Source organism: Cupressus sempervirens, chromosome 4, assembly GCF_028749045.1.
Source record: "Cupressus sempervirens isolate cs-2001-9-10 chromosome 4, ASM2874904v1, whole genome shotgun sequence".
NCBI lineage: Eukaryota > Viridiplantae > Streptophyta > Pinopsida > Cupressales > Cupressaceae > Cupressus > Cupressus sempervirens.
In genome coordinates this window covers 388,760,861-388,905,039 of record NC_143121.1, presented here as the reverse complement: position 1 = coordinate 388,905,039, position 144,179 = coordinate 388,760,861, and the positions used below count along the sequence as shown (strand labels likewise).

At 34.6% G+C, this 144,179-nt stretch overlaps 1 protein-coding gene across 1 annotated transcript; it reads right to left on the bottom strand.

The window, feature by feature from the left end:
* Positions 1–27,361: 27,361 nt before the first annotated feature.
* Positions 27,362–106,416, bottom strand: LOC149561685 (uncharacterized). The gene is made up of 11 exons (XM_089825234.1): positions 106,222–106,416; positions 106,038–106,108; positions 104,607–104,687; positions 104,354–104,465; positions 94,260–94,504; positions 50,902–51,024; positions 50,689–50,733; positions 38,458–38,514; positions 38,257–38,333; positions 29,155–29,263; positions 27,362–27,891 (listed from the first exon to the last, which is right to left on the bottom strand). Exons 1-11 carry the CDS (start codon positions 106,328–106,330, stop codon positions 27,829–27,831), a joined length of 1,092 nt encoding a protein of 363 aa, XP_089681360.1. The 5' UTR covers positions 106,331–106,416; the 3' UTR covers positions 27,362–27,828.
* Positions 106,417–144,179: the final 37,763 nt, after the last annotated feature.

Sequence of the window (144,179 nt, the reverse complement as noted above, 5' to 3'; positions counted from 1 at the left end):
TATGTATGTCTAGTGGTAGTGGCATAATAGGAGGTGAGATCATTCATGTTTGAGATTCTAGATACTTTGATTTTGTTGCGGGTACCAGGATGGAGCACTTTGTGTACTTTGATCCATGATGGTGGATGTGTTGGGAGGGATTGTTTCCTTGTTCATTTATGTGGCTATGGATTGACCCTATGTAATGTATACAACAAGTGGGAGATTGTTGAGATAATGGGTGTTGCACACATTGCATAATATTTTAATATTGTATTGTTTTATTTTATTATGTAATGTTAATTACCTAGATGGGTGTGCAACATGTAAAGATTCCCATGGGATATACTTGATGAGTTGTATTGTAACATTGTGATAATATTTCATATAATTATTTAATATTGGAGAAAATAATTAAATTTTTAATATTAAATGTGGGGTCAATGGGTTAGGTAGCACATGGTTTATGTAATACCACTTGGTGGTTTTGTGGGACTTGCTACTATATAAGCAACCACAAGGGTAGTTGTAGAGAGAAGAAGAAAGCCAAAAAGGGAAAGAGTCAAGTGACACAAGCCTTGACAAGTTAGCCAAGGGATCATTTTGTGAAGGTTGGAAGCATGGCATGGGATGTGTGGATTCATGCTTCTTCACATGGATTGTTTGGTGGTGGCTATGGCTTTGAAGACTTCCATGGTTGTATTGCAATGGTATTTTTGCTAAACAATACATGTTGATGGATGTTGTTGGAGGCTGGGTTTTTTTTTCCTAAATGAGGGTTTCTTAAGGTATATGTTGTGTCACAATTTTTGTGGGTATGTTGTCTATTCTCTTGCATGTAAATTTTAATTTCATATTTATTTAGATCTATTATGGGTTATATGGAAACAGTTATATTTTTTGTTGCAAGTTTTCTTAGATACTCAATTATATTTTTTCTAACATTTGGCTAAAAGTGATGATGGTATATATAGATTATCATTAATATTTTTTATTTTGCTAAAAGTCACAATCCTACCCTCAAAATCTACCCCCACTAGGATATTTACTTTTATCTTCAACAAATTAAAGATGATTTTTCTATTTATTACCTGGAATTAATTATAAAAACACCTAACCTTAATGTTGATATAGTTAATCTTGTGGAACATCCATTTTCTCATCTAGAAGGAATTCATATAGAATTGAGAGAAATTTTCATAAGATCAAGGGGGCTCTTATGTTGAGAGTCGATAAGAGGAGATTTCAAAGGGAGATCATGAAGGAAATTGGTTGGCCCTCCAACAGGAATCAATGGTCCACAATTTAGCATTAAGGAATACATTAATCAATTGTACCCTATTAGGAGAGTCATTGTGTGTTGAAGAGTTAGGTTAACTTTTGTGGATATGGTCTTGGCTAGGCCATTATTCTTGGATAGTTTAGGGATATGACCCTCATTATCAAGGTAGGTTAACTATATAAATTATCTTGTATTGCCTAGTCATCATTTTCCAAATAAATACTATTAGAATCACTATGATAAGTATCTTCCTCATTATCCCCTAAAACTAGGGAAGCCTTGATTTTTAATCTTCAGGGGGGGGGGGGGCGGGGGGGGGGGGGGGGGGGGGGCTTTGATTTCTAATGCTCTCAACTAACAATATGAAACTTAGATGTAGTACCAAGTTTCTATGGATTTTGGACCATGAACCATAGTGATAATCACCAAGGAAGAGAGAAGATAAAATGTCAAAAAAATGTACATTTTATGGTATAAAATATTGAGATAAATTTTGTGTTGAATATAAACAACAATGAATATTCCATCAAGGGAAAAGTATTGAACAATTATCTTCATCACTATTGACCAACATTTCTTGATATATCTCAATGAATACCTACTTTTCTCTTCTTGACTAAGGTCTCCTCTTCGCCAAACTTAACAAAATTATTCATAGAATTATCCAATTTCTTTCCACTCAACTTAAAAATTATCTCCTCACCCCCACCCCATTTGGAAGCCTAGTCATGGAGGTAATGAGTTCCTCTATTACATAAACTTTCGACCAAACATGTAAAATTTATTGTTCATTCATTCATTAATATATTTTTTTAGTGATGTTAGGATCAAAGCCATGGATGCATTCAAGAAAAGTACTATCCCCACCCTTATAAAATATTCTCCATATGATTAGACCTTTCTCCACCTCATTGCAATTGAATGGTTTGAGTTATTTTTTCTTGCTTCTCATGCTACTATTGCCAATGACGATTTTTATGTAATTCAAAATTATCCTTTTTCATAGGACCAAACCCACAATGCAATATAAAGCAAGGATTGAACAAACCCATAAGATGTGTGAGTAGGATATGTAGACTGTTCTAATATTAATAACAACAATAATTTAAATTATGAGTAAGGATATCACGCATGCCTCATTTCATAGTCAATCATTTATAAACCATCATTGGGAAGAGGGTTGATCATTTTCCACTTCATTTCACAATCCCTTCCAAACCCCACATTAGAAGAAAAAAAAATTGTCGAGTTATTAACATTTGAATATATATGAGGGACTTTATATTCAATCAATAAATTTGAAATAATCTTAGCTTTTGCTATCCCATGTTTTAGTGTCCAAGAGGGCAATTGGTTTTCCTTCAAACGTTGAATGATATTATTCGAATCTCCTTGATCCAAACCCTTTGATAATTGATATCTTTAACTAGTTTAAGGGTGTGATAGGGAGCAATAGCTTCAATAGGGTAGTTTGTTTTGTTTCCCACATTAATATGTGTTTATTATTTTAAGTAAAATTGTAATAATTTTTTTTAGTAGAAAATTGTGCAAATCTATAAATTTGATATGGTATGAATTTTTTTACAAAAGATTAGTGTAACGTTAAGATAATATGCTCAAGAATAATAGAACATAATATATAATCAAATATATGAATAAACTATTTCATTTTATAACTGATACAATTTAATTATCAATATCTCAGAGAGTCTTTGATGACAAACTAATATAAATTAGACAACACTAGTAGTCTAAGCCATTCTATTATGACAATCAAATATAAATTAAATTAGACAACACTTACACTAACTATCTTCATTTTATTTTTTTAATTCATATACAGATTCAACTTCCAACCATTGGATGATAAGTTATTTTTTTAATTCATATACAGATTCAACTTCCAACCATTGGATGATAAGTTTGTAGTTTATTTAAAATTTCTATGTTCTCAATGATGAATTTATTTTGCCAAGGAAACTTCTGAGAAGCTCCAACACCAACAGAGAATTTATTGGAGAGATGGAGGGCCAGCTGAGGGCTCACCAATGTTTACTTTAATAAATCAAAAAAAAAAAAAAACGTACTTAAAAGTACAGGTCTGAAAAGGATAGATTGAGAAACCCAAAACCACATGCACATGGGTGTTCCAACCCCCAATAATGTCACCCAACCGCCATAAACGAAGGAATCTTTCGGGTCCTCGCCAAGATATGAAGAAAACAAACGCGGAGGAATAAGCGAAAATAGTATACAATTTTCTGAAGCAACTGCTCTTCTGTCAAACACTATGCTTTCCTCTCACTTTGCATTGTTTATTAACGCTGAGTTTCATTTCAATTCTGGAACGCGGCATGCTCCATCTTATATAATTTCATATTCTCTCACAACTGTCTATTTCATTTCTCAGTGTTGTTCATCTCACTTTGCAATTAATTTCTGCAACATGTCAATTCTCTCACGATGCCTTCGCCTGCGCAGCCCAAATTCAGTGGAATACCAAGTTTTATGCAGCGAAAGTTCGAATCCAAGGAGCTTAAAAAGAAGACGCCTTGTGAAGAATGCAGAACGTTTGAAGAAGATATTGCTTAAGAGAATTTACAAGCATAGTGATTATCATGATGACATTCCCAAGGGTTGTGTAGCGGTGCGTGTGGGAATTGAGAATGAGTTCACCCGATTTGTGATCCCCATTTTCTTGTTAAATCATCCGCTTTTCATGGATTTTCTGGAAGATGCCCAACATGAATTTGGTTTCATGCAAGATGGGATTCTGAGAGTGCCTTGCTCGCCACAGGAATTTGTCCAAGCTAAGAATCTCATCTTAGAAAGTAGTTATTCTAATTAGAGAAGGGGATGGTAATGATGTATGTGGGATTGTATTTTAGATCCTGTTGAATTAGGGTACGAGGACCAGGGAAAAACTTGTATATTAGACGTTGTCCAAACAAAACTGACTAAAGAAATTCTACATATATTTGTTTTATGTGCGCAATACTTATTCAACCGGCTCGCCAAACTGCTAGCTATATTGGATATGAGACTATTTAAAAATATGTGGTCTCTTTTTATTTTCTTTATAACAAAAATAACTGAGTTCTGTCAATGATTTTAATTATCGGGAGCAAAAAGATCCAGAATGTGTGCACCAAATATGATAATTAGATAAGAGAATTACAGGTCTGGATTGTGATGGAATGGAAGTGGCAGAGAAGAATGGTATATTATTCAATTTCGAGAAGAACAAATATATGACTATGAGTGTATAGGGAGGGAACAGTTTGGAAAAGTTTAAAATGGTGTTGTTTAGCTTCAGACAAAATGTATCAAAGATAAAAAGTAATCAAATTTTTTTTCCAAAGTTTCTGTTATTGTCTTCAATTATAGAATATGCAGATTATCATGAAGAATTAATACTAAAAATTTCATAAAAATCATTGTATTTTTAAATTTTTTAATTTTGGTCAATAGTATATTTTGTCAAATAAAAAAAACAGGAAAATGAACTAATATTAATAAACCCGGATGATAATACATCTTTTCAAACGTGTATCGGTTCAATCCCTTTGGATATATACATTAATTGCAAAGAAAATGTCTACAAAGAGTGACATGCATGAAACTTTTTGTTACTGGATCTTCAAGAATTGTTCGAATCTATAAGATTTTACGAGTTGACTAAATGGTACAATATATTAGCCTGAGTATTGGCTTCCTTTAAAATGCTTTAAAAAATTCGATGTAAATTTTGAATTTGGAATTCACTTGCATAATCTAAATTTGAAAGAAAAGTGTATTGTCTTTCAATATTTGTGCTCCTAGTTTTGAGTTCCTTGTGGATATCAAATTACTTTTTGACTGCTAATCAATGACTTTCTCTTGATTGTTACATAAATCTATAAAAAAATCTAACATAAGAAATATATTGATAGATAGTTGTAGTATAAATCAAATTGTCAATAAGTTGTGTAGATTCATTTGGTGGAAATTTCAAAGTTTTTTTTATAAGAGTATCAAGTGCGTTACAAAATATAAATCATATATTTATATTGAATTTATATTGGATGATGAAGACGTACTTAGATTTTTGAATCATGTCAACATCCAAATAAAAATTGTAGACTTGTCTACATATTTGCTTATGATTATAATGGTCCATGTATATCAAGACATGTATTAAATTACTTTCTAAGTGCTGAAAGATGGTTAAAGAAAAATTTAGTGTCAACAATGTAGCCTTCTTAGTCAACATCGGTCCCCCTTGACCAATAAGATCATATATTATGACAACAATAGATTTTGAGGAAGGGGACAAGAAGTAAAAATAAAACTCGCCTTTGTAACATGTGTCCAACGTTAAGTTCAAGTAAAATCATTACCATCAATCAATTGGGATACATATCATGACATTACAAGGGTCAATTATCTTCACATGTTTGAAGGGTATGTCCTAACAGATAAACATGCACCTGTGTGGTTGTAACCTTTTCGAATTCAACCCTCATGATGTTCTTATTTGGCATGATAATGACAATTCGTTAAGATGAACATTGAAAGTGTTCTAGTTGGAAATTAGTTCTATATAAGAAAATGGGATTATAGTTTATAAGGGTTTTTAATTTTCAGAAGAAAGATTATGCTATTTCCTAATTTTCTCAAACTTCAACCTTCTAAGAAGTTTTTCATTTTAAGATTCAACTATGCTTGGTTCTAAGTTTTCCAATATTAAGTTGATCATGAATATATGAAGTTTCTATGTCAAGTGAACTGTAGTTATTATCATCTTGATTCTCGTTCATAATTCTTATTATAAAGATTGTTAAATTAAATCTTGTTTGAAACTCTTTCAACTGAAGAATAGTAAAAAACTTAGGGTATAAAAGATTAATATGATACTAGAAGTATATATAGCAATGAATTCAAAAGACTATTCACATTATCTTCTAATCCCTATTGGATGCATCTAGGAAACAAAATTGAGTATTGTGATCTATATCTAGTATCTTATTGTTTTGTTCGTATCTAATCAATGAAGAGATTTTGGCATGCGCGCTATGCTTATTTTGTAGTATTGTAGTTATTTTTATATATATGTTATTATGTTAGGAGTTCTTAAATTAAAAGTGTGTGCATGAGCCACATGCTAGGCGCTAGATCTCACATTGCCTACTATTTAGGATGATTGTTGGCCCTTTTGGTAATTATAGCTAAACCCAAAACTAGAACTTGCTTGTCAATTGTGTCAATAACATCACTCCCCTCTACACCTATAGAACATAATTTTGTAACTTGGGACAATATAAAATGGCTCTTATTCCACCATACTCTAGTATGAATTGAGATGGTATCCTTCACATTGTTTTGAAAGATCTTCCCAAATTTAGTGGAGGAGATGAGAGAACTCCCTTTAAGAACATAGAAAATGTAAAAAATACATGTACATTACACCATATAGAAAAAAGAAAATGTTTCTCTAAAAGGGCCTGTTTGGTTGTTGGAATAGGAATAGAGAATTAAGAATATGTTTTCCATTTTATGTTTGGTGTGCCAATTGGAATAGGGAATAGGAATACATATTCTCATTTTGTCCCTAAAATGAGCTTATGTCCAATCCAAAAAATAGTTGTTATTAGAATAGTCATTCCTATTCTCAATATGCATTCTTATACCTGCAACCAAACGGGCCCTAAGGCTTTTAGCTACCTCTTTCAAAGGAAAATTTCTAAATTGGTACATATCTCTACCACCACATACCATCATGTGGGATTTTCTAAATTATCTATTTGCTAGTTTTAGAGAAAAAAAAGTAATCGGTCAAACCTACTCCAACAATTTATTAACATCAAAAGAGCTCTACAAGACCTGAAATAGGACCTCTTTGGACACTTGTCTCCTATTATTTATGTCTTTTGTGTTCTATTTTAAAAAATTCAAAATAGATATAGCCCTAGCCATCAATTTCTTGGGAGGAAATACTTCATTGATTGCCAATGACTAGGTAATAAGAGCTAAAAAATAGTTAGATTATTATTTTCGAAGCTTTTTGTTTCCTACTTTGTTTTTCTATCTATTTTGAGGAATTTGAAGAATACATGTTTTCTAAATCCTAATTTTAGAGATAGGTTTGGGACTTGATATTATGCTTAATATGGATTGTATTCAAGCGAGCTTCAAAGTAGATCATCAACAATTGCATCCTTTCAAAGTCACTAGACAAGGATAGAGATCTAGATATCTCTTAAGGATCATTTTTGAATAAGTCAATATTTTGTGATTTGAGAGTTCATGAATGAGAGCTTACAAACACAACTTATAACTACACCTTTCTGAGGGTCACAATACAACTTGATGGAGCCTTTATTGGTTTTGGGTCTACTACTCCAGAATAATACTTTCTCAAAATATGTATTCATATTATATAATTAGGCATATTTTTCTATGTAATCCTTGGGAGTGGGGGTGGGGGGGAGATCATAAGGTAAGGTGTTTATGATTTTTTTAGAATGGTTGTATTTAGGGGGAAATATTAGAGTTAATAAAATGTATGGATATAACTGTCAAATAATTAGTTTATATTTACATTATAGTTTCTCATCATTGTATAAATTTTTTACATATCTCATTGAAAAAATACACAAATTTGAATATTTTCTCTCTCATATACACCTTCCCAAACTTCCTCCAAGGGTCTTCTTTTTTTACTCTGACATCTTTGCAAACCAACTAGAGAGAGATTGAGCATATAGTTATAGCTCCTAGAATATTAGAATCAATTGAAATTTTTGACAAACATACTTTTGTAGGTTATTAGCACCAAGAATGGACACTAAAAAAAAAAAAATTGATAAATTTGTCTATGTGCATTAGTCTCTTATTTTTGCATGTGTCCAATTTTGTTTACATATCAAATTTTCAGGGTATACTGCTCCAAATTGAGAGAGTTGTATTCTTGTCTCATTTTTGTTCATATTTCATAACAAGTAAGCTTCACCACTTTACTATAGGCCCTTTAGGATACCATAAATACATTTGAGAACACAAAAGAAATATTTAATGACTAGACTACTTGATAAAATGATAAAAATATGCTTAAATAGAGAATCAAAATTATCTATCAATAGGTGATTCCTATACCTCAGAATGAGATCATGATGATCCTAAAGATATGTTCTCAAATTGAGATAAGAAGAATATTAAAGGATATATTACAAGCACAAAAGGAGACAATGCCAATCCTTTACAACGATAAATGAAAGATTGAATCATATTTTTATTAAACTAACAAACACATACGTACAAGATACCACTTATTCATAAAGTTGGTCAATAATGGTGAAATCTAGATTTAATTTTATAAATATAAACACCAGTTAGCAAACATTTTCACAAAATCACTACCAAAGGAGAGTTTTAAATATCCATAAGAAATCTCAAAAACTGATTGATGTTGAATCTATGCATATGTTGGCATGATTTAAGCTAGTTAAAACTGAAATTCAATGTCATTATGATCAATGAGATTGCTATCCACATTTGTGAATAATTGGAGTAACTTCTATGAATTATTCCACCATTTATGTAGTCAAATGTGTTGAGGAACATGTGTCTCAACCTTGCAAGATTTTTCCAAATAAATCTAGAATTTATTTGTGTTAGTTTTCTACATGTTTGTGAGTTGGAAAAAGGTGTATTATTTTTTTTAAATGTGCCTTGTCCCTAGTATAATATAGGTGGGATATTTTTAGAGAATAAACAACTCATTAAACATGACTTCTATGAGAGTCTAAAGTAGGAGACAAAATTATGGATGGGAATACTATTTTAAAGTGGTTTTGTTCCCATCTTGGAGTGACAAATGTCAAGAATGGGTAACATGTGGCATGGTGGTTTTTCCCATGGTTTTGTAAAACCACAAGTAGTTTTCCAAGTTGTAAAATCACTATATAAGGAGGGCTTAGCAAGGAGTTTGATTATTGAGTTATGTTTCCAAGACTAAATGCTAGAAGGTGTCTCTCTCAACTTGCATTGTGGTGATGTGCTCCTATAAGAACTTGCATTGCAAGCTTATTGTAATCATCTTGATTTGGTAATACATTATGCAGGTTTTGGAGGGTGAGGTTTTTCCCCCATAAGGGTTTCCCCAAGGTAATCATTTGTTATGTGCTTATTGTGATGTTTCATTTATGGATGTTTATTTTTCCATTGAAATCTTTGTAATAGTTAGTTGAATTTGCATAATCATCCTCTCAAGATTAGCATAGGAAGAAATTTTGTGCACCTTTGCTTCCTTATAAAATGTACATTTTTAAGAGTTAGTTTTGACTATCACTCAGCATGCAATGATAATTATGTTTCTATAAATGCCTAATAAGACAATGGCATACTTCCACTTATCCCCATTTACTGTCCACTTAAATCACAGTTCTTGAGTTGTCTAGTCTCTTTTTGTTTTGTAGCTTTCTGTCCATTTAAGAAAAGGTCTTATGTAAATTGGAATGGATGTAATAAATTTTGGTGAATTATTGAAAAGAAAATATCAGTTATGTACGGTAGCATTTGTTTCTACAATACTATATGTTGTAAAGTTATCTTTTCTTGTTATATTATGTGCTCTCACAACCACTTTTTTCCTTTTATATTACATGCTTTCACAACCCCCCCCTTATATAAGATTCATATTTTAAAAATTTTAATTAATTTATATTAAAGATATCTTAGAAGATAAATTTGTATCTATTTTATTTAGATGTTTCTAGTTATTCATCTTTTAAAAGGTTGCTTTATAGTTTTCATAATTCATCACTCTGCATGATATGATTATCAAATGGCTTAAACATCACACACTAAGACTTAATTCTTAAGCTAAAAGTATTAAATAGTCATAAGTCAATTATCACTTCATAATCTGTGATGTTCGAAATCAATGGTGGTGAATGTAGGAAAAATCACTCTTGTTGCTTATATGCAATTCAGGTCAATCTCAATACTTGCATGTGTGCAACACTTTGCCTTCATAGTGGCCACTCTTAAGCATCACACAATAAGAGAAAAATTAAGCATGGAAAACATTACTCAACTTTGACTACTTAATACTCTTAGCTCAATAGTCAAGCCTAGTGTATGATATTTAAGACATCCTATAAAGATCAACTTGCTTGATGAGATTCTATTAAATCTAATTTTCATATTCATGAAAATAGAGAGAATTTTCTGGAAAAAAAAAATTGTTTTCGACCACAAAATATACATATCATGAAGATCAAATGCTGAAAATTTCAAAAAAAATCATTGTTTTTCATTTTTTTAAAATTTAGTCAATAGTACAATTTATAGGGAGAATAGCCCGATTCTATTTTTTCTCCAATGCTGCGTAAATTGGAAGCAGTTTGTCGAGCATATAAAATGAAAAGATTTTCATTTGTTAGTTTTGTTTTGAATAACTCAAATTTACAAGTTCTTCCTTCTATTCCTACCTAAATTCATAAGATCTAAGGGCCCGTTTGGCAACGGGAATACAAGCGGAATAGGCATATATAAATTCTTAAAATTTTGAATTCTTCATTTGGATGCACCAAATCGGAATTGGAATATGAAGTAAAATAAGAATACGTATTCCAATTTTGGGCCAAAAATGAGGTTTTGCAATTCCACCCAAATAGGTGTTATTGGAATACGTATTCCTATTTCACTTTTATTTATTTTAGAAAACATAAATTTTGCGGTCCACAAATTCCCCATCAAATATTGGCTGAACCAAACAGAGAACAAGAATAAATAGCCCCATTTTCTATTCTAGAATACGTATTCCAGAATAGCTATTCCTATTCCCGCGAAGGGACCCTAAAATACAATCCCACGCGCATCATTACCTTCCCCTCCTCTTAAAATCATCACCGAGTAAAATGAGATTCTTAGCTTGGAGAAACTCCTGAGGAGAACAAGGCACTCTTAGAGTCCCATCTTGCACGAAATCGAATTCATCTTGGGCATCTTCCAGGAAATCCATAAAAAAAAGGGTGATTTAGTAAGAAAATGGGTATCACAAATCGGGTGAGCTCATTCTCAATTCCCACACGCAACGCAACAAAACCCTTGGGAATGTCATGATTATAAATTCTACTTAACAATATCTTCTTCAATCGCTCTACACTTTTCACAAGGCGCCGCCTTTTCAAGTCCTTCGGAGTCGAACTTTCGCTGCATAAAACTTGGTAATCCACAGAATTTGCGTTGGGCAGGCGAAGGCATCGTGAGAGAATTGACATGGTGCAGAAATCAAATGGAAAGTGAGATGAGCAACACAGATAAAGCAAAAAGAGAGTTGTGAGATAATATGAAGATGTGAGAGAATATGAAGATATATAAGATGGAGCATGCCGCGTTCAACAAATAAATTTAAAGTCACCGTTGATAAACAATGCAAGTCAGAGGAAAGCATAGTGTTTGACAGAAGAGCAGTTGCTTGAGAAAATTGTATAATGTTTCTTTCCTTTCTTCGTAGCACGTTATAGATTCCTTCGTTTCAACAGTTGATGACATTATTTGGGGCAGGGACACCCATGTGCTATGGAGTTTCTCAGTCTATTCCATTATATATATATATAGATAGGTAGATATATTATTATTATTATTATTTTCGGTGCAGGAAAGATTACACTTTACGTACTTTCTTTTCTTATTAGTACACTTAGCCGAATCCTCAACTGATATAGGGAGATTCTTCTCTTTAGTCAATTTAGTCAGTCTTTCTTTCATTCATTTTCTATAAGTTGAACCTTGGTCATATATATATATATATATATATATATATTCATTCTTATTCTTTAGATTTTATTACTTATTTTCTTCTGGTTTCTTTATTTTCTTAATCTTGTTTTCTTTTGGTATTTGGTATTTTTATTTATTTTCTATTTTCTTAAATTCCATGCACCTTCTTGATCTCTTCCTCCATCATAATTGACCTTTAGCGAATGCAACTCTACAATGTAGGTTCTTCATCTTCTCGCACTCATTTGCATCATGATGATGGATCAAGAGTGTGTTCCAAGGCATTGATAAAAACAATTGACATTCAATCAAATCTAGAAGCAATGTCAATATAAGAGATTGTTCAATTTGTGCTTTAGTTGTCATCATAGAATGCCTTCAACATTAATGATTAAAATTTATACAATAATAAAATAAAATGAAACATTTGAGCATATAATTGATTTGATATTGTGTTATAATATTATTGAATATATAATTATCTCAACGTTACACTTTCTTTGTATACAAAACAATCTACAAAATACCAAATCACTAGTTTTGCACTATCTTCTACTAAAAAAATTATGTTTTTATTACACTTTGACTTAAAATAACAAAAAAATATTAATATGAGAAGCCAAACAAACCAAGCCATCAAAGATATTGCTACCTCCCATGGTTTTGAATTGCCTAAAGATGTAAATTGTCATAAGGTTTGGATCAAAGGTATTCAAATAATATCATTTAATGTTTGGAGGGAAACCAATAACCCTCCTAGAAAATTTTAAAAATTGATAGAAGAAGCTAACATTATTTTAAATTTCTTCCATGAATATAAAAGATCTCATATATTGTAGAGGGTTATTTCTTGTCTTGTTTTTCTTTGCTAATACGGGGTTCTGAAATTATTATGAAATTAAGTAGCAAGGGCTCAACCATCTTTCTAGTGGTGTCATGGAAATGATTGACTATGAAAGGGGCATTTGAAAGATCCATATTGATAGTTCAAATTATCATTGTTATTAATTTCATAACAACATGGATGTCCTCCATTTGCATGTTTTCTATTTGTTTAGTCCTTGTATTATATTGTATTTTGGGTTTGGTCTTATGAACAACTTTCATTCTCAATTATAAAGAGGTAAGATAAGATAAGATAAATTTATTAATGTCCAACAAGAGACCAACGAGGGTCTAAGGGGATTGCAAACAGTACAAAGGGCAAACATGGGAGATAAAAGAAATCAGACCAAGCCATAAACATGAGCACAATAAAAAAGAGGTCAAAGTTGTATATAGTGATGATAAAAAATATGCAAAGCTCACTATCAATTTAGATGATATGGATGAAATAGTGAATATTACTTATACCTCCCCTATCTTTGAGGAAGAAGAAAAAGAGAAGAGTAAGCCCACTACCAAGAAGAAGAAGATTCTTAATGAAGATGATGCATAGAACCAAATCTAATCCATATAGAATAGAGTCACCATGTTGGATAATGTTGTCACTCAAACTATGACTACTGATGATTTCAACTCTACGTTCACTTCCCTATGTCGGATTTTGGGAAGTCTTATGATGAATGTTGTGTTAGGTATAGTCACTGATAAGAGTAGATTAGAGAAGATATTTTGGAAAAGGAAATAGGATGGTATGAATTAAATCAAGTGTGGGAGGATGAATCTGAGATCTGGAAGAAAGAATCAATTGCCTCACCATGAATTAGAAGGCTATTTCCAAAGATAAGTTTTTTTTTGCAAAGGGTTTAAATATTTTACACTATATTGTTTGTTATGTTTAATTTTCATATATCTTTTGATACTTTGACCTATGATTCTAATAACTTTTGTCACTGTTCCCTCTATAGTGATAGGCAATTTAAATTAGGTAGTGTTAAGACTTGTTATGTTGATAGTAGGATTGATAGTCGTAGTATGGATAAATTTGTTAGCGGTAAAAGTACTCTTCGTTTGGTTTTCGATAATTTTGTTGAGTGATGGTTGACATGCCTCTAGCTATAATGGCCCTAAAGCTATGCCCTTTAGTTTCTATTTTTATTTGATTTCTATACCTAGGTTTAGGGCCCTCTCCTTTCCATACTAATAAAAAAAATCCAAAAGTGAAAGCAAATATATATATATATATATATATATATATATATAGAGAGAGAGAGAGAGAGAGAGAAGTAATTTAATATTAAAATCTAAAATTGAGTATAAACAAATAAATAATGCACATAAACTTGCATCAAAACAATATCCAAAAAATGAAGGGGAAGAATGTCACAGTCGTTGAATATTCTTTTAATAATTACTTATTATTGAATCTTATTATTTAGTAGGGATATCACAGTCATCCCCTCTCAAGTTTGTTTGTCCTCAAGCAATTGATTTGATCTTTATTAATTCATAGGTCAAATTCATTCCCTTTCCTATACATAAGTCAAACACTTGCAAAATTACATATTAAGTATATGAGGGGCTATGCAAGAACATATGAATGAAGACACAAAGTAGTCACGTTAATGCATGAAGACATAATGCAAACACAAGATAGACACACAAATGCATGAAGACACAAGAAAGACACGAAGCAAACACATTGATTCATAAAGACATAATATAGACACATAATATTTTTAGAGATTCTTTTTAACAATTTGAAAAAAGGGATAGTGATTTTTTTTACAAGCTTTTCCATGAATGCCATGTTCCTTTCCCCTTCCTAAAAATAAAAAGTTCTTGGAGATCCATATTTTAACAACTTTCCTTTAGCTATTACTACAAGGTGTTTAATTCCCCAGTGGATGGTAGATTTATTGTTGCTTGAGTTCAGACATGCTCCGCTTGGGACTCCCTCAGATCTTTATCCATATTGGGATTCTCTTACCCCAACACGACTGATTTACTCTTCCCTATGTGCAAACTCCCTATCCACTCAAGGTGTGCTTAATTTTGTAGTGGATGGTAGATTTATTGTTGCTCGAGATTGAACACAATCTGCTTGGGGCTCCCTCAAATCATTATCCATATTGGAATTCTATTGCCCCAATGTGATTAATTTACTTCTCTCATTGTGCACACTCCCTATCCAATACTTAACTAATACACTTGTTTCTTAGATTTATCCAAAATTATTAATAACATTAGTTATGATTTTATTTGACTCAAACTATGCTCTTTCTCTAGATAACATTGTACTTAAGGTTGAAGATAATACAAATCTTACTCCCAATAATGTTGAGTAATAATTTATAAATGATGATATTATAATGTTTATATTGATAAATAATATGACTTATTCCCTCAACTAATAGAATTATTTTATTATATAATATTTAATTGAAGATATGGACCATCACTTTTTCTTTTTCTTTTTTAGTTTATTTGTATGTTAAATCATTTAAAATTATATTAATTCACAACACACACACATATACTCAAATATATATATCTGTGTGTGTGTTATATATACATACTATATATATGTATATACATATATGTATATACATATATATCTATATACATATATGTATATACATATATATCTATATACATATATATGTCTATACATATATGTATATATACATATGTATATACATATATATGTATATATACATATGTATATACATATATATGTATATATACATATGTATATACATATATGTATATATACATATATATGTATATATACATATGTATATACATATATATGTATATATCTATATGTATATACATATATGTATCTATATATGTATATATACATATATATGTATATACATATATAGATACATATATGTATATACATATATATATACATATATATGTATATATCTATATGTATATACATATATATATACATATATATGTATATATCTATATGTATATACATATATAGATACATATATGTATATACATATATATACATATATATGTATATACATATATGTATCTATATATGTATATATATGTATATACATATCTATATATGTATATACATAAACATATATATATATATATATATGTACATATATATATATATATATATATATATATATATATATATATATATATATATATATACATATGTATATACATATATAGATATATATGTATATGTATATGTATATGTATATGTATATATAGATATGTATATACATATATATACATATATAGATATGTATATACATATATATGTATTTATCTATGTATATACATATATAGATATGTATATACATATGTATATATATTTATCTATGTATATACATATATATATATGTATATATACATATGTATATACATATATAGATATGTATATACATATGTATATATATTTATCTATGTATATACATATATATATATATGTATATATACATATGTATATACATATATAGATATGTATATACATATATAGATATGTATATACATATATATATATGTGTGTGTATATATATGTATATACATATATATATGTGTGTGTATATATATGTATATACATATATATATATATATATATATATATATATATATATATATATATATATATATATATATATATATATATATATATACATACATATCTATATATATACATACATACACACACACACACACACACACACACACACACACACACCTACAGTTGCTTTGTGATATGTCTGTCTTACCTTGTGATGCTTTCTTTAATGTTGCTTGGTGGTAGTTTCTATTCTATTTCTCTTTCATATGATATCTTTTCGGCTCTTTCTAATATGCTTTCAAATATCATCTTTCCTAATATATCTCCCATGGACTTTGTGCCAAATTTTCCTTCTCTATTTTGCTCCTTAAATCTCTAATGTATTCCATGCTTTTTCCTCTTAACTCTCTATACTACACATCTTAAAGAATATATTTTACTTCGTAAATGCTAGTTACTGAGTTGCCAAGGTGACGGTACTTTTTTTTGCATTTCCAAATAATGTATAGAAATGGTCAATGGCTACCAGGCAACTTATATGCACCCCATCCTATGTTTTGATTAAGTAAAAATGGGTTTTGAAAGGACCTGAAACCTTGTACAAAGAGACAAGAAAGATATATCAATGAAGAATCTTAAAACAGTTATGGAACATGACCTAAAAAACTAGAGGGAAACACCAAAGTTCCCAACAAGAGGACCAGCCCAAAGAAAAACAAAAGACCATCAAGATTTACATTTTGGTCTAGTCTTTTGAGAACGTAAAGACATATTAAAAAAAGGTTTGGAGGATTTGACTTTTTTTCCTTTAACTGATACCCATCCATCCTCCACCTTTTCATTAGCCATCTTCCAATCTAGAGATAAACTTGAAGAAATAGGGCAGACCACAAGATTATCCATAGGGGGGAAGGGGTAACCCCACTGCTAACCCCCAAAACCCTTGCAGAAGAAACATGGGCCTCAATACCCATAGCAATAGGAGATAACGCAATTGAATCAGCACCAGTAACAATGTTCTAGACAAAGTCAATAGCAAAAGAAGGGCTAGTGCATCAACATTCTGAATCAAGTTTGTCTTAGAAACAACATTTGTATCATCAAAGATAGCAACAAAATCATCCGCCAAAAAAAGATCATTCTGAGATGAGCTATCCACCCCATCCCCTTCCTTGGAAACTTTTTGAATCGTATAGTGATGGTCTAAAACCCCCAACCACCAAGAAGCTGATTTCTTCAATCTAATCTTATCAAAGTAACACCACACAATGAGATTGTCAGTCTTATGACATTTCCTGCACATAAGGGAATACCCTCATAATTAAGATTCTGGATCCAAGAACCATTTGGAGAAGCCAAAATGATTTGTTCAGGGAGACCCTTGGAAACATCAATCTCCACAAGAATGTGAGCATACATCATCTTATACACATTAGTACTCCAAATCAACCAATTGGAAATCCCCAATGGCCTCCCCCATTGCCTCCAAGACTAAATCTAGCCAAAAGTGAAAGGGCATATTCGACAATCTTCATATTAAAGGGTTCAGTAGTCAGATCAAAAGCCTAATACCAAGTTTTGGCCATCAAGGGGAACCTCTCCTCCCAAGAAAAATGACACATGATGGTTTTCCTATCTGCAATATTTGCAAATTTTACAATGAAAAAACCCCTTTCCACAGGGTAAATCTGAACTAAATCCAATATGATTGGTTCCCAATGTTTGGAAAACCAAGCATGTAAATCTGGAAGAGAGGCCCAGAAACCCCTAAAACGAAAAATAGTCACAATAGAAGAGTAATCCTCCACATATTTGGAAATCTCACCAATAGTTTCTGAATCTAGATTAATCACAATTGGGCTACTTACAGAGATAAGCACAGTCAAACGAAGTCCCCCTCTCCCAACTAAAGCAAGACCACCAAGGCTTGCCTTAAAGGCAGCCACATCCAAATAAGATATTGCAGATCTCCCCGACCCATAGAGGGTACTCTGAGACATCCCAATGGACCCACTAGGAGATGCAACAAAATGGACATAGAGCCTCTCGCGAGCAGCAACAATAGCAAGATGGTGAGCAGTCGCAGCAGTAACAATAAGACAGTGGGCGGGAGCATCCTCATTTTGAAAATCATGAGTAGGAGCAGCATGAGCAGGGTGAGCAGGAGCCATACTAGTTCAACCAAAAAACTTTGGAAGAAAAGTATAGTCCTATACCCTATCCTATATTAAATAGTCTAAGTAAGTTATATTTTCATTGTAAATTGGTGCATTGTGGTGGCACTATAGACGGCGCCATAAAAATGAGTTGACAATCATTACTAATATAATACTTAGCCGAAGGTACTTTATTTATATTTTAAAATCTCCTCATTACTCTCGGTGACATTAAAAAGATCATATATTACATCATTTTCTAAGGTGTCGCCCTTTTAAACACTTTTCTTTTTCACCTATATTTTGGCTACTCATCTCTTCATCTTTGCCATCCCATGTTATCCTTTTTCCTTTCACTGTCTTTTATCCCTATTCTTCCGCTGCGTCCATCTTTGTTGGTGATTTGTTTGATCTTATCATTGCAAATAATGTTGGGTGCTTAACCTCTTTGATGGTCCCCTCTGAATATTTTTCTTTATATAAGATGACATATATTAATTGCGTTAATCAGTCATGAGTTGTCGCCCTTCCCAAAATATTTTCCTTATTTATTTTTTCATTTGTTATATTTCCTTCTGATGTTGTTTATTCGCTCCTTTCTTTCACACTCATTACTCATTTTTGCGTCATCAACGAAATAGTTTTGGTCCATGTTTTTTACTTCATTATCACTCTGTTTGATATGCTTCTCCCTCTATATATGTTTCAAGTGATTCCTCCTAGAAATTTAGCGTTTGATTTGTTTGTTCTCCGTAATTTTGGATCCTTGTATCTCCCCATTGCTTAAGGGATATTGGCTCAAATGGTAGTCTAGCATTGTTCATTTACGTATTATCTGCAGACATATCATCAATCTATTAGCAATATGTTTCAATGGGCGTTCATTCCATTAGCTCTAGCGTTACCGCAGAAGTTTTCAACATATTGGCATTGTTCAATGCAACTACATTTATTTGAAAACTGTTTTTATAAATTTCTCGAAGCTTCCATTATTTACGGCAGTAAAGATGGGGAAAATGCTTACAAGCTTTGCTTCTGTTTATGCATGTTAATCAGAGCGTCGACTTCACATTAAGTTTTCAGCCTCTTACTTATATCATTTTGTTGTTGTAACGCGCAGATTTATTGGTTTCATCAAGTATTAGATAGTTTAAATTCTCAACAAAGATCATCACCCCAAATAATTTCCTGATATATTTTGATGATGCTCATAGATAAAATATCAATCAAGTCCACATATGCAAATATACTTCCATATGGTGGAGCATTGCCTAGTAGGTGCTCAGCTGCAATTAATGTTTTTCCATGATATAAACATTGATATTCCTTTAGCTTACCATGCTATTGTCTTCATGTTCGGGCTTGATATTCATTTCCATTAATTTATCTATGCATTAATTCAATTGAATGATCTATTTTCACTGACAATGAAATAAAATTTTATTTCATTTATATACAATTTACTTGATACTCTTTTGTCTTTTATCCTACAGGATGGTAGGACCATGCTCTGATATCATTGTGATGATCCCAAATCAGACCCTTAACATTTTGTAGTGAAACTGAAAAATATTTTTCCAATTGTCTTTTTTCTCCATGTTTCTCCCTCCTATTAAATATCTAATCTTCCCAATGGTCGTGTCCTTAAGAAATTATTTTACTCATTACGTTATAATTGCAATATATTATTAATTTTAATATTCTATTATATTCCATTAATATATTATTATTACTTGTTTTTATACATTAGTATTATATTATATTATTATTGTATGATATATTTTAATTAATATATCAGATATAACTATAGTTATAATTATTCATCCACATTATTTATTATTTTATATTCTTTTAATAATTATTTTTTATTGAATCTTATTAACACAATAAGGGAGACTACAATAGAGCCCTTAAAATGATCCTGAACTCTAGGCCCAAGGGCGGAACTTTGTGCCCCTTAGCCTTGTGTGGATATTTCTCATGAGGTAGTGAATCTAGTGAGGATCCCCCATAACTCCCCCTCCTTGCACTCCCTTCCCTTAACATGATTAATTCAAAATTTATATTAATAAATGCATTGGTATGTTGTTGGATTGAAGCATTCATTGTTTCCATATAATCCATAATAAATTCATACATTTACACCTATATAATTGACACAAATACCTATTCATAGTTATTCCTTTGTACCACAATAATTTAGAAGGATACTAATAGATTTCCTTTACATATATAACTTCTCTTGGTTTATTTGAATTTTTTTGATGATTAATTAATTGATTGATTTTTTATTTTTTTTTATGGTTTGAGGTATTGATGAGTTAAGATTAGCCAATTATTGATTAGATGATTAAAAGAAAACATTTTAATGAGTGCTGGTTTGATATATTGGTGGATGATGATTGAATTAATGTTGGTTTGATACACTGATGTTTGATTGCTAAATTGTGCACTTTCTTGATCCCAACATGAAAAGATGATTGATGATTGTTTGATCTTGTTGTGCGAGTGATTACTTGATTTCTTGAGAAATTTATAATTAGTGGATGAAGAATTGTGATTTCAATGCTTGAACTAAAATCTCTTTTATACTTAATTAATGGAAGGATCACAACTCTTTTATAAGAATTGAATCACCACTTTTCACTCTTGCCTTTGAAAATAATATATCGTCCCCCGCACTAATCTCACTTGGATGTCCAAAATAACACCTTCTACCATGGGGAGAGTCATATATCTTCATGTTAGGTGCCCTTTACAATGGTCACAATCTTTCCAAATGTCCTTTAAAAGAATCACAACACTTCATAATTATCACTGTTTGAAAGAGCCCTAACCCTTCATAACTTTTTCCTTTTGAATGAGTCCCTCCCTTATTTTCTTCTCATTTATTTTTTCTGTTCCATTTAGCATTTATTGTACCACAACTCTTTTATCTTCCTTGTTCTTCTCTTTTCTCTTTCTCTCTCTTTCTTTGTCCTTTGAAAGGAAGATTCTCTCTTTATCTCCCTTGTTTTTAAATATATTTTTTTTAAATGTTCCTACCAAGGAGGAATATTTATGCAATATTTTACTAAAATTAAAAACTATTATAATATTTTTTGCTTCCCAAATAGAAATAGAATATTTCTCAATGTACTAAACTTTTAATATAGTTTCAATATTTTCATATTTTTTCAATTTCCAAAAATACTAATTATTAGATATAAGGAAAAACGCAAGCAGAAAATTCAAACATTTCCTAGAAATTTAACTACCTTTTTTTAATGAATTACTGAATCTACCAAAAAATTCTTCATATGGCTCTTGACCTTCATTTGTTTTTTTGGAAGTCTCTCGCATAGACGTTGGCACCATAGTATACATTTTATGGTAGAGCTTGCTAGCAGGTAGCAAATGGTTCTAATTATTGGTGTTGCTTATAACAGTTATACTCTGGTGGCAGCCTATAGTGTATCTTGGATTTACAACTTCTATAACATGGGTGGCAGAGGTGGCGGTGCATCTTCAATTTTTAATGGGCCCTCTTTCAAGAGCGTTGTAGCAAGCGCGAAAGGGCAGAGGAAGATATGAATGACACGACGCTTGCGAAGCGCCGTTATAATAAATGTAGCTTTGAGAGTGGGAATTTTTCTTTAATTTTTTTGTGTCGGTAGCCAGAGTTCCAACCATTTTTTGAGAATTTAAGCCTTCCTGGCTCAGAGCAGCCTTGCTTCTCTGGCATACCTGTGTACTCCATGGTGATAAATGGCCCTGCTATCAGCACAAGCATTGTTAGGCCAAGAAATCACTAACTCCACTAACGTCGTTGAATTTGAAGGCTTCATAAACGAATCTGACAAGCTCCATGACAAAATCTCCGCTCCAAATTCTCCTCCAGAAAACCGACACCTCCCCCAAATACGCGCACCCGATTCAGGTTCAAAACCGACCGCTGCCCCCAAGAAAAACGAAACAGCAAACCTGAAGCCTCAGAATTCCTAAATCCGTCGCATGTCGGCAAGCCCACGCCTTCTCATTCGGATGAGGATGGATTCGAGGGCCTACCTGCACACACAAAACCCCAAACTGCAAACAGTCGACTGAAGTCTGACTGCAACCCAAGCCCTCAAACTCCTGCTTATCAGCTTTTTTCTAGGGAGGTGGGAGAACGAATCGATTATGCTTGCCTGGTTATTGCAGTTTGCCATAAATTAAGGCCAGAACTTTTTATAAGAATTCAAGGGCGCTGGCTAATCTAAAATTTAAAAAAGTCAAACTTAAATTTTTTTCAGATTCACGAGAACAAACTGATTTTTTTTTTTTTAAATTGGTTTTTTCGACTACAAACTATGCAGATCATGAAGATCAAATGCTGAAATTTTCAGAAAAATCTATGATGTTTTCGATTTTTTAAATTTTGGTCAACAGTATGTATTTTATCTAGAGCTTAGCCGTGTCCGAATTTTAGTCCGTGAGGCACAAGGACCAAAAATGATACACTACTTTTGCTTGAAGGCAGAATGATTTCAAGTTCTATGCATGCAGTTGCCGCTACTGCCAGGAAAGGACATTTTTCAAGAATTAGAAAGCATCCATTTGTTTTTATGAGGTTATGAAATCAATTTGTGGTAGTTTAAGATTCTATAGCTTCCAGGTAGTGAGATTTTAAGATTTAAATGCAACCATATAAGTTGTTTCTATTAATATTGAGATTTTCAGCCGCTAGATATTTTGACAACAATCTATGAGCTCTCAAAGGACATGTTAACTAATTCTGCAAACTATTATCACATCAGTAAATAACTTGTTTAGCATTGTGATATTGCTATCTGGATTTAACTGTGTGATTTGAGTCAAACTCATTGACACATGTTTCATAAGTACTGATTCAACATGAATCCATCTCTCATCAGAATAAATGGAACACTTAGCACTCATTGGCTCTACGTGATGCTCACAGAGGTGAAGCTCTAGAACTTCTTGGGAGGTCACCCATCCTAGTACTACTCTAGCCTGAACGCACCTGTTTAATTTTTGCACAAACAATGATTTCTATTTGACTTGATTATTTCTAATCTACCACTGTAAATTTTCTATTTTTCCCAATTTGAACAATATTTCAGTAGCATAAGTATAGCATCACTATCCTCATCAATGTGATCAAAAAACTTAAATAAGACTACAAAATATCCCAATTCTGAGATTTTAGGATAATGATTATTTTTTGCAAAAAGGCATCTACGCCTGATTCCATTGTTGAGAAAACTTGTGAGCATGCGTGAATTTGGCACCACAAAGAAATTGCTTGTTTGAGTTGTTTACAAGAATTAATTGCCATAAAATCTATAAAATTCGTTTCAGCTGAAAAACAAAAAAGATAATCGACCACTGCTACTACAATTCTTTGGCAAGAAATTACCATATTACCCGAGAAAACATCCATCATCTTTAAAATTGAAGCATAAGATCAAAATATACCACGAGTTGTAGTTGAGAACACCCAGCCTTTTTCATTAATACTGAATCTATAAAGCTCATATTTGGGAGATAAAAATTACACTATTTTCTGTTAACTCTTTGCATCTTCTTTTAAACTTGTTTATATCAATGATTTGTGAACGAGATGTCTTATTTACTGTATATAAACAAATATTTAAGAGCTTCAGCTACTTTTTTAAAATCTGAGAACACTCACAATCTACAAAATTTAAGTTGAAGATCAAAATACACCGTTAGTCCAAGCTGAGAACATCCAATTATTTTTATTAATGCTGAAGCTATAAAATTGACATTTCAGAAAAACGCTTGAGAGTACAGCTATATTTTTTTATCTAAGAACGCTCAAAATCTTCACAATTTAAGTTGAAAAGATCAAAATACACCATAAGTTCAAGCTAAAAACACCCAACTATTTTTATTAATACTGAAGCTATAAAATATAAAATTGACATTTCAAATAAACATTTTTTACTGTTTTAAAGCTATAAAATATAAAATTGACATTTAAAAGAAACAATTTTTACTGTTTTACTAAGTCTAGAGTGGTGAATTCAAATTCAAATTCTTCGATCATAAAATTCAAATGAAATTCAGCAAAGATAAAAATTCTGCCCAATAAAATGACATTAAATAGTACTTATATAAATTTATCTACTTTTGAATATAAGTAAGATATCCACAAAATTAACAAAATAGTTTGACATTGCTAAATAATTAAACTAAATAACTTAATATTATTTTAAAATAAAATATTTTTATTATAAATAACAATATTAAATGAAATATCATAAAATTCGGATTAAGTTCGGAAAAGGTAAAAATTCACTGAAACTCAAACTTAATGGACAAAATTGAGCGTATCCTGTGACTTAGCTGTTTTATAATAATTACCGATATCCTCTTTTAAACTTCCCCTATGTATCAATAATAAGTAAACATGTTCTCTTTCTACTGTACATAATCTAAAATGCTAGTTTGATTAAATTAGAAATAGGGGGAAAAAAAAGCCATACAATGACTAAACCAAGAAAACCAAATAATATACCTCCACATCAGGGCACAAGGAATGAATCACCTAGATAGGGCACAGGAACTCTTTTCAGAATAACCCAAGAGACAATTTCAGAATACCCGAAGAGACAATATCACTGTGATTGAAAGGTTTTTTTAATATCGTCAAAATGGTTTAGATTTAAGTTGCCGAATCAGATTCCAATACATATTTGGGTTTGGGATTTGAGCTCAAAAAATTTTGGTGGTTGGATTCGGATTCGTTTTGGGTTCATCCGTACAAAAATATATATTTGTTAATTTTTAAATACATGTGTGTGTATATATGCAACAACAAACAAGTCCATCCATCACTATGCTAATTGTAAAGCATCATAGCAAAATACACCACCATGTCTATGTTACACTTCAATAGGATATTAATTGCATCATTTAGCCATACATACAACAGGATACATTGGCTTGGTCACATGCATGGAACACATCAAGGAGACAGTTTGACAATGAAAGGAATTGTCAAAAGTTGAGATTCAAATTTTAATCCCCAGATTCAAAGTTATCATATCTTTTTCAAAGAAATTTTTTTTTGGTTGTCAATTTGGATGTCACCTATTGTCAATTTGGATTTCCTCTATAAGAAAAAACACTTTGTAAGAGTCTAAAAAAAAATTTTGCGACCAAATTCATCCCAGATTCGGCCACTGGACAGCAAATTCGTAGCTCTGCAGGTGAATTCGGGGAGAATTTGACAAAGACCAGACTTTGTGCAGAATTGAACCAGGCTTAGAGGGTTGCAGAAGAGAATCTGGTAACTTAGGTTCAGACGTATGGGCTCAACTTGGTATAATTCATAAATGAAATGTGAGGATTTGGCATGACAATGAAATAAAAGTAGAATGTTGCACAGCTTGGAGCATATTAAATGTAAACTCGGTATCACTTACGAATATTCATATTGCACAAACATCTAACACAATAAAGCAGATCCATATCATTAGCTACATCACAAATATTATCTTAGCCTTCAAATCAAACAAACTTAACAAGCATGCTACATTAAAGCCATGAACAATCCAAGAGCCACGAGTGCAGCCAACATAGTTCACCAGGAGCAACAAAGATTTATGCTTTTAGAATAACAATACTAAAAAATGATTTTCTTCATGGCACCTAAAATGTTGCATGTCTCCATTTGATTTCCAGCTATCATCATTAATGGCCAATGGCGTAATTCAAGTCTCTGGTTCACTTATAGACAATAACGAGTTCTCAACTCTAACTCCAAAACCCACAACACCAAGGGCGGGAACTTTGGTGCTTGTGCCCCTTGTTTATTCATGTCTTTTGACCATTCATTAAACTTAACTAAATTTAATTGTGTTAGATTTTAATTTTATTTTGTATTTTTTATTAATATTTTTTAATTCTTTTATATTATAAATATTATCATCTATATTAATCCTATTTTTTTAATAGTGTGTTTAACTCCTCCAAGGAAAACCATTTCCCATAATCAAAAACAATCGGTCATCACCACACTCCAAAACATGTCCAGCAGCGGATGCCTATTAGCAGCAGTAGCATTATTTTCTCAAAAGATACAAATAAACAAACCCATCAAAAGAGTTATGAAAGAACCATTGTCTATCAACCATGACTCTGCCAGAAACTGTATTATATACACCCATTATCTTCAACCTCCACCACTGTACCATACCACCACGTGAACAGAAGCAGAATGTGTGCTAAATGCGTTGCAGTATGCATGTAACTTTTCCCAAAATCTAATAAATGCATACTGATTTATTCTCAAGCCTTTCATTTAGCAACAAATTATAATTGACATGGATAGTAGCTAGTTTCTTCCGTATGTTGAGGCATTTACAGATCTAAATGCTTAAATGCAAGCAGATAATACCCTGAATTTCAAGACTTCCAAATTTCATAAAAAATCATATAAAGGCTTCTAGACAGGATGTCGATCATTTCTGGAAAAATGGCATCTTTGCAAAATAGAAGAAAAATATATTTTTACCCAGAGTCTCTGAAGCAATTGCACCATGGAGAACAAAAAAATAAAATAATATTAAAACATAAATATCAAAATGCAGTGGATCAAAATAAAAGTACATTTCAGCAGCATAAATGTCAATATTTTTCATGCAAGCATTCTCCGCAACTGTTCATTTATCTGGCATGATAGAGTGAAAATTGTAGGTGAATAATCCCATAACAAACATGCAGTAAACTTGGCAGCATTTTCCTGCAAAATAATATGATATATAATGTTGTTGAAGGTATTTGTAACATTATAGTCTTCTCATTTCTCATGAGATGAACTCTATAAATTCATACAAACATCAAAATGACTACTACATTTAGTTTTTGAGCAATTTCAGAATAGGGTTATCAAAAAGTAAATTAATAAAAAACACTCGTATGAATCCAAGCTAACCTTGGTAAGCTGCATGATTTTAAGCCCAAAGGGTTTGCTCTCTTAGATGTAACTGTGAACCCAAAAAATTTCTATGTGCCGTGGCTTTTATAATACAAACAAAAAATAATCTACCAATCATTTTTTGGGTTCTCATTTTACCCACATATGAGCAACATTCATATTATGCACGATAACCATTTCCTGCCGGGTCCTTGAAGACTGCATGATCTTTTATCAATGACTTGAGGGAACAAACTCTGGACATCATAAACAATCATACATTGATGAAGCCATCTTTACGACCCTCAAAACCAGGTCTCAAAAGTTTCTTCTCTCTCTGCAAAATTGGAAAAACATCAATACTCTGCTAGATTATTTTTACATTGGATAAAAATGTCTATAAACCATCTGAATATGTATCATTTAGTAGTATGTTATAAGTATTTCAAAAGTTCATTTTCTCATCAACCCATTCATCAATAACATACTAGTAAAACCTTATCTGCTACTTGAATGACTTAGAAGTCTAGGAGGGATTGCTAAAAAGGTATTTCTTGACAATTAATTAAATGGCCTTTTCTTTGCAAACAAATAGCCTTATGAAAGGTTCAAAAGATTAGATGTAAACAAGATGTTTACAGCAGTTGGAGCAAGATAATCCATGTTTATAATGTAAATTTAGAATCTTCATTGCCAAAAAAACAATCACCTCCAAGAATTACTGGACTGATCATACCCATGCCAATGTAAGTACTCCCCTCCCAACAATAGTGTGGCTCTTCTAATTAGTTCCTAATAAGATATCCCCTGGTTTTAGATTATATGATGTCCCCAACTGATGTGACAGTTGAATGCATCAATTTGAATTCAGGTTCTGCTGCTCAATAAAGTCCAACCAAGGTTGGTGAAGTACTATGGTTTGATTCTTAAATAACATTAGAATGCAATCTCTCTAGAAAGCCAATGTGAAAAAAATAAAACCTCAGTTCTAAAGTCTTAATGAATCAACCTTATGCTATTGTGGCAAATAAACTAAAGCTATCACTTCTGGCAATAAATAGGCACCAGCACCCATACATTTCAGATAATCTATTTAATCCCTATAAATTATAACCATAGTTCCATGGAATAACTTGAAGAGGGGACGGAGACAGGGAACCACAAGCCTAAACTTGGGGATGGCAAGGGAACTGTGGGGGGATGGAGTGGTGCTGATATACAAATTGAGGTGAATGGCAATCTTCAAGGCAAAATCTGCAATATAACATCTCTGGAAGTGCCCAATGAATGGTAACCTAGTTTTTTTAAGTTTAATGTTGCATTTAGTATCCAATGGCTGTGCCATATAGCAAGCAGTCTGGGAGCATCGTCAGTTGAGGTGATGATTCTATGGGGAGACATTTCCCCTATGTCCCCAAGTCTCACAAACGTCCCCCTACAAGGGATGCAAGTTTGCTTCTTTCTTTTTTGTGGGGTAGGGTAGGGGGGAGGGGGTGCGGTTTGGGGGCTCCTCTCTGTGGAACACTGATGATAACTTATATATTACCACTTTAATAAAATAAACTTGAGCAATTAGAGGCAAATCTTTGGAATCCCAAACCTTGGCAATAAGTCGTTCCTTCTTTTGTTGATTCCGTTGGGCTATATGCTCGGCCCGGGTTTGTTGTTTTTCTTCTAAAGCTTTTTCTTTGAGTTCAGTTCTCTCCTTCCTGCAAAAGTTGATGGAAAATATCACCAGCACATTGCTGTGTCAGCATTTAATGCTATACTACAATTTCACAGCACAAGCACTACACAGAATATACATAAGATTACATGCATGAAATTTGATGCACTAATATACTAATCTTCCATCTTTGCACAGAAATCATAATTTTCTCAAGATTTATAGAGAGCCCTGCAGCTTGGAATTAAAAATCCATACCTTCAATAAACAGCTCAACAAAAGAATGACCAAAAGTAAATTTTTAATAGATAATGTTAGAAAAACAGCAATTCCAAATTTTGAAACTCAAACACAGCTTTGACAGTCTCCACACAAAATATAAAAAATGCATCTGAAGAAATAATTATCCAATCTCAATTATAAAAAGAATTTAAATATAAGTTCACTTATATAAATTTTGAAACCCAACATATTTACATATTCAGAACACTAATAGCATGAGTGAGGAATCTGGAACCCCCAAAATCTGCTCAAAATAATCAAGGCGGCACAAGGAGTGAAGACTTTACCAAGCCTTGGTTGTGAATGCAAAATGAAAATGCGTATACTTTATAACATTACCAATGCATTGGAATGGCATCACATAGGAACAAAAGCAAGAGTGGGAGCGTTTCAATTCAAGAATAGAGCAAGTGCAGGTTTGTAGTACATGAAGGTGCTGATGAAGATGTAAATGATGAGCTAGACATGGATGTGTGAACCGTCCCCTGTAAAGAGAACAAGGACAAAACACTCGTGACAATCTGGCTGGAGGTGTAAAGATCCGTGTTGCAAGCATGGTTATCTTCCCACTTCCTAGTTTCTTCTAGATTTGTGGCAAGTGATCTCAAAAGTAATCTTTTGAGGGGTTTTCTATTTCCTAGAAACTCTTTTGAGACAAAGGCCCTTGATCAATCTCTTTATTCCAATGGCTAGGGCATTCAAGGACACAAATGATTTAATATTGCCGGAAAATAATACTTGCAATGTGGTTGTCGGGGATGTTAATTGCCTTGATGTGTGTGGATCTGTTGCTCAAGCTAAGGTGTAATCTTTTTTTTCCTCGTCGATTGAGGAGATTCTCCTTGAAGGTCCTCCCAAGACGTTGTCTAGAGCTGATGTTTTTCTTGCCTAGTATGTAGGGGTGAAACTCACACACCAAATCGACATACCTAACCCTCTCATCAATTAGACAACTAATTGGCTCAAGAACTCACTTGTTGGAGGATTCTGTGGTAATCGTTCCAACAGTGATGTTAGACGATGATGGCTTCAAAAATGGAACTAAAAATTTATTGAGATTGTATGGCTGAATATTTTTTTTCTTGTTCAAATCTTTCAATTTGGATAATAGATCAAGAACTCTTCATGGTCTTTCGTTTCTAGGGCAGAGGGCAAAATGACTTTTTGTCTAAAAAATTGGCTTCCAAATTTAATCCAACAAAAGATGGCATTATCAAGTTCTCAGATTCGGCTAGATTGCCGGGACTGCAATTGGAATAATGGGAAGCAGAAATTTTAGGGCATTGCCAATACTTTTGTGTAGTATATTGTAGTGAATGCAATCATGAAATTCAAGAAACATTACTTGTTTGTTAGATAAGTCTTCTTGTGGAAGAACACAAGGTGCTACTATTAAAGCAATACTGTTATATTTAGCTTATAATGGTCATTTAAGTTGTTTAATTAGTTTTAACCTTATTTTTTGTAAGTCGTTAGCTAATTTGGTCTTTCATTCTCGATGTTTCTGTTATGGAAGGATCCTACATAATCTCTTACATAAGGAGTATTACTCTCCTTTGTTTAATATTAAATCTATAAGTTACCGGAATTCTCCTAGTTTCCTTCAAATGCAGGTACGGTACAAATCATAATCGGATATGTTCAAAAATCCATGTAGAATTGGACTGGGTTCGATTTTATATAGTCTGAAACCTATGTGACTTTTGCAACCCGTATGCAAACGTTTTTATGCTTACATGGCAGTTTGACTTTGAATATGGGTATTGACGTGGTGCTTTGACTTGGTGCCATGTTTTTGAAACTTTTTTTCCATCCAAAAACCCTAAAATCTCAAAACTAAAGCTCGTTCAAACAGAAGCCTTTGTCTGCTTTCCACCCAAATGTAAACAATAACACTTGCTATTTGAATCTGTGTGCAAGCGTTCATTTGAAGATCAACCTGCAACAGTGTAAAGAATACTTCTTCAATGATGTCATTCAAGAAGGCTATTTTTACGTCCATTTGATGTATTTTCCAACCTTTGGATGCAACAATGGCAATTATTGTCCATACTGAAGTGTATCGTGCAACAAGAGCAAATGTTTCTTCATAATCAATTCCGGCTTTTTGAGAAAAATCCCTTGCAACAAATCTTGCTTTGTGTTTTTCAATACTTTCGTCTAGTGCATACTTGATCTTAAACAATCATTTTGAAGATACCACAGATTTGTCTTTAGTTCTAGGAACAATATCCCAGAGATCATTTTTTAGAATGGATTGATATTCCTCTACCATTGCATCTTTCCACGCTTGACATTTTAAGGCCTCCTCAACACTAGTCGGTTCTATTTTAGAGAGTTCTATTACTAAGGCAACATAGCATTTTTTATTTCTAGTTTTCTTATTTTCTCTAGAAACTTCATCTGGTTCCCACATTGTTCTCTTCAATCATTTTCCTTGCCCATAGTGGTATTTTCTTGTGATTTAAAACTTCATCATTATCAGTGTTAGATGCAAATGTCTTTGACTTCGGAGACACTCTCTCTCAGATGTCCAGTTGAATTATCTTCTATATTGTTCTCCCTCTGATTCTCAATATTATAATCACCTTCTATGAGAAACACCCTCTGATTTTCAATTTCCTCGTCTTCTTTGTTTAAAGATGTTTTGAAAGCGATCTCTTCATCAAATTAAACATCCCTGCTGATTTCAACAGACTTTTGCCCTGGAATATATAATCTAAATCCCTTAGTTGTTTCACTATAGCTAACAAATATGCCTTTCTTTTCGAAAGGTTCTAGTTTAGACCTTTTCTCTTTGGGAATGTGAATGTAGACTGGACAACCAAAAATTCTTAGATGACTAAGATCTGGTTTGATTCCTAAGAAGGTTTCTTCGGGAGTTATATTTTCTAATATTGCATGAGGACTTCTGTTTTGAATGTAAATTGTTGTATTTGTTGCTTCGGCCCAGAAAGACAGATAGATTTTGATCATGAATCATGGCTTTTGCTGCTTCTATAATAGTCCTATTTTTTCTTTCTACAACCCCATTTTGTTGAGGATTATACGGCACTGTAGTCTCCCTCTTTATCCCAACAAAAATTGTAGAATTATTTGAAGATGTCAGATGTGTATTCACCTCCATTATCAAAGCTTAATGTTTTTATTTTCTTTCCAGTGTGATTTTCCACAAGAGCTTTAAACTCTTTGAATTTCTATAAAACTTCATTAGATTCTTTGAGTTTTAGAAAATATATCCAAGTTTTCCTGGAGTAATCATCAATGAAGCTTACATAGTACAATAATCCTCCTAGAGGGGGTGTTGACATGGGTCCATACTAATCAGTGTGTATAAGTTCTAGTGCAATTTTAGACTTGTGTTTGCTTAAGGGAAAATATCCTTTCTTATTTTTTCCTAGGGCACACCCTTTACAAATACTGATGTGATTAGATTTGAAGTTAGGTAGACATGTAGTGATTTTCCCAATGGTGGGAAGAGCACTAAAGCCAAGGTGTCCTAATCTTCTATGCCAAAGTTCATTTGAGTTGTGGACTTCATGATTTAGAGCTTGTTGTTTTGCTTTAAAGCTTAATTTGTACAGGCTTCCATCTCTTGATCCTTCATTAATGGCGTTCTTTATGTTGGAATTTTCAGGCCATAGTAATACTTTATCCACATTGAAGGTGACTCAATACCCTTGATCAGCTAGACCTGAAATGGAAATTAGTTTTCTTTTTATCCCTTGTACAAATAACACATCTTTTAATTGCAGAGTTTCTCCAGTTTGTATTTGTAAAGAGCAGGGCCCAATTCCTTTTACTGGATAAGTAGAGTTGTCTCCAATTGTGACTTATTCTATGCAATACTTCTCAAATGTTTCAAACTGACTTCTAAAGCCGGTTATATGACTTGATGCTCCACTATCTATTATCCAAGTATTATTACTTATGTTTAATTCACTTGACAAAGCTTGAAAAAATAGAGGATTTTCAACTTCAAGAGATTCAGATATATTTGCTTGATTTTTCTTTCTTTCAGGGAAAAATTCGAATGTGACCAAGTTTATCGCATCAACAGCATTGAACTTTGGATAGATCCCTTTCCTTTTGATATTTAGAATTATTTTCTCTTTTTGGTTTGAACTTCCTCTTCTTCCCTTTATTTTTGTTGTTGGTATGTAAAGCTTGAATATCTCATTCCTGATTTGTGCAGATTCCTCTAGAGATTAGTTGGGATTCCTCTTGAATGCACTCATTCTTGAGTTGATCAAATTTTGGAAGAGAGGGATGACTTACACATTGAATGAAGGGTTCCCGTGATATAGGTAAGCCTCTTAGACCAATTAGTCTAAGTTCTTCGTCATCTGCATTGTTTCCAATGGTGGCAAGTTGATCTCTTATTTCAGAGATTCTTAAGAAGTAAGCTGTCATTGACTCTCCTTTATTTATTTTTATATTCAGAAGCTAATGTTTTAATGTCAGTTTTCTGCTAGCATTGTTTATTTCAAATGTATCTTTTAAAGTTTTAAATAATTCAAACACTGTTTTCAAACTTGCTATGGAAGGAAGTATATGATCCCTGGCAGCATCAATTATAATTTTCTTTGCTTTATTGTTACGTCTTTTCCAAGCTGTTTTTTTTAATTCTTCTTCAGGCATTTTAATATCTTTTTCTATGAAAGAATATAGTTTGAGTTCTTCAAGTAATGCTATTATTCGAATTTTCCAGGAAGGAAAGTTTACTGCCCCTTCCAATCTGTCTTCTAATTTGATTCCGTTCACCATTTTGAATGAGGTAAAAATAGCCTTGTATAAGGAAAAGAATATTGTAAGTTTGTCTTTAGAATTTTTCTCTAGTTAGGCTCTGATACCATGGAAAAGATTATGGATCTGTTCTAGAGAAAAACTAAATTCAGTAATGTTTAGTAACTGATGAACAGTTACAGATACTTGTATATACGTTGAAGAATCTTGATTATTTCTGATACTATTATTGCTGCAAGCAGAGACCATTAGTACTATAAATCTGATGACTGCCGTTCATATCATAAATGCCACTTTAATTGATTCAATATTGAACAGTCACCCGATTGCAATGTATATATATCTTGGGGAAGATTCACGATACCATGAGAGGGTGTGACTTCCCCGTGGCAAATGCCACGGGAGTCACAACCTCTCATGAGATCATGACTCCTCCTAACTGATGACAATACATTTAAAACACCAATAGCCCTATCGATTCATGTTAGAATATAAACAACATTTAATATAATTTTTCCTCATAATGATATTAAATATTAACAATATGAATAGATATAGATGTAAACTTAGTCACAGGGTTCGCCGAATTTTGGCCATGAGGTTCGAAATTCGGCGAATTCCAAAACAACATTTTAAATTCGTTGAAATTCGTATAAGATTCGTGCAAGAACAAAAGGGAAGCAGTCGTTTGGTGTCCTCGTTTGACTCAGACGCCTCTTTGAGCTGTGTGAATGATCGCACAAGGTTTTGAGAAGGTCGTTGCAGTCAAATCTGAAGGCCTCTTTTGTCGTTGTCAACATCTCTGAGAAGATCATAAGGTGCAACCGCAGATCATGTACACCGAACACAAAGCGCTTCCGCACATTCACGAACACACAACCCTTCTGAAAAATTCACCAGCTTGAGCAGGCTCGACCGGCGGCCAAATTTTGAAGTCTATAGTATCTATGTGCCCCAATTAGTGCACGTCAAAATAGGGTTAATCCGTTCATTGATTAATATTTTTAGTGCTAAATAATATTTATTTATATTGCATTTTTGTATGTTTAGATGATATTAATTTATATGTTAATAATATTTGTTTAATTCATATGGTGATATTTATTGTGCTGTTTTGTTTTTTCAAATTTTAATGTTTTCAACATTATTATTATTTATATAGTGTTTTTATATTTAGATAATATTATGTTATAAGACAAATAATAGTAGATATAATTTATCTATTTAAATTACAATATTGTTCTATATAATATTTATTTATTTTGTAATTTATTACTTATATTTTTTTTTAAAAATTAATTTATATAAGTGAATTTCATGTCGAACTTTTTTTGATGTTTTTTGCATTGTCAAATTTTATTTGAATTTCATAGTTGCTGAACACGAACTTGAACCTTGTGACATAGGATGTAAATAATAATATATACAAGTACATACATATATATACATATTTGAATATATTATTATATCAATATCACAATCATATATATGTTAATAACCATAATATATTCAAATGCTTCAATCCGAATGAAGCTATATTCTTAACTTATCTATCTTATATTTAAAAATAAATAAATTTATGTACATACTATTTAATGTCATTTTTTTGGCCAATTTTTTACCCTCACCAAATTTTATCCGAATTTTATGATCAAAGAAATCAAAATCAAATTCAAACCTTGTGACTTAGGTCAAATATATGAACAAACAAAAAATCCAACATTTCAGTTGAGCAAAGCATATTGTTTCATATCTCTAGTGAGGATAGCACATGAGAATGAATTTTCGCAAGGAGTAACTAGAGAAGGACCCCTTGCTGCCATGGGAAATAGCAGTGATATAGCTCATGTTTTTACATTTTGTCACTAGCCAGGAAGAAAAGCATTGGCAGAAAGCATCATATTGGTTCTTGCAAAAAAGCAACCCAATGGCTGAACCAAATTCACCAAGAAAGTTGTTTGGGCTAATAAAAATCAAATGATGGCTTTACTTCATACTGATATGATCACAATCAGCCAATGTTATGAGGCTAAAAAGACATACACAAAAACACCAAGATAAGTTGGAGAATCCAGGATAATCGGTACAGTGAAGGCACAAATATATCTTGCTCCAACTGCTGATTTTAAACAGAAACATAATTCTATTTGCAGGCATCCATCTGCTTATCATGCTTGTGCTGATGGAAAGAATACAGAGATATACCAATGCTGGAAGAAGGTGGTTGCACTCCTAAAATTTGTGCATGATACAAACCCTGACTATTTTTTCTATCCAGAAAGAACACGGTCAGAAGTCATTGAGCTGTGTAAACCAGCAGTCAATGGAAGGTAACTTAGAAGAGCGGTACTTCAAAAATACTTTCAAGGAATGACATTATTAGGATATTCTAATCGATCAAAGATTAATGAATGTTGAGAGAAATGGCATGTTTGAATACATTCATCTTCTCCGTAGGTACTGAACAATTTAGCAACGAGTGGGTATCAATTGTAACAGTTGCGACTTTTTTTTCAATTAGAAAGCATGAGTAAATTGCAGCAGGTTTTCATCTCATGGTTGCGCAAACAAAGTGTACAATGATTAGTTACTTGGATTGGAAATACATGCCTGCTACTCTCCAAGATGGTGGGCCATCCATGAATATTTTCACTAAGGCAGTGCATTCAGCTAGGTTGAACAAACGACATCAACCTTATTATGGAATTAAATGAATCTCAGCAGTAGTTTGAGGCAAGCATAGTAACAACTCTTCATGAATATCATTCTAGTAATGGATTGGGCCTAACTGAAACAGTTGGAGGAGCATCAATTGGAACAAGGTTTCCAATTCCTAATTATATTATAGTGCAACTAAAGCTAACCAAATCACAAGGAAGATCGAAGATTGGGAATGAGAAATCTCCCAGGATGATTTGGGATCTTGGTAACCTAAAAACATTGTAGTTTGTGATTGCTTGAGGGCAAACAATCTTAGGAAAGACAGGTTGTAATATCCTCTTCAAACTTAATCTATGCCCTAACAAAAGTTGAGCAATCGATAATATTATTGTGATTTTTTTATGGTATTGTCCACTCAGTAAACCACAATCAACTAAACTCAAAAAAGCAGTTCTTGGTGTATGCGTATTCGAACTTGTGATTCTTTTCCCATAAAGAAACTGGTTGCAAGGGGACAAAACAAAGTGGAATATTGAGCGAATGCACATTAACTTGGATGCTTCCACTTCCTACTTCTCTGCACTTGATGTTGAAGATAAGCCAACTAGAAAGCATGAGGGTGGTAGTGTCAGTCCCTATGGCATACTTTGTGGTTCTTCTGATTTACCAGTGCCAACATCATTGAATATGGACGTCGATGATAATGTTTTGAGAACCCCTGCAATGATGCTAGATCTGTGACAGCTGATTGTTTACACTTGACATTATTATTTTTCAAATTTAATATATCTCATGACTTTAAGTGCAACAATTGACATTTCAACATTTTTATTATCTTTAAGGTAGTTTTGTTTTTTATGCAATATACGGTATTCTGTGGAGATTAAAATGAAGATTCATCAGACCTGGAAGGAAAATCCAATAGTTGAGAGTGAGATGTTAGTAAATCCCCAACAATATTGAAATCTCCCTTCCTGGATGAAAGAGAATTTGTACTCCAGAATATTTGTGTAGCACCTCTAATACGGACAGGATATATTAGCAATCAGGAGTTAAAAGGATATTATTAGTGCCTTTCCAAGAAAGAAAATAATAATTTTAAACTTCACACAAGCAAAAAGATAGCCAATAGATCTTAGTAACCCAATGAAGAATACAGCTGTACATGAAATTTCTCAAGAAAAAAAATAGTTAATAGCAAACACAAGCATTCCTAGGAGAAAATGGTCACAGTTCAAGCACAAATACCAAAATCAAGCTGCAACGGACTAAAATTAATCACTTTTAACGGTCAGATACTGCTCTCTCCTACTAAGTAGCAAAATCAAAAATTAAATAGAAACTGACCATTTCAGTACACTTTTCTGGTGTTGTTGTTTCTCCTTCTTTGTGCTTTGCTTCAGACGTCTAGGATCATCAAAGACCTACATACATGTGTTACTTGTGAATAGAGATAAATAGTGAAGGCCCATAACAAAAAGAATGCAGTGAATTGAAACTGCACTTCATTTATTACTTCAATAAACAAAAGGTTGGTATTAAACCTACTTTGTTTCCAGCTGCCCTACTTGCAGCAGCACTCCAAGAATGTTCCGTGGCAATCACCTAAGAAAGAAAACATTTATTTAGCTTGAAACAAAATATCAATCTGAGACCAAGCGCAATCTAAAGAAGTTAACTACTGCATTGTATTCAATGTAAGAACTTTCAATCATCTGGAAATTCCATATTTATTAAAAGTTTCCTTGATTGCAAAAGATGGTAGAGCTGTAAATATGTTTCAGTTCAATGAAAGTTCAAAATTCAAACAGAAATGGTTGAAATGCAACCTTCACATTGGGAAGAGCTACCTGTTAGAAACAGAAACCATATCAATCCAAGCTCCAAGTTTCAATTCAACTGAGCATTTTCGAGATGTCAGAGCAATGGTTGTGTAACACTACCATGTGTTTTTGGGCTTTTCAAATTGCTTGCTTCTATTTAATTATCCTAGCATATCTAAATTCAATAACCTACCCCAAACTGACCAAACACGCTTGAAAATTAACCAATCTCTAAACCACCACTCGATGTGAGTTTTGTGACCACTCTGACACGCAGGATAAAATATCAAGTATCCTATCCTCTCCTAAGGAGACTCAACACTTCAATTTTTGTACTCAATTCACAAAATGATCAAACTTGAAAAGAATTCTCAACTTCTTGGAAGACCAAGAGACTCAAACTATTGCCAAGCTAAACCACAACTACCAAACACCTACAACAAACTAAGCCAAATGCTAAGAAACCGAGGCAAGTAAAAAAGAGGTGGATCCCCATTTGCATTGAAATGTATGCTTAGTTACCAGATTCACCTGAAATAGGCCAAATTCGTATTCAGATCCGTATTCGCGTGTGGATTCATGAGGATCCAGGCAAGGTTTGTGATCCTGCATGTGGATCCGTTTGGCTCTACGACCCGCAAATCTAGGCAGACCCACAATCAAGATCTGTCTAGATCCCACTTGAATCTGGGCAACTATTGAAGTATCTTACGCAGATCCGCGGTAATCCACGGGCAAGGGTGGGTTAAAAGTGGGCCCAACTTGCAAATTATGAAATTTTTAATTGGTTTTTTCCTCCAAACCCTAAAAACGACCCTTTTATTCAACATGTAAGCACATTTCATCTCACATTTGGTCTCTGTTTTGCTCTCTCATAGTTGCAAGTTTGAAGTGAAGTGCTTGGATTCGAAGCAGATCGATTGTGGAGCTGCAAATACCTTATGTTTTTCAACCATTTTCTTAGTTCTTACATAGAGTATTGATTTATTTCAAGTTTTTCAAAACTTATTAAAAAAATTAAAGTTTTTGTGTAACTGTTGAAGCATGGTATTCTTTCATTTTTTTCCTAGATTGCAAGAATCATTCAATGAGTAGTCAAGGCTCAGTGGGTGGGTCAGGATCACCAAAATTTAAAATTGATAAGGCGTCTCCTTTATGGAGACACACAAAAAGAATTTCACAATGTCCTAGGGGTCGGTCACACATATGGAAGTGTAATTATTGCCATGTACAATATTAAAGCTCCTATACCCGAGTGAAAGGACTTTTTTTTGGGTCCCGAGGGTCAAGGAGTTAACATGTGTGAGGGTAGTCAAGAAGATTAGAAAAATTACCAACTGCACAAATAGCACCTTTAGCAAAAGAGCAAGAAGATGCAAATAGAGCACTTGTAAAAGGAAAACTTAGTGCTTCTAAACCAAAAAATAAACTAACACACCACCATCGGATCAACCAAGCACAAGATTATACCCTTTTTTGCCTACGTCATCTACGGATGATGAAGCTGCAGAACGCTCTTCTCACCCGCAAGAGAGGCCCATTAGATAGGGCACTCCAAAATAAATTGAGAGGTATTGCTGATCATAAAGTGGGACTTTGTTTATTTGCAAATGTTGTTCCATTTAATTTAGTGAGATCACCTTATTAGAGGGAGATGGTGCAAGAAATAAATGAAACACCTTCTGGTTACTAAGCACCTAGTTATCAAAAGGTGTGCACCACCATATTACATGATGAGAGGAAAAATGTAGAGGTCCAACTCCAACCAATAAGGGATTCTTGGGTTCAAACAGGTGTGGCTATTATTCTGGATGGATGGAAAGATTGTAAAACCCGTCCATTGATCAATGTTATTGTTGCATGCCCCAAAGGGGCAATATTCTTGAATGATGCAGAATTTATTTCCCACAGTCATATTGATGTCATAGAGCATGTGGGTGTTGATAATGTTGTCCAAGTGGTCACGGACAATGCAAAAGTATTCAAGGCTGCAAGGCTAATGGTAGAGTCTAGATATGACCACAACTTTTGGACACTGTGCACCGTCCACTCTCTCAATTTGGTGATGAAAGGAATTGACACCCAAATAGATTGGGTGAAACAGGTATATGAGAGGCTGAAGAGATTCAAACGTTTGTGACAAATCGCCACATGTCACAAGCAATTTTCAAGAGTTTCTCGGACTTGGAATTATTGAGGTAAATATGTAAATTTAAAATTATATTTATATATATATATATATATATATATATTGTGTTGTTTACATTAACATGTTTTAATTGTATTACTAACTTAAGCTTAACATGTTCTTAGGTTGTTGAAACCCACTTCACCTCTCATGCAATCATCTTGAGATGACTTGTGAAGGTAAAGGATGCACTGACACAAATGGTCATTAGCCCCCAATGGGGCATTTGGAAGAATTCCAAATAAACAAGAGCCCAAAAAGTGAAATTAATGATACTATCTGTAGATGATGGCTAGTGGGGTCGTGTAGATATGTATTGGAATTCACCGATCCAATCATGGCAATGCTTCTCTTTGCAGACACTGTTGAGCCATTCCTCAAGGATATTTATGATTCCATGGACACTATGTTGGAAAAGATTAAAATGGTAAGTTCTACATTCTTCTACCATTGTTTATTTGAGAGATATCTAGATTCTAAAAATTACATTGACATAATCACTAATGATATTTATTATTCATTTCTCATATCCCAGGCCATACAGAAGAGGGAGAATGATCCTAAGGAGACCTTTTACAAAAAGATGGAAGCAATTGTCATCATCCATGGAACATGTTAAGAATATAGCTTCATCAGATTGAAGTAGTCATAACGATGGACAGTTACATATATATAAAAATTAAGTTTCACACACACACACACACACACACACACACACATTTATATCTATATTAGTATTAGTATCTATCATTTATGTGCAATCATCCTTAACTAATTTGAATCGATAGTTTTGGTGTATCGGCACTTTCAATAATTATGTTTAAGAATAGTCATGATCATGAATGGATGTGACTCCCTATGACAAGAGCCATGGGAGGAGTCGCCACCACTCATGATCGTGACTCCCCAGCATTATACTAATATGTCCAATGGTTATGGAAGAATCAATCAATAGCCAAGGCATTGTATCTCTTCCAAAAATCATCGGTCTCAGGACATTCATCCTTTATTTCTTCAATCTTCTATAATAACAAAGAAATCAGATAATTGTTTGACCTACCTTATTAGCAAGGAAAGCAAAGGTGTTAAGAAACTCACATAAAGACATTGCTAACTATTCCTCAAATGTATAGATTTATTCTCTAGAAAAGATCTAAGATGACCACACCTTTGCACCTCCTCGCATATGCTCCATCCTCGAGGTATTGTAGTGTTTATCAATATTTGTGCTTATGTTATCCAATATTTGTGCTATTGATATTTGATAATGTTCAATTGTATTATGTTATCTTCGACATACTATAGTGCAGAAGTACTTTGACTTTCAGTAGAGTGGCACCATTGAGAGATGCAGAGGTTGCAAATAGATATAAGAGGGTACTAGCTAAAATGGGAAAGACTTCATTAGATGGTGGTACCTTCATGGGCAAGACTTCATGTATCTCCAACCTCTTGCCATAAAGATCCTATCAAGTAAGTTTGTAAAATTTAATACTTAAAGTTAATTTCTTAAAGTTAACACTCTTGATACATTCAATTTATCTTGATTCTTGTATTCTTTTAATTTCTCTCTAGGTTGCGAGCTCTTTTGCAGTTGAGTGAAATTGGATACTTACTCCTTTATCTACTCAGTCAAATGTATCAGTTGGCTACAAAAAAAGCAAAAGACCTTGTGTTCATTCAAAACAATTTGTGCTTGTTGGCACAGAAGGATCCCAAGTACAAGAAGGGGCCCAAGAAGCTTTGGGATGTAGAATCTGAGACTCCTGATTTAAATATGACCATTCACAATCTTGCTAGAGCCACTTTGGGTGATATGGATGATGAGGAAGAGAATTATGAGTTCACAAACCCCTCTACCAATAGTGGAACCGGTTTGGGTTTCTCTAGTGATATAGATGCGACACTTGCAGCTCATCAGTACCCCTCTGATGCGGACTTTCTTGAAAATCCATTTGATGATTGAAATTCAAAAACTTTTGTCTAATGATCTATATTTTGAATTTTCCAAATTTCATTTTGTAATTCAGAAATTCAAAGTGAATGTCCTGATTTTCTTTATAATCATGAAAATAGATCAATGATCAAGTATACTAGATTCATAGATCCATACTAGAACCATATAGATTCATACTATGAAATGATTTAGTTTTAGAATAACATTTATTTCTCTCGTTTTTTAGTATATATAGTGCATATATATAAATATACACATGAATCCTAATTGGGAAAAAAAAAATCGTGAATCCACGGATCCGATTCACCTGCCCCAATCGGATTCATATCCTAAATCGGCAACTAAGAACGTATGTTTACAAGACAACACTAGTGCCAACTTGAAAAGTTCCTTAACATTTCAAAAACGAAATCTAGTTCACTCAAAACCTCCAAAAATTCTTTCCAGTTTGTCAAGCAACTAGGAAATATACTCAGAGGGAAAAAAATTGGATGAAAACACTTGTCTTTGACTAACCATGTGTGTGCAAGTGTATTCATTCCATCTCACACGACCATTGAAACTCCTAGAATCCATCTTGACAAGCTACGTAAGATATCTTGGTTCAAAAGCATCCTAGATATTGCCTTAGTGTGAATCACCCTACGAGGTTATCATTGTAATTCCCACGAAGATTGTTCTACTGAAAACCAGGCATCTATAGCCATGATAGAGATATTTACAAATTCCAAAGCCAGATATATTTTGATATTTCTTTTTTCAGTTCTTTCTTCTTCTTTCATCTCTTTGTTGTAAAACAAGGTGAAGGAAGCTTTATATAAGAACTTAAACTGATTATTTATGCAAATCTGAAACCAAAGATTAACCCTTTTAAACTGATTGCAGAATGAAAACAAGAACTAAAAAAGCCATTGTACATAAAACACCAGATTTATGTCGAGAAACCCTTTCGGGAAATAACTCCACTACAGAAAGAGAGGCAAGTATACTACTAATCCAATGAAGAATACAACAGCAATACACTTCTCCATAGAGACTCGTGAAGGAAATCTGGCAGCACTCCGTTGCCCTGGAAACTAAACAAGACTGAATGAATAACTCCATCTCAAGGCCAGAATTTATAGAGTTTTGTGAGGATGAATACCATTGTGGGTATCAAATTGAAAAACTTCACACCCAACCCCAGAAATAGCCTCTTACAAATTCTCTTACATTTTCCATAAGGCATCTCTCATGCATGTTCACCCTGTGTAAGGAATCTATCATAAACCATCATAAGTGTTGTCATAGAATCTTATGATTATTGTCATAAATGTCATAGATGCTCTTACAACCTCTAGAAAGTGTCCAACAGCAACAGCTATCCAGCCATATCATTCGATATGGTTGGATGCCTCTCACCGTAAGCATTGCCATGTATCCAATAGTTACCATACTATGAAAGATGTCAGCAGAGATTGTACTGCGGCTGCGCAAGTACACTTTATATTAAAGAAAGGATTTCTGGTTGCAGACATTGTACAATCGCTCTAAACGTACACTTCTAGATTAACAAAATGCTAATTTAAAAAGATCATTAAATTTCAAACTTTTTACACTTTGCTCATTTTTTATTGATGTGAAAAATAATGTATGAGATTATTTATCAGTTTTAAATTAATTTTATATAATTCGTTTTTTAGCATATCTTATTTTATTTGTTTACTATTTTTAAATGGTATAATAGTAAAATAATAAGTATACTATATTAATAATTAATTATAGAATTAATGAAAAGAAATGTCCACATTGTTTTAAAGGGCATTTATATATTTGATTTTTCATTTGATTTTCATGAAATAATTTATAAGAAAAATTTATAAAATATCCTTTTAGAAATACATATATAAATAATCTTATTATATATCATTTGGTAAATATAGTTATTTTTGAAATTATATATTTTAATATGATATTAACTTTTTCAAAAAACATTGCCTCTATTTGTTTTCTTAGAAGCTTATATTATTCCACATATTATATAAGTAACTAATTTACTATATAATTTAGTGATTTTAAGATACATAATTTTAAAAGCTAAAATAATCATATTATTTAAGTTTTCATCCAATAAATAGTATAAATCATTAAAAAAAAATTAATATACATTCAAATTTTTATTTTTTATTTTTTTGATAGGTAATAGGCCGAAGCCTTGATTATTTATTTATTATTATTTATTGATATTAACTATTATTTTTATGTGTCAAATTGAGTGGAACCCAAGACCTCTCAGATAAGAGGCTCACAATTTACTGTCGCATTGTAGGCTCTTGCCTAAAATACATTCAAATTATTATTAAACTTATATACTTATGATTTTAGAAATTATTATATTTATAAAAATTTAATTTTATTCATTTAAATTATGTGTTCATGCAAATAATATTGGAATCTAGAAACACATGATCTAAATTGTTATAGACTGTCCAAATTTAATGTGCACAATTTTAAATATTTTAGAAAACTAAGTATTCTCATAACAAATATTTAATAATATGCCTGAAATTATTTTATTATATGTATTATTAAATATTATTAAAATAAAAATTTTAATATATAAGTTGTTATTAAAAAAATTATTAAATATAGTTAGCTATTAATATACTGTATTTATTATATTACTAATATGATGTAATAAAATAATTAAAATACAATATTTCAAAATTTTGAAAAACAATTACTACCTCATATCCATTATAATTCATAGAAAATAAATCATTATACTATAAAAAGTTTAAAATTAAAAACCAACTAATTTTTAATATGATTAAATAAAAATAAAATATGTGAGCAATGTTTCTGGATTAGATTGTGTGAGTTTTTTTAGCATCAACGTTTCGGATCATACTACATGATCCATCATCAGGACAAGAGAACATCAGAATATGGAATGTGTATATTTCTAAACCATTATTTATCTATAGATATATATTTATAATATTAGTAATTATTTAAAACATCATAAAATAATTTATATATTATATTCATAATATAACTAAAACAAAAGTTAAAATGGAACCGAAACACTTAGTTTAAACTTATCAAAAAAAACTTATTTTTGTTCTTTCAAACTCTTCATAGTATTGGTTTAGGTTCAAACTTTTCAAAGCATACATAATTTTTTTTGTTCTTTCAAACTCTTCATATTACTCTATGACTTATTTAACTGGCGAGTCTATTTTTATACAGTTTGACTTGACGACTGCAATACAATTTGACTTTCCCTAACATAAGTACAAAAGATTGACAGCAAATTGACAAGAAGCTTTGCCCAATGGACATGGGACCATAGAAGGGATGGCATCGAGCCATATCAAACAATATGGTTGTGTAGTCGTTGTTGTGTCCAATTACCTCAAAATAGAGGATTCCAAGAAGGGACACCCAGTTGTTTTGCCTTTTTCCTAAATTACATACTATAAAAGAAAACAATGTTGGTAAAATGGTTCCACCTCTTATGGGCAAATTACAAAGGATATTAGGAAAATAGTAAATTAAGGATTTACAAGATTAATGGCACTTGAATCCTAACATTCTCCCACTTGACATCATACAATGCAAATCACCTCATAGAGTTACAAAATACAAATCAAGTACAGTGATCAAGGCCCGTAGCCTTCCTACACCAAGAGAACTTATATGTGGTCACTAGCTTCATGATGAATCTGCAACATTATCCGAAATGTGAACTTTTTCAAGAAAAACCATGTCCTCTTTCAACCATTTCTTGCACAAAGTGATACTGAAAATTAATATACTTGAGCATGATACGTAGGATTGTTAGCCAAACATATGGCAGTTACACTATCCATCCCATGCTCATTGTCCTATAATCAAAACCAATACCAATTACTAAGTCTCTGTAACCAAAATGCCTACTTAGAGGCATGTGTAGCAGTTATATAATCTGCTTCAGTAGTATAACATGCAATTGTAGGTTGTCTTGTAATCATCCAACTTATTACACCTCTAAAAAAAGTAAACACATAGCTACTTGTGGACCTTCTCTTATCCAAGTCACCTACCAAATCTGCATCAACAAAATCCTGTATGTCCAATGACTTATCCACATTAACAATACAATGATAAACCAAATAGAAATCAGAAGTACCTTGCAAATATCTTAAAAACCCTTTTAACAAAAGTCCAATGCTCTCTACCAGGGTTAGACATAAAAATGCTTAGAACTCCCATTGCATGGGCTATATTAGGTCTAAAATACAAACCATTGCATACATTAAACGTCCAACAACACTACCATAAGGAACATTAGAAATATCTTCAATATCATCATTAGATTTAGGACACGTCTGAACTCAACATTGGCACCACCTAGAAATGGAATATCCAATGACTTATCCACATTATCACTACAATGACAAACCAAATAAAATCAAAAGTACCATGCAAATATCTTTAAACCCTTTTAACGAAGGACCAATGCTCTCTACCAGGGTTAGACATAAACATACAATTCCCACTGCATGGGCTATATTAGGTCTAGTACAAACCATTGCATACATTAAATGTCCAATGACAATAGCATAAGGAATATTAGAAATATCTTCAATGTCATCATTAGATTTAGGCACATGTCTGAACTCAACGTTAGTACCACCTTGAAATGGAATACTCACTGAATTACAGTCCTGCATTTTAAACCTCATCACTGGCTTACAGTCCTGCATTTTAAACCTCTTCGAAATGATGTCAACATGCTCTAACTTAACCAAATCTCTCTATGAAACTGATCCCTAGTGACTTCCATCCCAATAATATAAATAGCAACCCAAAAGTCCTACATATCAAATGTGCCAGAAAGTTGAGTTTTGAGCCCTTTAATCATTGCCTTGTTACCAATAAACATGTCATCAACATACAAGATAATAATTAATGGCTGATCATCAGTAATCTTAAAGTTAACATAGTGAACCTCTTCGCTTCTAATATAACCCAACTTCAACGCAAATGCATCAAAAATTTTGTACGATATCCTAGGTGAATTTTTCAAACCATACAATGACCGCTTTAACCTGCAAATCAAGTTTCCTTTTTCTTTCACAACAAAAACCATCAGGTTGTTGCATAAAAATTTCTTTTTCAAGATCACCAAGCAAGAAAGCAATTTTAACATCCATTTGCTCTATCTCAAAATCATAAGCAGAAACATTAGATAACAGGAATCTAATATAAGTTAGCAACAGGAGAGAATATTTCACCAAAATTAACTCCTCTCCGTGCATAGCCCTTGGCCATCAATCTGGCTTTGTACCTCTATAATTGACCATCTGCTCCAAATTTCTTCTCAAATACCCACTTGCATCCAATTGGCTTTCTTCCTTTGGACAAACTAACAAGCTCCCAGTTGTCACAACTATATAAAGCCTCCATCTCCTCCTGCATGGCCTGTACCCAATTCCACATTCTTGGAAGAGAGTGCCTCCCTGTAAGATCTAGGTTCATCGTCAATAAAAAAGTAGAGGAAATTTACAACGGAAATATAGTGGCTATACCTATCAACAGGTATTCCGTTGTCTTGTGGACCTTCTCAAAGGTGGAATAAGAGGTTCTTCCTCATGTTCTTCTTCATTATGATCAACTTCTTTTGTCACAAAAAAACTTCTGAACTTTCACTTAAACTCTCTTCTTCTTCTCCATACCTTTGTTCTTTCACATGTGCATCTTCCTGCTTAGTTTCAAAATGCACTGCCTTTGACTTTTCCTTTGGTTGTTCTTCACCCGAGTCATCTCTGAATTACCTAAAAATCAAACCCCCATGTGCTGCCCCACCCCCCACTCAAACCCCCACACACTCGAGTTGAGGACATCCTCAAGTTGGAGGTGTTCCCAAGTCTCCCCGACACTGACATCATGCCACCTTTGCACCACCAGGACACAGTCAGAACACAGGGACGTCCAGACATCTTTGGGACGCCCAAGCATCCCAAAGACATCCAAATAATTTGATTTTTTAAATAATTGGTAATTCAATATTCAATGCAGTTCAAGTGTAGCGTATTGTATTCTCAATTATGTTTTAAGTATGTTACTATGTTGTAATTTTGCTATCTTCAAGTTGTGGTATTATTAGTTCTTATACTATCATACATCATTTCACAACTTAGGAGAGTATGCAGCAATGCATGGTTCTTTTCAAGGTATGTTGGCTCAACAGCTCCTATTAAGGAGCAAGAATCTAGTGCGTTACAAGATGATTTGTATGCTTTGCAGGTGAATTTCCAATGATTATGTTCCTTTGCAATGCCCTTAGGATGGCAGTAAAAACATTGTTGGAGCAAAAACAATCCTCTACAATTTGCAAATGCCTTTTACACTCCCCTCAACAGTTGCTGCTGTTTTTTTCATAGTCAGAAAATGTAGGAAATGATTCACAAGGAATGCTTCAAATTAACTAACAATCGTTCTACTGGCAACCAAGCACCTAAACAAGTTAGCATTGCTACTGAAGGCTGGAAAGTTCGGTCAGCAGTGTCGGAGTGTTCTCATGATGATGTCAGGGTAAGTGTTTGGAGGTGACTCATCTGTGATAAAAAGGCCTTGTTCAAGGTAGCTCATTCTCAACGATACATTTCAAGATTAGTATTCTGGTTCTCTTTTACTCAGTCCCTTGCCTTTCTAAAGATTACATATTGTTCTAGTTTCGTTTCTGTTCAGCACTGTTGTTCAGATCAATCTTGCTGGAGCAGCTTTTGCAATGCTCTTTTATTGGTCGTAGTTAGGCCATGTTACTTATCTTGTGTGCCCTTCATGTCCTTTTCTTTAACCAATTTTTTGATGTAATCCAAGTAAGGGTCTCTCTAGATCCCTTTCAAATAGTATCAAAAAGTAAATTATTTAATAATTAGTTTAAGTCATTAAATAATTTATATATTACAAATCAATTGAATTCATCTAATTTCTGCACAACGGGCAGGCATTGATATCAAACTAAAGTGATTTGGCTCTTGCATCTGGTTGAAATTCAAGGTTTAGAAAAATAAAACAACTACCGTCAGAAAGGGAAAAAAATTGACGTTTTCTACTGCGGAGGATAGTGTAAAGGTTACAGAGGTGTTATTATGTAAATACATGGAATAGGACTGAAGGTGTGAGGCTACGCAATACAAGAAATGGAATATCATCATTCTTTTTGTATATTTTCTTATACATTTTTACTCCACCTACCCTACGGAAATAGTAATTGACAACTCAGCAACTTGAAAACATTTATGAGAAAATATAAAAATCTAGAGAGTTTAGTTACAATTTTTTAAATGATCTTTGGTTTTGAATGGCATGGTGAACTACCCTGAACTCCATAGTTGTCACAGGGATGGCCCTGATAGATGGTGCCCACAGGGGTGGCAAGGGGACATTTTATCCCCATCCTGCAGTCACAAGATGCTCCCAGTTTGGGTTTACTGGCTTTTACCCCAGGGAACATATAGTTATTCACCAAAAGCCAACATCAAATCAAAAAACAAAGTTATATCAAGTGGAAGGAAAAACTTTATACAGACATGCAGAATCCCCAATCAAACCTTAACATTGTACAAGTTGAACTATTTTGGCAAACCCAAAATCTTATTGACAGATGTCATATTATAATTTGATTCAAAAGCAATGTCTAGCAAAGAATTGGGAAATCTTCAGAAAATCCATGTAAAAAAATACAATGTTATAAATGAACTTACAAGAATAATTTTAACAATCCTCAACTTAGATCAAACACATTAGCCAAACCTTCCTCAAAGAGAAAGAGATTGTACCTGGCCTTTCTCAGGATCTTGCATTGTTGATTGCAAATGTTTTGCCTGAATCAATAGATGTAGAAGCTTCATTAATTTAATAACTGTCAAGCAATGGGAGTCCATCATATAAAATCAAAATATGTTCGGTACATGTTTCTATTTGGTAAAAATTCCAATCACGGATGTAGAAACTCAGTGGGTAACCATCATAAGTGTTCTCTATTTGCAAACCTTTTCAAGAAGCTGAACTTTAGATTCTTTCCTCTTTTTCTTCCTTTCTTTTCCGTTTTCATTCCCAACACTAATTTTCACACGTCCAAATTCAAGGTTGCTTAACTGGTCTTCAACTGGATCCTGAATATCAGAATTGAAACAAATATGTATCAAGGTTCACTATTGTAAACAAAAAAAGAAATGTAAAAAGAATTAATAATCATAGAAAAAGTTGGAGATGAACAAACCGCAAAGAATGCAATACCAAACTAGTTTAATGTGGAAAGCTCATCTATATTAACAACTGCTTAAATAATAAGCAGACTTACTACTACTACAAAACTGGCTAATACAGAAGGAAACTATATCCAAAAACATTTACAACATGTCAAGACTCTATGACCACTTTTCCATAATCTATGAACAAGATCAGAGAGCATTCAATTAATAATAATAATAATAACAGCTCAAAATAAATGTCAGGAACTTTAACCATACATGCTAAATAAAATTCCATGCCAGCAAAACTAAAGATTTTATTTCATGATTCATTCTTAAAATAATTTAAAAGGATTTTTATTTTTGCATTTCTTCATGCCAAAAAATGACATAAATGGTTGTACTTTCATTCCATTGAACTTAAGTAATAGAAATATGCATTCCAATAAAAAGCATGCACAACCCAATAATGCAAAGCATTCCAGTGTAACATATTTTGAGAAAAATTGATGCTTCTCACTCTCAAGTGAAGGTCATTCTACCCTACTATTGATCTTTTTATAACTAGTTGTACACCAAGTCTAATTACCCTACTTTGGTCACGTATGGAAATTAATATTATTATTCCTTCTTTCCATCTCTCACACCTGTTTCAACAAATGAGGATATCCAATGTACCAAAGTGCTAGAGTTTACATTACATGAACATCATATAGTACATAGGTGAAATAAATAAATACGTGTTAGTTTAAAAGTAAGTAGAAATTAACGTTAGCCATGGGAATTTTGCATTAGGAGATAACATAGGCAAGTTGTAATGAGAAAACAAGGCTTTGTATGCCAATGTAATGAAATGTTAAAATATATTAATAGATCTCCAATAAAAACAGTATATCTACAGTATTTAACATGTAACAATGGTGTAATTGTTCAATTGAATATCAAAACAATATCAATATCAAGTGCTGTAATTCTTTGTGAACAATAGGCAGTGTGATTTAACAGACTAGGTAGCATCACGAAAAGATGCACATTGCACACCAACCTGAAGGAAAAAAACACACTGCCACATAGCATGATAAAGATGAGTGTTTGTATTAAATTTTGAAGAATTGAAGTTTTTGGCCAGCGTGGGAATAAATATCCATTTGCACTACAGTCCAAAGTGAGGAGAGATTTGCTCCAAAAATTGTGCTGCATAAGTATTAGGCTCTGTTTCTTAATGTTCCAGGCATTAATACATTAGTATTATTGTCTATGAACCTACAGAAGAACCATCCAAATCAGAATTAGACACAACAGTGGTAGAAACTGTATAAGAATGAAAGTGTGACTGGTTAAAAGGATAAATCCAAAACTAAGTGCCACTGAATGCTTGGAGTGCAGCGTAAAGCGTATAACTCACTGCAGTTCTAAGTGGCAACATAGTTTTTAAATTTTTTAAGAGTTTTCTGCTGCCCACATGTAGAATTACTGTTGATGTGCTTCCATGTCCTGCTCGGAGAAGATCAAGTTGGAGAAAAATTTATAACAATTTGGCAGTTAAACATATGATATATTGTATACGTTTTGTCAACCAAACCATGAGTATGCTTGTTTTATTATGTCCTATTTACTTATCCATACCTTGCAATATTGACACTAACAATCCACGTATAATACATCATATGTTATAAAGGAGCAGTGAAAAAATGAAGAAGTTTGAATGTGATTTGATATATTAAAGGTGGACAACTGATAGAAGGATGAAGAAGTTTGAATGTGATTTGATATATTAAAGGTGGACAACTGATAGAGGGAGAATCGATATTTTCATCCCATGCATTCGTGAGTTGTTTGCTAATTATCCACTAATATATTAGTCAATGCATAATCAAGTAGAAAGTTCAAGTCTCATAGGAAAGATCGACTGTTTTTGTATTTATCAATATCTTATTCCATCATTTTATCTTTTTGGACTTTTTCCATGGTCAATTTTCCACGGACACTTCACCATGTGAAGGTTGTTGCAAGTATATGTTAAGCTTGTACTTTGAAATAAAAATGGAATAGAAAATCATAGGATGAGTGAAAATGTCTATGTATTTAGGAACAGGATTTGTAAGAACGATTGTAAACATTTAGTTTTTTATTGAAGGCTTGGTATGACAAATTCAATTCTCATACAATTACATTTTGTAAAACGAGAAATAAAGGTGCACTAGCATCTTTGAATAATTTATAGTTGAAGGCTTGTTTTAGTTTGAAACAAGGTTCACATTATCGCAACTCTAAAACTCGTTTGTATTGGAATCGTTTGTTTAAAAGGGTGCTTTATCAGTTGAAACTTATGCCTTTTGTTTTATGCATTGCCGCATATAGTGCATGTACTCTAGCCATGTTAGAAAGTGAAGTCCACCCATACAACTGAGAGGAAAGGTGTGAATCAGTTGTAACCAAATTAAACTTATATCCAACTTCAATAATCAAAACAATGAACCATAACAAGAGATAAACCATACACAGTAACACAATGATTTGTTACCTAAGGAAACCCTTGATCAAAGGGAAAACCCTGATGGGGATGGTACCCACAAAATAGTACACTAATATAAATGTTTCTTGTGAAAGGATGTAACCATATTAGGAGCGAAATACAATGCAATCAGTACAACAATCCTGGTTAAAGAACAGATCCCTATTAGAAGGTTCAAACCCTATTAAAGGCTTGTAGGAAGACAACTGAACTCACTATCCAAACTCTTTAGTCAAAAATGAAGAGTAGATCTTCAAGATAACATTTTCCAAAACTAAACTGACCAATACTGCAATAAGTCAAATCTCATTAACCAACTCTATCTTGTACTCTGCTCTGATCAAACTCGCATCCTCTAACCGTATCCACACAATATAAATCACAAATACATCCAAGGAAAACATCTTTCCATTAAACACTATCAAAATAACTAATTAGGTTGGCTTGATAGAGCTTTCCCAATAAGCAAATGATTACATTGGACCACAAAGCATACACGCCTTCTTAAGCATCACTACAATTATTACAATAGTGTTTCCCCACGTTTCAGTACAATTTATACTTTCGCCAAAAAAGATCAATGTGTTTCACTAACAATAATCATTTGCCAGTAAAACATATCGCACATTTTACTTCCACGACCTTTCCAAAATGATTTCCAAGATATGCTATCTTGGACATAGCATCACGAACATGTCTTCAACTACAGTCCAACCTCGCTCGCCTTAATTCAACCTCACTGATAAAACACAACCAATCTACCACCATCTATGTCATAATTTCTTGCACACTGGTCTACTACCAGTCTTCGTCAAATGAATTGTACCTCAACAAAAACATAAGCTCGCATAACTTAACTTGTTTTGTGCTAACTTTGATGACTTTATAATCCTTTGCAATGTACAAAATCCCTGTCTGCCATGAACTCATACATATATGTTGACATCAATGACAAAACTTGTCATAACACATAACGCATATCCAAGTGCTAACTAGATCTATATTCCTAACAAGCCATCCATGTTATAGATAACCAAGTTTTCAAAGATTCTAATGTGACATCCAGTAGATAGCGTGCATTGGAGACAAAGAGAAGTATAGAGAACAAAGAAGGTTAGAGGAGTTTGTTCCATCTCATGCTAGCTTTTTGCTTAGAGGTGATACAAGGCATGACAGGCACCAGTTCTTCATTTGCTTAAAGATCCTTAGAGATAGGACAGTATGTCTCTATCCCCAAGAAGCAAGGATTAAACTGTTTTTATTCATTTGAGTCTATGAATAATTATTGTTTTTAATCTCCCTTCACATTTACAATGCAATTTTGGATTTTCTCAAGGGTTCACTACATAGTTACACCACCCTGGGGGACGGGGGGACGGCGGAATGAGGGGACAAGTTTCCGGGACGGGGGGACAGAGGTGCCTTAATTTGGGGACGGTGGGGGGACGGCGGGGGGACAGTGGCGGGGGATAGGAGGGGGTGTGTATATATATACATATGGTACATTAAATTGCTAGTTATCAAAAGATGTATTGCAATATAAGATGTATAGATGTAAAAGAGTAAATACTTGAAAATTGGATGGAATTGGAACATTGAACATAAATAGTCGAATCAAAAAATAGTCAAAATTAGGATGTCCCTCATCCTCGATGGAGGTGGTGAAATTTGGTGGTGCCGCTGGGGATGGGGGGATGGAGTCCCCAAGTTCCCGGTGCGTCCAAGTCTCCGAGACGTGGGGCAAAAAGAGGGAGGGATGCGTCTCCGTGTTACTATGGTTCACTACAAAATTTTGGAATTGCATTAAAAAAATTGGGAAAAAAACAAAAAAAAATGGAAATTACAATTGCTAAAATGCCAATTGTTGCTTGTATGGCTTTGATGCCCTTGTTTAAGGATTTAATGATTGTTTAAAAGTATAGTTACAAGATGGGCTCTACTCAAACTCGTTGGGCAGATTTTTGACTCAAATTTGTTTGACTAATTTTTTACTCAAACTCAGGCTTATAATTCATAATTAGCACTCCTTTTTAAGTCCCAATTTTACAGTCGCAAGCATTTAAAGTCACGGTATTTTGCACTTGTTTGATATTTTTTACAGTCATGTTTGGAATGCGTCCAATGGGAAGGGCGTCATGTCCACTTACAAGTAAAAGGAATGGCAAGGCTTTAGGGTTTTCTACAATTGTTGATAGAAGAAATGGTGAGTCTTTAGAAATTTTTCCTGCTAAAAAAAGAGTTGATTCTTTGCCTGGTCTAAATCTATAAAAATGTGAATATGTTTCTTTAAATAAACAAATCTGAATGTTGGTCTCTCAATCTTATCATTTGAAGTGTTGCAAGAAAAACACACAACACGTGAAGACTCTTTTGAGTCTGAAATGATAATTGATTGAGATATCCAATGTTAAATAAAGGAGGGGAATACTCCTTAAATAAGAAATTACAAGATCTTTCTATAATGGAAATGATCCAGAACTAAAGACAAAACAGGAAGTTACTAAACTATTTAAACAAATTAAACAACAAAAAGTTACAAAACACTCACTTAAAAGAAAGTTACCTACATGACCATCATAATAAAGATTACAACACTACTTAATACCCTCCCTTAGCAGTGTCATTCTACTAACTAGACTTGAAAAGACTTGACATAATTTGCAAATCATTTGGCCATGAATCCTTCTCTTCAGAACATTTTGCAATGTAGGCCTACTTCTAAAACCCTCCCTGGTTGGAGTTCTGATCATCCAACCACTAGCCATAAATCCTTCTCTTCATAACATAATGCAATGTGAGCCCACTTCTAATGGACTTCTGGTCAACCAACCACTATCTACAGAACTTTCTAATGTGACAAAGAACAAGAACAAGCCAAATGTCTTTCAACTTAATGTTGTGTTACCAGCCATCACTTATCCAAAGACAGATAAGATTATCAAAAAGCTTCAGTTTTAGTTCATAAAAAATTGGCAAAAAACTCTAAACCACTATTTCACCAAAGATCGTCAAAGGAAGCTGTTGCAAAACAGCATGATGATATTGTGAAAAAATCATCAAACCCTTAATGTAGTGCTGAAATCACTAACGATTGTGAAATAATCATCAAAAGAAGCAAGAAAGCCACAACTTTGCCAAAAAAAATCAAGAAACAAATAAAAACAAAACCATGATTTTTGGAAAAAAATTCATTCAAAATATCTCAACAATTTTAGGGGAAAAATCATGCAAACACCCTCCAAAATCATGGCTAGTATTGCATGATTTTTTCTCAAAAGTCACCTCCAAAAGAATTCAAGGATGCACAAACAGTGTGCTGCTGCATACAATCTGCAGCAAATGGAGACATGCAAAGGGGGAATAGGACAATAAAAATGGCAAGATGTATGATGCACAAGTAAGATGTATTGTGTCAATACCCAGTCAAACTAATGAATGGAGTAATGAAAAGAAACATCTTAGCCAGCAAGGAGTAATGGCAAGACGTATGATGCACAAGTAAGATGTATTGTGTCAATACCCAGTCAAACTAATGAATGGAGTAATGAAAAGAAACATCTTAGCCAGTAATGTAAACTCTAAAGCATTGTATAAATCACTTCCAAGCATGGTCAGCAAGGAGTCTATCAGTAAGCAATATTTGTGCTCTCAATTATGTTGCTTTTGTAGTAATTCCTATACACAAGAGAAGCAATTTAGATACAAAACAAAATGCATATGTTTGTTGGCTATAGTGAGCAACCAAAAGCATCCAAATTACTAAATGTCTCTACCAACAAAATTGCAATGATCAAAGATGTTGGCATAAATGAGAGTACACCTTTCATCTCAGATACTGGAAAATCTACTGAAAATTATAGAACTAGTTTCAATGTTTAAGCAAAACAAATCTCAAAACTGGTAACACCAAAAGAATCAAGCTGCAGGGAGAGAATAATGAAAAACAGAATGATACACAGATTTCACAAACACATCACATGAACTGAAAGCAGAGCCCAGAGTGTTATCATACCAAATGAAAGATGTTTGGGAGGATTAAATGTAACAGGAATAGAAGGCCAGTTTACACAATCTGAAATAGCTTGTGCAAGGTTCAAAGTACATGAATTTTTCTTTCACTTTTATTATCTTGCATGTCTCTTATAGTATCACACATGATGAGGCCAAGAGAAAGCCTTAAAAGAAAATTGCCATGAAGGTGGAAGTACGGCTCTGATATATAGCTTGTGTTTTGAGTTACCTTAAGGTAAGAAACCCATTTGGTTGCAAATAGGTTTATCAAGTAAAGCATAAATCAAATGGTCTTTGGAAAAGTACAAAGATCCATTACTGTCTAAAAGATATGTATAGCAAAAAGGGGTTGACTTTGAAGAGATTTTGCTTCGCTAAAATGCTGGTGTCTCGTCAATTGGTTCAATATTGGAGCTCAGTTGTAGAAGAAGTATATCAAATGGATGTTGAAGGTACCTTCCAAGAAACAAACTTGGCAGGAAGAAAGTGACACAACGAAAAAGGATTCTAACCTCCTCAAAAACTACATTTAGTTCGCACATTAATCAAGCCCTTAAATGGACTTAAGAATGCTCCTTTAGGCCTACTATATTAATACTCATTAATGCCTTAAACTTTTGAGACACAAACAAACTCATTTTAATCCTAATTTCTATGTGAAATTAATGGTGATTCTTAATGTATCTATGTTGATTCTCAATGTGTCTATGTTGATTGATCTTGCCATCATTGGCAGCAAAGGTAACATCATCCAAAATTTTCATATGAAAAATTTAGGCCTCCTACATTATTGTCTATAGAAGTTCAGCAACTTCATCGTGTTGATTTTGTATCACAGACTAGCTTCTCCATCATGTTAATTTTGTATCAAAACTAGGCCTGCAAAAATAATTCTAAAAACAAATTCAAAATTGATAGTGTAGTCATATGGATGCCATATTTTCTAAGTTTAATTATGCACTTAGTTTATCGTAAGTTAAAAACACTAGGATTTTCATTTTTATTTAACAACGAATAAAGAAAACTAAATCTGAATTGAAAAACAATATGAAAAGTACATCAAATGTTTGAAAACAAATAATAGTGGAGTATTACGAAGTAATTAGTAAAATACTTGCATGTTATTAACATTGATTAATATAATCAATATATACAAAGAGAACGAATAATGTTTCCTTAGGAAACAATCGTAAAGAATAGAAACCTAACAATTAACTACAGCCTAACTAAAATATTAGAAACATTTTAATGTTTACAGTAGATTACAAATAGATAACCATTAGATAATAATAGATGCTATCTATTATTATAACACCCTCCCGTAAAGGTTAATCTATCTACAACACCAAGCCGTCCTCTGAATTGGACAAACTTATCAGAACCAAGAGGCTTGGTGAGAATGTCTACAGTCTAATCCGTTGTAAGAACATACTACAAGTCTATTGTCACGTCTTCAACCAGCTAGTGAATGTAGTGATAGTAAACAACCACATGCTTAGTTTGTTCACGGAAGACTAGATTCTGTGTTAATTTGATAACACCTTCGTTATCAACAAACAAAGTGGTCGGTCCTCCAATGACATCTGCATATCTCCATGCATCTGACAAAGCCAATCAACTTCACATCTTGCCTTAACAGTCCCTCTGTATTCAGCCTCTATGGAGGAAAGAGAAATTGCCTAGTGCTTCCTAATGGTCCATGTGACGGCACCAGATCCCAAATTGAATACATATCCAAAAGCTGACTTTTTATTGTCAACAATGCCTGTCTGGTCTGCATCTGTGAGCCCAATGAGTCTAGGATTAGAAATCTGAGAGTAAGTCCATAATCAATAGTGCCCTTCACATAACGAAGCACACACTTTTCTACCATCCAATGACCAGCCTTGGGAGCTGTCATAAAGTGTGAGATGTAGTTGATTGTGAAGCTGATATCAGGCCTAGTAGCAAAGAGGTAGAAGAGATTGCCTACTAGTTACCTATATGTAGTATCATCAACGAGAGGAGAGAATCAGACTTGGCGGATAATTTGAGACCTTTCTCCATGGGTGTAGATGCAGGGTTGCAATCTTGCATACGCACTTTCTCTAAAAGAACCCTAAAATATTTGGACTGAGAGATGAATATAATAGAAAATGGTTTCCAAACCTCAACACCTAGGCAATAATGCATGAGCCCAAGGTGAATCATATCAAAAGAGTGGCATAAATTCTGTTTGATTCCCTAAATCAAAGATGTCGACTATCAGTGTTGATCAAATCATCCACATAAATAACCAAAAGGATGATGTCGCTGTCAGTAGTCTTGATGTACAAATTTGAGTCTGAGAGAACTCTCAAATCCTTGATTACTTAGGTACTTATCATTTTCATGCACATGCCCTAGAGACTGCTTCAAGCTATAAAGAGCTTTCACTAATTTGAGAACCTAATGTTCTTTACCAACAACATTGAAACCAAGAGGTTGCATCATGTAGACCTCTCCTTGTAGGTTATCATTCAAGAAAGCACTCTTGACCTCCATCTAATAGACCTTCCAGCCAAACTGAGCTACCATGGCTAGCACTAATTTGATTGTGCTCATCTTTGCAATAGGACCAAAGGTCTCCTCATAATCAATATATCCTAATGCTAAGAAAACCCCTTCGCAACTAAACGAGCTTTGTACTTATCCAAAGTACCATCAAATTTGTATTTGATTTTGTACACCCATTTGCAGACGATGGGTTTTTTCCTTGGTGGAAGATCAAAAAGGACCCAGGTGTTATTCTTCAGCAAGCTCTGATGTTCAATTGCCATGGCTTGTTCTCACTCTAGAATTCCTTTAGCCTCGAAATATATTTGAGGTTCAAACACACTGTGAATGTTGACAATGAGAGCAAAGTTAACGGACTCTGTACGTTTGCTCTTTTTTCGAACAATTCTGCCATTAATGAGTTCATCATCACGAAGATCAGCAAGTGTCTTAGCCCAACACTTAGGTTGGAGAGGAGAATGACCAACATTAAATCAGGAATGCTCGATGATCAGGTTCCCCATCAGATGAATCTAAATCAAACTCGGGTGAAGCATCTATAAAATCGAGGTGATCCTACAGGAGAAGGTGGGGGTGTCTTTATAGGGATCACTGGTATAGTTGGAGTTGCAGGAGCTGTTGGAGCCCTCCCATTAGGTGGACCTAATGGAAGCCTAACTCCCAAATCATGAGCCTTCATAGGCTGGTCTGCTGGATCAGGAACAAGAGAAATAGGCAGAATGGTCCTCACTACTCATCAAAGACTACATCATGATTGTACAGGAGACGGGATGTCTCAATGTCAATCAAGCGGTAGGCTTTGTGAAGACTATTGTATCCAGCAAGCATGAGTTTCTAACTCTTGGCATCCAACTTGGTGCGTGACACATCAGGGATCCAAACAAAAGCTAGAGAGCCAAAAACATTCTCATGACTGATTTTGGGCTTGTGACCTGACCAAGCCTCTTTCAAAGTCTTACCTTTGACTGCCACTATGGGTAATCGGTTCAAAAGATAAATTGCAGTGTTAGTTGCTTCTGCTCAAAACTTCTTTGGAGCATATCTATGTTCGAGCATGGATCGAGCCCTCTCGGTGATTGTTTTGTTCCAACGTTCAACTACATTGTTGTGTTGTGGGGTGTGGTTAACTGGCATTTGATGCCATGAGTATCCAAGAAGTAATTATAGATTTCCAAGACTCTTTTTCAACAAAAGGTTTGAACTTATGAAATACAGTAATTGCATCTGATTTCTTTTTAAGAAAATATACCCACATTTTTCTACTAAAATCATCAACAAACAACAAAAAAAACCTGGACCCAAGAACAGAAGGAGTGGCCATACGGCCGCAATATTAGCATGAACAAGCTGAAGTACCTGAGAAGCTCACCATGAATCGCCACCAGTGAAAGGTGTGTGATGTTGCTTCCCAACCTGGCATGCATCACAAACTCCATGTTACATCCCAATTTTCGACTCAATTTAAAAATGTTCATATAGCCGTCATGTTAAGTCAATTGACAGGTAAAATTAGGTATGGTCGTGTGAAATGGTAAGATAGGTAATTGTCATAGTTTCATATGAATATGACACACTAGTTAATTGTTATGATGCTATTATATTGTCATGTTGAAATCTTTGAAAGTTGGTTATTCATCATGGGAAGTGAATTGGTGGTTAGCCATTATGATGGTTTATGACTAATAATGTGTTATGGTAATTGTGATTTTATTGAGAGATATGATATAATCATGGAGGATTTTCTTGCAAGAGCACGTCGAAGTTGGGGGGAGGGGGGAGCACTACCAAAAAGGAATTGCAATCGCCATCACTAGGCAAATAAGTACGAGTCCTGAACCACCATGGCTAAGGGTACACAGCTAGGCAAGCAAGAGTGTACGTTGGACAACCATGAGCTAACCTACTAAATTATATATCATTTAATAGTAAAAAAAATCAATGAACATCAATTGAACTATGAACAAGTTGGTACCTTTGTAATTGGGTTTGTTGGTTGGAGCCTCCTGGTGTATAAGCATGTCCTAACATACTGACATCATGATACCTAAATATCTATACATGTATGTGTATATACGTAAACCAATTTATATATATAAGAATGTATACGCATACTTGATATTTGGCATATACATAAGAAATATAGTTAGGGTTATGCATGTACACATATATACATACATACATATATAGGTATCTATAGATACCATGATGTTATATATTAAGGCAATATTATTGTTTCTTTCATCCTTGGCCAAAGTCTTATTTATCAGTGCCTTGAGCAGCCACCTTGCTAATTATTCCTTTGGAACTTATGTCATTCGATGACCTTTATTATATTTATATATGTGCCACATGTTCAATGGCTTTTTGTTTTCATTTATAACTTCTTCACTACCACCTTTCTTGTTTTTCTTTATCGGAGCTTGAGGCAATTTATGAATTTGATGAGACTTTTACCATTGGTATTATATATGTATATATATATTAGCAAGTTTTAAATGTGCGGGTTTTGATTACCAACGATGGGAGTTCGATAGCAATATTTTTCCAATCGCTCATGGCTTTGCAAATTAAATCCATGACTCAATCATATATTACATTCACCTTACCCAACGTATCACAGTCGTACATTGCTATTCACATTTGCATATAGAAGGCATAGTTCCATGTTGTAAATCCATTACATATTGAATGCATAGTCATGCATTGTTATGAAGATCATTTCAATTTTAGCCACAGTCGCATTTGCCTATAATTTGTACCTTATTGTTTCTAATTCCCTGTAACTACAAGGATCCATCATCATAGTTGCATATTTTAGCAACGTATTTCCTTGACCATGCGCTCTTTTTCAAACAGTGTTGTGGGCTAGTCTAGAAGGCTTCAATGTTTACCTTCTTTCTTTAAATCCAAATCGGAATGTTTCCAGCCTAAATATTCTTCTTTCTTTAAATCCAAAATCGGAATGTTTCCAGCCCGAATATTCTTCTTTCTTTTAAAATCTCAGCATGAGGTAAGAACCATCATGTTATCAAAGACCTTACCTGTGATAGCATTTTAAATGTGAATGCATTTACGGTTCCATCATGCATATATTTCCTTACAAATTGTGTATGTTTTGATACTTGAAGCACCAAAGTGCCTTTACTGCACATGTTGTCATGTGTGTCAGCTTATACAGAGGCATTGGCAGTATGCCTCTGAGATAAGTATAGCATATGTAGCCATGATAACAAATCTCCTTATGAATATGATATCAAAACTTTAGCTAGAAAATACAACTGAAACTTTACTCAAGGGATTTCCCAGGAAAGCACCGAAGACCAACAAAGTCAAGTGCAAATGGGTGAAGAGGAGAGGCAATCCTACTAGAAGAATAAACTATTAATCAGTGTCTATAGTGCACGAACATTTAAGAAAGAAAATTGTTTGGTCCAAGTCAGCTCGTGTTAGTCCAATGTTTACATCTTGATGCCTAGTCGAGCAGTGGGATGGATATTCTAGTACCAGGATGCTCAGTGGTTGGACAAGGTGTTCCATGTCTATTTCTGGGTAGGAAGGACCTTTCTCAGATGAGATTGTGTGGTGATAATTAAGGGTCCACGACTGGGAAGCTAAACCCCTCACAATGCTTCCCCTCTCATCAAATGCCAAGACATGCACCAAACAGAGATAAGTTATGCATTCAAACATCTATTGGTAACAAGTATTGCACTTTTAATGATATTTGAAATTACAAGTTGAAGATATGTTAGATTGATTTATATCGTCGAATCAGCTATGCCCTTCCATGAAATCAACTTTTCTCGTCGATGTAATTGGTAACCGGTTAGATCAGTTGATCTTCCAATTCAACATGAAATTTATCTATATGGTTGAGATAGGCCTACTTGTTGGATGTTATAATTGTCCTTTTATATGAATAATGAAAATGGACGTATCTTTTAACTATGTGATATTGTCATAATTAGCAATAGGAAAGAAAAGGATGTTACAGTGGTATTTGATGCCCTAAATGGTAATTGACATTTCGATAGTGGTATAACTATTTGTGCCCTAAGTGGTTTATGTGGACTAACCACGGTTTTGCAGAGGCTGTCCTAGATGGATTCTGATTTTTGAATTTAGGGTATGGAAAACTTAATTCCTCTACTTAGATTTACTGATGATGTCTGCAATTGTTAGTTATGATATTTCAATTAAACTGATTAAAACTGTTAATCTCTTTCACATGAACATATAAGATAATTGTTTTAACTGACTTCTCATGAATGTGAATTAGTAACTGTATTTCAATGATTTGCTAGTTGTTAGCTAAGGCTCAGAAAAAGTGGTTGTTACACTCCAAGCTGCTAAGTCTGAATCTCTGGCAAACCAAGGACAAGCTCTTCCCGAGCAAGCTAAGAGACATCCAATTGTGGAGAGAGTAGCAACAACTGACTAACTAAGAGTAAATTTAGTTTCTTCCCTAGAGCGTAGTACAAGTCAAAGAAAATGAGATTCCTCCCAGCGGACTGAATCTAAATGTTGCCTTTGCTAGCAACAATGTACTCTTCTCCGCCACCAAAAATAACATAATATGAATAAGGCTAGTAGTCAATGATTCAATTTCTGTGAAGCATGAAATGATGAGAGGCACCTGAATCAATATACCAGGCAAACAACTTCACATGATCTGCAGATCTTTTAGCCATGAAGGCGTAAAAGGCAAATTCTGTCGGCTCAATGTGCTCTGCACTCTTCGCTTTGGGCTACAAACCTAATTGCTTAGATTGGGCAGCTAAGCGTTTCCAACATTCAACCTTCATATGACCATACTTGTGGCAATAGTTGCATTGAATGTTCTTTTTCCTAGAGCCTTATGATGCTCGAGCAAAGGAATTCTGTTGAGAAGACTACCGAGACTTGCCTTTTTCCTTCTGAAAGGATTTAGCAACAAAGCCTTACTTTGTGGAGGTGGAGCTACTACCAAACTGTTGTTTCCACCGATCTCGCTAAAGTAGAAGTGTGCAGAAATCTGTGAACTTCAAATCAACACCAGTAGAAGTGATGTTGAGAGTCTCGATAAAATGCTCGTAGGTCTTGGGCAAACTTTTAAGGGTTATAACCACAATATCCTCTTCCTCCATCTTGCATCCAATGGCAAGCAACTAATCACATATTTCCTGAGTCATATTTAGGTGTTCCTAGAGCAATTTCTACTTATCCATGATAACAAAAAAAAAGTGTTCTTGAGAAAAAAGGTTCTTTTTTTGTCTTAAGTCTCATGAAGTTCCTTGAGATTCTCCCATATCTCCGTAGCTATTTTGTCGAACGGAATCTAAGGGAGTTGATCATTAGTTGTGGATAATTTTAGAAGCATCACCACCTCCCAATTATTTAGATCCCATGTATCCTAAAAAGTATTCCAATATTGAAAGATTGCTAGTATCCACCACCTCCATGTGTTGTAATTCCGACCATTGAATTTTGAATTGCCCTTAAGAATATGATTAGTCAGAGATGCCATGGCACGTTCTTTAGTTGAAAAGCGTGAAAAATTGTGAAGGCACGTACTTCAAGGAAAAAACAGAAGACCCAAAGAAAATGAAGGGGTACCCAAAAGAGAGCTCAAAAAACCTAGAAAGAATATGTTGTCAACTTTTGGATCTGTCGGCTCAAAACACGAGGCATGAAAATTGAGGTACCCAGGAAAATCAAACAACCTCGTTGAGCTCTCAAAAAACCCACCAAGAATCTTTAATCAAAAAAAATCAAGCAAAGAAAATAGGGTTTTCGAACAAAACCCTAGTCGGTGGCCATGGAAGGAAAGAGTTACAGAGAAAATAGGTATTCCAAGCAAAAGACCGTTTTTCCACAAAGGGGCTTCCTTGCACAAATGTCGCTGGAGATGAAGATTTTGAGACCAAAAAATGATGTTACAGGCACGTGAATTCAAAAAGGCTGCAGAAAAAATGTCTGCAAGAAAAAACAGCACAATTTTGCTGAGGGACATCTACAACCAAAAGGAACACGTTGTGGATGCACAAACAAAGATAGTAGAAGTCCACAATTGAAGACCAAATTGCTGCACACTGCCTGATTTTTTTTTAAAAGGTGATTTTCTTTATTTGGATTTCTAAACAAATGCGATTTTCTTCGGTCGGATTTTTAAAAATAAATGTGATTTTCTTTAGTTGGATTTGTAAAAATAGAAATCCTAAATGGGTTAAAGAGAAAGTGGCAGAAATGATTTCGAAAAACATTAGCAAATAACTTTGAAAGAAATTATAATTTTTTTTTTAAATGTTAAAGTATTGGCTCTGATACCATGTTACAAAGTAAATGGTAAAATACTTATTAACAATGATCAATAGATCAATATATACAAAGAGAATGAACGATGTTTCCTTAGGAAACGATCGTAAAGAATAGAAAGATTATATTCTAGCTAATAGAAAACTAATAGTTAACTACAGGCTAGCTAAAATATTAGAAATATTCTAATATTTACAATAGATTACAAATAGATAACCATTAGATAATAATAGACGCTATCTATTATTGTAATATGGAGAGCATGTATACTCTTACTTTGTAAAATTTTACACCACATACAATATTCATCTGCAGCATGTAGTTCTTTGTAGCTGGACAAATTGGTGTTTATAAAAGAAGAATTGTACACTCAACTAAATGGCTCATTGCATGATCCATTCTAGAGATCTGGCCCATCAATTGTATAAACTATACTCAGAATTGTGCCACTCATGAAACTCTGCACGGCGTAAGAGCCAAACAAGATCAGAGTAGACAAGAGTCGTCAGCTTAGCATTTTTGTATGGTTGGATGTCATGCTTGCTTGCTTTCCTCAAGATAATTGTACAGCTATGCAGCTACAAACTAATTCTTGTATTTTTGTTAGGTATTCAGAAGATTTGAAGGGTTATTGAAATCTTTATCTTAATAACTATAGGCTAATTGAAAGCAAAACAGTCAAATTTTAAACACCTAAAACAGTCAGTCTTCTCTTGCATTACACTCTGAAAATCCAAGCCTATGGGTTGTTTAAACTTGCATTACAAAATTTCATCTAAAAAAACACCAAGCATGAATTCAGGCCTACATGTTTTTGTTCTTTGTAAGCCTTTTAACGTGACTGATGAGGCTGGCATGATGCAACCTCCAGCTCCATGTTGAAGGCTTCTCATGTGGAGCCATAAAACGATGAGGCAACAAAAGGAGCACCTCATCTGCACACCTCTTGTTCAAACCTGTGAGATCAATCATTGAGGCACGAAGCCTATGAACACGGTGGATCCACAGGGGTTTAAACCATGGTAATTGCTTCGCTAGTGAAGTGTTCAAAACACTACATGTCCAAAGACTTCAGGCCTACATGTTTGAAATTCCATTATAAACAAAATTTAAAAAGTTCATATAATTTCCAATGTCCACAATCAGCATTAAATTTAATGACCTACAAGTTTAAAATGTCAAAATTGTCATATTATATCTGTGAAAATTCAAACTTGTACGTCATTTAAACTTGCACTATAAACCAAAAAATAATTCAAACAACCTGCATGGTTGTGAAACCTCTAGGTTCTTCAAATTTGTGCTGTGAGTAAAATTTTAAAAACTTAAATAATTTCCAGCCCCAACATTCTATCAAGTCATAGATCTCTGAAATCTTTAATGCAACACATTTTATTTTTTATTTATTAATGTTTAGACTAATAACTAAGGTATTACTAATGTTTTCATGTTGTCTCCTTTTGCTAGGTTTTATTTTTACACTTTATTTGAATTGAAAATGGCTTTCAAAAATAAATGAGTAAATGGCAATACAAAAGCTACTTATTGAAAACAAAGGCCACCAGGTCTAGCATGTGAAGAGATATTTGTATCCATAGCATTATTGTATGGATGATGGCATCAATCAACTCAAATGTCATTTTGCACAGATCCCTTGGTGAGATGTTATGCCATATATGGTAGCTGGTCTGTTGAGGACAAGGTGAAAGCAGTCATTGCAAAATATGAGCAAAAAAAAAGTAAAAATGAAAAAGATAACCCAACATAGTCGATGGCAGCCACAAACCCAATTTTAATTTCTGCAGGGTCACAAGGATACGGAAACCCTTCCTCTATTGGATCACAGATACGTGAATCAAATTTGGGCAACCATGGTTATAGATATTTACTCCTCGTAACAAACCTGGTATGTAACCTTAGAGGGTTACCACATTGCATAAAGAATTGCGACATGATGCAAAGTCAGTGCATCCAAGAATTTGGTAAGACAACAATATTCCATTTGTTGTTGCTTGAAGTCCTTATTAATCATTGACCATGGCAAGAAGGGCTCAAGGCCCCAGATCATCATGAGTTGAGTGGGCCATTACCATAGGATGACATCCAAAACAAATGCATACTTGTAGAAAACAAGAAAAAAAAAAGTAATGCTAAACCAATTTATCTGAATGATATGTACCAATGGCATAAATAGGACACCAACCTTTTAGTGGCGTCAAGGGGCAGCTAGTCTTTCTAAATGCAGTTGATGTCACCAGTGAAATATAAAATGTAGAGATCTTCTCCAACATGTTGGCTGAGGTGGTGATGAAGTTGTGAAAGAAAATGTCATCCAAATAGTGACAAACACTGCAGCTACATATGTGGCAGCCAGAAGGCTTCAAAGAGAAGCAAATCTATTAAAAACCGATTGATGTCTCCAATGAAATAAGAAATGTAGAAACCTTGTTGCAACGTGTTAAGGTGGTGAAGGAGGTGGGAGTAAAAACTTTCATTCAAATAGTGACTGACAATGTAGCTAAATGTTTGGTAGTCAATACTCTTCTGGTCGCAACAAACCGAACATTATTTTGGAGACCTTTTGTTGCCCACTATCTTGACCTGCTCTTCAAAGACATGGGAAATAAGTTGCCTAAAGAATACATTATTATTATATGATTGAAGATGCAAAACTTATCATAAGGTAATCTACAACCACACATGGGTCCTAAATATTACAAGAGGGCACAAAGATGGCAAGGATCTCATGCAATCATAAGTCACATGCTTTGTCACTAATTACCTCACTTGCAGAGTATACTAGCTATAATGCCTAACCTTAAGTGCATGTTTGTGAGTAAAAGGTAGTTGAAGAGTCCTTGTAAAAAAGCATTATAAAAAGAAGGCTGTGTAGACCATTTTTAATGGTAGACTTATCAATGTCATGAAGGAGATCATCAATGTAAGTTTTTGGACTTCAATTTCGTTTGCTTTTTTCTACTGTTAAAATCTACTGATTTGTAAAATTTTAATATTTAGATGTAAAGACTATTGATTAGGGTTCTACGATAAGTCAACTGGAATCAGAACTTCAAGAAGTGATTTGAAATTTGTATGGACCAAACAAGACCAAATATGAACCCATAAGGCGCATAATTGATTGAAGGTGGAATTAACAACTCCACCATCATATTCATTCCCATATGGCACATCATTGATCTGAAATGGAAACAACAAGTCCACCAACATATTCATGCTATAGCCAACTGTTTTAACGAGTTTTTTCTATCATTCTTTCAGAGCAGAAGAAGAGCTTATTCTTAGTGACAACACGTATTGAGAGATTAATTAAGGATGAAACCTTCCAGACCTCATACTTGATGAGTTACAAAGTTATAAGTTCAACATATAATTGAATTTTTTCATTCAAAACAGTGCCACTCTACAACCAAGTAAAAAAATGTTTAATTGTAGAGTAATATTTATTTGAGTTTTAAAGTTTACTAAAATCCTAAGTTCTAAATGGCACACAGTGGGTTAGCCCTGCAATACAACAGCAATATTGCCAATGCAAAGGCCGCGTTGATATGGATCTCAGGTTCAATTCCCCACCCAAGCCATTTGCAGGTGAACTTTCATTGGGTTTGTTGCACACAAACCAATGCAAACCACAGGAGATGAGTTTTGCAACCAGAGGGACCTGTCTATGCCGCCACCTTGTAGACTGACAGATGACTTGGTGGACGAGAGATTTGGCATACATGCCAAGATAGTGGAAATTGTTAATTATAGTGATCGGAATTTTTAAAAATAGAATATAAGCAAGATGTACACACACGAACACAAAGATTCCTAGAATATAACTCCCTCTTGGAGGAAAAACCCAAAAACAAATTTCAGATCATATATTATTAATAATAGCAGTACAACAATTCCAAATTTGCCCACGTAGGACATAAGAAAAGGACTGACCTATCTAATTGCAATTACCGAACTGAACCTTTGATCACTAGAAGAGCAGATTATAACGCTGTAGCTTTGCCCATTGAAGACCTTCAATAATTGATTCACTGATTTTTCTGGAGTGGATTAGATCGCCAAACTTAGCACAGGAATTCGCTTAATTGAGTTAATAATGAAAGGCAACACAATACTTTGTTTATATACCAATTACAGGCCTTGAGCCTATAGGTCGGCCCATTTGTATTTTGCAACCAAAATACAGATATTAATTTATTAATTACAAGTTACAATTGCCTTGAGCGCCCAACAAGCTTGATTAGGGCCCAGCCCAATTGCATTGTACAATATAAGTTGCATTATTTTGGGGACAGCCCAATTACACAAGGTGATTGAATTATCACAATATAATTTTAATTTTAATTGCCAAAGGCAACATTTAAATTTAATAAACCAGAATCCAATCTAGCTAATTTCAACACTCCCACTTAGCTAGGGAGGATTCTAAGATTTATATTGTGATCATCACCATAACACTCTCAGAGGGTGATCAAGAACTTCATGGACTCTTTCCATGATATTCATCTTGCATACCCACAAAAGGATGGATCCACCTTGCATTGCCTGTAGAGGGTGGTTCCACCTTGCATTGCCCATAGAGGGTGGACGATACAACTTGAAGTATCAAGGAAGTTGAAACTCCCTCTCAGCCAAAGTTATGTTCTCCACAACTCCAAGCTTAACTCTGAAGTATTCAAACTTCACTCAAATAAGAGGCTTGGTGACAACATCTTTAATCTGTTCATCAGTGCTGGTGTATTTTAGCTGAATGGCAGCTCTCTATACCATGTCTGGAACAAAATGATAATGAGTCTCTACATGTCTCGATTTGTCATGAAACACGGGACTGACAGACATCTTTATACGACTTTGATTATCACAATGAATGATTGTGGGTTCCCAAGGTTGCCTAAACAACCCAACAAGAAGCTTGTGATGCCACACTGCTTCCTTGAGGCCACACTTGATGCAATATATTCTGCCTCAGCAGTAATGCAACTAAGAGCTGTTTCTTGCTGCCCCAAGAGATCATGGCAGAATCAAAACCGAAACATACTACTGAGGTGCTCTTTTTCTCAGTGAAACCCCTTGCCCAATCGGAGTCAAAATAACCTTCCAAGGTGATAACAATATTAAGGGAATACATTAGGCCATAGCCAACTGTTACCATGCAGATATTTCATGATATGCTTGGCTGCAATGAGATGAACATGCTTTGGTTTGTTCATGAACCGCCTGAGGGCACTACTGCATAACCGATTTTTGGTCTAATGTTAACTAGATACATCAGTGATCCAATATACATCAGTGATCCAATCAATTGCCTGTACTCAGTTGGATCTGCTCAATCAAAATTAGCAATAGATACACTTAACTTTTTCAATTTAGTTTCCATAGGAGTTAACATAGGTTTGGAATCCATCATTCCAAATCTTTTCAAGATATCAATAGTATATTTTACTTGACTTAGAATGATTTCATTAGGTTTTTGACATACTTCCAGTTGTAAGAAGTAATGCATTAGGCCTAAATATTTCATTTCACATTCTGAAGCTAATTCTTTCTTGCATCTGACGATGAAACTATCTTCACCAATTAAAAATAAATCATCCATGTATAAAACATGAATTAACATTTCATCAATAAAAAAATTGAAATAAAGGTTAAGATCAGCTTCATTCTTACAAAATCCTAAGCTCGCAAAATATTTTTCAATTCTTTCATACCAAGCATGAAGGGTATGCTTAAGGCCATATAGTGCTTGCTTCAATCTACAAACGTGAGATTCCCTTTCATGAATCTCATAACCTTCTAGTTGTTGAATATAGGCTTCCAGTCTTTACACCCATATGATGCAACTTCCAGCATTTAGTTGCTGCAATATCTATTATAGTACTAATGGAAGTATATCTAGCAACGAGAACAAATGCTTTCTCATAATCTATACTTTCTTTTTGAGAGAATCCAGGAGCTAAACATCTAGCTTTATATTTCTCAATACTTCCATCAGCAGTATGTTTGATTTTGAACTACCATTTAGAGGATACAGCAAGCTTACCTTTGGGTCTAGGCACAATTCCCCGCACATCATTCTTGATAATGAACTCAGATTCTTCATCCATAGCGTTTTTCGTGCGTATTGGTTCATAGCCTCTTTAGTGCTAGAAGTTTCAGTCTCAATGAGGTTGCACATCATTGCAACATAGTTGGAGAATTTATGAGGTCTCCTACTTTCTCTAAAGGTGCCTTTGGGTGCTGTAAACTTTTCAACTTCTTGAATAATCTTTCTTACACAAAGAGGTAGTTTCCTCCTTACTGTAATATCTTGCAGCCCATCAGTGGGATCCATGGGCTCAATTTGATCATTATGATCTAGAAGTTCTGAATGTTCTTAAGACTATCTCGGATTCTCAACATTATGATCAATATCCATATCTTGATTTTCATTGACTCTGTTACTAGTTTCTACTAATGAACCTTTAGACTTCTTCAATGCAACATTTTCTTCAAAAGTAACATCTCTACTAACCTCAATTTATTTCTGACCTAAAATCTAAACTATGAAGGCTTTGGGGGTCTCACTATACCCCAGAGAATGCCCTTCTTCCCTAAAATTTTAAATTTGGTTCTCTTCTCTTTACGAACATTAACATAAAATGGACTTCCTAAAATCCTCAAGTTGTTGATATTTGGTTTAGTTCCTATGAAGGCTTCCTGTGGAATCATATCCTTCAAGACACAATTAGGACACCTATTCTGAATATAGACAACAATGCTAGATACTTCAGCCCATAGAAAACATCTGGAAGTTTTGATCATGAGGCATTGCCTTTGTTCCCTCAATTATGGATATGTTCTTTTTGAAAACCAATTTTGTTGAGGGTTGCAGGGTTCACAGAACTCTCTCTTAAATCATGCTTCTATTACGAAATAACTAGTAAAATACTTGCTTGTTATTAACAGAGACTGAGAGGGCTATATATACAAAAGAATAAAGCAATGTTTCCTTAGGCAAATGATTGTAAAGAATAGAAATATTCTATTCTAGCTAAAAGAAAGCTAAAGAAAGCTAACATATAACTGCACCTAACTAAATAATAGAAACATTCTAATATTTACAATAGATTACAAATAGATAACCATTAACTAATAATAGAAGCTTATCTATTATCGTAATACCCTCCCTTAATGGTTAATCTATCCACAACACCAATTTGTCCTTTGAATTTGACAAACTTATCAAGACCAAGATGCTTGGTGAGAATGTCTGCAGTTAGATTTGTGGTAGGACCATAATGCAAGTCTATTGTCTCGTCTTCAACTAGCTGTTGTATGTAGTGACAATAAACATCCACATCCTTGGTTCATTCATGAAAGACTGGATTTCATGCTAACATGATAACACCTTCGTTATCAAGAAACAAAGTGGTCAGTCCTACTGGTGACATCTGCATATCCCTAAGCATCTAACGAAGCCAAACAGCTTCACAACCTACCTTAACTATCCCTCTATATTCGGCCTCTGTAGAGGAGAGAGAAATTGCCTACTGCTTCTTACTGGTCAATGTGACGACACCTAATCCCAAATTAAAAATGTTTCCAGAAGTTGACTTTTATCATCAACAAACCCTTCCCAATCTGAATGTGTGAACCCAATAAGTCTAGAATTAGAACTTCGAGAGTATAGAAGTTCATAATCTCAAGTGTCAATCGCATAACAAAGCACACGCTTTTCTACCATCCAGTGATCAGCCTTGGGAGTTGTCCAAAAGCATGATATGTAGTTGACTGCGAAGCTGATATTAGGCCTAGTAGCAGAGAGGTAGATGAGGTTGCCTACTAGTTGCCTATATGTAGTATCATTAACAGGAGGAGAATCAAAATTGGCTAATAACTTGAAACCTTTCTCCATGGGTGTACATGCAGGCTTACAATCCTACATATGGAATTTGTCTAACTGAGCCCTGGCATATTTGGACTAAGAGATGAATAAACCAGAGGACTATTGCCGAACCACAACACCTAGGCAATAATGCATGAGCCCAAGATCCATCATATCAAAAGACTCGCATAAATTATGTTTCATTCCCTGAATCAAAGATGTCGAACCGCCAGTGATGATTAAATCATCCACATAAATAACTAGAAGGATAATGTCATTGTCAGTAGTCTTGATGTACAAATTTGAGTCTGAAGAACTCCTCTAGAAGCCTTGATCACTGAGAAACTTATCAATTTTTATGTACCATGTCCTACGGGCCTGGTTCAAGTCATAGAGAGCTTTCACCAATCTAAGAACCTTATGCTCTTTACCAGCAACCTTGAAACCACGAGGCTAAGTCATGTATACCTCTTCGTGGAGATCACCATTCAAGAAAGCACTTTTGACATCCACCTACTAAACCTTCCAGCCAAACTGTGTTGCCATGGCTAGGACTAATCTAATTGTGCTCATCTTTGCAGTATGAACAAAGGTCTCCTCATAACCAATGCCCTGAGAATGAGAAAACCCCTTTGCAACTAGACAAGTTTTGTACTTATCCAAAGTACCATCAAATTTGTATTTGATTTTGTAAACCCATTTGCAGCCAATGGGTTTCTTTCCTGGTGGAAGATAAGAAAGGACCCAGGTGTTATTCTTCAGCAAGCTTTGGTGTTCAAATGTCATGGAATGTTCCCACTCTGGAATTCATTTAGCCTCGAAATATGTTTGAGGTTCAAACACACTGCAAATATTGGCCATAAGAGCAAAGTTAACAGACTCCATAGGTTTGCTCTTTTTCTGAGTAGTTCTCCCATCAATGAGCTCATAATCACGAAGATCAGCAAGTGTCTTAGCCCACCACGTAGGCCGGAGAGAAGAACGACCAACATTATTATCAGGAGATGCTAGGTGATCAGGTTGCTCATTACAAGAATCAAGATGAAATTCAGGTGAAGCATCTACAAATCAAGGTTATCCTACAGGAGAAGGTGGAGGTATATGTATAGGGATCACTGGTATAGTTGGACTTGTTGGAGCTACTAGAGCCCTCCCATCAGATGGACCTCATGGAAGCCTAACTCCCAACTCATGAGCCTTCATAGGCTGGTCTCTTGGATCAAGAACAAGAGAAACATGCATGAATGGTCCTCGTTGCTCATCAAAGACTACATCACGATTGTAAAGGAGACAAGATGTCTCAGTGTCAATCAAGCGGTAGGCTTTGTGAAGACTAATGTATCCAACAAGCATAAGTTTCTAACTCTTGGCATCCAACTTGGTGTATGACGCATCAAGGATCCAAACAAAAGCAAGGGAGCCAAAAACCTTCAAGTGATTGATTCTGGGCTTGCAACCTGACCAAGTCTCTTTCAGAGTCTTACCTTTGACCGCCATTGTGGGTGACCAGATCAAAAGATAAACTGCAGTGTTGACTGCTTCTACCCAGAACTCCAGAACATGTTTGTGTTCGAGCATGGATTGAGCCATCTCGGTGATTGTTTTGTTTCGACATTCAACTACATTGTTTTGTTGTGGTGTGTGGAGTGTGGTTAACTGGCGTTTGATGCAATAAGCATCCAAGAAGCTAGGGAAGTCATTAGAACAAAATTCCCCCATTGTCTGATCAAAGAGTAATAATATATTTCCTAGACTAATTTTAAACTAAAGGTTTAAACTTTTGAAATACAAGAAATGCATCTAATTTCTTTTTAAGAAAAATACAGCCACATTTTTCTACTGAAATCATCAACAAACAAAAGAAAATACCTAGACCCAAGAAGAGAAAGAGTGGCCATGGGTCTGCAATATCGGCATGAACAAGTTGAAGTACCTGAGAAGCTTGCCATAAATTGCCACTGGTGAAAGGTGTGCGATGTTGCCTCCCAACCTGGCATGCATCACAAACTCCAAGTTGTTGAGTCTAAATCTTTGGCAAACCAAGGACAAGCTCTTCCCAAGCAAGTTGATGAGAGATAATTCACATTTAAGTGCCCATACCACTAATGCCAAAGTGTGCTGACAGAAGACGGTAGAGCAGCCATTGTTAAGTCTCGAGAATCACCAGAATCAATAAGTCTTAAAAGACAATAATCCTCAAAACCCACTGCAACGATAGACTGAGTCGCCCTATCAGTGATGGTACACCGATGTAAACCGAAGGTGACATCCAACTTTGGAGAATGTTGCAACAACTGGCTGACTAAGAGTAGATTTAGTTCCATCCCTAGAACATAGTACACATCGAGGAAAATGAGATTTCTCCCAACAAACTGAATCTGAATGTTTCCTTTACCGACACGGTGTACTCTTCTCCACAACCAGAAATAACAAAATCTGAGTAAGGCTGGTAGTCAGTAAACCAACCTTTGTGGTGGGTGAAATGACGAGAGGCACCTAAATCAATGTACTAGGCAGATGACTTCACATGATCTGCAGGTCTTTTAGCCATGAAAGTGTAAAAGGCAGTTTGTATGGAAGAGAGAGAAATTGCATGTTGCTTCTTAATGGTCCATGTGACGCCACCGGATCCCAAACTGAATACATATCTAAAAGTTGACTTTTTATCGCCGACAATGCTTGCCTAGTCTGAATCTGCGAACCCACTAAGTCTAGGATTAGAACTCCAAGAGTAAGTCCATAATCTCTAGTTCCCTTCACATAACAAAGTACATGCTTTATTGCCATCCAATGATCAGCCTTGAGAGTCGTCATAAAGCGTGAGATGTAGTTCACTGCAAAGCTAATATCAGGCCTAGTAGCAGAGATGCAGTGTACTCTTCTCCGCAACCAAAAATAATAGAATTTGAGTAAGGCTGGTAGTCAGTAAACTAGTCTCTGCGGTGGGTGAAATGACAAGAGGCACCTAAATTAATGTACCAAGCAAATGAATTCACATGACCTGCAGGTCTTTTAGCCATGAAGGCGTAAAACATAAATTTTGTGGAGGAGAGAGAAACTGTTTGTTGCTTCTTAATGGTCCATGTGACGGCATTGGATCCCAAACTGAATACATATCCAGAAATTGACTTTTTATCGTCAATAATGTCTGCCTAGCCTGAATCTGTGAACCCACTAAGTCTAGGATTAGAACTCAAAGAGTAAGTCCATAATCTATTGTGCTCTTCACATAACAAAGCACATGCTTTGCTGTCATCCAATGATCAGCCTTGAAAGTTGTCAAAAAGCGTGAGATGTAGTTGACTGCGAAGCTAATATCAGGCCTAGCAGCAGAGATGTAGATAAGGCTGCCTACTAGTTACTTGTATGCAGTATCAACAACAAGAAGAGAATCAGACTTGGTGGATAACTTGAGACCTTTCTCCATGGATGTAGATGCACACTTGCAATCCTATATACAGAATTTGTCTAAAAGAACACTAGCATATTTGGACCGAGAGATGAATATAACAGAAGATAGTTTTCAAACCTCAACACCTAGGCAATAATGTATGAGCCCAAGGTCAATCATATCAAGACTAGCATAAATTATGTTTGATTCCCAAAATCAAAGATGTCGAACTGTCAATGGTGATCAAATTATCCACATAAATAACCACAAGGATGATGTCACTATAAGTAGTCTTGATATACAAATTTAAGTCTGAAAAACTCCTCTAGAAGCCTTGATTACTCAGGTACTTATCAATTTTCATGTACCATGCTTTAAGCCATAGAGAGTTTTTACTAATCTAAGAATTTGATGTTCTTTACCAACAACATTGAAACCAGAAGGTTGCGTCATGTAGACCTCTTCTTGTAGCTTCTAATTCAGGAAAGCACTCTTGACATCCATCTGATGGACCTTCCAACCAAACTGAGCTTCCATGGCTAGAACTAATCTGATTGTGCTCATCTTTGCAGTTGGAGCAAAGGTCTCCTCATAATCAATGTTGTGATGCTAAGAAAAGCCCTTTGCAACTAAACGAGCTTTGCACTTATCCAAAGTACCATCAAATTTGTAGTTTATTTTGTAAACCCATTTGCAGCCAATCGGTTTCTTCCTTGGTGGAAGATCAGAAACTCGGAAGTTATTCTTCAGCAGGCTCTAGTGTTCAGATGTCATGATCTGTTCCCACGCTGGAATTTCCTTAGCCTTGGAACATGTTTGAGGTTCAAACACACTGTGAATGTTGGGCATGAGAAAAAAGTTAATAGACTCTATAGGTTTACCCTTTTTCCGAGCAGTTCTCCCATCAATGAACTCTTATCACAAACATTAGCAAGTGTCTTAGCCCACCACTTAGGCCGGAGAGGAGAACGACCAAAATTAGTACCAAGAGATGCTCTATGATCAGATTCCTCATCAAAACAATCTGGATTAAACTCAAATGAAGCATCTACAAATCTGGGTGATTCTACAAGAGAAGGTGGAGGTGTCTGTACAGGGATCTCTAGTATAACTAGAGTTGCAGGAGCTACTAGAGCCCTCCCAATAGGTGGACCTAATAGAAGCCTAACTCCCAAATCATGAGCCTTCATAGATTGGTCTTCTCGATTAGAAATAGGAGAAACAAGCATGAATGGTCCTCACAACTCATCGAAGACTACATCATGATTGTACATGAGAGGGGATGTCTTAGTGTTGATCAAGTGATAGGCTTTGTGAAGATTAATGTTTCCAACAAGCATGAGTTTTTGATTCTTGGCATCCAACTTCGTGGGTGATGCATCAGAGATGCAAAGAAAAGTTAGAGAGCCAAAAACCTTCACGTGACCGATTCTGAGCTTGTGACCTGAACAGACCTCTTCCGAAGTTTTACTTTTGACCGTCACTATAGGTGACCGGTTCAAAAGATAAGCAGCAGTGTTAATTGCTTCTGCTGAAAACTTCTTTGGAACATATCTATGTTTGAGCATGGATCAAGCCATCTCGGTGATTAATCTATTCTGACATTCAACTACACTGTTATGTACCAATGTTCAACTACACTATTCTGATGTGGGGTGTGAGGTGTGGTTAACTGGAGTTTTATGCAATGACTATCCAAGAAGCTAGAGAATTCATTAGAACAAAATTCCCCCCCATTGTCTTACCTAAGAGTAATAATAGATTTCCCAAACTCTTTTTCAACAAAAGGTTTAAACTTCTGAAATATAGTATTTGCATCTAATTTTTTTTTAAGAAAATATACCCACATTTTTCTATTGAAATCATTAACAAACAACAAAAAATCCCTCGACCCAAGAACAGAAGGAGTGGCCATAGAGCCGCAATATTGGCATGAACAAGCTGAAGTACCTGACAAGCTCGCCATGAATCACCACTATTGAAAGGTGTGCAATGTTGCTTCCCAACTTGGCATGCATCACAAACTCCGAGTTGTTGAGTTTGAATCTCGAGCAAACTAAGGACAAGCTCTTCCTGAGCAAGCTAAGATAGATAATGCACATTTAAGTGCTCATACCACTGATGCCAAAGTGTGCTGATTAAAGACCAATGAGCAGCCATAGCTAAGTCCTAAGAATAACCAGAATCAATAAGTCGGAGAAGACCATGATCCTCAAGACCCACTGCAATGATAGGTTGAGCCACCCTATAAGTGATGGTACACTAATGTGAACTGAAGGTGACATCCAACAGTGAAGAGTGTCGCAGCAACTGACTGACTGAGAGTAAACTTAGTTCCATCCCTGGAACATAGTACACATCGAGGAAAATGAGATTCCTCCCAACAAACTGAATCTGAATGTTGCCTTTGCCGACAATGGTGTACTCTTCTCTGCACCAAAAATAACATAATCTAAATAAGGCTAGTAGTCAGTGAACCAGTCCCTGCAATGAGTGAAATGACAATAGGCGCCTGAATCAATATATTAGGTAGACGACTTCACATGATCTGTAGATCTTTTAGCCATGAAGGCGTAAAAGGCAGATTCTGTCAACTCAATGTGTTCTGCATTGTTCGCTTTGGGCTGTGACCCTAATTGCTTAGATTGGGCAGCTACGTGTTTCCAACATTCAACCTTCATATGACCATACTTGTGGCAATAGTTACATTGAATGTTCTTCTTTCGGGAGCCTTCTGAAGCTGGAGTAAAGGACTTGTGCTGAGAAGACTGTTGAGACATGCATTTCTCCTTCTAAAAGGATTTAGTAGCAAAGGCTTTCTCTTTAGAGGTGTAGCTAGAATTGCTACCGAACTAATGTTTTCACCGATCTTACTGAAGCAAAAATGTGCAGATCTCCGTGAACTTCATATCAACACCAAAAGATGTGATGTTGAGAGTCTCAAAAAAATGCTCGTAGGACTTCGGTAAACTTCAGAGAGAGATAACCACAATGTCATCTTCCTCCATCTTGAGACCAATGGCAAGCAACTGATCACAGATTTCTTGAATCCTACTCAGGTGAGCCTAGAGCGATGTTCGCTCATCCATGATAATAGAAAACAGAGTGTTATTCAAGAAGAAAGCTCTAGTTTTGTCAGAAATCTCATGAAGATTTTGAGATATGCCCATATTTCAAAAGTTGTCTTAACAAATGGAATCTGAGAGCTGATCATCAGCTACGGATAATTTGAGAAGCATCACAACCTCTAGATTATTCAAATCCCATGTATCCTAATCAATTCCACGGGCAGTCGGGTGCTACGTAACACCCAGAACAATCTGATCAGTATTCCGATATTCAAAAATTGCTAATAACCGTTGTTTCCAAGTGCCATAATTCCGACCATTAAATTTTGAATTGCTCTCGAGCACAATATTTGTCAATGATGCCATGGCACATTTTTCAATGAAAAAGTGTGAAAATTTGCAAATGCCCATACTTAAGGCAAAAACACAAAAGATCCAAAAAATTTGAAGGATGACCCAGAAGAGAGCTCGAAAAACCCAAAAAAAAACATGTACTCAATTTCTTGATCCGTTGGCTCAAAAATCAAGGCACCTAGAAAATCGGACGACAACCCATTTGTGCTCTTGAAAAACCAACAAAGAATCTGTAATCAAAAGAAAAAAATTGAGCCCAAAAATTAGGGTTTTTGAACAAAACAGCCCTGCTTCAAAAAAAGCCACAAAAATTGACAGAAATGTGCAGAAAAACAAACAGCAGTTGTAGAAAAATGGTCGTAAGAAGCAAATATTAGAGAAAAATAACTTTGAAAACTATTGCTCTGATAATTTCGAACAAGAAATTATAATATTTTTCGAAAAAATTCAAAGAATTGGCTCTAATACCATATTACGAAGTAATTGGTAAAATACTTACTAGTTATTTATTTAGGAAACGATCATTAAGAATAGAAATATTCTATTCTAGCTAAAAGAAAGCTAAAGAAATCTAACAAATAACTATAGCTAATACTAAATATTAGAAACATTCTAATATTTATAATAGATTACAAACAGATAACCATTAACTAATAATAGAAGCTTATCTATTATCATAATGGCTTCTACATAGAAAACATTAAATCCACCTAAGGTGTACTCACGTCCATTGTGAGATATTAGTACTTTAATTTTTTTCCCACATAAATTTTCGGCTAAACCGTAAAATTCTATAACTCTACTCAAGACTTCATCATATTCTTTTGATTTTAGGAAGTAAACTCATGTTTCCCTTTTGTAGTTGCCACCAAAATGCAAATACAAATTTATTAATTACAAGTTACAATTGCCTTGAGCACCCAACAGGCTCAATTAGGGCCCAGCCCAATTGCATGGTATTATATAAGTTACATTATTTTGGAGCCCTGCCCAATTACAAGAGGTGATCAAATTATCACGACGTAATTTAAACTTTAATTACCAAAGGCAACATTAAAATTTAATATACTAGAATCGGATCTAGCTAATTTCAACAAAAATACAAGGGTGCATAGGAGAGATGGAGGGTGGGGATTGCAAGAAAGATAAGCATTAAGGCCCAGCCCAATTGCATGGTATTATATAAGTTACATTATTTTGGAGCCCTGCCCAATTACAAGGGGTGATCAAATTATCACGGTGTAATTTAAACTTTAATTGCCAAAGGCAACATTAAAATTTAATATACTAGAATTGGATCTAGCTAATTTCAACAAAAATACAAGGGTGCATAGGAGCGATGGGAGGGATTGCAAGAAAGATAAGCATCGAGGGATAATATGGAGAGTTAAGGAGATCGAAGTAACAAGGATATTTCAAAGAGATAAGAAGTTAGGATGGCATAGGAGTTATTAGGGCGTTAATGCTGAATTTCTAAGAATGAGGTCCCTCAACAATGTGGCCTCACTGGTTTGTAGCTTCAACCAAAGCAATTATAGAGTAAAAATAAACTTCAAAAAATGGCAAATAGTATCCTTGCAAATTTGTGGGGGGAAGATTACTATCACAATACCTAATCTTCAAAAGCCTACCATCTGCAATTTATCTGAACCATATAGAGCCCCCTATTATGTGAGCAATCAAAGTGTTTTTGAGCCCATTCACACAGGAAAATCACAATAGGTTGACTTAAAAGTGCTTGAATGACCTTTTCAGTGCATGGCACAATATTTGGTTGCAGAAACAGAAGCTACAAAGGTGGTATACACATGAAATGCTTGATCTTGATATCATTGATCCATATCCAAATTGGATCGTCGAGCCAACTGATATTTAAGTGAATCCATTGTAAACTGAAAAGAAGTTAATTGATTTAGAAACTGTGGTAACTAAATGGGAAGCGAATGTGGCAACATATGAGGAGGCAGAAAGTGAGGTTGGTGAATCATTGCCACTGAGTTCCTAACATACACAACTTGATCCTATCTCTATGGAAGAGGCACCTCTTGAGAATAATATTATAGCCACGCCATCCACTAACTTTTTTGAGCTTTATCTATAGACAAAATTTATGATTTGTAATTATTAATTATGTTGAAACTTGAAGTTAATATGCTAATGCATTCGAAGGTTGAAACCATTTTTTTGTTCATGATATCTATTCAACTCTAATTTTGATCTAAATATAATGAAAGCTAATGATGTGTATTTTTGAAGAATATTTTAAAAATTGTCTATTCAAATGTTCAATAAATTTCTTGAGTTATTTTTTATTATTTCACTGAGTTTTTGGAAAGTCTAAACTTTTTGAAAAAATCAAGCATGTCAACTAATTGTCAAGTCCATATTTTAAATTTACAACTATGCTCTAACTCATTTGTGCTATTAGATGATATAAATTTCATCTGCCTAGTTATTTTTCTTGCTCCTCTAAGAGATGCAATTCGTCACATGGACATGAAAATCATCTTACTTCAAGTTGATCTTCCCGAGGAAATCTAAATGAAGCGGGTTCAAGGGATTTGTCCAAGATTCTTCTCTTATTTTGTCATCTTAAGACAACCTTTAAGTTCTCTTGTTACCATCTTGATCCCACAATCTACAATAGTTGGCATCAAGGAGAGCTTCTCCTTGTTTTGTATGCAGATGATCACATCCTCACTGGCTGCTCAGCTTTCGCTTCTTTGTGGTGTAAAGTTTTCCTTTCATCAGCAATCAAATGCAGGACTTGGGACATCTCCCCTACTTTCTTGATTTGGAGATCACATGTTCTCCCTATGGGATTAGCTTTTCAAAGCCAATGTATGCCTTCAACCTATTAAATACACTTCACATTACAAATCATATACCTCAGCCTACACCTATCCTATTTCTTTCTGGAATCAAGCTTAGAGAAAAGACTTCTACAGTTCTAGTCCCTTAGCTGATAATACTTTGTAAGGCCAGGTTGTTGGCAACCTAATTTGTTTAAGTCTTATCATCCCTAGTATCTCCTTTGCTGTTAGATTGGTTTCTCATATGCAAGTGTTACATGAGCTACATCAGAAAGCTGCCATGTGGATTCTCCAATATGTCAAAGACACTCATACATGCGGGATTCTCTACTATGCAAGTAAGTTCAAGAGAGTCAATAGGTTAAATTAATTACAACTGAGTGAGTGATATTCATGATCACGAGCCCACTTCTGCAACTATGGAAATCGAGATTATACTCTCTATCACATCCCTTCCTTGTGACAATTTTATTTTATAACCGTAACAACAATTTCCTATGAAGTGTGACAATGGCAGTTCAATGGATTTCAGATAATTTTGGTTATGTTGATTTACCAAGGAGAATAGAAATGTATATTTTATTATGTTAATGAAAAATAATTAGGAAGAATTTATTTTCTTAGCAGAAAATTGGGAATGAACCATATTGATGCATATTTATGATTATGATAGCATGAAATTATAAAAATGACGTGGATATCTAATCCTTCCATTTCAGTGGATGCAGAAGGAGAACCATCCCGTGAACAAGAAAAAAGCATCATTAGTGTAGAAGTGCACGACTAAACAGTGAAAGTCAGGAATGTCATCCAAGCTAGAACCTCAATCATTGTAATTACTAAGGAAGACACACGTTAATTGGATATCTAGGTGGAGTAATTCGCCAAGGCGTACAAACATATAAATAATGATTTACCTTGTATCATGTGTTTGGCAATACTACGTGTGTATCAATTTAAAACTTTGATTTATCTTGTCTCGTGCGTTTAGCAATACTACCTACATATACACACGTAAAAGCTATGTAATGTATGTGAGTATGTGTGTGCATAAATATAGCATTTTAATTACCTTATGTTATGTATTTGGCAATATTACCTTTATGTTAATGTAATCTGATATATATGTATATGCATATGCATATGCAGGAATTCATATCTATAAATATACATATAAGGCAATGAAATTGTTATTATGTTTGCATGTTGGATTCTCATAAAATTATTTCCTGGCATATGGTAACCAGATGTCTTGTTTTTCTGTATGTCTTTTGTTGGAGGAGCTCTTGCCAGCGGTGGCAAGAATAACTCCCTCTTGCCACCTCAGCAAGTAGTTGCCACTCCAAGCTAAGAAGGCTGGAGTCAGCTAAGGAAGCTCATTCTTGCTTGGGAATTTTCGGAAAAGCAGCATGTGTGGGGATTTTTTAGCAGAGCTTCATTTGTTCTGTCTTTTGCCACAACTGTTCTTACAGCTTTGAGCTGTTCGTTATTACTTGCTGCTCGATTTTTCCCTGTTGTGTGTAACAAGGAGGCATGTATTCTTCTTTCTGTCATTACTCTTTGACTTTGAATGATAGATTTATCAAAGGATGCTTGAAGTAACATTGCATTTCCTTTGGAAGATTATTAAAATAGCATGGAGTATGGTTATGATGACATTTTCTTTCTAAGATGTTATGCGAATGTCTCTTTATATACATAAATGATGCACGTCAGTGCCATGATTGATATGCATATGCACTACATTTTGATTTGTTAACAAGATAGAATCTCCGCTAGCATTATTTGTATCATTGTATAATTAATTCTGATATGCATATGGTTTGGAAAGGTTTCCTCTGCATCGTGGCATTGTTTATCTGCCTAGATTTGGGGCTCATATTGCAGTAGATTAATCTGCATGCAACGTTTGTACTAATTGTAAATATTGTGTAAATTCCCCATGCATGTCTTTATGACTAGTGCACATCAAAGAAGTAGATCTTAACTCTAGTAAAGAAAATTGTTAATCTCTATAAATGTAATGCACCAATGTCCTAGTTATGACAGAGCTAAAGGTCTAAGCTTTTATAAACAGATTCCAATTGTGCTCTGTTATGTTATGTCCCTCAAGATTGTTTAACTGTCTCTTTGGTTTACAATCAGATTTGTGTCAGAACCAAAGTACCAAGGAAACCCTTGAAATTTAGAAATTTTAACAATTTAAAACTTATTTCATGTTCCCTTTATTGAATATAACTTAAATACCCTATAACATCATCAAATAGAAGTTAACATACATAAACATGGAACATAAATGATGAATCCATCACATACGTAACTACATTACACATAAAATGTAAATTGTATCTTAAGTAAATAGAAATCATAGGATCATAATGAGTCAAATCATAGAATGTATGTAAGACGAAGATCCATAAGACATCAAATCATAAATGTATGTCAGATGAAGATCCATGAAGCATATGTCTATCAGTATCTGTAAACAAAATGAGAAAACAAGGTTCTAGCTCAAGCCTCGTCATCATCCTCAAGCTCAGCCGCAACCTCAACCTCAGCCTCTGAGTATCTTGTCTGTCTTCTACAAAGGCGTCCAAGGTAAGTCCTAGAGGACTGCTCAGCCATTACCCTCACATGTAAGATGGGCTCACGAACAACATCGATAGGGCTTGTGTTTGTGCGTGCACATTTGCGTCTGTCAGTGCCTGAACGTGCTCTAGTTGCCTCCTCTGCCATGGCCACATCCTTAGCCTCTCTATCTACTTGGCCAACCCACTCATGGTCTGCCTCAGTGAAGACTGGATCCACAGCCTCAATGAGCAACTTTGATCTCTTCTTCTCTCTCCCTTTTCCTCTCTTCTACTCATGCTAAACAATTATAAGGCACTTTAGAGGAAAGGCAAAAAAAACATTAAAAAAATGTGTTTTTATTTAAATTTGACTTTATTTTTTGCCTACCTGCACAGCCAATTTTTTGTGATTCACAAAGGTGATTTTGGCGATGTTTTGCATGAATCGCATGAATTGGCAATTCATGCGATGAAATCGCTGATCTAGTTCACCGGTTCAAAAAAAATCGAGAACCATGAATTGAATCACCAAACCAGCAATTCAGGCGATTCTCGTTACTATCGTAAAAACTTGAGTCTATGAGATTTAATGTTTGAGCCTTACAAACCTCCATAAACCTATAATGGACTAAAGCAAATAAGATACAGCCTTGGGAATGGTAGAACATAATGCCATTAAGATCGCGATATCCAATGTAACAGACCAAGAGGTACATGGAAAAAATTTGGTGGTGACATTAACTACACAAGGAATGCTTGTTCTTTCAAAACATTGGCCAAGGTGATACTATGTTACGGGTAGTATACGCCAATCACTAGGACTAGTAGTACAACATCTAGATAGGAATGTCGCCTAGTAGGCAAGGATGTGTTTATGATGACTGTTACAACAGTTGTGGGTTCTACACAAAGTCTCGAATGGCAAGAAAATCGAAACTGTACTTGTATACTCTTGGGAAGGGCTGTGCTACTTCCTATGTAAGCTGTGCGGGTGACAATAAGTCACGGACAAAAGATCTATGGTTGGGTGGTATAAACCCCTTATGATACTCGCGCCCGTGATAGAAAAAATTCCAAAAAGTTAAAAAGGAAAGGACCAACAAGTACAAGTTTTGATTTGGCTAATTATTTTGATAAAGCAGATATTTATTTTCTTAATTAATTTTACATTTTGTAAAGCAAGTTGATAAAGTTTGTTAATTTTTCAATTTCATGCGAAAGGCGGTTAATAATTACAAAGGAATGTTATGATAGTTGTTTTTACGCCCTTAGGAAAATGAAAGTTTGTTGTACTTCAATTCTCTAGTTTGTTAATAGAAGTTAGTTCCCAAACTCAGACTCGGCTCAAAGTCGGGAAGGCCGACTTGACTCGTGACTCGGCTATGACTCGGAAACGATTCGGCAAAATGAAAAAACCCTTGAAATTTAGATATTTAAAACTTGTTTCATGCACCTTTATGGAATAAAACTTAAAGACACTATAACATCAAGTATAAGCTAATTTGTCATCACATCATAAACAAGGAATGTGAATGATAAATCCATCATATACGTAAAATGTAGATTGTAGCTAAATCTATCAAGAATATAGAATTGAAACCAAAGGGATTTTGGATGAAATAAGTTAAAAACTTAAAACCTTTAGAAAATCCTCGTTCTCGCTTCAGTTTGAAAACCTTTAGAAAATCCTCGTTCTCGCTTCAGTTTGAACTTAGAAAGCCAAAATAGGTTATGAGGGGGTTAGACTGTTGAAGACATGTCGAATCTTGGAATTTGGTTGAGTCTGGAATTTTTTGGAGAACCCCAAAATCTAGATATTGCGTCTTAATTCCTATGTAGCTAAAACTTATCTCAAACACCCCAATAGTATTTATACAAATATAACTTAAATTAAATGTAACTTAATGTTACATTTGTATAAATCCTCTCGCCCCTGAGGCAAGTTTTGAATTGCAGAGCAAACTTGCAAGCGAATGCTTGGACCCGACCAAGTTATGCATGCTTGGACTCAACGAGTTGGGCAAGTCATGTCCCAATTAACTTGGCTGGACTAATCTAGCTCGCCAACTTGCCCAACTCACAGTGAGTTTGGGGACTCTAGTTACACTCTCAACTTACATGAATTCATTACTGATAAATAGATATTGTATCATCAACTGATGGCTAACGTGATCTTTCTTACCACCACTAGACTAGTATTACATATTGCAGTAGGCTATATTTCTCAATTTGTGTCTTAAGTCCAAGAAAAACATTAGCAAGTTCCAACACAATCTCTTCAATTTGGCACAGGGGCCCTCGAATTTCCCATTCTATATAAGAGATCTGCTAATTTTATAAAATCTAAGTATACTAATCAGCGTTACAGGACCCCGGAGTCCTTGCCAGACTCAGTGAGTCCCAAGGCGAGCTGGGCAAAACAAGGCAAAGGTCCTCTTGCCTTGGACTCGGTCAAGTCTTAACAGAGTCAGGCTGACTCGCCAAGTCTTGTCAGCCTGACTCAGCCGATGCTCAACGTCCGAAAAAGGGAAAAAAATGATTTTTAACAATATTTTTGTTTGGTTTGGTATGTAAACATTGTAAAGCATAAGTTAGACCTAAAAAGGTCATTCTATCACTTGCAAACACAAAGAATAGAGAAAGAAAAAATAAGAGAAGAGTATTGGGGTTTTGGGAAATAGATTCGCAAATCGGTTGGCTATCATCTATCAATTGTTGATTGTTTGTGCCACTTTGTAGCTTGCATATAAGCATTGAGAGGTGTTCAAAGAAGTATTTGGAGGAGGTTTCTTCAAACTTGAGTTGCATTTCCATTTCTATAGAAAATTTGAAGAGGTAACACACATTTTTTTCTTGTTATTTTGCAATTTCTCTTACATTCATGAATCTTTTTTTATTTGCATGTGTTTGGACTCTTTCGATTTGTTCCATTTTATGGTGATGAAAAACTTGAAAACTAAGCAGCAACAGCACAAACATCATGTCTCAACCTGAGGGTAGTGGAACTAGGCCTAAAACATACCCTAGTGCAATAGCAAGGGATAGGGCTTGGAAACATGCTATTCCTCGGCATAAGAAAGGAACTGTGACATGTTGGCATTGTATGATAACATATAATGGGGGAGACATTAGTAGATTGAAATATCACCTTGCACATATACCAAGGCGCGATATCAAAAAATGCAAGGAGGTACCTCAAGATGTTATGCATGATATGCAAGCTCTCTTAGAGGAATATGTAGAGAAGAAAGAATAAAAAAAGCAACAAGAAGAGATGGCACAATTAGCTGGAACTAGAAGTGTGGAGGGCTCTTCAAGTTATCATTGACATGGTCACCCTCCAGTTCCACCTTCTACTACTACATCTTAGACTGCGAGCATTGGGCCTCAGAAGCTTAAGCAAAGATACTCACTTGATTCCATCTCTGTTCCAAACACAACTCCAGGTGCACAACCATCACTTGAGAGCATGGCTTGGAAAAAGGAGAAGCATGAGCGAGCAAAGTTGGCACTTCAAGATTTCTTCTTCTACAAAAACCTTCCATTTAATACATCAAGGTTATAAGTAGATGACTAGCCAAGTAAGCTGCTGTAAAAAACTGAGAGTGATTTGAAATTTGTACTTAGGGTTTTGATAAGCACGAAGTTAGGGTGTTCAAGTACTGGGTACTCTCCCCTATTGTACTTAGAAAGTTAGAATTTAGTCGTAAATTGATTGATCATTGTGATTGTACTAAATTTTTATTTTTATTTTTCAAGTTCCACAGTGTTTTTGAAATCAATTGATGCCTCGGGGAAGACCAAAAAAGTTGAGTATCTTTGTGAGGTAATGGAAGAAGTGTTAAATGGGGCGGATGAGGAGAATGTGGTGCAAATTGTGACGGATAATGCAGCAAAATATGTTGCTACTATTAAACTTCTTATGGAGAGGCACCGCCACCTGTTTTGGACCCCTTGTGCTACCCATTGCCTTAACCTCATGTTGGAGGATATAGGTAAAATTCCTTGGATAAAAAAAAGTGCAGAGCAAGCAAGGAATATTTGCAAGTTCATATATAATCATGCTTGGGTCCTCAACCTTATGAGGCAACATGTAAAGAATAAAGAGTTGTCTTGTCCAGCAATCAATAGAATTGCAACAAATCTTCTCACGTTGAAATCTTTTCCTAACGCAAAGGCTAGTTTGAAAGGTATGTTTGTATGTGAGGTGTGGACAAATTCATCATATGCAAAGCTCAATGCAGCAGTTGAGGTGGTTGATCAGGTTTTTTATGAGTGGCTTTTGGAAGCCTGCCAAAGAGATTAAGGAGGTAATTTTCCTTTTTGTGCTCATTTCCATTTCATTTCACTATTTTTGTTAAAGTTTTAAACACTTGTTTATGTTCATTGACATTCACACTGTTCAATTTTAAACGAAAAACTGAACGCTTAATGTTTTGTTTTTCACAATGATTGCAATTCATGGAGCCTCTTATTGTTATCCTTCAGATTGTTGATAGAAAAAAGCCCTCAATGGGTTACATTTATGAAGGCATGGTTAGTGCAAAAGAGGCCATTCGAGCTTTTTATGCAAGGAATCAAGAAAAATATGGTCTCGCATGGGATGTCATTGATAAGTGATGGCACAATCTACTCCATAGGCCTATACATGCAACTGCCCACTTTCTTAATCCAACATACCAATTCAGCCCAAATTTTAAGGCTAATGAAGACGTGTTGAGTAGCCGCTATGATGTTATAAAGAGAATGTCACCTGATGCAACTGTTGGAGCAATTATAGTTTGTGAAATAGAGATGTATAAGAAAACACTAGGAGACCTATTTTCACGAGACTTAAATTGGACAAAACTAATGCCTTGTAAAAATATATGATTCTGAATTCTAAATTCTATTTTATTACCACTTTAGAATCTAGAATATAGGTTGATAAAGTCAAATTTATAGAATTGATTTTTAAAAAAATTGTTTCAGATGTATGGAGGGAGATGATTGGCAGTAAGGTGCCAAATCTACTAAGGATTGCAACTCATATCTTGAGTCAGCCTTCTAGTGCTTCAAGATGCGAACGCAATCAGAGTATGTTCAAGCATATACACTCGAAGAGGCACAACAGGTTGACAGCAAAAAAGTTCAATGATCTTCTTTTTGTTCACTACAACCTTCAGTTCTGCCACAAACAGATTTTGGGCACCAACACCTCCCCCATTGTATTAGAGAAGGTTGATATACAAGCAAAGTGGAACATAGAGGTTGATGATACAATCTTGAGTGATGAAGACTTGGAGGGGGTTGATCAGGTGGATCAAGAGGCAGAGGTAGTGGCGATGGCAGTGGAGGAGGCTAGAGCACGAGGAGTCCCAGTGCAGGACCCTGAGGCCGAGAGTGATGGATCTGACTCTAATGATGAGGATTATGAGGATGAGGATGAGGAGGATAATCATGTCAATGAGGTTCAACCTCGAACACAAGGAGAGAGGATGGCTACGAAGGCTTCCATGACCTATCTTAGGCACACTCGTAGGCACTTTCATAGGAAGACATAGGCTACTATGAGCCTTTCTTTTGATATATGTTTTGAACTTTTGATTCCACAGATTGCATATTCCATGGATATTGTAGACATTTGACAGTTACACTATATTTCAGATTTCTATTATGTTATTCAGTTAAACTTTATGTAATTTCTTTCAAAAATTCACATTTATATTTACGTGATCTATGAAAAGTTGTATATATGTGCAAAATAGCTTCTCTTTATCTCAATTATTGTGTATTTGATGTCGATTGGTTAAATGATGGATGAAAAAAACTTAAAATCCTTAAAAATCTTTGAATTTCATGGGTTTTTTAATTTGCTGAGTCTAGCCGCCGAGACCGAGTCGGAGCCCAATTTGGGCCTGACCGAGTCCGAGCCGGCTCCGAGGCTGGTAACAATGATACTAATACTGACTGGGCTCGATTAGCTGATAATCTAAAAAGTATACCAGAATATGTTATTACTCTTAGTTCAGAAGTAGTTTCTTCTGAATGCAAGCTGCAACATACAGTTGTATTTTCTTCCATGGCAACATAATATAAAACGTTTGAGGTGTAGTGGCACAAACTATTGATTGATCTTCAATATGACCAAGCATCAATAACCTCAATTTTCAAGGATAATCAGAGATCCCAAATTGTTTAAGAACTCAATTTATCATGCTACAACAAAGTATATTAAAGGTCATAACCAATGCATCTACCAATTGGTCAGTAACGAAAATGTTTTTGTCCTACAGAAAAGAAGAATACTAACATAATAAATAAACCCTTTGGAAGAGATGATTTCCGTTTGTGAAATTTAAATCTATAATAAGGATGTCTCTTATTCAGTACTTAAGGGTTGGTAATAAAAATTATAGGATGTCCTAGAATAATTAGCAAAAGTAATGATTTGTGTTAAGAATGCCAATATAATAATTGAAGAGACAATAGCTTTGTGAAAAACGAGATAAATGGGAATCCTTATGTAGCTTCCTTGATATAGCTTAATTGGTAACTCCTACTAGTATTCAGTGGGAGATCTCTTGAGAGGATTTTATATCAAATTCTTCAAATTAAGCACTGTGCCTGAATATAACAGGTTTGATTCTGAGGAAAGGTCACCAATGTTATATAACATTAACCAGGAATTCATTCCTGCTGCACCTGCCCCACCCACATGGCATGAGAAACAACGGGGTGAAGACAGTTGCAAGATCCAGTTAGGACTAGCCCCTCAAAATATTTTTACATAAAGAGCGGTGTTGTGGGATGCCTGTATGTGTACTATGCTGGCAGTTATGCTCAGTTTAGTGATATCTTGCAACAGACAAATATTGGCTTAGTGAAATTGATATTAGTCATTTTAGAACTTGTTCTACTTTTGCCTATGAAATTTCAGATGTGACTCACATAAATCAAAAATGCTGTTAGAAACAGTAAAAGTGAATTACTGTCTGGATTGTCCATTTATCATTCATGACCCTTTCTCCATGTCTAAATTCTAGCTCGGCTTCTCGCCTTGTCTACTGCCTCTGTTGATTTCAAATGAAGTTACCAAATAAACAATTGTCCACCATGAAATATCAAATCCAATTAGTACTTAGAACTACTAAAAGACCATAAGTAGCATCAATCGAGAATAGTACTACCTTCATCGCCGCAAATTTTTTCAATCACTTAACAATTAATCGAGTGAAGCTGGAAAAGAAATAGAGGTTCATTTGCAGCTTCCAACAGTGTCAAGAAACTAGACTTGTCAATGACTTCCTACAAATGAAATGTATAGTACATGAAGTCTGAATAACTCAATGGAGTCAACACAAATGACAATAAGGCACCAGCAATATTTCCTATCTGTGTCCATATATCCTCTTCTGTTTTGTAGTCTCAGGCATTACGATATTATCATTTTGGCAACAATGAATACTTATAAATTAATTGCATAACAATAACTGAAGCATAGTCACCAAGAACTGCACCAAAATATAAGGTTAGCTCATATCAAGCACTGCATTTCTTTTTAAATATTATAATACAGATATAGGAACTCATCAATTTACAGACCTCGTGAAATAGACTCTCACAAAGTTGTAATTGTTTCACTTTCACAAATGCTAAAAAATCTTCTGATGTGGGTATAGAAATAACTTTTACATGGAATAAATGTACAGACATGCAGAATGCAAAGATTTTATGTCATTCACCTTTCTCATTTTGTCAACACCTTCCTTCCCTCGTTTTGCAGGAGGTGCTTCCTGATTTACAGGCTCCCCCGAAGAATGGGGTGCTACTGCAGCTTGTCGTTTCCGCTTCCCTCTATTGGAATCCCTTTTATCTTTTTTGAAATTAGTAGCATTATCAGGAACTGATGCCTGACGTCTGGCTTGTAATTCCTCAATGCGCTGATGTAACCTTTTCCTAAGCTCCTCATAAGTAGTTGATTTATCATCTGCACTAACAATACCAAATTCTAATTAAGGGTCAATAAATTTTGCATATAAGCATGCACTAATACCCGCATTTCATAAGTTGAAAGAACAACAAGATGTTTTAATACAAACCAGGCACCATAAAAGATAACCATACAACTCAAATCAGGAGGATATATTTACACACAGAGGAACTCTCAATTTAGAGGTGATGGAATCAAGCAAATAACTTAGCTTTGTCAAATGATGAATAAAAAGATGAGAAATCATCTGCAGAAAAAAAACAATATGATGTATCTGAAAAACCTAGTAAAATATCACAAAGTTAGAATAACTTCTTTTTTTTAGAGCACTTAAGGTGCATGTAAAACGTTTTAAAAAGAAAATCAAAAAAATAAGCTGGCTATGTTCCATTCAAGGATGCAGAGATAAACAGGGAATGTCTCTGGGAAGTAAAGGTGAAAAGGTTGAGACTCATTCAACGAAGAAGCTAAAGAGGTAATTAGGGTTTATTTCAAGTGTGCAAAAGTTGGAGGTTGAGTTTAAATAACCAATCTGAATGCCCTTGCACTTTCCTAAGAACTGCGAATTGGGCCTGTTCAATTCTTAAAAAGTCCTCTTGCAATTTGCTAGAGTCACACAGAAAGACGAACAAAATTCAAAATAGACTAGAGTTTGATTATGCTATTTCTGCATTGAGGACTATGGGGGCAGCTACATGAGTTGTGGATGGGTGGAGAGGGGGTAAAAGAATATGAAAAATAGGACGGGCTAAGAAAGTAAAAGCACCCAGGTTGTTCAATGAGGGTGAGACAAGAAACAAGGAAATTCTGATAGGGACTCTGCAAAATAGTATGCAAGTGCCTACCCAAACCATAGATGTGACAGGTTCTTGAGTACCAAATCTATTTTTGCCCATCCCATCCCATTTCATGTAGCACATTCTACCTACTCCAAAGTCCAAACATTATTGAAAGATACAAATGTTAATGGTCCCTCACATGCCCCATTAGAGAATATAAACCATGCACCAACCTTAGGCAAGTTTGGTGACAAGAATCATGAGGGAGACTTGGCTAAGGGTGAGGTATTCTATTATTATGGATGGATATAAAAATATTAAAGACCGACCATTTGCCAATATTATAGTCAAATCTAAGTGTAAGGATGCAATCTTGCAACTTCAGATTTCTAAAGACACCATGGAGGAAGTTGGGGCCCCAAAGACCACTAATTCAATATGTGTGTAAATTAACCTATATGATGGTGAAGGATGCTGCAAGAAAACTTTTTGGAACCCATGTTGTATTCATATGAAGGTGAGATGGATTAAGTGAAGATATGACAGCCTAAGAGACAGACAGACAAATGTCTCCATACAATCATCACAAATCGTCTCTTAAACACGTTTCCAGCCACAAAATTCTTCAAACCCGTGGAAACAAGTTATGCCAACTACTTTATTTTATTAAAAGTGCTTGAGGTGCAAGAGTGCTACTTTTAGTAACAGTTAATGCAGAGTGTGGTAGATTACTAAAGGCGAACACATTTCAAGGAAAAGAGATCCTTGGTGATCAGTGGTGTAAGATATTTTATTTTATAATTAAATGAGTCATTAATTTATTAATGTTTGCACCGTAAATTTATTTACTTTTTCTATAATAACATTCACTTTGTCATTTGAACCTTATTCTTTTTTTTAACTTTGCTTGCAAATACATTTGCTCCTCCATCTCGCCAATTGTTCAAGTCACTAGATATGCTGATATAGGCTCTCAAAAACTTGGAAGTATTCAGAAACATTTGGCAATGTACTTGGACAAATGAAACAAGCAATTCATTACAAGGATTTTGATGCAATACCCTACTTCAAATGGCAGATTATGTTCTAAATCCCAAAAGGTATGCACTAAGTCCATTTGATGATAAAGAGCTGAAAGAAGAGCTCACTAAGGCTCTTTGAAATATGTATAGCAATGAGGAGATAACTTTTCTTCGAATGTACAGCCTAGCAATTGTCAATCTCTAAAGTCCAACATTTAACAAACCAAAGGCAAGGACAAGTAGAACTCCCAAGTTGTTGGATATCAAAATTGAAGGCACTCCTTTGAAGTTAAATTCTGATCATATGCCTCCTTTTATCAAGTATGGAGTAAATGCAAGAGGCCAAAAAAGTGGACAGCACAAAGACACTAATTCAAAACGTTAAAAATCGGGTTAAATTCTTATAAATCAAGAGAATCAAGAGATATTTTGTGCTGCTCTTGAACAGCAGATCCGGTTGATTGGAAACAGCATTGATACCAAAAACAACAATAGTGAGTCTGAGCAATTGAGCAGTCGTAGGTTGATTCCCCTTGTTCATAGTGCCTTAAAGGGGTGTAAGAGAACTAGGCCAAAGAAGGGCATCTCAAACACCTACCCAACTAACCCTTGGTATGAGACCCGACAAACCCTTGGTATGACGAAGAATGTAAAGCAAAGAGGGCTCTTAATGGGAGAAATTCAAGCAAAAACAATACAAAAGGATTGTAAAATTTTAAAAAGAATGTTTTGTGACTGCTCGTAGTAAAGAATTAATCTCTCTAGGGAAACATAACCCAAAAGGTTTTTGGAGGGAACTATAACAAAAGCGAAAGCAAGTGGAAAATAATATTTAGTGGTTGGATTATGTGAAACTTTTCTATGAGAGGCCAAAGGAGGAAGATTACTCCCCTATGGTTAATACTTCCATTGACTTATTCTCTATTGAAAATGTTAAACTGGCTGTAAAAAAGTTGGCAAATGGGAAAGCTCAGGTTATTGATAGTTTGCAGGCAGAATTTTAAAAGTGGGGAGTAAAGCTCTTAGCTCCACACATCAAGTGCATCTTTAACAGGGTTAACCAAGACGGTTTCCCTGTTGAGTGGACCACCAGTGTTGATATACCTCTCCACAAGAGTGGTGACATCAACAGCCCCTCCAATTATCATACCATTATGGTGAATCTCCTTATTACTAAACTCTTTGTGAGTATGTTAGAGTGTAGAATCAGCGCATGAGTGCGAAGATAAATGAGAATAAGGAAAGGCAGGATTTAGACCGAAACATTCTACCATTGATCATTGTATAGCTCTAAGACATTTCATTGAGAAACTATGGGAGAAACATGGGGACGAAGCTTTTTTTCTGTTTCATTAACTTCAAGAAAGCTTTCGATACTATTCCTAGGGATAAGTTGTGGCTTAGGATGGAAGAGTTGGAGGTCGCTAAAGAGTATAGGGTTGTTGTTTACAAGCTGTAGAGCCAAAATCAGAACTAACGAGGGCATCTTTGAATGCTTTGTGAGTGACATTTGTCTCAAACAAGAGTGTCCTTTATTCCCTACTTTGTTTGGCTTTTACATCAGAAAAGTTGGAAGAGTGGTTAAAAAAGGCCAATGGAGAAGACATAAATTTGGCAGGTTATGTGGTGAGGCTGCTTTTATATGTTGATAACCTTACCCTTATTGATAAATCTGATCATGGTTTGAGAGAACACTTAAAAAGTTGGAGCTCTTTTGTCAGGGGTAGGGATGCAAATCAATAACTCTAAGACTAAAGTCATGCTCTTTTCTCTAAAGAATTGGCAAATGGGAAAGCTTAAGATATTGATGGTTTGCAGGCAGAATTTTTAATAAGGGGAGGAGAGCTCTTAGCTCCGCACATGAAGAACGTCTTTGACAAGGTCACACAGGATGGTTTCCCTATTGAGTGGACTACTTGTGATGTTATACCTCTCCACAAGAGTGATGACAACCCCTCCAATTATCGTACCATTATGGTGAATCCCCTTATTAGTAAACTCTTTAGAAGAATGTTAGAGTATAGAATCGGCAAATGGGTAGAAAAAGAGGATAAAAGAGCAAAAGGACAAATGGGCTTTAGACCAAAACACTCAACTATTGATCTATAACTCTAAGAAATTTCATTGAAAAAGTGTGGGAGAAACAAGAGGAAGAAGCTTTCTGTTGTTTCATGGACTTCAAGGAAGCTTTTGAAACTGTTCCTAAGGATAAGTTGTGGCTTAGGTTGGAAGAGTTGGAGGTCCCTAAAGAGTATAGGGTTCCCTAAAGAGTATAGGGTTGTTGTTTACAAGCTATATGAGCGTGGCAGAGCCAAAATCAGAACTAAAGAAGGCATGTTTGAATGCTTTGGGAGCAGCATTTGTCTCAAACAAGGGTGTCCTTTATCCCTACTTAGTTTGGTCTTCACATCGATAAGTTGGAAGAGTGGTTAAACAAGGCCAATGGAGAAGGCATAAATTTGGCAGGTTATGTGGTGAGGCTGCTTTTATATGTTGATAACCTTATCCTTATTGATAAATTTGCTCATGGTTTAAGAGAACACTTTAAAAAGTTGGAGCTCTTTTGTTAGGAGGTAGGGATGCAAGTCAATACCACTATGACTAAAGTCATGATCTTTTCTTTGAAAAAGAAAAAGCAACATATTTATTTTTTAGGGCAGCTCTTTAGAGATGGTGAATGTGTATAAATATCTAAGAATTGATTTACATTATAGACTAAGTGGGTAGACATGCTTACCCTCTCTAGAATAGATGCAGGAAAGTTGAGTTGTGAAATTGGAAGACTAGGAAGACTCTCTTTGGTCTTTTGGTGGTTCCAATTATTCTTTACAGATGTGAAGTTTGGGGGGGTAAGTTATCAAATCACAAATGGTGGCAAATAGAAATAATCCAAAAGCATCTTATTCCTAGTGACCTCAAGGTCAAGTCTATGGTCCCTTACGAGATACTCCTGGCAAAGGAGGGTATGTTTCTGATTGAGGCCTTTGTGGTTATTTGCCTGCAAAGCTACTTCAAGAAAGTGGGAAATATGGATAAGCATTGCTGACCTAAGATGATGGTTGATGAAGAGTTAGACCGCAAAAAAAATGTGGAAGAAACAAAATAGCAAGTGGTTGAACAAATGGAACATAAATATCCAGAAGTGCCCAATCACTAACATTGAGATGAAAAAGTGGGTGTTATAAAAAATTAGGGCTGTCATGTGGACAAATCAGACAGGCAGAAAAAAAAACTTATTATGTCAAAGAGTTTAACCCCACTTGGAATCGTGAAGCTAAAGATAATTAAGATCCGCACTTAATGGAAAAGCCAAAATCCTAATTGCACAATTGAGGACCAGCTCTCACCATTTGAGCTGTGAAACAAGTAGATGGAAAATTCCCAAAGTGGTGTGGGAGGAAAGAACATGCAACTTTTTTAACAAAGAGGTGGTTGAAATAGTGAGGCATTTTACCAAAGAGTGTGCAGCTTATGAAGATATTCACAAACAATACGATGACAACTTATAGGTAAACGGCATGAATTAACTTTCTGAAGAGGCAAGATTGCACAAATGACAACTTTCTTAATGTGGACCCAGCCATAGAAGGGTCAACTTGGAGAAATTGCAGCAAACTGATTAATTGGTTTTCTCTTGGTCCCTTAGACCATTGATCTTGTGGATGTCATTAAAATTCCTTCATTTACTCATTCTATCAGTATAAAACTTCAAGGAAACTCACGTCTTACATATCTTTTGATTGAAGAACACTACGAATTTTAAGGCGAACTGAAATGAATATATTGGATTTTTAAAAAATTCAATGAAATTCGCTGCACACTGTCTCATGGATTTTACCTATGTACCCTGGGGACACATCCCCACTCGAAATGCCAAGGTTTCCGAGACAAGGACATCCCCGGGACCGCCGTCCCCATTTTGGCAAAAAGTGCAGGAGACATCCCGTACTTGGGGATGTCTAGGAAAAAAACACGGGACAATCAGCCGCCCCCAATACGAAGAGGGGCTTAAAATAAATTTAAAACAAAAAACTTTGTTTTGTTTGTCCCAACTTGGTCATTCAATGGGTCCCGCACCTACAAATGCCCTAATAGGTCAAAAACAACCACAATGTGGTTGTTTTGACATTTGTTTGGTTTTGCCTGTGAAGTAGGAGTGTGTTGCAACTTGTTGGGGTTTTCATTTTGCAAGAAGAGGAGGTGTTTTTTTTGCTTCTGAGAGCTTAAGCAGAGGTTTAAGCTTCCTCTATTGTGCACCAAGTAAGTATGAAACTCTTTATGCTTCCATTTTCCATTTTTTAAATAGATTTGTAGCTTGAAAAGTTTTTTTTTTTTTTCCACTGTTTTAGCTCATATTTTCATTGCATATTTAAATATCAAAACAAGGCACAAAGAGCAACAGTGGAAGTACTAGTAGTGGTGGGGATGAGGAGGAAAATGTAGTTGGGGGTGATATTGCTAGGTGGGACTAGGAAAGGAGCTGATCCTAAAACTGATTTGTTTAAATGCTCTTCCACCATCATGAAGGATTTTGCAAAGAGTCCTTTCAATAGGAAAAAACCTCTTCTTCAATTTGTCATGCAGGAGGGACTAGGTTGTGGGATTGTCATGTTTGTCTTGATGATTTTAAGGGCAGCTATAGAAGGGTGAAGTCACATTTTTTAGGTGTTGCATGCCATGGAGTCAAAGTTTGTCCTAACTTGACTAATGCACAGAGATTAGAATGCCAAAGATTGTACTTAGAAGCTGAAATGGGGGGCAAAATTTGACAGTGACATCACCACCTATTCACTATTCAATCACAATCATGTAGGCATATGTCATCCTCCATTGGTACTAGTGGCTGCCCTATGGAATCTAGAAGGAAGAAGAAGATGAGTAGTGGTGAGAAGGGCTCAGTAGAAAGTTTGTTTAATGCACAAGCAAAGGAAAAATGTGAGGCATCCATTGGTAGATTCTTTGTTGCTAATGGTATCCCATACCATGCAGCCCATTCCACTTATTTTAAACAAATGGTGAAAGATTAATTGAATACAAATCCCTCATTTGTACCCCCTGGTGAGCATAAGCTACGAACCACTATACTAGATGAAGAGTACTCTAGGGTTGTTTTGTTGTTTGAGGATATGAAACTTACTTAGGTTAGGACAAGTTGCTCTATTGTGATGGATGGGTAGATTGATGTTAAACATCGGTCACTCATCAATATCATTGTCACATCCCCTGTTGCCTCTTATTTTTTGAAAGCCATAGATTGCTCAGGAAAGAAAAAGGATGCAAAATACCAGTTCACCAGTTTGAGAGATGCCACGGAAGAGGTTGGGTCAGCTAGTGTAGTACAGGTTATCACAGATTCTACACCTATGTGCAAATCAATCGATTTGATGGTAGAGGATGCTTATAGGCACATTTTTTGGACCCCTTATTGTGTTCATGCATTGAAGGACATAGGGAAAATTGAATGGGTGAAACAGGTGGTGTTAGAAGCTAGAGAAGTGCAAGTATTTATATGTAACCACCACACTTCACTTGCTCTATTCAGGTCCTTCTCTATGGAGTTCCTCAAACCAGTCGAGACAAGGTATGTCAATTTTAATTATAGTTTGCTTTAAGTTTATTTTTATTTATAATCGTTACAAACTTGCATGTGATGTGTTAAATCATTAATGTTTAACTTTATTTTTAACTTTATTTTAATATATAATCGTCTCTATAGGTATTGCACATACTTCATCCTGATGGAGAGGATGATTGAGGTGTATGAGGCCCTCCAATTGATGGTGGTGAATCCAAAGTGGGGACAATGGCCCAATTCTAAGTCCTCTGAACGGAAAGTGGTGAAGCAAAGGATCCTTGATGAGAGTTGTTGGTCCACAATGAGGTGAGTTGCTGATTTTTAAGTTTAGATGTTGGTCTTTTGCTTTCTAATTTTCATACTAACTTTTTTTTTTTTAAATTCTCATTCTGATTTTAATGTTCGATTGCATCTTGCAAATATATTTGCTCTATCATAGCACCCAAATATGTTGATTGACGCTCCTAGTTTGGGAAAGATATATGACACTTTTGACAACATGTTGGGGAAGTTGAAGAGAATTCTTGCAGCAAAGGACCTTAGATTGGGGTTTTATATGTAGCATATTAGGCCTATTGTGACACGGAGGTGGAACATAATAAATACCTTCTTTCATATGGCAGCCTTTGCTCTAAATCCCAAATGGTATGTAGAGTTGGGTGGAAGGGGCCTCCCATGTGATGATCTCGAGGTATTGGATGGCTTCACAAGAGCCATTGATAAGATGTATTCCTTCTCTTCATGCAAAGTTCCTTGGCTTCACCAACCTTTGTGGCCCAAACTTGGGTAAACCACAAGCGAGGTTGGATAGAGCAGTTTTGGCACAAAGAGATCCTATTGGATGGTGGCCCTAGCATGGGAGAGATATACCTAAGTCAAAAGCACTTGCCACTCACATCCTTACACAGGTTGCTAGTTCCTCAACTATTAGTCCACATATTCATTTATCCACTCCGTTAAGAGGAATAGACTTACCTCTAAACAAGTAGGGAAGCTAGTGGCAATGTATCATGTTCTTCGACTTGTGTATCATCAAACTCCAGAGTATAGGCACAGTCCAGCTTTGAGGTGGGATGTTGAGCCTAAGGATGTGGCCTAGACAGATGAGGATGAGACAGCGCCAAGATTGGTTGGGATTCCATTAGATGAGCCTACACTTCCTGTAGAGAGTGATAGTGAGGAGGACTTTGATTTTGATGCCATGGTGGCAGAGGCAGAATGGGAGCAGCAATCTGCATCATTTTTCTATATTTTGTTTTCTATATTGAACTTGAACATGATGATAAAACTTTATGTCAGCCCTCTAGCATTTGGACATATTTAGATTTCCAGATTTTTATGATATTGTTCACTGCTAAACTTATATTTAAATATTTTTATTCACATATTGATATGATATTGACAATTGAGTACTGAAATCGGTTATTATTTCCTAGATGGCATTCAAATGGTGTATGTTAAGGCTCTATAATGTTTAAATGACATGCTTTGCGCTTAGTTTCATATAAATGACATGTATATTTTATAAATTTCCCTATATATGTATATATGTTGTCGTCCCCCCCCCCCCCCCCCCATCCCCAAAATCGCCAAAAAAAATGTCATCCCGGAAACCCGTCCTGCCATCCCCTACCATCCCCATCCTGGAAACTCAAGGGAACACAGGATTTTACCTATACAATTGCCCAACTGCACTAGATGTAAACTGTTTTGATTCATCTTTAAAATTTATGAGTTGACAACTGACATTGCAATATCAAGTATCAGCTATTTTCTAGTATGTATTTAATATTGTGCATTTTACACAAGTTGTGGTTATTTTTAGATCTTTTTAATATTACATTTTTTATATGTATATACAATACAGCCCAAACCAGTCATAGTGCAACTGGGAAAAAGAATGTCAAACCACCAAATCTGAACCTGAACTCGCAATGTAGTACTAAGAAAGATATGCCAAAATTAGTGACCACTGTATGTTCAACTGCCTGTGAAATCTGCCAAGACAGTTTCAAACCATAAAAAGTATCATGAGGCTGCTACCTGAACAAAAATGGAAAGCCAAAGAAAAAATAGTTGACTAATCCAAACTCTTACTCTAAGACTGATCTTGCATCAATTTCAAGTTACATAATCCAAATACCAACTCTTCCCCCCTTCCACAGCACCCCACATCACAACCTCTGGTTGCAATTATAATTTACATTTAATGTGCTTTCAGATTTTTGAACATAATTTTTTCTATTATTCCTCTGATGCCTTGTAGCATACAAAGAGTTGCATTCCTCTCAGTTCTTGTCCTATTCCATGGAACTCGCTTCCATTCACAATGAGGTGTACAGTAGTGACAGGCATGATCTACGATATATGATTGAATCCTCAAACTTTAGAATGTTCAAATAGCAAACATGCAAAAGTAATATCTGATTTTTACTATATTGCTTGCTGCATAAATGTCAACAAAACCTACCTTTCGGAATAAGCAAATTTTGTTCTCCATCTATCTCTTTATATTTTTCTTGTTCTTTTTCTGCATTTCTTTTCACAAGCTCCAAAGTACTAGCACAGTTTTCAGGATCCAGCTGTCACCAGCAGAAAAGCTAGGCATCATGAATATGCTAACTCAGGCAGAAAAAAACTATACTAAATAAGCATGAAGATTTTTAACCATTTTTAATGAAAGAAAATAATCAAAAACATTGAGTTGCATTGACAGCACTTACACGAGCTCGACGTGCTTTCTTAAGATTTTCCTTTGTTACCTTTCTGGCTGCAGCTTTTGCTTTCTTGCTCATGCCGTAATACTAAAAATACAACAAAAGTATGAGTGAACAAGAGCTTTTTTGCATTTACTAGTGTATGCAACAGTCAGGTGTAAAGCACTCTTTTCCTCTCTCAAAAACATTCATACAGGCAATGCACGGCACTATTTTATTAACTCAATAAAGTTCATATAGGCTATCTTTTTAAGAGAAGTGTAAATAGTTATAACTACTCTATCTTGAGATACTCGTATAAATTCATTTACAATGATTGAGCACGGACATGCAAAGCTCTGTTCTACTGTTTCAAACAAGTGTTTGTGGGCTATTTTACCAATGTAAATATTGCATAGATACTCGGAATCAAAAAAAATAAGCATGGAAAGAAAAAGACATGTAAAAGATTATTTTCCTTAAGAAAAGTACATAAAGGACATCTTTTTAGATTTTAATGAGAAAAGCAAAGATATCCTTTCTCAAGGAAAATTTAAAGATAATAACACGGGCAAATTCAATAATGCATTCATTTCTTTTTATTCATCGCAAATCATGCAATGTGTCCAACTTGAAGATATGATTATTAAATTAATAGGTATTGTTACTAGTCCATAGGTAGAGTGTGTCATTGGATGGCAGCAATTTGTGTCTTGGCTGGGCAGGTAGACCAAGCCAAAATGAGACCCAATGTATATCGAAGAAAAAACTTACAAGAAAAGATATTGCCCAAGCACTCTTTAAGTGTGTAGATACACATACATACGAATTTACCGAAATAGGAAAGGGTTTGCGACACCCTAAGTGATGGCAAAGCATCGACTTGGTGCAACTCTTCACTAGCATTAGAAATCAAATTGTTGGATATTATTGAGTTCACTGAGTTCGATTCTTGCAGTTGATGTAAAATGTTGTACTTCATTTAGTGCCTGGACTGAACTAAGTGTGAAAACATGCCTTACTGCTGAAAGAATGATTGTACTAAGTTTTGAACTAGGTGTGAAAACTTGCATTTCTGCTGAAAGAGTGATTATACTGAGTGTGCAAACTTGCCTTACTGTTGAAAGAGTATTTATTTGTCAAGTACAGCTGACTCCATACAGAAACTTAAACCCTAATAATCTAAAAAACACAATCCAAGCAGGAGCTATAAACAGCATAACGACTACGTTCGATTGAAATTTTCATTGAAAACAAAGAATTAACAATCTCTTGTAATTTTAACAATTGTAACCGAAAGCAAGACTCTATCCAATACCAGGTCCACCTGGTGAGCTAGGATCGTCTCAACACTATTCAACTCTCTAAATAGCAACTTGCCAACACCAAATTGATGACCCAATGAACAAAATAGGGGTACTCGATTTCTAAATTTGTTGAAAAAAATTAAAAACTCACGACGGGATGCGGTGTGTCTTCGCTGGGCAGGTAAAATCTGGCTGGGATCAGGTCCACGAGCCTGTCAAAAACTGGATTATAGGCATTCCAAACATCAGCCATTTCTATCGTATCAATAATCTCTGCAGTAGTTTTATTCATATATAAACCATTTTTTGTTTTTCTTGTGTAAAGAAATACTGACATATGCTGTTCTCATGAATCATTGTTTTCAGTGCTTTATCTGATAAGCATGGAGACACTGTTGGCTCTTTTGAAAATTGCTGATATTCTTCTTCGTCTGATTCTGCCATTGCCCTCGCCTCTCCACCCTCTCAGCCAAGAAGGACGCCGCTTATTAAACCCTGGCTCTTTATTTACTGGTACCTGCCTGCCATCTACTCTTTGAAAGAGAACTGTTTAGCTTATATTGAAATATTGGTCGCTGAAAAAAAAAAATTAAAAAATTATTAGCCGATAAACTATATTATTCGCATAACCTTTTGACGCCTTTATGAAAACATGTGCCGCTGAAAAAATTCCGGTCACGCGATAATTAGCCGATACACGTCTTTGTGCGGACATATGCCGGAATTCAATGTCGGACGCTGGGAGAAAAAAGGAAAAACGGAAGCCAATAGAAGAAAACGAGACTATAGTAATTTTTTTTAGGGAATTTGAACACTTTAGTCTTTCTTCCACATACTTATTTATTTATTTATTTTTATTTTTTTCATGCTATGGACATATGTCAATATGAGGCTTTATAAAAAGGGTATTGGATTTTTTTAGTCCCTGTCTTAGATGGAGGCAACTATTGTCAATTATTCTATTCCTAAAGTTATATGCTTGTATATTTTTAAATCTATTTATGAAAACAAAATTTTTTTTTTTTCAATTAGCTAATGACTATTTTCTTACAGAAAAAAATTCAATTTTCTTCAAAAAAATACAAATATTTTTTAACAACTTTATCATGCATTAATAAATTCATTGATTACAACTTTATCTTTTTCATATTTGTAATCACAAGTTCATTAGATTTTCAAAAAGAATGTTTTTATCTTCCACAACAAAAATAATGTCTAATCAATATTAATTATCACAATTTTTAGTTTTGAAAATAGTTTTTAAAAATGTTAATATATTTTAAATTATTTTTTAAATTAGTTTTATATAAATCAGTAATCATTGTAAATTATTAAATTTGATTTTTTAATAAAATATATTATTGCTATTAAGAGTTGTATTACTTTATATATAGAGACTTTAGTATATATTAATAAAAAAAATTAAAAACAATTAATTTCTAAATTTAACTTATGTAATAAAATTCTAAAAATCTTAAATTTATTGGTTAAAAATTCATTAATTCAAATCTCGTAATTTTACAATGCATTACATTAAGTTATATATTTTTAGATAATGCTAGTCGTCGCATTACTCTATAAAACTAAAATTTAGAATATTAATTAAAAATATAAATTAAATTTGTTAAAATTTATAACTTCTCTTTTCAAAAACATTGTATGTCTTTGACTATTACATCCATATGGTCTAAAGATTAAATGATTTCTTATTCTATTATTAAAATATAAATCATTAACTACAAAGGTAGGAAATCAAGCTCTTCCAGAGCTCTTGATCAAGCTTTTATGAAGTGTGTTATGATTTTTATTCATTTTTTAAGTCTTAGATAGTTCTTTTTTTAATTAAAAGCAGTTAAAAATTAGGTGTTGGCCCATAAAAGAGTCAAACTAGTGAAGCACCAGCAGATTACCATCAACCAAAATTACCTCCTACCATTTGTAATACAAAAATATTGTTCAAAAACATAACTAAAAGAGTATCAGCAGGCATAACATAACTATTGTCTGTACTAGAACTATTAAAGCTAAAGAAACATAAAAACAAAGGCACTACCACCTTAAACCCAGCAAAGTTCAACAACCAGCAGAAAGACAACATTAAAAACTAGAAGGAAAGAGCCCTAAGGCTTCTTGGCATCCTTCCTCCCTAGGAGGATATTAGCCCAGTCTTCCTCAAGGATGTCAAACAGCATCTTGGAGTCCTCCCTAGGCAAATCACCCTCCTGGTCTTTAAGTAAGTGTAGCATGGTAGCAGCAGCATGTGTCACCTTGACAGTAAATTTAGTCAAGAGATGCATTCTTTCCTCCAAAGCATGGATTATTTCCCATATTTCATTGTCAGTCATCTTCTAGACCTCCACGATAACCTCCTGCTTGTCGCAATCCACCTGCTCCTTAGTGACTTCCTGCACAATCTGGGGGTTAGCATTATCTTTGGAAGAAACCCTAACAGTAGAGGATATTGTAATAGGGGAGGGCATCCTATCCACAATTTCAAGGAGCTGGTCCAGAGTTAAGTCCACACATCCCAACCCAATGGTGGCTGAAACATGCATCATCTCTTTCTTCTCTTTAATCCCACCTCCCAAGATAGACCATGAGGAATTAGAAACCTCCACTTCCTCCTCCTCCATGTTCCCCTCACCAAAATTCGAAGCCTTCTCTTTGATCCTTTGTTTAGGATGGCCCATGTCCTCTGAATCTAACTCCTCCTCCTGTGAGGCCCCTGATCTCAGTTTCCTTTTAGCATTAGATTTCACAATCCTCCCTAACCTCCTCCTGCCACCTCTCCCCTCATCTTTTTAATCCTCTAGTTCCTTCTCTTTCCCTTTATCTAACTTCCCTTTTTTACCCAAGGGGGTGGGCTTCAATTCAACAGGAGACCCACTAGGCAAAGGTTGTGGGATAAGGGCTCTGGGGCTCGCGATCCTTAGGGGGACCTATTGGTGTCGGGGGTTGGGGTGAGTAGGAATATCAATCTCAACAATCCTAGGGGGGACCAAAGCAAGGTGAAAATTGATACAGCTAGAACATCAATCCTTGATGCAGAATGGTATAATTAACACCCTTCCTCATTTTTTCTTGTGCATCAGTAATCATATCCTCTAAATCATGTAACAGAAAGAACATAATGGAAATAAAGTCACGGTGGCTAAAATGGTTTAAGAGAGGGAAATGATAGTAATAATAGGAACCATACCTCCCTTCTAAAGTTAGGTACTTCATCAACATCAAATAGACCTCATTCTATGACTTGGGGAGCTTCTCCTGCATAAATCCTCCTCTATGTTGAATAAGTTCCTCCCCTTCCAAGAAGAAGCACTGTAGACTCACTTTGTCAGCCACCCTTGTCACTTTTTGCCATTTTCTTCCCCTCATAGCAAGACCCGTTGCCAAAGAGATGACTTCCTTAGAGATATGAAACGAGATGCCATTAATCGTGACTCTTCGGTCCTCCCAAGAATTGACAAACTACATGGAACAGTTTTCATCATGCCCATTCATCGCCTCCATAAACGGGATGAAACCACCTTCCTTCAGCATGTACCACACCAGCGGCTTCCTAGCATTCTCCTCTATCATGGAAGGCTCATTTCGCAAAAGATCTCCTCCCATCTCTACAATTTTCCCTAAAACTCTCTTCTTCTCCCAAACCCAAAAGCAATTACTAAGAATGATGTCACACTTAGGCATAAAAATAATAGCCCTTAAGCGGACATAAAGGCCTTTATTGTTAATAATAGCAGTGTCCCAACTAGACATAAATGTCTTGTGTCGACCACCACTATCTCTTCTCCAATCTTTTCCATCATTCCCAATACTCTCAAACCATTTAAAATTTGAACTTTTACTCATCCTAGCGTATGAGGACACATAGAGAAAAATCATTAAAAATCCTTTCATCTCAAACTTCAAAATTCTTTCTTTTTCAAGCCATGTGAATTTATTATCACAAGTACCTTTTCTGCCACTCCTTGCCATTTGTCCATAGTGACTCTGTCCTATCCACCTACTCAGCAACAAGTCACTAAAATTTAACATGATCCGCCAGCTAGATTTCATCATGCTTAATCTCTTCATTCACTAAATCTCTTACCAAATTTGGCAAGGCATTAAGTTCCCTCCAACATCTTAGTCCCTTCACATTTAGGCCTAAAGCTACCATTCCATCTGCCACCCCATTTCCCTTCTAAAAAATATGATTCAATTTAAATCTATTTAAAATAACTAAAAAGTGTTTGATGTCTTCTTCAACACATTTAATAGCCCACCCTTACTTCATGATACCTTTAATAGTCTCTATAATGATTTTTGAGTCACCTTCAATCACCATGTTTTCCCATCCCACACTAATCACCAATTTTAGACCCGAATAAAGAGCTATCGCTTCCACAATATTATTGGACACTATACCCAGCTATCGAGTATAAGCCAATAGCATCCTACCCTTACTATCTCTAACTATAGATCCTCTCACCGATCCCTCATTTCTAGCAGCACCATCAAAGTTGAGCTTAACCCAGCTCTCTTTCGGGGGTTTCCATCATGTCCTTTTTCTTGCCAACAAATTGGAATTATCAGTCTCCATTATCCCCTCCTCCAAACTCTAGCACTTAACAACCTGATATCCAGTTGGTTAGGAGGGAACACCAACTTTCTCCACCTGCTGCACTTCATGTTCTCAACAAGAAGTTTGTAGATCTTGTCCACAACAACCTCCTCACTTCTTTCTTCATTCTTGAGTGCCCTATTATTTCTCTCCTTCTAAATACCCTAGCAGACATTAAGGGGGGGATTACCTTCCACATACTGACAAAAAGGGAGTGGGCAAAAGGACCATGCCAACTCTCAACAAATTGTTGGAATCCTTTATTAAACACCCAATTCACCTCCAGCTTTTGTAATAGTCTCGCCCAAACATTAGAAGCATAATTACAATGAAGGAACAAATGGGTAATATTCTCCTCCGCTTTCTTACACAAATAGCATCTATTGGATAATTGAAATCAATAACAAGTATTTTGCCATGAACAATTGTCCACCAAAAAAATATTAATCTTTGGGATTAAATGATTGAACCATATATTACCCTAGTAATTAGGCTCTAAGGCTTTATCAAACATTAATTTGTAAGTAGATATAATAGAGAACTTCCCCGTCGATGTAGCCTTCCAAATGAACGCATCATTCTGGTCCACTCCTACGATTTTGCATCCTTCAAGCAGACCATTTAGCTCTTCAATAAGCTCCCCACCATCTAAAGCATTTTGTTGCAATTCAACATTTTTCCACTTCCTCCCTAGGCCAATAAAATCAAGAACCTTATTCCCCACCTGCTCCTAAAGGTGATCTCGAAGGGACCCATAGTTTGCTCTTGTTAAAGGTTTATTAGTAAGCCACGAATCCTCCCAAAAATTAATCTTATTACCATTACACACTAGTCACCTCACACCTTCTTTCAAGAGAGTTATGTTTCTCACAATATTTCCCCATATCTTAGATCCCATAGGAAGATCATTGTCCAAATGTAGTGAGAGTATTTCAAAATTTCCAAATACTTGGCTTTCAAAATTTTAGACCAATTTGCCTCCTCCTTCATCAGGTTCCACCCCATCTTAGTGAGAAGCACATTATTTAAAGTAGATATCCTTCTAATGCCCAAGCCTCCTCTACTCTTAGGTTTACATACTATTTCCCAGCTTACCAAGCTTAACCTATTCTTCTCACTTCCTCCTGACTAAAGGAAGTTACGTTGTATTTTCTCCAACTTGTCTTCCATACACCAAGTAATTTTTAACAGTGACAAGAAATACATAGGTAGTCCTTGGAGGGATGAAATCAAAAGTTAAAGCTTACCCATACTACTCAAAGTTTTACCTTTCCACCCAATCAAATTCTTCTCCATTTTTTCCAAGATGGTATTCCAAAAGTTGTTACATCTTTCGTCATCAAAGGAAGGCCCATATATGTGTTAGGTAACACAACAGTATTACACCCCAAATATTTAAGATCCTACGTTGAATATCAAGAGGAGTGTTGAAGAAGTACACCTTAATTTTATCTAAATTAATTTTGTCTCGCATTGACCACATAAACCTCCAGGACAAATTTCCATGCTCTAGCTTCGCTCACAAAGGATTCCCCACTTAGGAAGGTGTCATCCACAAACCGTTGAATCACCTTTGGCAAAAGCGTGGAGGCAAGCTTAATACCTTTGATCACTACCCCTTCCATCTTTCTCGGGAACACCCTTCACAGCACTTTAGCCACCATGATAAACAAGTAGGGGGAAATAGGGTCACCCTGTCTTACTCCCCTCTCCCCACCAAAGTTCCCCCAAGGTGAACCATTCACCAACACTGAGTAACTAACAGTTTCAACCATTGATTTTACCATCCTTATAACCTTTTGACTAAAGCCAATTTTAACCATAACTTCATACAAGAAGGTCCAATTGATGCTATCATAAGCTTTAGAGATGTTAAGTTTCAAAGCCATACCCGGATTACCACTCTTGTCCATAAAGTGAAGCACCTCATGAGTGGTTATGGCTGCATTAAGGATTTGGTGCCCTAGAACAAACCCATTATGGGTTTTCCCTATGAATTTATGTAGCAGAGATTTTAACCTATTTACCATAATTTTAGAAAAGATCTTATAAGTAGTATTGCAGAGGCTAATCGGCCTAAAATCGGAGACGGCCCCTAGGTCTTTGACCTTTAGGATCAAGACAATAAATGTTTTATTGAGTTGCTTGAGAAGCTTCCCAATTATGAAAAAGTCATGAGCAGCCTAGAGTAGATCTAATTTAACCACATCCCAGAAGTGTTGGAAAAAGGTCAAGGGGAAACCATAAGGGCTCAAGGATTTGTAGGCTTTCATAGAGAAAATAGCTATGCAGACTTCCTCCTCAGTGACCAACTATGTAAGTTCCTTGTTCTCCTCTATCGAGATCACAGTGGCCATGGAGTTAATCAGCCATCGTCTGTCCTCCTCCTTGATATTTCTCTACTCCTTCACATAAGAATTCTTGAAGTAAGCAGTAGCCTAGTTACCTATTTCTTTAGTTTTAGTGAGCTTCGCGTTATTATCATCTTTTACAATGTCAATCGTGTTTCTCCTTTTATGGATTGATGCTGATCTATGAAAAAAAGTAGTATTCATATCCCCCACCTTGAGCCATAACACTCTAGATCTATGCTTCCAAAAGGTCTCCTCTTTGATCATCGTATCCTTCCAGACTTTTCTATAGTTATCCTCTTCCAAAATCATATCTTTCGAGGCTAAAACTTCCCCCATTACTTTTTGGAGCTCCTCTAACTTCTCTTCCACCTCTGCCTTAAACTTAAAGATATCCCCAAAAAATATTTTCTACCAAGGTCGTGCATTCCTTCTAACATTCTCTAGTTCAGTAGAAAGTTTGTACATAGCAGTTCCTTGCACACTAATACCCCATCACTCCACCACCCAAGTACTAAAATCAGGATGAGATTGACACATTATATCATATCTAAAGGGTCTTGGGCCCCCTTGGGACACTTCTTTCCAATTAAAAAAGATGGGAGCATGATCTGAGACCATCCTGGGTAATCTCATGAGAGAGGAGGACGCTAGTCCCTCCTAGTTGGGTGGAACCAAAAGTCTATCCAGTTTGATTTGGATAAGGTCAACTCCCTTCCTATTATTCAATTAGGTGAACTTGACTCCACACATCTCCACATCCATGAAGCCATTTTTTATTAATGAATTCAGCCAAATCCTTCATATTATCATTAAAATCCACCATTCCTCCAACCTTCTCCAAGGGGTACAGAGGCGAGTTAAAATCTCCCATACAAAAAGTATTTTTGTTGCGAGAGAGAAAAACAAACAACTCCTACCATAGACAACTTCTTCCTTGTCTAGAATTAGGAGCATACACATTAACAATATTTCATCTCTTATCATTTTTTTTATGTTCAGTAATTAGATAGTTTCTAGAACAATATATTAAACTACCTTTACCAAAAAGTAGCTGCACCTCCTGACGCACCTTCCGCTTCACCATAACAAAAATTAGCACCTAGCCAAATATAACTAATAGTACATTCCAAATTAGACATAGTCATTTTAACTTCCTGGATTATAAGGATATGAATTTTCAGGTTAGATAGTTGTTGCTTGAGGGAAAACTATTTTTTGAGGGTTGTTTAACCCCCTCATATTCCAAGATAGCATGATCATTTTCTACCTTCTGTCAAGGATTCCAAAGTAGGTTGCCTACCATTAACCACCTCCCTTGCCATCTGCTTCATTCTTCTACTCTGTTTCCCATATTTCTCCTCATCCATCTTTAACTCTATCTCCACCTCATATTTCTTTAATACTCTTGTCTGCCTTCTTTGGGTTTTCCATTTCCCTTCCCCGTCCTCCAACATGGCTAGTAGTTCCACCTTCTTAGAAATTGGGGGAACATATTCACTCCAAAAAAGCACTCTAGCTACCTCCTCCTCCTTTGAGTCTTTCTCTTTTCCTCTCTTCAAAGCTTTACCTTTATCCACCCTATCCCCAGATACCTCCTCAATCACCATATTTCTCGAAGGGGTGCTAAGGAGATCCTTAATGCCTTGCAGAAAGGGGAAGGTCTCCTCTTCATTAAAAATTTCACCTTCCTCTAACCCCCCCAAAGGCCCATTTGGTTCACAAGTCTTCTCAGAAGCCTTTGCCATATTAATCTCCCCCTCTCTTTAGTGGGTCGCCTTCTCTTTTATCGTCTTACTCTCCACCTCTCCTTGTTGGGTAACTACCTTCTCTTCTTGCTCCTTCCTAGATGGAGTATCTTTTTTCACCTTCTCTTCTAGCTCTCCTTCCCCTTTATCCAAGGACACAACTCCATCATCTCCCATTTCTGAAGAAACAAGCACAACTTCCTTCTCCCCTGCTGACACCCCCTCAATTGACTTATTATTCTTATTGCAATCAATAACCAAGTGTCCAAATGATGAGCATTTCTAGCAAAAAAACCTCGCATTTTCATAGGTAATGGGTTGCACTTTCTTACCCCACTTCGAGCTCAGAATCATGGACTCAAGTAAGGAAGTACTCACTACAACATTCACATTGAATCTTTTAAACACTAGCCTAGACTTCTGTAGGGTAACTGTGTCTATTGCAACAAAATGTCCAAAGGAGTTCCCAATAGATTTTAGGATCCTCTCATCCCAAAACCCTAAGGGGATTCCTAGCAGTCTAACCCAAACCAGAGCCATCATGTTTAGCTCTTTCACCAGGGCCAGCGCAGGATGCCACTTGGCCACCATTATACTATGCTTTCTATAGGACCAAGACCCCACCAACACCATTGCCATGTCTTCAGAAACCATGAATTTAAAGTAAAATAGACCCCCAACATCGCTGAGATAGTCACACTCCCCTTTAACTTCCATCTCTGGCTAAACCACTTCCTGACATCTCAATCGATGGGCGAAAGGCTACAAACCTGCCAATCAAGCAAAGTTTCAAGTTGGCAGATACACTTTTAACCAAGTTGTTTGGGACAAAAATTTCCACTCCCTCATCACCACTAATCACCTTAGGAGCTTCCAGTGGGACATGAGATGTCTTCTCTCCAAGGACCACATCCTTCCATCCTTGATCCACTGTAGGACTCATTTTATCCTCCTGACACACTACAAATGCCATTGTTGACTCCACTGACACCCCACTAGTAGGATGATCAACATCTACACTCCCCTAAGCAACCCCAAATGAGGTTAGAACAAGTTGCAAGTCTAGGTAGGATTTCGGGACCTGGCCCAGCCCCTAGGGGCGATTCTCACTCATCCGAATTCAATTTGCCAAAAGAGCAGGAAACCAACAAAAAATTTGCAAAGCTTTTTATATTACATTTACTATGTTTGTTTTTATGTATTTGGCTAAGATTATTAGTTCCTATTAAGGTAAGATATTAATGTATTCATTGGTTTTACTTTTCCAATTAAATTAATTAATCATATTATAAAAATTTAAATAAAAAATAATATTTATTTTCTATTTTACAAGATTATATAAATCTTATTTTTCTTGATTTCTAATATATTTTTTTCACATCAACCAATCAAAATTTATGACACATTAATCAAACCTTATCTTTTTGTAGTTCACAAGGCTTATTGTATATGCACCATACATTTCCTCCAATAGTTTTTTAATACTTGCAAAATTAAAAAGTGACAAACACAAGCTATTTGTTGGGACTTTTTTCCATAAAGGTCATTAGTTAAAAATAATTTTTAATAAGCAAGACACATGTAAAGTGATGAAATAATTCGGTCACATTTAAATATATTTATATTAATAAAAAATATACGTGTAGACATTCCTTTACTCTTGTTAGATTAGATTAGATGAGATTTTAACGTCCACGAGGCTGAAAAATAGCCTATAAATTAAAAAAAATTAAACCAAAGAAAGAATCATTTGTATTAACTGTCTTGTCCGACATATTATTGTCCAATAGATTGAAATCAACAAATTTCTTTGGAAAAATATGGAGAGCAGAAGGAGGCGAAATCTAGAAATATTAATTGATTTATGTTCTCAAAAAAACTAAGCTAATTTATGTTCTCAAAAATGTTTATAATATATGTAATTTTTTAATCATATAGTTGAATTTGAATAATTATAAATTAATATAGGTCTGATATAAAAATATATTAAACTTATATAATATATTAATATATTTAATTCTTTTGTGTGTGTGTGTGTGTGTGTGTGTGTGTGTGTGTGTGTGTGTGTTTGAAAATTAATTTATACATTAACTTTATATTGATATATATGTTTTAATGTGAACTCATTCAATTTGTGATCTGATGCCCTGGCCAAAGGGAAGAAGAATTTTGTCCATCAAAAATCTTTGAGGGCAAAGGGATACGTTTATAAAATCTTGTCAAAATCCTTCAAAGGTGTAGAAAGATCAAATTTAAGCTCGAACAACTTTGAAGCCATCACCAAATTACATGAAATTAGAGGAAATGAGATCATTAAGGCTCAAAAAGCAAAGACTCGGGAAATCAAAATCAACCAAGCAAATATTAAAGCTAGAATAAAGGAAAGTTTCTCCCTCAAAATTCCATGGACTCAAGCTGAGGCTGAAGGACAAGAAAAAGAATGGTGAATCATTTGTAATAAAAAATCACAAAAAGGACCAAAATCTGCAACGAATTATTTGTTCAAAGCTTGGATTCAAAGAAAGCCTACCCTAAAAAAAACAACCTCTTTAAAAGCAAAAAATTGCAGATGTATGGAGGTATGGGACAAAGATAGAATGTCAAAGCAGGAACTACATTTTTCCAAAACTAAATATGCTCAATATTCAGAAGAAAAGGCAGTAAATGGTATCTCAGACAATCGTCTTTCTACTACCAAAGAGCAAGAATTTTGCCAAGATATGCATGCCAAACATTAGGTAACTCTGATGGTCAATTCAAAATTAGCAGAACCCCTCAAGAACCCTAGCTTTTGCCACACGAGACCAAATGTCCTCTCTGAAGCTAATAGTATACCAATAAGAGCTATGATCTCCTTTTGATAAGTCAACTATCCTTAGTAGCCAACAACCCCCTAAACTAAGCATGCATGTTTTCCCAATTCAAAAGTCTAGAGTCTAAATACCTCCACACAGGAAATCTTCTTTAGGGGAGCCCTATCAAAATAGGATAGAGCTTCAAAGTTAGGTACATAAAGGAAAAAAAGTTTGTGGTTTTTTTCATGCAAACCCCAGGCCTGAGAGGATAAGAGTAAACAAGCCAGAAATCGTATCAAGGGGTCATAATGTAGAACCTTTTTCCTCTAGACCCCAATATCCCAATTCAAAAAATATTCAAATTATCAGCAACGAATTCAGTGAGATCAAATGGTTGGAGTGTTAGGAAGTAGGGATTTATGCCTTTTGGAATGGCTTGGAAGCAAAAACTCCCAACCTAGTAAGATGGCTATAGGATTCTTTTGGCCAACAGGTAGGTATATCCTTATACTCTAATCAATTGATCTATTTACATGGCAAAATAATTGCATTAGGAATGAATTTCTTTCAGTTTCTTATTGCTTTTACAAGAGTTATTCTCTAAAACTCTTAAAATGGAAACTTAAATTGAATGAACAAATGGAAAAAATATATCATTCCCCAACCTGGATAATCTGTAAATCTTGGCCGCCAGAACTTAATCATTTCCAAATTAAAAAAAACTAGGGTATGATCTAGGAAATCTCATACGTATTGTAGTGGGCTTTAATTCTTCTAATGATATCAAAATTCTCTTGAATCTAGAAACAAAATGAACCCAAAACTAAAAACATAATAACAAACAAATCAATCTATAATTTATCTTTCATTAGGTATGAAGGTGAGATCAAGAAAATTATTAAAACATAATCCTCAAGAACCCTGAAACATATCAAAAGAACCTCAAATCTTAAGGACACCTTCGGAATATATCATCCAAGAGAAAGGACTACTCCACTAGTGAAATCAATGGTAATGTCAAAACCTAATAGAGCTTATAGTAAGATAAAGTAAAGGAAAACAAAGAGGAAGCTTTAGAGGAAGGATAAAGAGTAGATAAAACCATAAATCCTTGAGAGAATATTGAAGGTCTAGGAAGAATAAAGTGTATGGAAGAGGAAAGATTCTTTATAAACATCAATAAAGATATCTAGTAGAAAATCAACAAATTGCAGCAATGTGATCTGTGCCAAAAGGACACCTCCTTTTTTTGAAGATTTAGCCAACAACATGAGGACTCACAACAAGTTAATTAATTAATTAATTATTAGCTCAAACAAATATAAATGATCAAATGGTATTATGGGAGCAAACCCATAAGGAACACAACAACAACTCAAATCTATTACAACAAACAAACATAACTAGGAAAAAAACAAGAGAATAGAATAAACAAAGAAAGGAATGGGGAAGAGGAAGATAAGATGGGACAAGAAAAAGATAATTCAACATTTTTAGAAGGAATTGAGCAATTACCAAATGGAAAATAAAAAGAAAAATCAAAGGGAATAAACAACAAAGTAGATAAAAGGGAAGAAAGCAAGGAAATTTTGTCAACCATAAGCACTTCAAATTTCAATCCCATAATCTTCAAAGAGAGGGGTTCTCCTAGGATAACAATTTTAGAAAACCTAGTGGTGGATAATGATAAACAATTGTATCTAGAAGAGAATAGTAAATCAGAAGAATTACATGAAGATACTGAATTAGTAAGAAATAAGGAATTAAAAGGTTTGATAAAAGCTATAGTAGAAATAACCCCTAAAAAGTCTTCTCGAATAAAGAAATAGTAAGCACAAAGGGTAATACTTTGGATCAAAGGAAGAAACAATGTGTAACAACAACATTAAGAGAGGAACATACAAAAAAGGAAGAGTCGTAATTGAGATCACAAGAAGCAACCCAAACTCAGGAATTAACAATTCCCCTTGCAACATCTAAATATTGGAGAAACATCACTATTAGAAAAGGATCAAAAGAGAGAAAACGAAACTCTAACAAGTTTTGGTAGACACCTTTGTTGGAAAGGATACATTTGAGGAGATAGATGAATCATAAAACAACTAGCACAGTGGAAATAAGGAAAATAATGATGAGAATATAATACCAATAGAGGTAGAAGCTTTTATGAGCAGGCTTAAGGCAACAAGTCCTAGAGTTAGTAACAAGATTAAGGAAATAACAAGTATTGAAGGAAAGGAAATAAAGGAAAGACAATTTTGGGAAGAATTTGGAGTATTAGAATATTTAGATCGAAATAGAGAGACCACAAAAATAGGTACATTTGATTCTCAAAACAAAGAGGAAAAGGAATTAGAAAATGAAAAGATAAAAATTGAGGATCATATACTAGAATAATTGAAGGAAGATGAAGAGGCAACAAGAGATAATATGATAGCTACCAATATCAATAATGCTAAAGAACACATTGACAATTTAGGTATTTCAATCAATCAAGATGGACTAGAGGCACCAAAATGTGGCAAGAAAAAGAAGAAACATGGAAGAAAATCTCTCGTCGAATTGAGATCAGTGATAGGAAAGGCAGAAAACAAAAAACAAAAAAAGATAAGTGATATTCTATATGTAGGGAAGGGGAAGTTCCTTCCCACATAACAATGAGGATAACTATAGAATGCTCGGGGTTTAAATGCCCCTAGTAAGAAGCACTTATTGAAGCACAATCTATCCATTTTTTACTCCAAATTAATTTTAATCTAAGTGACTAAATTAAATGAAGAAGAGGGAGATGGACTAAGTAAGAAATTGGGATACCAGAAATCATAATTATTATAATCTAATGAAGCATTAGGAGGCACGAGAATCATTTGAAACCCTAGGAAAACAATCTTTGTCAAAACATTCTCAAACAAAAATTGGATGGGGGTAAAATACAAAGCTTTGATAACCTTCAACTAAAACTCCTTAATGTATATGGGCCAACATAAACATTAGTAAAGAAAGAGTTGTGGAATGAAATCAACAAATATATGGAGATAAACCATATGAGTAGCTTTTGTATCAAAGGAGACCTTAATGCAATATTAAACCTAGATGAAAAGTATGGTAGAACAAAAACTATAACACAAGTCATATTATACTTTAGAGAATGGTTTGAAAGGAACAACCTATTACATATCCCTCAGAATAATGGGAAATATAATTGGAACAATAGAAGACAAGGTTTCTATCACATTATAGAAAGGTTGGACATATTTACATTCAAAGGTGATCTAAGCACTATCAACTCAACGATTCACTCCACAATCCTTCCACATGTTGGTTCATACCACTGTCCAGTCATAATAGAATTTGAAGAATCTAAAAAGCCTAATAGGAATCCATTCAAATGTGAGTAGATGTGGTTTTTGATGTTAACTTTATGATCAATATCAAGAGATGGTGGCAAGAAAGTACTTTTGAAGGGTCTAAAATGTTCTTCTTTATTTCTAAATTAAAATTACTCAAAGAAATTATTTTGATATGGAATAAAGACCATTTTAAAAAGATATTTAAAGAGCAATTAGATAATGAAGAAGAATTAAAGCAGCAAAATGAAGAAATAATCAGGAATGATGATTATATTAAAGAAAAAGAGCTTCTAGCAAAATAGGAAAATATCTTAGCAAAAGAAGAAGTATTTTGGCACCAAAAATCTTGAGAGACTTGGCTAGATGAAGGGGACTCCAACACAAAGTTCTTTCACAACAATGCACTTAACAATAGAAGCATCAATAGAATCACGAAAATAAAAAATAATGAAGGAATCTTGGAAGAAGATCCAACTAAAATGTCAGAGGTTTTAGTGAACTTTTATAATAACATATCAAACAATTTTGATGGCTCTAACCTAAAATCCCCCAAAAAATGGAAAACACCATTCCAAAATTGATCACAATTGAAGATAATAAATCATTAAATAAACCCTTCATGATAGAGGAAATCAAACTAGCTCTATTTAGCATGAACCTTGATAAATCTCCTGGCCCGGATGGCTTTCAAGTGTTCTTTTTTCAAAAATGTTGGAAAATCCTAGGTGTCAACCTATGAAAATCTTTAGGAGCCTCTAAGAATGCAAGATTTCTCCTAATAGAAATCAATAACACTGACTTATTGAAAAGGCTAATCATGATGAACCTAGAGACTTCTGACCAATAGCTCCATGTAACACAATATATAAAATATTAACAAAAGCTCTTGAAAATAGACTCAAAAAAGTCCTCCCAAAATTGATATCAAAAGAAAAGACGAGATTTGTACCAAGTAGGTCAATCTTTGATGGGATCATAATCATACAAGAAATAATACACTCAACCCAAATCAATAAGGATCCATGTATGCTAATGAAGCTAGATATTCAAAAAACATATGATAAGGTAGATTGGAGATTCCTATGTAAAACTTTGAAGCTTTCAACTTTTCACGATAATGGATAAACCTAATCTTCACATGTATAGCCACCCCCTAAATATCACTCCTCGTTGATGGATCTCTAGAAGACTTCTTTAGTATATCAAGAGGGATAAGACAAGGAGACCCTATCTCACCCTTCCTTTTTAACATCATGGAAAAAGCATTTGGAAAAGAAATTAAGAAAGCTCAAGAAGAAGGGGAAATAAAACAAATAATTATAGCAAAAGATGTCCCAAACATAAAACACAAACAATTCGCAAATGATACTATCCTCCTAGTGAAAAATACAAATAGAGGAAGCTCAAAATTTCAAGGAAAAAATACAAATTGATATGGAGGCATCAAGACAAGCGGTGAATGTTGAAAAATCAAAGATATTCTTTTAAATACGTGTTTAGAAATGGAAAGAGATATATGTAACTTATGGGCTTTAGGAAAGGCACCTTCCCTTGTAAATACCTAAGAATTCAGCTAGAAAGAGGTGTGAGAGACTCAAAAACCTAGAACCCTACTCTAGATAAAGTCGATAAACACACAGAAAGCTAGAAAGGAAAATAGCTAACCAAAACAATTAGAGCAACAAAAATCAAAGAAGTTCTTTCAACCATTCGAGCATATCAAATGTCATGCCTATCCCTTCCAAAAGGGGTAAAAAAGAAATTGGATAGTAAACTCAAAAAATTATTCTAGAAAGGAATAGACGAGAAGAAGAAGAAACAAGCCTTAATCAAATGGGAAAACATCTACAAACTGAAAGTACTGGGTGGATTAGGAATCAAAAATCTTAGTTGGAAAAATGAAGCCTTGGGAGCCAAACTACTTTGGAGAGTGTATCAAGAAAGAGAAAGAAAATGGGCAAAAATTCTTTGCCATAAGTATCTAAATAGAACATATCCTCTTTCTATCTTTAGAACTAGGGATCCTTTGAAAGGTTCTAAAACTTGAAACTTCATGATTCAATGTCAACATATTATTAATAATAACTTAACTTGGGATATAAGAGAAGGTAAGGAAGCCCTCTTTTGGGAAGATTCTTGGGATGGGCTACCAACCCCAAACAATTATAACCTCCTGACTAATATTAAAAACACATCAGTTACTCTTTGGGGTAAGCAAGTCATTAACTATAATAGGAGGTAGAGATATTTGGGAATGAAAATTAGCAGAAGGAACCAACCTTTTAGAATAGAAAAAATAGTCATTTAAAAATTTCCTCAAACAAAGGCAAGTCAATCATAAGATCATAAAAGACAAACTAATATGGGGAGCATCTACAAATGGTCAATATAGTATGAAAAAAGGATATAACTTGATAATCAACTCCCAAAAGTGGGAAAAGGTAAATATCCCTCTTAACCTATGTTGGGATCTAGCATGTCTTCCTAAGGTTGGCATTTTCCTATAGACAACAATACAAAATATAATACTAACAATAGATCTATTTACCATGATGGGCTTTAAAGGCCTATAAAGATGCCCTCTTTGTAAAAATAACTCAGAGACAACTAACCACTTGCTATATTATTGTTCCTTCACAGAAAAATGTTAGCAGTGGCTTTGTCAAAAGCTAAATTGGACAACAATCTTACCAAATAACCTTGGGGGTCACCTAAATTGTTGGCCCAATTTTGGAAAGAAGAAAATTTACATTAAATTATGGAACATTCCTCTCACAATCCTTCTATGGGAGATATGGAAGGAGAGAAACCAAAGAATTTTTGACAATTCACAATTGAAAATCCCCTCCTTCCTCAACAAAGTATAAGCTAGTATTATAGAAGTTATGAATAAAAACCTCAGAAATACAACCAAAGAAGAAGGATCATTTTGGAATGGGATGCAGAAATGCAAAAAAAATTTGGAATAATATAAACTTTCCATTAGTTTACTCCAAAAAGAAACATGCAAGCAAGAGAGGAATATTGATGGGAAACCCCCCACTCACCCCCCACGCGCACCCCCCTCAGTAGGCTGGTCCAAATTCAACATTGATGGAGCATCTCGAGGAAACCCAAGTAATGTAGTTCTAAGATGTATCCTATGCTCAGAAACATGAGATTGGATAGTTCAACTAGCTAAACCTCTAGGAGAAGTCTCAAACAACTTAGCATAATTGAAGGCCCTTACAAAAGGATTAAATATAAGCTTAGACTTGGACATTACAAAAATTATCATTTAAGGGGACTCCTAAATAATCCTAAATACAATTGGAAAGCATAACACTCCCAACTAGAGAATCAACTCAAAACTCGAAAATGCTTTTTTTCTCTTAGATGTGAGTTTGAGGAAACCAAAATTCAACATATATATAAAGAAGGAAATAAGGAGGTGTATAATTTATCCAATAAGGGAGAAAATTGAGAGGACTTTCTTATAAGAAGAACTTAGAACAATCTTAAATCACTCTAAGTTATAACATAGGGAGGATATATAAATTTATCCCTCTCCATTAATCAACACACGAACAATTTTATCACTCCACCTAATATACTATATTGGACTTAATCTGATGTCTATAATTTATCTTTCGAATATTTCTTCCCCTTCTCTCCTTAATTTTAAACATCTCCTCCCACCAATAAACCATTCCAAATATGTCATTAAGATACAAACCCAGGACCGAAAGATTGTTAATCACAAAAGCTAGAATGGTAATCATAGATCCAGGTTTACAGGAATTATTTTAAGATGATCAAGCATAGTTAATATGTACTATGATAAAAAGTCACAGGTGTCTAAAGCACCAAAAATATGGTGACTTATAATTCCATAATTTCTTCGGGCACTTTGGCTTTTCAAGCCATGAGTAGTTATCATTCTTAAGATTAGATTATTATTTCATAATGTTTGTTTGACCTTGTCCTGGTCTTTTCAAAAATCTCTCGGAGCATGAAGAAGTTTCTAGGTTTTAAGATGGGCCCATATTTTAGTTTTTCCAATCCTAATTGGGTCTCCAATGCTTACTTAGTACTCCTCCCTTCATCCTTTGCTCGTGGCCTCCCCTGTTCTCAAATGGAATCTACGGTACTATATCCCCTATTTCATGATAATTCTTTTTATATCTAGATTGAAAAAATTAGAAAGGTTGCTAAAATATCAAGACACTCGATGCAAATCTCATGGCTAAATAACATAATTCAGATTTATCTTCACTTGTCGAATAAATCAAATGGAAAACTCAGGTATTATTTTCAAATTCAGGTAACAAAATCAAGGACTTCACTTACAAGATAAAAGAAGTTTAGGTTATTTTCCCATTAGATTCTCAAACTATTAAGTTCATTAATAAATAAAAATACCCAAGGAACAATGAGGATTATAAGCCAAGAAAACTAGGAAGGTCCAAAACTAATTAATGGTCGATTAGAACATAACAACTAATTGAAGCATATTCCCAAATAGTATTCACTCTTCACTTGGAGTATTCTTAAAATAACATCCACTTTTAGTGAACACCAAAACTTAGTTCAGATTGAGAAATCATTTAAACTATAGCCTAATTTACCAATAAGATATCCCTTCCATCCTACATTGCAATCTCAACCCTAAAATATTAGATATCAACAATTTGTATGCATCGATAAAATTTGATAGAATAAAGTCATATTAATAAGGTAAGAGTGATATAATCAATGAAAAATAATAGAAATAAATTAAACTAGTGTTAAAAAGGGTGCTTTCTTTTAAAGATAAAAAATAACTAACTCATTACTCAAAAATAAGCGTAGCTTATAAATTGAATGTTGGTTTGAGACTAATGATTATGAATTAGTATGAATTTTTTGAGAGATGTAGAGATCCAAGGGTGTGCTCTGAATTCAACAAGAAAGCTTATATTTTCAGCCATTTAATCCAAAAAAGGCTCTTTACTATCTAGACTCAGTTCAAGATTCAAATGATAATAGACTAAACCTAAGAAGCGTGTAAAGGAAGGGATGCCCTCCTAAGTCTCCAAGCACAAAAGAGATAGTTGTATAAAATTATTCCGAACTTAAAATAATTTACGTTGCAATATGCAAACAAATGTAAAACTGGGGTATGCCTCTTTTATTTCTATAATTTGTATAGGACTAATGTCTCGGGTAAGACTAGAGGTTTTTCTTCTCTGTTCTTTCCTACTAGTGCCCATTTGAACATATACTTTTATAAAATTTTGCTATTTAATGAAAATCTATATGGCTTCAACCTTTTATCGATCGCGCACACACACACATATGGTTTCAAATGAAAAATTATAGTGTTAATTACTTTAAATATATATATATATATATATATATATATATATATATATATATATATATATATATATATATATATATATATATATATATATATATATATATATATATATATGATAGACTTAATCAAAGTCAAAAATTAAGAATTGTCACATTCTTTATAGAATTTGTGAATATTAAAATTATATGTTAGGTTATATAATTATATTTAATATTATATAGTTTATTATATTATATTATATAATAGAAATATAGAGTATTTTAAATTTAAAATGATATTTATATATTTATTATTGAATTTTATTTATAATTATAGTTATATTTATCATAGATTTTATTTATTATATAATATTCAATATTATTATTAAAATTAATGTAAAACAGATTTTTTTTTCATAACAAATGGAAACATTAAAATATATTTAATTTTTTAAAGAATTTTTCTATCTATTAGTGACTATACTATTTGATACTATGACAAATTGACAATCAAATGATAAATAGTAAATACTAAAAACATTAGTATCATTAATTCTAGCTGTAGGATTGAACACGAAAACAATTAACATTTTAACTCACAAGTGGCCTTGTGTAGGGATGTTGATGTTATGCTATCTATTAACTTTCATGAACAATTTGAGACAAAGCTTCAAAAATCCTATAAACGTTTGGACTATAGCATAGCCCCGTTCTGATAGTTTTTCAACCTTCATCAAAAGGACTGAAGCTAAAGACATGTAAATTTAATATTAATATATCTTTGGAATGCAGAGGAATACATTAGTAATCTAAACATACACTAGTTGAGTTATAGTACTAATAATTAAAGTTTATAAATATCAAACAATACTTGCACGATTGATCATATCTTACACAAACATTCAGACTCCTTCCTTCATTACCATCAAGCTATTAAAATGACCGAGGGACTGTGGTTGTCAATAGTTGATAGCTCTTCCCTCTTCTCTCTGGCTCCCCTTATACTCTTAAATAGTAATTTTTTACGTTTGTCACCGCTCATTTTTTCCCTTTCCTTAGCTTCCCTCTCTTAGGTTTTATGATTTTCTCTTTTATATTTGGGAATTTACATTAACAAAATTGTTTAAGATAAGATTACATTCAAAATAGTAAGCAAAAGGAGTACTAAAACTAGCATCTTATTACTAACTCTTATCAATTATACATGACCCATATTATATCCTTCTTTTTCTAGAAATTCACCTAGGACAGTAATAATGTGTTACTCACTACACAGGAAATCTCAGAGAACTTGATGACATTTTACCATCTAATACAGTTTTAACTTTTCCACTAGTCTTAAACTTCTATCAACTATTTATTTATTGAAATATCCTTTGAACAACATATATTCACTGAGCCTCCCCATCTTCAAGCATTAAGAGAGGAGACCGAGGCTCCCCATCTTTTGCAAGCTCTTCAGATTCCAAAATAGGTAGCTCTGGTAAATCAGAGGTCAAGATTTAATTAGTCTCCCATGCATCCAAATGATCTTCCTTTACCTACTCTTCCATTCAATTGAGTCTGGTTGCAGGTCAAACATGAAAATAGACTAGTAGGAAAGCTACATTTCTCCTTAGTATTAGGAGCCACCTTATTAGCCGAGTAGTGTCAAATGTTGACACTAGAGGATAGAGGGGAACAACTTGTCTACTATCTGAGAGTAAATCATAATGACAAGATCAAAAAATATACATATCATTATGAATAATGGAAAACACTTTATCTATATTTCACAAATACTTAGCCTTAAATATTCATTTGTAGAGAGTAGAGACTGGATTTGTTGGGCTCGACTAGGCAACTCATGGCTAAGAACATTAAAGGAATATCACTAGGACCTCTACACTATTCAAAATTATTAACAAATTCCTCTCCCAATACTTGATACACCTCTCAAGATTAGGAAATGGGTATTCAAAAGAACAATAGAGAGATGTGGGCTAGAATTAGGGTCATCAAAGGCCATTTGGGGTTCTAACCCCTTTAGTTTTATCATAATGTTCATATCAAAAGGCTTGTAATTAGTTGAGCCAGATTCTTGATTGCAACTATCTTTACTTCTTTTTGCGGGTCTCCTTCATTAACAAAGCAAGCCTTGAACATAAGTAGGTTTTAAACTACTTTAAATAACAATCAATTAAAATATGGGTTGTCGTCATAGGTTCAAAGGAGGTGAAAGGCCCTGTGATTGTTCGCTTCCACTAGTATTTCCTTTAGACTTATACTTTTGATCTTTTTCTACTCGTCAGGTGTTCCTTAGATCCATTTCTCCTCTCTCTGCCCTTCCTCATCCCTTTTTCTTTTAGGATATTGTTTACCTTTGGATTGATAGGTAGATTAGTTTTATTCATTCAGCTTTTCTCTAAGAAAAAGATAATACCAATATTCCTAAAAAGAACCTTCAATCTTGACAATAATGTAATTAAAATCTATTTATACATTGAGGTTCTTATTTTCTATCTATTAGACCCAATTAATATATCTCAAATTTTCATAGGATTATACACTTGAAATTTTCATGGATTAACATTATACTAATCTCTATTTAAAATATTTCTTTGATACAAAGGAATATCTAGAACATTACAGAAAGATTAAGAGTTAAATGGAAACATAAGATTTCTTAAAAGTTTGATAAGGAAGGAATGTCCTCCTACACCTAACTTCAACATAAGGATAATCATACAAATGTCCTTCTAGTTAAAATCTCTTCTGGCAAGCCCATTAATGGGCTTTCAAGAGTTGATCCTTCTTGTAAAAGAGAAAAGTGCTTTTGGATACTGCTAGAGGAGGGATGGATAAAGATAAATTTTGATGGGGCAGCAAGAGGAAACCCTAGGCCATTGGGTTGTGGGTGCATAGCATAGGACCATGAGGGAAACATCTTAGCCTTTGTGACAAAATGACTAAGGGATGATATCAATAATGTGGCATAATGTGAAGCAACCAAATATTAGAAATGTTTAGAATAACTGAAAGGGGAGGGTGAATCAGTTACTCAAGGTGTACATGTACAACTTTAACAATTGAACATTAAACACTTCACTCTTCTGCTTATCCTACTATTTCTCAATCTTTAATGTAAAACTGACATAAACTATAACTTGCATTGCATAATGAAAACATTATCAAAAGTAAACATTCATCATAGTTTGACACTAGGATATTACGTGGAAACCCAATTTGGGAAAAAACACTAGTAACATGTCACTCTTTTTCACTCTTTCGAAGTGAGCTATGTTAGGAGCCAACCCTGTTAAAGGGTACAATACATACTGTTAAATGTGACCTGGTTAGAGGATTTAATCACCCTATTAGAAGTGGCCTTGTAAGAGGACTTTGATCATTCTATTTAGAATGTCACCCAGTTAAAGGACTTCTATAGACTCTTAAGTCTTCAAATGACTGTTGGGTCAACCTCTATTAAAAGGATTTCAATACAAATTGTTTAGAATGATAAGAAAGAAAATAATAGGTATGATCTGTGTGATTACAACTCACTTTTGAAGGTTTAGATCTCTGTTCGATTCTTATGTTGGTTCACTAATAAGATTTTCATTGTCATCTCTGATCTTGATGTACTTGGTCACCCTTCAATAAATAATTCCACTCTTCTCATCAACACTTAAGCCTTCTACTCTAATCCACTTATCAACAACAACATCATATCTGCAAGCTTTCTCCTTTAGCTTCACATTCACACTCTTGTATGTTTTTTATCAACCTTTCTTTGTATGACTCTCTTCTCATACAAACTTGCTTATACACACACTAGTTGGGATAAGCTAGGATTGACTAGACACGACACCAAATGTTTGATTTTGTATCTCTTTAAATAGACAATTTGCGCTTTACCATTTTCTACATCCATCATATATCTTAGGGTTTACAATCAGATTCAACTCGATTCAATGTATATGTCCATCTTCTTGATCATCCTCTAAAAACTTCTCTAGAATCTATCTGTTAGGTCTTTACCTAATCACCTTATTGAATTTAATGATTCAACTCATTAATCTTATTTTTGACACATTTTAGATCTCCCAAGAAATCAACTGAGTCGAATTGATCTTACGATTTCTTTGAATTTGTTCTTTTACTGTCACTCGACAATCTCTAAAATTCTAATACTTGATCAACACTGAAATATTTGGTCACTATAAATCTTTCTAGCTAAGCATAAACTAACTTGCTCGGTCGATGCTAATGCTCAACCAAAACTATATTTGCTCGGCACTAACTGTAGCTTACTCTTTTGCTCATCTTATCTTAGCTTTCTTGACATAAACAATTACTTTGCTTTATCAAAGTCTATCTAATTAAATGTCCATTATAATTTCCTTTTCATAACTTCAACTTTTCCTCTAGGTGCTATAGTTATGAGCAATTTCTCAAATCCTCTTCATCAATCAAATAGATATGACATTTAGACTAGGTAGCAATTCGCTTTAGGAACTAAGTGTACACAGTGGAATCACGTGTTCATGAGACCTTGGTGTAGAGTGAAATCGAAATAACAATAAACTAAGCTAGACCTAAGAAACAATTTCTAAATAATGGCTCTATGAACATTTCATTTTTCCTTAACTACAACTGCTAAAATTGCTCTCAGATCAACATCTTATTGATAGTTCTAGAATGGGATTATGCTATTGATGTCGATCTATGAAAGGCTATATGAGATCTATATGAAGTACAAGATAAGAATATGAAAATGCTAAAATAAGTGTATGCACAAGACTAAACATTGCTAAGTAATGCTAAATAAATATTAAAATGATACTAAAATGACATTAAATCTCTACAAAAATGATGCTAAATGGATGATCAAAATGATAGTTCTAATATGCCTATAATATAGATGCATAAAACTTGGGTCCTTTTTTTCTTGATTTCCCCTTCTATTTATAAGGTTTTAGAAGGGGGTTGGGGTAAAGATCTGGGTTTTACCTTTCATTGAGGGTAAGAGTGGAAATGAAAATATCTCACAAAACCCCAAGAGGAACAGTCCAACAGACTTGGTTTGTGAGGATAACTAGGGATTTCAATTGTTTTAAATTCCAAAAAGAGTGGATTTCATTTTGAGAGAATAAATGTTTTTTGTTGATTTATTAAATGTTGCATTTATTTTCAACTTTTGCCTTTACCTTATTTATTCTTAGTTTTATGAATTGGATTTCCTCTTTGAAAAGTGATTTTAGTCTTTTTGAATTTGATCAAGAGTTTAGGTAATTAATTACTTAACCACTCAAATGACTTGGTGTTATAATTGATTTGAAAAAATATGTTATTTTCCTCATTTATCCGATTTTGTTTTTAGTTTTTTTTTGTTTGATCAAAATTCATGTTGTTTTAGGTATTTTTCAATTTTAGGTTGTCTACAAATGCCCCTCTTTGAGATAATGTGTGAAGCATATTAGTTCAAAGAATGTCTCAATTTCCTAATTTTTAACCAAATTTTGATGATTGAGTTTCTAATCGCTGATGTTTTGTTGATTCAAAGTTGGTACGATGTCTATTTTTGATATTGCAATGTTTAAAATCCTTTGTTTTAAAATGATTAGCTTGGATGACCCAATTTATTTGATTGATGTTGAAATTTGGCTGGGGTAGGACATTTTTTATGTTTGAAAAACTTTGATGCCCTGGTTTGATATAGGTATATTGCTCCCTCAAAAATTAAATTGGAAAAAATAAGATTTGATTTGCAATATATGGGGATTCCAATTTTATTTTTGAAAAATGTTGATAACAAAGTTTATGGTAAATTGGGTTATAGATATGTCATTGAATTGGATGCAACAATACCCAGATCAAGAAAATGGCTCCAAAGGCATTAAATAGGGCATAAAAAGTTAAAACAAATGTCATAAGAGGCCCCTACTAAGGGTTAAATAGGTCAAAAGACCTTTTACCCATTTCATTTTTACATGCCCTTTTGACCTTCCTCCCTTTTGAGCTATGATCCAGTGAAGATGGTGGTCCCATTATGAGAGCACAGATTGGAGAGGGGTCATAGATACGAGCATCCGACTGATTATGGAGCCCCAATAAGTCATCAAGAACTTCTATGATTTCATTTTTTTGGATTTTTGTAGGAATTTTGAGTTTTTGCGTGATTTGGACCAGTAAATGTATGCTTTAAATGTTGTAGCATGTTTAGACCTTTTTGTAGTGCATTTGAATTGTTCTAGTGAATGCGTGACATGTAGTATCGCATTTGAAGTATGAAATAATGCATTTAAAGATGTGTTGGTGTTGTCAAGCAATGCATATAGGAAAATAGTAGTGTGTATGCATGTTTAAGTAGTGCTTTTGGATGTTCTAGCACATACGAAGTGTTTTGTAGTGCGTATAGATAATAGAATAGTGTATTTGCAATGCAAGATATTTTGGTCTATGATGATGAATACATATATTTTGGATAGGGGTATTGTAGCGCATATGCAATTTTACATAGCGCTTTTGCTAGTTATAACGCATCCATGTAAAGGGCTCCTCGATTAGAGAAGTGCTTAGATATGTAAATGTGAACATGCTCAATATTGATCAAAGTATAAGATAGAATCCTGATGTCCAATGGGTAACGATACGGTTAATGTCGACCTGTAAAACTTGTGCACTCAAATAAATGAAACAATAGGGCTAGGTAATCATAAAGCGATATATAGGACCAATCAAGTATGTCGGATAGATAGAAAAGGTGCCCCTCGAGGATACAAAATAGGGAAAACTAATATGTCCATCTCAAGAAATAGTGGGAAAAATAATAGACTTGGGATCAAACCATTAGCTGGATAGCTAGATGTTAAGTTAGATTGGTGTAGGATGACCACTTGTAATCAAAATTGATGCCAATGTTCATCTATTTTGTGAAACAAGTATGTAGGCAGAAGCTCATGGTGTGGGGATTATATATATGGTCACTAGAGTCCATTGGTAGATTATGAGTAGCTAATCATTGGGTTATCGATATATGCAGATTTAGATATCTTCTTCAGATGCCTCAATTTTGTGCGAACTGAGGATTATTGACAGTTGTGGCCAAGCAGTGGTACTCAGACCACAACACCTTTCACATGCTACTCGGGGAGATGATGATCACCTCTGAGGATGTATATTGGATTATTAGGATCCCTATAGTAGGGGATCTAGTCTATTAAGATCTAGTACATGATGGGACACCTTTTAGAGATCTATTTGCAGATGATGATATTGGGGATTATAGTGTGCCATGGTTCAAGATGTTGCAGTACTAGACTGATAGGAGGATTTATTTTGCCAGATAGGTGAGGGCGCTAATGTCTAGTTGGATGGGGTCATATTATTCAGGACATGATTGACCGACCACATAGATTTTTGTGGGTAGCTGCATTTTAGCTCACTTGTATCATGATTTGCATCAAGTGGTATATTCGGGGGCGACATCACTTTTGGCGAGCATGGTGTTATTATAGATATGAACATGGGAGCATCTTCCTATTACCTAGCCTATATGTGTGCTACAATGACCACATGACATGCCTTACATGTATGTGTATTCAGGTGTTATTGTCCAACCCCATTAGGGCAAGACCGAGTATTGGAGATACATTTTGGATGACATTGATGAGGTCGTATAGAGGCCACACAAATTTACAGAGCCATGGACAAAGGATGATGATGAGATGGTGTACTTATTTTCTCCATGGTTTTTGCTTGGTCAGATTCCTTTGGTGATTGAGAGATTTTGTTTCATGAGGGTAGTTAGACAGTTTGGTTGCCGATAGGGGATGCCACAGGTATTGGCTCACTATGCCTGTGTTCACTCAAAGAGACTAGTATGGGGTCCCACTTTGGAGTATGAGGCATGTTGAGAGGCTTTTGTGCAAATAATAGGGACTTCACAAAGATGGTCATTGAGAGACAGTGGGGTGGATGCAGGGATAGAGGGGGATTATGCTTGGTGGTTCAGAGAGCATCCTTTTCTGAGATATATAGATCCGACAGAGTCAATACTCGATATTGAGGAGTAGTTGAGTGGGGGGTGAGGAGGATGATGATGGGGGTAGACAGGCTAGAGGAAGGGCTAGAGCTAGATCTAGAGGTAGAGCCAAAGTGTGAGGGAGGTATGGAGGCAGAGGTTTGCAGGTACCATGCATCAACTTCCCTGAATTACTAGGATGAGGGTGCCCTATCACAATAACTCAATGGTAAGAATTGAGAGATAATGTTTAGGTCCAATCCTAGCCATAGCCTAAATACTTGTCCTGCAAGAAGGACTCATAATTGACTTTCCACTCTTTTTAAAACCCATGAGTTTATCTTCAACTGTGTTGTTTGATTTTGAGTTTTGGCATGTTTTGGTAATGTTGTTTTTATGTGGATTTGACTATGTGATTTATTTGGTAAATGATTTAATTATGATATTTGGGTTAATCATATAATATTGATAGTTAATAAATATTATTTGATTAAAAAAAATTAAAATATGTGAATATTTAATTAATTGAAATCTAATTAAATATATGCTTTAATTTAAAAGTCTTAATTTAGAAGTCTAAATTCAAAAAATTGGTTGAAGAGAAATTAGAATACGATGATATGTAATTAATTAGAAAATAATTAATTATGTACTTCAATTTAAAAGATTTAATTTTAAAGTCTTATTTAAGAAGTTGGATAAAACGAGAATCATAATATTAAAAGATTAAATATTTACTATTGCTTTATTACAATTAATTAAATAATAATAATTAAATTAGAGTTGCATTTAAATTATAGCTTTGATTATTATTATTAATTTAAATAATAAGCTACACTTTAATTAGTGCTTGCTCTAATTAATAAAGTGGAGAAAAATAAAATATAAAATAATATTTTAATTTAAAAGTGCTTTAAGTGCACATGAAAGGATTAAATAATAAAAGTTTATTTTAAGGAGAGGCCTTTGCATGTTCAAAAACCAAAAATTCTAGGTAGTGTTAAACTCTTTATTAAGAGATTCAAACTCATTTCTAGACACAGGTTTTAGGGAGCAAAATTTGGAATTAGAACAAAAGAATTATTGAAAGTTTTGGAGGGCTTAGATTTGCATGCATTCATAGGTTGTCTCAGATTTTAGCTTTTATTTTGACGTAGGGTTTGAAAACTCATTGTAGAATTTTATTGAAAGATTTCTCTACTTTGTGTCTTCCTCAGTGCTTGCACAATAATTATTATTTTATTGTATTAATCTTTGGATAAAAGATTATGTGGTAGATTTTGAAAAAGAAAAACTTATTAATCAAGAAAACGTAACTAAGGAAAGTTGTAGAAAAATTTAGAAAATTATTATGACTGTATTCTTTTAAAACCCTTTGTAATTTGATTATAGAAAATTGGAAGAAAATAATTGATTGAACAACTAGGGTTTGAAATTTAAATTTGTCATGTGATTATCATGAGTTTTTTAAATGAAGATAAATATTCTTCTTATATCTAAAATAATTTGGTTGCAAAATTTATTAGAAAAGCAAAAGATTAATCGAGAGGAAAGCATGTTGTAACTAAACTTATGTATGCATGTGAAAACAAATATACTAAAGATAGAAAACTAAGTATAGTATGGTTGCATGATTTGAGAGATCAAATGCATGTGGAAATACTAATTGCATATTTATTTTTATTTTATAAAAATATAATATAGTTTTTAAATTTATTTATTAAAAATTAAAAATTAAAAAATTGATATTATTTATTAATTTCAAAAATTAAATTAATTTCACTCATTTAGTTGTAAAGTGGATGTTGGTATTAAAGAATCTTTGAGTTTAGTTAAACTACTAGTTGCATATAAATGATTTTTTATTTATTAATGGAAGTGAGAAGTTAATAAATAAATAATTGTAATTTAGAGAAGATATATTAGAGTTCACTATATAATCATCTAGTTATGAATATTTAATTAGGAGAGAAATTGTAGATAACTTAATTATAATTATAATTTTAAGTTTGAGTTATCTTGAGTTCTATTATGAATTAAAGGAAAAGTAAATATTAATATTAGACTTAAATAGAAGTCAAATTAATATTTTAGAAATGAAATTGATATTAAGATTTAATCTAATAATATACATTTATGTCATTAATTAAATCATTCATGATTTAAGATTATTTAAATTAATAACATGACAATATTGCATGATTGATAACCTTTATCCAACTGTGAAACGATTATGAAATGAAAAATTGAATTTGACACGAATCAATTTTTATGGAATTATATTTTTTTTAAAAATATTTTTTATTTTTTAAAATATTAAATAACTACACTTGTTTTGAATGCATGTCGAGATCTCATGTTTTATTTTGTGGTGGGTTTGGGGAAAACCTAGTAGTTTGACCAGGTAGGCATGTTTAGCAAAGGCCTGGGAAGTGGTTGTCTTTGTGATGCTTTTATGTGATATTATTTTGTCCCGATTATTTTATTCCCAACCAATGTGTTATATCCACGTGTTTGTGTGATGGGATCAAGATTTTTTTATGAGCTCATGTATTGTGATTTTCTTAGTGTAACCCATGAGATTTTTGATCAGTTATCTATTGGTGCTTTCTAGTTACTTGTATAGGACTAAGGTGAATATTGTGATTTATCTATTAGGTGCTTTCCAATTGCTTGTATAAGACTGAGGTGAATATTGTAAATTATCTATAGGTGCTTTCTAGTTGCTTGTATAGGACTAAGGTGAATATTGTGATTTTATGAGATATATTTTTATAAGCTTAGGGTAGGTTATCTATGCGTATGCTAGGAAGTAGCTTGCAATGGAGGTCAGAGCCCTAAAGAGGTTGCTTGGGTAACCCATTGTAAGTTGTATTAATAAGTGATAACATTTCATTAAATGGGTTAAAATGAATTAATAAGAGTTGATGTTTTACCTCGCCCATGCCTCGAGTGCTAGTACAGGCTAGGATGGGAGTAGAGAGGATGCTTGGTTGCGACCTTACCTTGTTAGTATGCCTTATCTGTAAGAAAGGATACTAATCCCACATAGAGTCACTAGGGGGCCGAAGTCCAGAGAGGCTATCAAGGTAACCTTAGAATTGGCTCATGTGATGACACTTTCCCACATGCATATTAGGTTTCCTATGTGTCTTTGTTGCCTCTAGGATTAGAAGTTGTGTACTTGGTACCTTTGAGATAGATTGCTATCAAGATTCCTTGCCTAGGATTATTTTATGATTTGATTATTTGTGCGTGGATTGTACATTATCTCTCCTGCACGGTGGGAGTGGGAGCTTGATTAGGTGACCACGTGGTTGGAAGGTAGTGTCTTCTTATCATTTGGGTCCCCCTCAGTTTGATAGATGTTGGATATTCATGGATGCAATTGTACCATTATCATTCTTATTCTTATCTTGGAGACTTCTATTCAGTTGTTGTATATATGTTATCATGTATCTTGTTTTTGGATGTACTTGTATCTATTCTCACCTACCCTGTAACATGTGCAATGGATGTTATTCATTTGATGTGTTCTCATTGTATCAATTGTATTCATGCATTTTCTTATGAGATGATCTATGTGTTATTTCTTTATGATTAAGAGACTTTGTACTTGAGACTTAAACTAATTATTATAAACTTCTTAAATATGACTCAACGTGAAGGAATCCTTGAGAAATGGAAAATTGTAATTATAATTGCTTATGTCTACTTGATGTGTATGTGTATATTGCTTCTACATTATCACTTTGATGTTGTTTAATTTTTTTTATTTTAAATAGTTTAGTAAACATTATAACATGTTAGGTTTATTTCTCTTTGGTTCCTAAGCATGGTGTTATGATAGAGACCAAGGGATGTGGGTAGTGGTGGTCCTAGAGAGGTCTGTAGGCGAGGTGGGATTGTGATGGGAGCAAGCACAGGTGTAGGGCCGAGCATGAGGGTGGATGATGTGGATCAAGGTAGGATAGTGCATCATAGGGCCATGCTACCAGATGATTTCCAATTCGTGAGGAGACATAGGCCTCAGGTATAAGATCCCTATATGGGGGTACAAAGTTCATAGGCACAGGTATAACCATAGGTGTCCGTAGCTCCAGTGTTGCTGATAGTTATACCAGGTGGGTTGTCTGATATGGAGACCTGTACAAGTGCCATGGAGACACAAGTTGGATTGATTGGCATGCATATTAGTTAGTTGACGAGTACATTAGAAACATTCATAGCATCTATGACACCAAGGCCTCCACCTCCACCTCCACCTCCACCACCAAGCACATATGGGGCAAACACTAGTTAGGTTTCCACTGCCATTCCTAGGACACATGGTACAGGTTCACCAGATCATGCTCCAAGAGATGGGATGAGTGCCCCCAGTGAGCAGGCACCTCCTCATTAGGCACACAGATGCTATAGATGGTAAGACACACATGTGATCTATGTATCATTATGTACGACATGTATTGGCTTATCAGATGTATCATTTTTTATGATGACTGTTTGATATATGACTATTCAGATCGAGCTTGTTGCATATGTGTTTATGTTAGTTTTTTATGTTTTTGTACCATGGACTTTATATGTTGGATAGTAGCATGGAGCAATGCAATGGATGTTTTATGTGATATGCATATGTTGTTTTATATTTACAATGTTCTTGTATGTGGATGTCTAATGTGTGTGATGTGTAGATGAATAAATGCTTAGTGAAGAGAAATAATATGTAGTAGAGGAATGGATAATGGATAAATGAAATGGTTAAATGAATGAAATGAAATCTAATGACATGGATGAATAAAATATTATAATGGAATAGATGAAAATATAATGGTAATGTAATGAAACTAGATGGAAAGGAAATGGAAATGGATATGGTTTACATAATTATAAAATGTAAGGAAATGGAATAAAATGATAAAAAATGGATATTGATTGATAAAACATGAATGTGATGAAATGATTTAATGAAATGATCGGATTAAATGAAAATGAAATTAAAATGATGTGATATGATGAAATGAAGGTGATTGGATTAAATGAAAATGAATGTAATGAAATGTAAGAAAATGAAAATGAGATGAAATAATTTAAAGAAATGAAATGATTAATATGATGGGATGAAAATGAGGTAATGAAATGAATATGATATGACTTAATACGATGAAATGAGGATAACTAGAAAATGAAATAATGAAATGACCATGAAAGATTTGAGGAAATGAAATGGAAATGAGATGAAAGGGGATTAATGAAAAGAAAATGAAATAGTTATATGATGAAATGAAAATGAGTTAGCAAAAAAAAAATGGAATGAGTAAAAGGATGAAATGAAATGATTTAATATGGTAAAATGAAGGCTATTTAGAATAATGAAGAATGAATGCAACAAAATATGATAGATAAAATGAATATGAGATGATGGGAGGAAAGAAATATACTACAATGGGAATATAATGAAATGAAGATGATGTGATTAAGTAAAAATGAAAGTAATGGAAATGATAAAAGGATGGTGAAATGGAAATGCGACAAGAAATGAAATGATGTGAAAAGATGAAATGGATTAATGAAAAGAAAATGAAATGATTAAAATGATAAAATAAGGATGAGATGAAAATGGGATAATGAAAAAATAAAATGATTTGGAATAATGGAATATGAAAATGAGTGTAATGTGATAGAAGTACAAGTCAAATTTTGAGATTCAAAGGCTTTAAAGAGATCTCGAGGCATGAGTGATGAAACAAATGAGACATGTGAAGTAGTGAATAAACATAACATGATTGAGGATGGAAGAAAAAGAAGGGTATTGAGAGGAAATTTTGAATGAAATTTTTGAGATTCAAAGGTCACGTAAGGCAATTGGTGAAATGGATATTGTGGGATAATGAGATGATGAAGTGTGGTGATGTTGTGATGAAACAATTATCATAATACACGAATGTTGAAAGCTAGTTGTGATGGTGATGTTGTTATCAGTCATTTGTTGTCACGTTTCAGTTTTGGTACCGATCTATTGGATGACATTGTGTAAGCCTTCCTATCTATTCCTTGTTTGTGTGCCAATCATGTGGTTTTAAGGGACCCTATATGAAATGCAATCTACATGAATGCAACTAACTGTCACATTTTGTAAAGAGATGCAAATTAAATGCATCATTGAGCACCTAGATAAAAAGGAATACAGTGCAATCACCACTAGCTCAACTATGGTTATATGAATACTCTATAATGCTAAGAATTGTCATGGAAAATAAAGAATGTAAATGAAAAATATGACAACCATTGAGAACAATCTGCTGCAGTAAAAGAAAATATCAAGATAAGCTTAATACACATGCATATAGACACAAGTCAGATAAGGAACCTCACTTTAGATGTTATATAAAACTGGTCGAGGTACATATGGCCTTCCAAGCAAGAGGAGGCACTTATAAGTGGACACCAATAATGCATAAAATCAAAGGATCATAGGATCAAAACAATGAAAGTAGAAGAAAAATAAAATGTCATGGTTTGATCCCAGTCCTTTAGTCAAATACATCATCAAGGTACTAGAAACACGTGACAGTAAAAAAGCCAATATTTGCAGACCATAATGCTGGCAATTATGTGCAATAGTGTCAAGTTTGTTAAGTTCTCTATGGATGAAAGCCATTGTATGAATCTCATAACAAGCTGTGGAGTGTACCAGTGGCAATTTTGTAGTGGGAATTGTGTTGATGGCTTTGGAAGATGTGTGTTCATGGGGGATGAGTAGGTGTATCATGGCACAATAATGTCAAAGTAGAGCGATGAGTGTATGTGGTACTAGTGCAACAAGTTACGTAGAGGGAATGCATGGCAAGGTTAATGAAGTCTAATGCGTGTTGAGTGATGACTATAAATAGATGAGCATGTGTATGTAAAAGGAAGCATGGTGAAGGAATAAGTATCGTAGTTGTTTGGAGATTTGATAATTATAGAGGTGAAGTAAGTATAAGGCTGTTAGCATGTTACTAGACCATTTACAACATGAGGTAGAGATGGGAGATGTTAGTTAGGTAGGGTGGGTGAGGCAAGGCTAGAGAGCAAAGTGCATCCATCATACATCAAGTAAACTAGTGTATCAGCTTGAGTTTTAGGCATTGGTTTGTGAGCATGGTGAGTCAAGTCAGATTAGGTTGGTATAGGTGTAGCTTGGGGGCTCAGGAGTCAAGGTGGAAGAAGCTCCTTTTTCAACATTGTTAATGTTTTTAGGGAGTGCAACACGATAAGCGTAGAAAGATCACGAGAAGAGGGAAATGATGTGGGGCTTTAGGCTAAGCGAGCATGGGTGCAAAGATTGTAGGAGGCTTTGCGGATGGTGCAAGTGGGTTTGGAAAGTGCACAAAATGAGTTGGTGTTACTACAAGTGCAGTCAGAGTCTTTTAAGGATGCGGTGTAACAAATGAAAACCATGTCATTACAACTGCAAGAGTGGTTGACAGCTAGTGAGGCAATTTCAATAGTGACTTGGTGAGATGAAGGTGGATCTGGAGCAATAGAAAATGGTGATCGAATAGATGCAATGGGCACGTGATGTGGCTCAACAAGCAATCATAGTGCTGGGAATCAATACAATAGTGGACAATGTGTTCACGAATATGCAAAGGGCCGTGAAAGTACACTGGGAAGCCACATATTATATAAGGCTATACTATCATTCGATTCCATTGGAGTAGCAACGAGAAACCTAGTTTGTGGATAGATAATTAATGCAGTTATTGCATGCTCAGCTACAAAGTGGGAAGTTCTCAATACGAATGGATGCCATTTGGGTGCGAGGGGGATCAATGTCAAGAGCTTCATCTTCTAGGACTGCGCCTGGGGAAATGCCCCCAACCAAAAATCCTAGCATGCCACCTCCACGAGGGAGGCCAGAATGAGTATTTTATTGAATGTAATTGTACCTTTGCCTTTTTAATTAAATAAAAAGTGTGTTTTCCATGGCAAACAAAAAGAGAACTGGCACTCGTTTCGTGTCTACATATAAATGTATGTACCCAAGTAGGGTTGTAAGTGGCCTTATTAGACATGGTTGTTTGAAACCATCAGATTTTACTTTGCCTTGGATGTTTTTGACATTTTTGCTGGATTTATATTTTTTTGTTATTTTTGATGATATGTTTTGGCATTTTTGGAATTGTTTTGGATATTTTTTGTATTTTTAAAATTATTTTGGATGTTTTTGGTAATTTTGAAATTGTTTTAGATGTTTTTGGTATTTTTTAAATTTTGGAAAGTTGACAAGATCCACCAAAAGCGTAAACGAGAGATATGTTAGAGGAAGATAGACCTTCACTTATGTGTGATAACTGCATGGTATAAAGAATAAAAGGTGAGCTCTCAATGAAAGATGAGTACGAACTTGTGGAATATTTTGAGAGCATAAGTGCACTAGGTGGAAAAAGAAAGAAGTAATAACTCAGGAATTGTAGATAGAACTTGATTTTAGAAATTATGTATATATTGATAGCCTTTACAGGCAAGTTAGGGCCAAAGTCATAATTTTTCTCTAGGTGTGGGTCGATACAGATACTTATGGGGCCAATAAAAAGACGTGTGGACCTAAAAAGGCGCTTGGTGCCAAAAAGGCGTTTGGGCTTACAAAGGTAGTGGATGGCCTAAAAAGGCCCTAGGGGACCCAAAAAGGGTGCTTGGGCTACAAAAGGTGCTAAGTGGTCTAAAAAGGCACTAGGGCCTACAAAAGGCGTTGAGTGGCTTAAAAAGGCACTAGGGGACCCAAAAAGGTGGTAAAGGGGCCTTGAAAAAGGTCGCTTAGGCCTACAAAAGGCACTGAGTGGCCTAAATAGGCACTTGTAGCCTAGAAGGGCACCAAATGGCCTAAAAAGGTGCTAAAGGGGCCTTGAAAAAGGTGCTAGATGGCCTAAAAAGGTGTTTGGGGCTTGAAAAAGTCATTTGGACCTTTAAAGGTGGGGGAGGTTATTGCGGTCTCTCAAACGCTTACTTATTTTGTGCTACAATTGGTTCCAAGGGTCAAGGGATTGACTAGTGTGGCATTCATTCTCATGTATTGCTTCCTACAATTGGGAAGTAGGCTAACCTGATAGAGTGTTAGTAGCATTCCTGGTGTGCAACAAAATAGGGGCCTAGCTGGATGGTGATGAAAGAGTGTGACAAATATCTATGGCAATCTGAGTGATGCCTAGATTACCAATGTGTCCCTAAATTTTAGAGATGAGACATGAGGTCATAAAAGCATTTTAGAATAGCATTGATATATTTGTTGAATTATGTTGGACCAATCATGGCCTCTACAACATAAATAAGTTTGGAAAGCATTTTTTATATTGTTGTGAGAGGAACATAGGCAAAATTCTTTAGCTATCTGTGTTGTGCCAGATTTTCCCAAACTCTAAGATATGTTTCAAGACATAACAATACTGCTTCTTGATTTATTTATGTTTTTGTTTGTTTTGAAGTCTTTGCCATACGTAATAGGGAAAGGATTATGCCATAAAATATTTAAACATTTTTCAATGTAGGGGGCCTCACCATTGATTTCATATAAAATCGGTTGAGGTACAAACCTGTCCCGAAGGAGCGACAATTATAAATAGACACTAGCTAATCATCAGATTGAAAAATATAAAAATAATTTATGCAAAATTAAATAATCATGTTTGTGGTATTTTTTTGACAATTTTTATGATTTTTGACTATTTTTGATAGTTTTGATGGTTTTCAGATTGTTTTTAAAATGATTTTTGATGTTTTTTGACTGTTTTTGATGATTTTTTATGGTTTTTGACTGTTTTCGATAGTTTTCGATATAGTAATAGTGAAAAGGGGAAAGAAGTGAGATTTGTTGAAATATGGAGATAACAAGGGTAGGCATGAAGGCCAAAAGGGAGGTTTTGGAGTACATAAAGAGTCAGAGAGTAAAAGTGGATTTTTGGGGATATGTGTGCATTTATAAAAGCTAAAAGTGGATTTTTAAGGCCATATGCATATTTATGGAGGTGAAATGGGATTTTTTGGGACCACATATGGGTTTATGGAGGCGAAAATGGATTTTTGGGACCACATGGATTTATGGAGGCTAAAATGAAATTTTGGGACCACATTGAT

Excerpts from the sequence above, each read along its gene's own strand:
- LOC149561685 (XM_089825234.1), bottom strand. The coding sequence starts at position 106,330 with ATGGCAGAATCAGACGAAGAAGAATATCAGCAATTTTCAAAAGAGCCA. Across the intron at positions 38,515-50,688 it reads AAGATCCTGAGAAAGGCCAG|GTGATTGCCACGGAACATTC; the intron begins GTACAATCTCTT and ends TTTCTTTCTTAG. Across the intron at positions 27,892-29,154 it reads AGGAACGACTTATTGCCAAG|AGAGAGAAGAAACTTTTGAG; the intron begins GTTTGGGATTCC and ends CCAATTTTGCAG.